This window comes from Capricornis sumatraensis, chromosome 1 (assembly GCF_032405125.1).
Source record: "Capricornis sumatraensis isolate serow.1 chromosome 1, serow.2, whole genome shotgun sequence".
Lineage (NCBI taxonomy): Eukaryota > Metazoa > Chordata > Mammalia > Artiodactyla > Bovidae > Capricornis > Capricornis sumatraensis.
Window position 1 is genome coordinate 173929450 of NC_091069.1, and position 121896 is coordinate 174051345.

The following is a 121896-nucleotide window of genomic DNA, read 5'->3' on the forward strand; positions in this document are numbered from 1 at the left end:
TATTTAACCATCTCATCCTCTGCCACCCTCTTCTCCTTTTGCCTTCAGTCTTTCCCAGCATCAGAGTCTTTTCCAAGAAGTTGGCTCTTTGCATCAGGTGGCCAAAGTATTGGAGCTTCTGCTTCATCATCAGTCCTTCCAACAAATATTCAGAGATGATTTCCTTTAGGATTGACTGCTTTGATCTCCTTGTTATCCGAAGGATTCTCAAGAGTCTACTCTAGCACTACAATTCAAAAGCATCAATTCTTCGGCGCTCAGCCTTCTTTATGGTCCCACTCTTACATCTGTACATGACCACTGGAAAAACCATAGCTTTGACCGTATGGACCTTGGTCGGCAAAGTGAAAATAACAACACTATATTTTTTATTTATTTTTGTTTATGTAGGTGTCTTCTAAAATATCATCTTCCTTGGGGGGGCCCCTCCTTCTCTCACCACCCCATACAAGGAAGGCAGCACCCTTATACTGGTCTCTGTCCCCTCACTCTGCTTTCTTTCCATAGCACCTGTCCCTCAGGATGTCATATCTATTCTTATTTGTCTGCCTGTTGTCTTTTTTCTTTCCTCACTAGAATGTAAGCTCTGTGAAGGTAAAAACATTTTCTGTCCCCTCCTCTATATTGTCCAACAACCAGGACATGCTAAGTACTCAACGAATGTTTGTTGAGGAAATGTAGAAAATTTTCACACAAAATTCAGTATTTTATAAAAATATATATAAAGTATGATCCCACTTTTGTAATAATATGCATAAGAGTAAAGAAATAAATAGATCAAAATGTTAAAAGTGATCATCTCTGAGTGATTTTCATTTTCCTCTTTCTTTTCTGTATATTTCAATTTCTCTTCAGTGCTGTTTTCCATTTTAGATAAATCAGAGGTGAAATGCTTGTAGATGAAATGTGAAGAAAAGCGAGACAGAAAATATAGCTAATAAGATCCTGATTCAACGTTCTTTTTTAAAAACATAGTTTATTTTCGGCTGTGCTGGGTCTTTGCTGCTGCGGGGGCTTGTCATCACATTGCTCAGTCTTCTTATTGCAGCGGCTCCTCTTGCTGCAGAGCACAGGCTCAAGGGCACTGAGCTTCAGTCGCTGCAGCCTGTGGGCTCAACACTTGCGGTTCTCGGGCTCTAGAGCGCAGGCTCAATAGTTGTGACCAACAGGGCTGAGTTGCCCTGCAGCTGTGGGATCTTCCTGGACCAGGGATCAAACTCCTGCATCGGTGGGCGAATTCTTTACTACCGAGCCACCAGTTCAGTTCAGTCGCTCAGTCGTGTCTGAATCTTTGCAACCCCATGGACTGCAGCACACCAGGCTTCCCTGTCCATCACCAACTCCCAGAGCTTGCTCAAATTCATGCCCATTGAGTCGGTGATGCCATCGAACCATCTCATCTTCTGTCGGCCCCTTCTGCTCCTGCTTTCAATCTTTCCCAGCATCAGGGTCTTTTCCAATGAGTCAGTTCTTCGCATCAGGTGGCCAAAGTATTGGAACTTCAGCTTCAGCGTCAGTCCTTCCAATGAATATCCAGGACTGATTAAGGGACTCTCAAGAGTCTTCTCCAACACCACAGTTCAAAAGCATCAATTCTTCGGTGCTCAGCTTTCTTTATGGCCCAGCTCTCACATCCATACATGACTACTAGAAAAAGCCACCAGAGAAGCCTCTAATGTCTTTTTTTTTTTTTTTAAATGAGAAGAAGACAAAGGGAATGTAGTGATGAATTAATAGTAGTTACTTGTTGGGATAACTGGTGGTTTTCGATTCTTCTTACTTTTTGTGTTTTTCCAGTTTCTATCATGGGAGTGAATTATTTTGATAAGCAATGAAAATTAAGATAACAAACATTAATATGAAAAGTAAGATAACTTAGAGATGCAGCTAGACATTTGGTGGTGTTCAGAGAAAGGTCAGGGCAAGATAAAAGGAAGGGCACCCAAAAGGAGGGAATAAGGTAGAAACAGGGATCTGGATGAGATTAAAAGAGTATCAGGGAGAGAAAGAAGAAACCCACCACACTGATGGATGAATATAATATGGAGGAGGAGAAGTGGAACCGATAAATGCCCTCATTTTGATTCCAATAAGTGCCTCTCCTCAGAGTGTCCTAAATTTCTAAAAAATACCCAAAGTTAAGTGGTAAGTGGATAACATTTTGTAAACTTTTGATGGGCTCTTTTAAAAAGCAATGAGGAAAAAAATGTATTCTGAAATTGCCCCAAATGCCTTCTTAACTTCAGTTTTTCAAGATAGACATCTGAATTAGAATATTTATGACTTGACTTAATTGTGCATTAGTTCTGGGTGTGATGATTGACCGTAACTGCAGGTAACTGGACAAATCCTTGTGGTGTCCAAGGACTACCTGTTTAATGGAATAATAATGATAACTAGGATGTGGTGAATCCCCCTTCTCACTAAGAAATAGAATGCCAAATAGAAGTCGTTGGTATTCATTGAAAACAGCATGTGAATAATCAGATGAAAGAAAAGTGCTTAGTGAAGGCACGAAAACACGCAGTGAAAATCCTTTAGCATGTACTTTTGTAGCACAATAAAAATGTGGGCTAGTTTTAAAATTCATAGCTTATCTAAAGGAACTCCTTGAGACTTATTGGCTACATATACGATTACTTTAAAGAGCAAAATAGAGACTGTAGTATAAAATGGAAAGAATTCAAAGCTCCTTCTTACTAGAATACATATTGATATGTAAAAGTTCTTTTCAGTTCAGTTCAATTCTTTTTTTTTTTTTTTAAATTTTAAAATCTTTAATTCTTACATGTGTTCCCAAACATGAAACCCCCTCCCACCTCCCTCCCCATAACATCTCTGTGGGTGATCCCCATGCACCAGCCCCAAGCATGCTGTATCCTGCGTCAGACATAGACTGGCGATTCAATTCTTACATGATAGTATACATGATAGAATGCCATTCTCCCAAATCATCCCGCCCTCTCCCTCTCCCTCTCCCTCTGAGTCCCAAAGTCCGCTATACACATCTGTGTCTTTTTTGCTGTCTTGCATACAGGGTCATCATTGCCATCTTTCTAAATTCCATATATATGTGTTAGTATACTGTATTGGTGTGGAGATTCCTTAAAAAATTGCAAATAGAACTACCTTATGACCCAGCAATCCCACTGCTGGGTATACACACCGAGGAAACCAGAATTGAAAGAGACACATGTACCCCAATGTTCATCGCAGCACTGTTTATAATAGCCAGGACATGGAAACAACCTAGATGTCCATCAGCAGATGAATGGATAAGAAAGCTTTGGTACATGTACACAATGGAGTATTACTCAGCCGTTAAAAGGAATTCATTTGAATCAGTTCTGATGAGATGGATGAAACTGGAGCCGATTATACAGAGTGAAGTAAGCCAGAAAGTTCAGTTCAATTCAGTTCAATCGCTCAGTCATGTCTGACTCTTTGCGACTCCATGAACCACAGCACACCAGGCCTCCCTATCCATCACCAACTCCCGGAGTCCACCCAAACCTATGTCCACTGAGTCAATGATGCCATCCAACCATCTCATCTTCTGTCGTCCCTTTCTCCTCCTGCCCGCAATCTTTCCCAGCATCAGGGTCTTTTCAAATGAGTCAGCTCTTCGCGTGAGGTGGCCAAAGTATTGGAATTTCAGCTTCAACATCAGTCCTTCCAATTGGAAGCATTTCAAAGTGATTCAAACCTCTTGGAAAGTAATCTGGCAATATAATATTAAGAGACACAAAAAATTATAACTTTCAATTTAGCAATTCCAGTTATAGGAATGTATCCTAAGAAAATAATCCCAAGCATGGAAGCAGCTATAAACAAGAAAACATTAATCTAGGCATCACTCATAATAGGGGAAAAAAGGAAGTAGATGTCCCAGAAAAAAATGCTAAATATCTAATAAAATAATAGTTACGTGGATTATATAGTACATTCATTTGATATATTCTGCAGCTGGTAAAAATGACAGTTATGAAAACTAGGGAGAAACATGGAAGAAATCTTATGGTGTGTTAAATTTTAACAGTAGAATGCAAATGTATGTATACTGTATGATTGTAATTCTTCAGAGATATGCTTTTTAAAAAGTGCCGGAATAAATTGCATTAAAATGATAATGATGGGGCTGTTAGGGTGAGAAGGCTATTTTTATTTTCTCTTCTTTCTACATTTTTGTAACATAATTATATTACTTTAAAAATAAATGTTATTAAACTTTTTGTATTAAGAGATTTGACTTGCTAGTTTGAAGTGTTTTTTGCAATATTTTCCAGTGTCTTCTCCAATCCTGTAATATCTCTGAAGGCTTGATAAAACTTAATAGCAAAACCTTAAAGTAAAATTTGGGGGGAAATTTTAGGTGAAAATACACATGAGAAAGTATAATATGAAAAAAAGCTGGACACAAAATGCTTCCTCTAATATGATTCTGGTTTGTTTAAAAATATTTTTATAAAAAATAAGGCAAGAACTTCTTATACATGACATCAAAAGCACAAGAGCACAAGCAACCAAAGAAAAGATAAATTGGACTTCACTGAAATTACAAACTTTTGTTTTTATAAAAATACCACTGAGAAAGTGAAAAAATGAGCATAAAATGAGAGAAAATATTTGCAAATCAGATATGTGATAAAAGAAATGTATCCAGAATATACAATGAACTCATAACTCAACAATAAAAAGAAATACCCAATTTTAAAAACAGACAAAGGATTTAAATAGATTTCTGCAAATAAGACATGAAAGATGCTCAACCTTACTGGTTATTCAGAAATGCAGATCAAGACCACAGTGAGCTACATTGGGTTGGCTATAATCAAAAGACAGGCAACAATTAGCACTGCTGAGAATGTGATGCAATTAGAACTCTTATTCGTTGTGGTGAAAGTGTAAAATGGTACACTCAATTGGAAAGACAGTTTAGAATTTCCTCAAAAATTAAGCATAGAGTTACCTTATAAGCCAGCCTCTTCCCTTGTAGCTCAGTCAGTAAAGAATCTACCTGCAATGCAGGAGACCTGGGTTCGATCCCTGGGTTGGGAAGATCCCCTGGAGGAGGAAATGGCAACCCCCTCCAGTATCCTTGCCTGGAAAATCTCATGGACAGAGGAGCCTGGTGGGCTGCAGTCCATGGGGTCGCAAAGAGTCGGGAACGACTGAGCGACTAACACTTACTTAATTACTTACCTTATAAGCCAAAAATTCCATTTCTGGGAGAAATGAAAATGTGCGTCCACACAGAATACCATATGTGGATGTTCAAAGCAGCATTATATTTAATAGCAAAAAGTACAAACAACCTAAATGTCCACCAATAGATGCCTAGATAACAAAATGCAGTATATGCATATCATGAAATATGACTCAAAGAAATGGGGTTCTGATACATTCTACAGCATGGACGGACTTGGAAACATCATGACAAGTGAAAGAAGCCAGTCACAAAGGACCGTCTATTGTGAGTCTATTTATATGAAATGCCCAGAATAGGAAAATCTGTAGGGACAGAAAGTAGATTAGTGGTTGCCCATAGCCAGGAGGTAGGAGGGTGGGGGAATTGATGTGGAGCATTTTTTTAAGACTGGCTTTGTTTATTTATAATTTATCCTATTATTTTTGGCTGTGCTGGGTCTTTGTTGCTGTGCGTGGACTTTCTGTGGTTGTGGCGTCAGGGCTCAGTTGCAACCCACAGGCTCAGATGCCCTGGTATGTGGAAACTTCCCGGACCAGGGATTGTACCTGTTTCCCCAGCATTGGCAGGTGGATTCTTAACACTGGACTACCAGGGAAGTCCTGTGGAGCATTTTTGGAGAGACAAAAATAGTCTAAAATTAGATAGTAGTAATGATTGTACAACTCTGTGCAGGTACTAAAATCACTGAATCCATAGGCTTTAAAATTGGCGAGTTATGTGGTATGTGAGTTATATTTCAACTAAGCAGTTAAAAAAAAAAGAATGACACCTCTATTTTGACTTAAAAGTGTTTAAAAAAAATGGTTGAAGGAAATATGGCAATAAATCAGTAGCCATTCAGTTCAGTTCAGTTCAGTCGCTCAGTTGTGTCCGACTCTTTGCAGCCCCATGAATGGCAGCACGCCAGGCCTCCCTGTCCATCACCAACTCACACAGTTCACTCAAACTCACGTCCATCGAGTCGGTGATGCCATCCAGCCATCTTATCCTCTGTCGTCCTCTTTTCCTCCTGCCCCCAATCCCTCCCAGCATCAGAGTCTTTTCCAATGAGTCAACTCCTCGCATGAGGTGGCCACAGTACTGGAGTTTCAGCTTCAGCATCATTCCTTCCTAAGAACACCAAGGGCTGATCTCCTTCAGAATGGACTGGTTGGATCTCCTTGCAGTCCAAGGGACTCTCAAGAGTCTTCTCCAACACCACAGTTCAAAAGCATCAATTCTTCGATGCTCAGCTTTCTTCACAGTCCAACTCTCACGTCCATACATGATCACTGGAAAAACCAGAGCCTTGACTAGACGGAACTTTGTTGGCAAAGTAATGTCTCTGCTTTTTAATATGCTATCTAGGTTGGTCATAACTTTTCTTCCAAGGAATAAGCGTCTTTTAATTTCATGGCTGCTGTCACCATCTGCAGTGATCTTGGAGCCCAAAAAAATTAAGTCTGACACTGTTTCCACTGTTTCCCCATCTATTTGCCATGAAGTGATGGGACCAGATGTCATGATCTTCGTTTTCTGAATGTTGAGCTTTAAGCCAACTTTTTCACTCTCCTCTTTCACTTTCATCAAGAGGCTTTTTAGTTCCTCTTCACTTTCTGCCATAAGGGTGATGTCATCTGCATATCTGAGGTTCTGGATATTTCTCCCAGCAATCTTGATTCCAGTTTGTACTTCATCCAGCCCAGCGTCTCTCATGATGTACTCTGCATATAAGTTAAATAAGCAAGGTGACAATACACAGCCTTGACGTATTCCTTTTCCTATTTGGAGCCAGTCTGTTGTTCCATGTCCAGTTCTAACTGTTGCTTCCTGAACTGCATATAAGTTTCTCAAGAGGCAGGTCAGGTGGTCTGGTATGTCCATCTCTTTCAGAATTTTCCACAGTTTATTGTGATCCACACAGTCAAAGGCTTTGACATAGTCAATAAAGCAGAAATAGATGTTTTTCTGGAACTCTCTTGCTTTTTCGATGATCCAGCGAATGTGGGCAATTTGATCTCTGGTTCCTCTGCCCTTTCTAAAACCGGCTTGAACACCTGGAAGTTCATGGTTCACGTATTGCTGAAGCCTGGCTTGGGTAATTTTGAGCATTACTTTACTAGAGTGTGAGATGAGTGCAATTGTGCGGTAGTTTGAGCATTCTTTGGCATTGTCTTTCTTTGAGATTGAAATGAAAACTGACCTTTTCCAGTCTTGTGGCCACTGCTGAGTTTTCCAAATTTGCTGGCATATTGAGTGCAGCACTTTCACAGCATCATCTTTCAGGATTTGAAATAGCTCAACTGGAATTCCATCACCTCCACTAGCTTTGTTCATAGTGATGCATTATTAGATAAATGCAAATCAAAACTACAATGAGATACCACCTCACACCAGTCAGAATGGCCATCATCAAAAAGTCTACACACAATAAATGCTGGATAGGGTGTGGAGAAAACGGAACCCTCTTGCTTTGCTGGTGGGAATGTAAATTGATGCAGCCACTATGGAAGACAGCATGGAGATTCCTTTAAAAGCTAGGAATAGGGGCTTCCCTGGTGGTCTAGTGGTTAAAGAGTCTGCCTTGCAGTTCAGGGGACACTGGTTTGATCCCTGGTCTGGGAAGATTCCACATGCCTTGGAGCACCTAAGCCCCTGAGCCACAGCTGTTGAGCCTGTGCTTTAGCACCCCTGAGCAGCAACTGTTGAACCCCATGCAGCAATTACTGAAGCCCACAGCTAGAGTCCCTGCTCTGAAATAAGAGAAGCCACCACAATGAGAAACCCACATACTACAATGAGGAGTAGCCCCCTTTTGTTGCAACTAGAGAAAGCCACGTGCAGCAATGAAGACTCACTACAGCCAAAAACTAAAAATAAATACATATATCTTAAAAAAAAAAAACTAGGAATAAAACCACCATATGACCCAGCAATCCCACTCCTAGGCATATACTCTGAGGAAACCAAAATTGAAAAAGACACATATACCCCAATGTTCATTGCAACACTATTTACAATAGTTAGAACATGAAAGCAACCTAGATGTCCACCGACAGATGAATGGATAAAGAAGCTGTGGTGCATATACACAATGAAATACTACTCAGCCATAAAAAGGAACACATTTGAGTCAGTTCTAATGAGATAGATGAACCTAGAGCCTATTATACAGAGTGAAATAAGTCAGAAAGAGAAAGATAAATATTGTATATGAAATCTAAAAAGATGGTACTGATGAATTTATTTTCAGGGCAACAATGGAAAAACAGACATAGAGAGTAGACCAAGGGACATGGTGGGAGGGGAGGAGGGAGAGGATGAGATATATGGAGGGAGTAACATGGAAGTTTATGTAAAACAGATAGCCAACTCAGGGAACTCAAACAGGGGCTCTGTGACAATCTAGAAGGGTGGGATGGGGAGGGAGATGGGAGGGAGTTTCAGGAGGGAGGGGACATAGGTGTACCTATGGCTGGTTCTTGCTGATGTATCACAGAAAACCACAAAATTCTGTAGGGCAATTATCCTTCAATTAAAAGAGAAGGACATCATGATATTTCTTCACACTAGGCTGTTTTGAGCATTAACATAGAGAGTTTGTGTAAGTGCAGAGCAGAGTGCACTCAATCAATAAACGCAAGCTGGAAACAGGAGTCATAAGTATAGTGATATTAGTTCCAGCAGCAGTAATGCTAAGGGATCCATGAAGCCAAAATGGTTAAGAAGCACCACCCTCGATGGCAAGGCTCTCTGACTCTAGGTTGGTCAGTTGTTGTAAGTGAGGAGGGCTGTGAGGGCACTTCCCTGACTCATGGGGCTTTTGCAGATAATGTTGAAATGAACGTTCTTTTGGTTTTCTGGCCATTTTAAATTCCTAATATATTGATTATTTTTTTTCTCTGAGGTTTATGGAGGCCAAAGGGAGGCCAGGCAGTAGTATTGTTTTTTTTTTTTTTTCAGTTTTGCTGTTATATAAAATTAATTTGCTCCTTTTCTTTCTTCTTTTTAAAATTCATATCAAAATAAATGGTTGAATTTTGAATTTGTTTCAGCTAAATGAGATTACCTCATTTTGTTTAAAACTACACTTCAAGAGATACAGAGTAATGGACCTTACTGTAATATAAGGTTTATTTACTAATATCAGATCAGGCCCATTAGGAGCACCAATAATTCTACCATTTTCCTGAGTCTCTGCATGACTAGGGGGAAATTAGGCTGGACTTTTGCTCTTTCTATACTGAGACTTGCTGTTGAGATCAACCTGAAAAATCAGGATTAATTGTTTTAATGATTAGCATTGGTGTCTATAAATAAGTGGTCACATATTGGATATGGTCACAAGCATCCGAAGGTGGTGATTTCTGATTTCTTCAATGATTTTCCTGATACCACTTGTCTGGTAGAGGTAGCAAGGGCATTCCTCATTCTGTTTGCTCTTCTTGGATGCTGGGGGAGTGGGGGTGCTGCTTTCCCCAGCCTTCCGTGCAGTTATGCTGTGGGGTCTACGACTGGCTTCTACCCAGTAAAATGCAGGGGGCGCAATGGAAGCCACCTTCATTTTGGGTCCTAAAATGTCCTCCAAAAATCCTCCAGCTCTCTCTTCCCTTGGATATCATGTGTTCTAGATGAAGAAATTAAGATCTCTGGGTCCCTCTTTGGGAAGAAACTGTTAAGGGACAGCCCGAGACCCCGCACCATGTTATAAGTGATGAATAAAACTTCACTGTATTGAGCCTGTTCTGTCTTGTTGAAAACAAACCTACATTTTAACATAGAAATCTCCAAAGTATCCCTTAAGACGGTCAGTGTCATATCACATTAACCAAATGATTTGGTTGAAATACTCTGTTTGGTTAATATAACTAGGATCAGGTGTTCATGCAACCTGTATCCTTACATGTCACGTGTAGCATCACTTGGATATTTACCTTTACATTCTTTTCACACCAAAATGAAAGGAGTTCCTGCTTACTCATGCCAGGGCTGCAACATCCTTCCTCAAATCTCACTCTTCTCCCCATGGCTTCTCTCTAACCTGTGTGCCTTGGTTCTTCACTTGGAGCCAAGTGTGACATTCATTCAAAAGAGATAAATGCATGAAGAATGGTATAAACTATGATATATCTTCCACTGAATGTTTATGATAGTCTTTCCCCCTTTTTGGAAAAAAAAAATGTTTGGTAACCAAATTACTAAATGCATTAGGGTCAACAAATGCATTAAAGAGAGATTGTTGTTGCTGCTCAGTCACTAAGTCACATCTGACTCTTTGCAACCCCATGGACCCCATGGACTGCAGCCCACCAGGCTTCCCTGTTCTTCACTATCTCCCGGAGTTTACTCAAACTCATGTCCATTGAGTCAGTGATGCCATCCAATTATCTCATCCTCTGTTGACCCCTTTTCCTCCTGCCCTCAATCTTTTCCCAGCATCAGGGTCTTTTCCAATGAGTCAGCTCTTTGCTACCTGAGGCCGAAGTATTGAAGCATATAGTAATGAGCAATTACTATTTCTTTGACTAAGAATTCAGAAGTGCTTAGCACCTTACAAGCTATCACATTTATATTATGAAATGTTTTTTTCTCTTATATTTTAAGTAACTTAAGGTCCAGGTCGCTTTGTGTGTGTGTGTGTTTTTTTTTGGTTGTGTTTTTTAGGTTTTTTTTTTTTTTTAGTTATCTCAAGTGCTGAGAGCTGGATCAATTTTACTCCATTCATAGCAAATTATTACCAGTCCACATGAGGCCTCTTTCTAGCTTTATACTTTTTTATTTTTACCTATTCATCTCTATTCACCCCCAGATAATCATCCACAAATGCATCTTATATGTCTTTAAATATGAATGTATCCTTATGAAATATGTGTTGCAGTGTGTGTGTGTGTGTGTGTGTGTGTGTGTAAAATCTTTGTTTCTTCTCCACGAGTATTAAATGACATTGCACAGTCTGATGTAAAAGTCTGAGCTAGTTTCTAGAATGTCAAATAGGCCACTTTCTCCACAGACTCTCAGATAATGTGCTGATAATTAGACTGTACAGCTTTATTACATTTATATGGTTTTCAATGCCCTTTGAAATGTGATTAGTTCTTTTAAGTTTCATGGACCCATATGACACTTAGCTTATAAATAATTAAATCCAATTAATACTCCAGACTGAACCAAACCTAATTTATTTCAAGTTCTGGTTCTTAGCAGAGGAGGCCTTGGTTCACTACGTTTGAAATAATTCCATTTTCCCTTCAATTCATATGAGTAATAAAATACAGATGACATGAAAGGGGAAGTGATGCATATAGAGTATATATTAAAATATGGTATTTTATTAATTTGAAGAAACTCCAAATTCCAGAAAAGTAGAGAGAATAATAAACTATAAACCTTTAAATTTCTTTTTTGAAAAATAATGTATTTCATATATATAAAAAGGCATTAAAAGAATATGAAGAGCCTCACTACACCCATTTCTTGGTTTAATCTTACAAACAGTTGGCACCTTCCTGACCCTATTCCCCTCTGTTTTTCTTCTGCCAAAACACCATCATCCTGAATTTCATGTCTATCATTCTCAGGTAAGTCTTTATGCTTTTACTAGTCATATATACATCCAAAACGGTAGTTTCATTTTGCACATTTTAAACTTTATATAATCAACATCATACTCTAAATAGCCTTTTGTAACTTACTTTTTATTTTAATTTTTTGGAGATTTTTTTTTTCTTGTTAATATGTGCAGCTGTAATTCATTCAAATACCAGTGCCATCTGTTTTTATTACACGACTAAAGTGTATTTTTTCTCTGACAAACAATACTGATGTGAACATTCTTTAACATGTCCTCTTGTGTGTACATAAGAACTTTTCTTGAGAGCTGATGCTTGGGAGTGAAGGGGTTACAGCATCCGGCGCCCCCTCCCTTAGGCCTGCTTGGACTTTTGGCTTACCCTGTTTCTAGTACCGCTCTCTCTTCTGTCTCTTGTAGCCACGTGGACAAGCATCCTGATGAAGGCAGGCATTGTGTTGGTGGCTGAGCATATGGAAGGTGACACTCTCTCTGGTTCCCCTTGGCTGCCACAGTTCCTCTGACTGCCACCTCTGACTCTGGCACCCAGGCTCTTGATGCAGCCTCTGGAAGAACAGTTGACAGCCTTTTTGCAAAAAACCCGTGAATCACAGCCAATCAGCAGCATCTTGGCACTGCACTGACCTCTTTCTACTCATTGTCTCACTCCCTCTGGGTGCACCCTAACTCCACTGGGGCAGCTCTGGCCCTTGAAGCCTTCCTGATGGCTGCAGAATGTGGCATTTACCACTTTGCTCTGGGAAGAAGGAAATCCTGTGATTGCGAGAATGTCTTTCTCCAGAGTCTGCCAGGACCACAATGCCACATCCTGCAGCCATCAAGAAGGCTTCAAGGGCCAGAGCTGCCCCAGCAACAGTGAGTAGTAAGTCACCGGCAATAACACGTATTGATATCACACACCCCTCAGTGTATGGTAGACTGAAAAAGACAGAACATGACTTCTGAGATATTCTTGCCCCAAAAGCATTAGCTCAGTCTGATCAAGAAAACACAAATCAAACTCATTTGAGGGACATATTGCAAAATAGCTTACCAGCACTTTTCAAGAATATCAAAGTCATAAAAATCAAGAAAAGATAGAGAAAATGTCACAAATGGAGGAGACTAAGTAGATATGGTTACTAAATGCAATATATCACAACAAAATGTGGAAAATTCTTAAAGAGATGGGAATACCAGACCACCTGACCTGCCTCTTGAGAAACCTATATGCAGGTCAGGAAGCAACAGTTCGAACTGGGTGACTGCAGCCATGAAATTAAAAGATGCTTACTCCTTGGAAGAAAAGTTATGACCAACCTAGATAGCATATTGAAAAGCAGAGACATTACTTTGCCAACAAAGGTCCGTCTAGTCAAGGCTATGGTTTTTCCAGTGGTCATGTATGGATGTGAGAGTTGGACTGTGAAGAAAGCTGAGCACCGAAGAATTGATGCTTTTGAATTGTGGTGTTGGAGAAGACTCTTGGGAGTCCCTTGGACTGCAAGGAGATGCAACTAGTTCATCCTAAAGGAAATCAATCCTGAATATTCATTGGAAGGACTGATGCTGAAACTGAAACTCCAATACTTTGGCCATCTGATGTGAAGAACTGACTCATTTGAAAAGACCCTGATGCTGGAAAAGACTGAAGGCAGGAGGAGAAAGGGACAACAGAGGATGAGATGGTTGGATGGCATCACCAACTCAATGGTCATGAGTTTGAGTAAACTCTGGGAGTTGGTGATGGACAGGGAGGCCTGGCATGCTGCAGTCCATGGGGTCGCAAAGAGTCGGACATGACTGAGTGACTGAACTGAACTGAACTGAACTGAAATGTGATATGGGCTACTAGACTGAATCCCAAGACAGAAAGATAACTAGTAAAGTTCTCCATAAGTCTATACCTTTTTAGGTATTGCACTAATGTTCAATTCTAGATTTGGATAATTATACTGTAGTGATGTAAATTGTTAGCAGTAGGGGAAGCTGAGTGAAGCTTATGTAGGAACTCTGTCAATTTTTACAACTTTTCTGCAATCCATGATTATTTCAAAGTGAAAGTTAAAAAGAAATCTAGGCCTCATGGCTTTGGAGGGGTCAATTTTTGATCATTGACACAATTTTAAAAATTTATTAGTCTAATTAGGATTTATAATCTTTCCCTAGACATTTTTTTGGGAAAAAATTTCCCTTTCAAGTGTATTTTCAGGATTATTGGCATGATATTCATTCATATTATTTCTCAATGTGTTTTGAAATCTATGTTGGATTTATAGTTAGGTCACTTTCACTTTTCACTCTCATGCATTGGAGAAGGAAATGGCAACCTACTCCAGTATTCTTGCCTGGAGAATCCCACGGACGGGGGAGCCTGGTGGGCTGCCATCTATGGGGTCGCACAGAGTCGGACATGACTGAAGCTACTTAGCAGCAGCAGCAGCAGCAGCACCCTTTTCCAAGTGACTCAGATGGTAAATAGTACACCTGCAATGCAGGAAACCTGGGTTTGATACCTGGGTCGGGAAGATCCCTTGGAAGAGGAAATGGTAACCCACTCCAGTATTCTTGTCTGGAGAATCCCATGGACAGAGAAGCCTGGTGGGCTACAGTCCTTGAGGCCACAAAGCATCAGACACAACTGAGTGACTAAGCACGCATGCACGCATCCTTTTCATTAATTCATTTACGATATAATATTCACTTATTATTTTTCTTGTTCTGTTTACTTCTTTGATTAAGACTGCAAGAGGTTTATCTTTTTATTAGCCTTTCAAAGAATCTCTTTTGGTTTTGTGGTCATTTTATTGTATATTTTCTATTTTTAGTAATTTCTGATTTTGTTTTAATTTTTTTCCTTCCCTTCTTTTTGTGTTCATTCTATTACCCTTTTTCTACCTTCTTAAACACTTTGCTTATTAATTTACCACCTCTCTTTTTTCCCAATGTAAACCACCATATAGTACAGTATTTCTTCTAGTTCTGTTTGACTATATCACTCAAGTTTTTGTAAGGTTGCCTTTTATTTTGAAATATATGAAATTATTATTTTATTATTATTAATACTAATTTTACCTTATTAAAACATGGGCATTCCTGTAGTCTAAATAATATCAGTCAAAAATAATATCACTGTTATGAGAGTCACAATATAATTTTAATAAATATTGTCCATATACTCTTCAGTCTTCCCTCCAAAACAGTTACTGGTTGACTGAAAATAATGTTTCAAAATAGAATATATATAAGATTTCAGATCAGTTCACCCTCCCCATATCTTTCCAACAGTTTTGTATACTTATGAGAGCTGAAGCACAGCTTTAGGTTGATTTGTAATTCAGCTCATCGTCTTCAGACAAATTACGGCCAATAAAAGTTTTCAAATTAGCATCTCCTCTCTGGCACTTGCAAGTATCAGTGACATTTGTGTGTGGATAGAGGTTATGGAGATTTGCGATGGTGTTGAAGAATATAGGTCCAGAATCAGTACTTATTATTGCTGGTGTTAAAGTATGACAAGTAATATCCTGGTGAATTTATATATTCCCACTATTCGAAACACTGAGCTAAGCTGGAATCTGAAGACAAGGTCAGGAAAGTCACTCTTTAACATGGGACCTAATGAGATTTAATATACAAGGGAAGGGAGTGTTTGTAACATATCCTGTTTTGTGGTTTGGAGTGCTCTTTTCTATGAGCCCAAAAATGGTAGAAGAAATGGCCGAACTCATACAGACTAAAAAGTGAATCTAAGCAGTAGTTATTCATCATTGCCATGTTAGTTCAGGTTGTGCAGACACATGTAACCAATAGGAGAGACAGATCGATATCTATGTCTATAGTTTAACTATAGCTATGTATATATAGTTACATCTGCAGGGCGGGCTGCCAAGCTGGAGACCCAGGAAAGAGCCAATGCTGCAGCTCAAGTGTGAAGGTTATCAGAGGGAAGAATTCCTTTTTGGCTCAGAGATCAGTCTTTACTCTATTTAAGCCTTCCACTAACTGGATAAGGCTTACTCACATCATGGAAGGACAACCTGCTTTTCTTAAAGTCCAAAGATTTAAATGTAAATCTCATGCAAAAACTCCATCACAAAATAATGTTTGCTCAACCATCAAACACTGGTCCAGCTAAGCTGACACATAACATTAGCCATCACCCTTCCCGAAGAGTCCAGGGGTGTCACGAGTGGCTTATAGTATTTTGGTCCCTGGGAGATAAGGTGCTCGAAAGAAAAAGTGCCCTGATTTTGATTCCCAGCTGAATTTCTTCTTAGCTTTTTGATCTTTGGCAGTTTAGTTAACCTCCTGGAGCTTCAGATTCTTTCTGTAAGTAAATAATAAGGTTGTGAGAATTAAATGATGTAATGCTATGTAACAACTAACAGTCCCTTTGTAGGTGCTCAAAGATTGTTCATTTCTCTCTGCTTCCTGAGGAAGGAGCATTCTCCATCTGCTTCCTTAGCCTGAGCCAATATGAGATGACCAACACCCTGGGCTCTGATACCCTGATCACAAAGCCACATTCTGATTACTAAGTCCATTTTCCAAATATGTGGACAGAAGAAGTCTTGTTGGAAAGGATTGTTCCGTTGTTCATGAATACAATGGCATTCTTATTCAAAAATCAGTACCTGAGTCAGAAGTTGCTAGTAAGAAAGAAATCTGCTCTAAGAAGCTCATAAAAAGTAGATTTGATATCAAGACTGAGAGGAATGTCATAGAGACTTAACTGCAAGATATAACCTATCCTCACTGGGGATCATAATATGAGTTACCTGCCCCATCTCTCTCTGAGGAGATAGAGCCATGTTCATTTCTTTGGGGCTTCCTTTGCTGTATTCTAGACATGTGCTCTCCTGTAAATTGGGGCCATGTGTGGCACTTATAGACTCTCTGACCCACCCTCTAAATAACCTTTCAGATAGTTGCATGCATGTGGCATCTGGCCAGCCCACTCTTTATGTTTCTTAGGTCAAATTCAGAGAGTCTGATTGATCGTTGGCCAGCTCCTTTTGTCACATGGTCCAACCAGCTGTGGCTGTCTCTAGTACAGTTGCCTGGCTGGTCAGTCAATGCACCTCAAAGAGCTGTGCCTGCCTTTTGCTCCTGCATCCCCAGCTTAGCTTGCCTTTACCTCCCAGCTGTCCTCCAGACTTGCACAGGCTGTTTTCTCCCCAAGTGAGAGATGCCAATGCTCCTATAGGCCTTTCTATCCCAGGCTGCCATCTGTCTGGCTATTGGAAAATCTTATCCACTTCATTATGTGGCTCTCAATAGACTGCTAGAATCCCTGGCATTGACTGGACATCTCTTGTCCTGCTTTTATATCCCTGTCTCCAGTCTCAGTGACTTCCCAGGTCTTTGCCCCATTCAGGGACCTGCAGGTTTTGTCTGTATGCGCATTCCCCTCATGTGATCTTAGATTTCCTCCCTGGGTATGCACAAGGCCCAGCAGTTTACTTCATGCCAGGATGAGCCGACACATACATAGCACTGGCTTTCCGAGCTTGCAGAGTTGAGAGGCATACCCTGACATGGCTGGATCCCTAAGATATGTGGAGTGTCCTAAGATGACAAGCCTAATGCAGTTGGTCTGTCTTCCTGGCTACAGAGCTACCCACTGCAAGTGGCAGCAAGGGATCACAGTGACAAGAGCCAGCGTGGGAATTAGCAAGCTTGGATTTGAATCCTGGCACTTACATCTACTCACTGTGGGACGTTGGCCAAGTTTCTGAGACTTAGTTCTATAAGATAATAATTATTATAATATTTAAGGCGTAGGGTTGCTAGAAAAACTAAATGAGATGGGTGCAAAGTAATTAGCCCAAAATAAAGGAATGGAAATAGTTACTTTTAATCATATTTATCAGTGTTACTAGAATATTTCCTAGTCCCCAGGAAATTGTTAAAGAGGAGGGATTGTTACAGCCCACAGTCAACTCCTCATTCCTGAAATAGGCTTTTCTTTCCACTCCTTCTCTCCTACAAGGTCACTGCCATATGGGGGTGGTGAAGAAATGATGGATGTATTTATAGCAGTTAGGGAAACTGTATTTTGGATTTCAAAAACTTCCTGCACCTAAACCCCTCTCCTGTAACAAAGGTTTAAAGTCCTTTCCTTGCAGCTTACCTTACATTTTTTCTTAAACCTCAGCAGCAATGTCACATTGAGGTCTTTTTTGAACAAGCACCACTGTACTAAACCATATTTCTTACTGAATTTTGGGTGGAGTGAAAATTATTTCTAAGTCATTTATTCCTTGAGCCAAGAAGTATGCAGTAATTAAAGCACTATATATAAATAGGAACAAGAAGTAATTTATAGCTTATGTGTGATTGTTCCATTCTTTCACAAACTTACATATTTATGTATCTGAATAAAACCTATGAATACTAACTGGGTCTTTATTCCAACAAACGAGACTGATGGGGAGTGAATTGAAGAAGGAAAATGTGGAGCACGTAATTAAAGAATAAGATGGAATGACGGACTTGAGATGCACGTCCGAATCATTTTGTAACTCTAAATACAACACTTCATGCTCTGATTCTCCACCTGGAAGATTACGGTAATATAACTATCTGGAAAGTATGGCATAAGAGTTTATTTTTTAAAAAGAGAAAACATCAAAAATATTTTGGGGCTTTTGGATCCAAACAGGCAAACATTCAAAACAAGGGTCTGGGAAATTAGAACCCTTGTTTAGCCTGAAATATTTCATCCTTGGTGAACAAAGTTTGTAAATTTGAAGATGCTGCTTTAAATCTAGGGTATCAACAGAGTAATAGTACTCACACATTGTTTAGCCAAAGAAACAGATGAATGGGCAACTCTCCGAAGACAAAACACATTTGAGCAAGAAACACATAAAACGATTAACATCTTCATTAATAATTGTGTAAGAATTGAAAGCTAAACAATAATGTAACTTTTTTTCACTTTTCAAACTGGAAAAAAGTTAAACACTCTGCCGATACAAGTGCAGCTTTGGGGAGGATTGGGGAAATGCACACAATATTGGCGAGAGTATAAGTGAGTACAGGAATTTTGAGAGCAATCTGATAGTGATTTTCAATCCGTGTGCCCTTTGGCCAGGAAATTCTACTTCAAGGAATCTGTCCTACCTAAATATTCATATATGACAGTCTTTACAACATCAGTGGTTGTAATGGCCTGAAAAGGGAACATAAACATCCATTAGTAGAAAGTGATTCAATCACTTACAGTAATCCATATTACCATACGCCACTGTGAAAAAAAGTGAAGTAAATCCGCAGATACTGACTGGGGTAGGAAGAGGGACTGTATGTGAAATACTGTCATAAAAACAAGTGGTAGAGCACTTGTTTGGTGGCTCAGAGGTAAAGAATCTACCTGCCAATGCAAGAGACACAGGTTTGACCCCTGATCTGGGAAGATCCCACATGCCACAGGGCAGCTCTGCCTGAGCGCCACAACTGCTGAGCCTGTGCTCTAGAGCATAGGAGCCGCAGCTGCTGAGCCCTTATCAGTGAGTGGCAATCCCACTCTCTAGAAATAAATGGTACACACATTTTTTCTGTATTATCTTGCAGTCTTTTAAAAATAAATCCTTAAAAATTAGAATTATAGATGTGTTATCATACACTGATTTCTATTTATGTACTGATTTAAAAAATTGTTTTTAAATTTATTTAAGTGCTCCATGCCTTAGGTGCAGCACACATGATCTTCGATCTTTATTGTAGTATGCGGGATCTAGTTCCTTCACCAAGGGTCCAGCCTGGGCCCCCTGCATTGAGACACGAAGTCTTAGCCACTGGACCACCAAGGAAATCCCTTATGTACTGATTTTTAACTTAATGTTTTATTATGAGCGCTTCTCTAGATTATTTGGCATAACTTTAATAGTTATAGAATACTTTATGGATATACCAATAGTTATTTCATAATGAACATTTGATAGTTTCTATTTTTTGCTATTGTAAAGAATATGTATACATGCATATAAAATATGTTTCGTTATATCTCCTGATTGCTTCTTCAGGATAAAGGAGGAGGAGTGCAATCTTGGATCGACACATATTGCCAAGTTGGTTCCTGAACATACTGAATTCATTTGCACTTTTACCAGAAGGAGATCAAAATAAATGACCTTCCCAGGTAGCTCAGTGGTAAAGAATCTGTCTGCCAATGCAGGAGATGCATGGGACGTGGGTTCGATCCCTCAGTTGGGAAGATCCCCTAGAGGAGGGTGGCAACCCACTCCAGTACTCTTGCTGGGAAAATCCCATGGACAGAGGAGCCTGGCGGCCTACAGTCCATGAGGTCACAAAGAGTCAAACTCGACTGAGCACCTGTGATGAAACTTCAACCATCCCACTGTGGCCAGTAGCTTAAATTCTACTTTAAACAGAAAATTAAAAGAAGCCAAAATAATAAGAAGGAATCTATTTAACAGGCAAAAATTTTTTCCTTTTAAAATTTTGTGTTTACTTGATTGTTATTATAGTTGGAAAAATTAAAATATATTTTTTACTTCAGTTTGTAGTTTAAAAAGAACATTTCCTCCATAAAATTATAATTTTAATATTATATCAATATTTGTTTCACAGTTAAATTGCACCATTTGTCTTAAAAATGTCTTTTCTGGTTTTTTAAAACAAAATCCAATCCAAGACCAGACGTTCAACCTGAATATTATGTTTCTTAAGATTTTTTTAAGCTACAATTCTTTTATTTCTCTTTCTTTTTTCCCTCTTGTTTTCTTCCTTTCTCACTCTCTCTTTTCATGGACTGACTTTTCAAGAGATTTGGTCAGTTGTCTGTAGAATGTTTTATTTTTCCATATTTGTCTTATTTCCCTGCAGTGAAATAGCAACCCACTCCAGTACTCTTGCCTGGAAAATCCCATGGACAGAGGAGCCTGGAAGGCTGCAGTCCATGGGGTAGCTGAGGGTCGGACACGACTGAGTGACTTCACTATCACTTTTCACTTTCACGCTTCACTTTCACGCATTGGAGAAGGAAATGGCAACCCACTCCAGTGTTCTTGCCTAGAGGATCCCAGGGACGGGGGAGCCTGGTGGGCCGCTGTCTATGGGGTCACACAGAGTCGGACACGACTGAAGCGACTTAGCAGCAGCAGTAGCTATTTACTTTGATCCTCTATTCCCTGTATTTTCTGTAAATGAGGAGCTGGATCTAAAGGTATGAGATTTAAGCTAAACATTTTGGGAAAGAATACATCACAAGCGTCGTATATTTCTTATTGCATCATATTAGCAGTCTGACCAATAACATCTTGTGGTCAGTCATTAGGATTGTTAAGACTGACCCCTGATAACAGTAGTAGCAACCTTCTCCTTCCATTTCCCTTTTGCAACTGCACAGTAATCTGTGTGGTGCCCTTGAGCACCAGAGGGGTACTATTCTATTAAATAGAGCTTTCTCTCATCAACTTGTTTATTCTGAAATGCAATGACTAGGAAGTTAAGCTATTTCATTTACCCCTTAAATATTTGTTTGCCACTTACAATAGTTCTTTGGTGAATGATCTTTTTAGGGCCTTGCCTATTTGTGATGAAAATGTTCCTAATTCTCTTGGCATATACTTTCCTCAGTTTATTGTCTGGTTCTTAATTTTACTTGCTTTCAGGTACATATTTTATATTTTTATTTAATTTGATCTCTTAATCTTTTTCTTTCTGGTTTCTTCATTGTTTTCATGCTTAGAAATCCTTTTCTATCCCAAAGCCAGATCCACCTTTATCTTCATATAGCTGCTTTAATAGTTGATTTTTTTAAAGCTATAAAATATACTTACTTTTAAAGCACCATTCAAAAAAATTTAGGATGTATTTATTTTACTATTCCTTTGCTTAAAATCATTCAGTGCCTGCAGGATAAAAGTCAAACCTGGCAAATTGGCATATCAGCTCTTTGGAACCTGGGCTTTCCTTTGGCTTTATTTCCCATCTACATTCTAGCAGCAGAAGGCCACTTGCAGTTCCCTGAATTGTTAATACTGTTCCATGTGTCTATGCCTTTACAAATATGGAGTCCCTTCTCCATGACCCACCACAGCTTGCCTGATTAATTTTTCTTCTTCCTCTTTATCACCTCTTTCTGTAAAAAGTTTTCTGTTTCACTGCAGCTTAGTTAGTCACCCCTTTGTGATCCTCCAAAGCCTCTTGGTCATATTTTTACTGACAATTATCTTATTGAATTATCATTGTCTTTATACATCTTTCTCTCTCCATCCTGACTGTGAGGGCCTTAAAAGGGAGGACTGGGAAGGACTGTATCGTATTTCGGAGAAGGCAATGGCACCCCACTCCAGTACTCTTGCCTGGAAAATCCCATGGACGGAGGAGCTGCAGTCCATGGGGTCACTGACAGTCGGACACGACTGAGCGACTTCACTTTCACTTTTCACTTTCATGCGTTGGAGAAAGAAATGGCAGCCCACTCCAGTGTTCTTGCCTGGAGAATCCCAGGGACGGGGGAGCCTGGTGGGCTGCCGTCTCTGGGGTGCACAGAGTTGGACACGACTGAAGCGACTTAGCAGCAGCAGCAGCAGTATCCTATTTACCATTGTGACTGCCAGCATACAGAGGGCACACAATTTGTTTGAATGTGTGAAAGGTTAATGAAAATACAGTTTTGGACAATAAACCAGATAACAGTTTGCAAAAGTGATGGAAACCACCTTTGCAGAGTGGTGGAAATGTCATTTTAATTTCCAAGAATTTCCAAGCTATAAGATGCTTTCCCCCTCTCCGTTTCTAAGAAATAGGGCTATCAAAGGCTTCGCTAACCTAAAAGAAAAATAACTTGATATAAATATGACACATATGTGTGTTAAGGATGGCTTTTGATGTGCAGTGTTAGTGACAAAGAAATGATGTCATAGCGGCAAAGCTACTGACACAGCTGCAATGCTGGGCAATCCTTGCCGTCTGGCTTCCCTAGCCCTCTGTCTTGCAGCTCTTTTTCTTGGTTCTGCAGTGCTGCCATGCAAGACTCGGACACACTGCCCTCTAATGCAAATCTGCACTTCCTTCCCCACCAGGTCTACCTGGAGCCTCCCTTACATGGCTGGCTGCATAGAGGGTCAGCACTGTTTATCTGTCCCTCATTAACAGTTTAAAAAAAATCCCAGGCCTTTCATAGAACTGGCTCATAAAACAACAGAGCAGTCTCAAACTAGGGCATGTAAGCTGTTTAAAAATATGGGATGATGACAGTACTAGAGATAATCTTGATTTCTATACTATGAAAAAGTAATGGAATCCAACAGTGCTATCCAATAGAAATAGAATGCAAGCCATATAATTTGAAATATTTAGTAGCCATCTTTAAGAAAAAGAAATATAAAATTAACTATGATAACATATTTTAACCCACATATTAGCATACTATGATTTCAATGCATATAAATTTTAAAGTTCTACATTGCTTCAATTTTAAAATAAAAACTTAAATTTAACTAAAGTTAAGTAAAATAAAAATGGTTAAAATTGGTACATTTAGTATTGATACAATGCTATTGATATTGTCTATTTAGTACTGATACAGTACTATTGATACTATCTGACCCATTCTCCATATTCAAATATTATTGGTTGTTCAAATAATGTTCCTCGTGGGTATTTCTTACCACAGTCCAGAATCTAATTTAGAATTATGTATTACATTTAGTTGTCATGTTTCTTTAGTTTCTTTGAAACTGGAAAATAATCTCAGACATTGAGATTTTTGAAGTGCATGGGCCAGTTGCTACAAAGAATGTCCTTTAATTTGGGTTTGATGTTTCCATATGATAATTTTCATGTGTTGCATTTTTGGTAAGCATCCCACAGAAAATCTGTGTGTCTGCTTTAGACACAGGGACTCCCTGCCAGAATCTGCCTCAAGGGAGGACTTGTTGAGTTTTATGGACTTAATGTTTGTCTCCCTTTGTTGAAGACCCACCCCACATGTAATGGTATTAGGAGATGATGTATTTAGGTTTAGTTAAAGTCATGAGCGTGGTGCTCCCATGGTGGGATTATTATCCTTAAAAGAAAAGAAATAGACACCAGAGCTCACTCTCTTACTATACGAGGATATAGTAAGACAAGAGGACTTGTCATGTACCTGCAGGGAGAACGGTCAGAAGATAGGCTCTAGTCAGCAGATGCTCTACCGTCAGCCTCAGTTTCAGAGAGAAATCTTGTGTGATGTCATGTCCATCTCGAGAAGTCCACGTATGGTGACTTGTGAGGCAAGGATATCAAAGCCTGGCCGTCTGATCTGACACAGGACGCTATAATAGGTGGTACTTGTTCCAGAACTCCTGCTAGACTGAGCACTCCTTTGTTAGATCTGCATCACAGTTCAACCTATTCCTCTGCCAATACTGTTTCTTTCTCTTCCCTTTGAAGGAGGAAACAGACAGAACAGGCTCCATCTTGAAAGCAGGACTCCATCTTGGGCTGGACTGTGGACTTTGAGCTCTATGCCCAGTATCCATGGAAATGACATTCCAACTGGAAAACCAGGCACTCCGGATGGAAGAACCCCAGGGCTCATACCTATACTCTCCATTGCCTAACAGCATACCCTAATTATCTGTGTAACCAAATAGAATCATAAATTCTATTTTGCTTATTGGGGTATGACCACAGGCCTATTGATAATTGTCCACTGTTAACTACCTAGGCTTAAGGCATATGAATCACGGGTTAACTTTGATTGTATCTTTCTCTTCCTTTGTTCAGACTAGTTTTAGGGAATTTGGGGAGGTGGGTTTGGGCACGTACACTTAGGGTATATAAGGTTTTCAGAAAAACTGGTTGGGGTCCTTGGCTAAGAGGAGACTCTGCCTTGGGCCCGCCAGTGTAATAAACTGCACTTCACTATCTGCATTGTCCTTCTGAGTGAGTTTGTTTCCCGGAACGCGTGGCTACAACACCTTCACAGGTGTTGGTCCCTAATAAACATTTCATATCCCAAACTCTACTTAGTGCCTGCTTTCAAAGAACCCAACTCATGATGTTAACAGAAATGGGATAATGAAAAAAAAGGCAATAATAAAGAGTATTTGAAATGGAATCATTTACCACCTGGCTGGGGATATTAATAGATGGAAAATTTGACAGTACCACTTGTTAAAGTCTTTAGCAGTGGTAAGTTGAGAGGTATATAGGTGGAAGGGAATATACACGAGCAGGTACAATGTATTCAAGATATATGGAGAAAGAAAATCTATGAGGGTAGTGCATTGGATGGCTCTTGCTGATTGACATTGAGGTTCTACATAGAAATATAATACACAGCTAAAGTTGAATAACAGGCAATTGAAAACCTGGTGTGAAAATTAGAGGACCACTTTGATTACATATATAAAAAGAGACAAATCTCATCTCTAGCAAGACTGCAGAGAAAGCCCAGGAGAAAGCCAAGGGTTTAAGAAGTTAAAAGCCAATAAAGGCAGGACTGCTTTGCCAAGGTCAGATTCCTGGTCAGGAAACACTGATTGGGAAATAGGACACAGGGAAAGGGGTCATATGTGTAGAGGACCCCAAAGTTTTTGCAGCCCTATCCCACTCCTGTCTCTTCTGAACATTCTGAGCCTGCATAAGTGGCTGTGTGACAACCTTCCACATTATGAGTTGGTACCTGACCCTCAAAGGCAATATGTCCTCCTGGGCCTATCCTATCAGTCACCAGGCCTATGATGAGGCTTCAGTGAAGGTATAGCCCAGCTGAGGACATGGTGAGCCTAGGAAGGAAGGAAAGGAGCTATACACCAAGGGAGCTGCAAGATCCAGCCAACAGTTATCAGAAGGAGCAGGGTAGTCCATGTGTGACTGAGGTCTAAGGCTGTTTAATCTAAGGGGTCAGAGTATAAAACTGGATAGAGAAGAGTTAGACTCGGGAGTACCTTCCTGAGATTCAGGATTTAACACACAGCAAGAACCCAGAATGCCAGGAGGTGAGCATTTAGCCCTTGGATGGCATCTTTAAGTGTGATTGACACAGTTCAGTTGAAACACCAGAATGGCAGGGGAGGACTGGATAGAAAGTGGAAGTGAGCACGCTGGAATGGTTACACTATGTGTGACTGCAAGAATTGCCAGATGATATGTTCTTGGAAAGGCCCAGAGGAATGAGCTGTGGGGCACTGTTCAGAGGTTCAGCAGGTCTCTTTCTGTCAGCCAGCAGAAGTCATAGTAGAATTTGGTTCCCTAATATTACCAGACCCTGAGCAAACAGAGGCCAAGTGTTGATGTTTAACAGACAAATGCCAGGGTGAGACCATGATGACTATAATGGTCTGCAAAGTTAGAGTGGCTGCCTGCTGGCCTGACTGCAAAGAATTATAAAAAATGGTCAATAGAATGTGGCCTTCATTGGGACAAAATAGATGGGCAGCTGACTAAATACTACTCAGCTTTCACTAATAGAAAACTGGGAGGCTGAGTGTACTCATCCCACAAAAAACTCATGACTCCTGATCATGACTATCATGATTCCTTGTATCCCTAGTAGGGACAATACACAAGTCTAGGTACCAGGGGATAGAAGCAGACTGGCATCTCTTATTATGACTCTTAATGACTCATCAAGGGACTTCATATTTCTTGTCTCCATAACCCTGGGCTCTGAGAGGTTTGAGTTCTTGGTCTCCACATGTTTGGCAGGTGATACAAGAGTCCTAGGGGATTATGAACTATGACTGCTCCCTGAGCACTTTGAATTCCTGTGGCCAGGGACCAGGCAAGAAGAGAGTCACTGTCTTGTCAGGGATCACAGAGCATCAGGAGGAGGTTGGGCTGCTTTTTACACAACTGAGGCAGGGACGAATGTGTTTGGAATGCAGGCTTCCCACTTGGGAGCCTCAGAGTACTCCATTGCCCAACTGTGACTGTAACACCACAGCTGGAGCAGGGCATGATGACCAGGAATGAAAATCTGGGTCATGCCACTGGTAAGCCACTGAGGCCAGCAGAGTTGGAAATGGAAGATGAGGACAATTAGAATGCAAAGCGGAGGGGGATGATGTGATGTATCAGTTGTAGCTTGTCTCCCTCCCTTCCTTCCTCTAAGTTTGCCCTTTGAAAGAGATCCACCATATTCCTGGAGAAGTGGGTTGGTTGACAACGAGGTGTTGACTGTGATAGACACAGAGCTAAGATTCCTAGACCTCCCTTCTCCCCACCCCACCAATGAAGAAAATGCTGCCCATCTTTAGTGAGTGAAGACCCTTCAGCATCTGCACCAGCTACAAGAGTAGCTGTAGGTGGGGTCACACCCTTCCCAGGGCAGCCTGCCTCTGGTCCCTGATTGAGGTGGGACTATAAAAGTGGTCATTTTGGCCCACACAGGACACTCTGATAAGAAACACTCACTCCAGAGCTACCCATTGGATCGGGAGAGGTTTTCTTAGGTCTGAACTGTAGTGTAAACTCAATCCCATTTCCACTCTGTTTTCCTTCATAGGTGTTAATCGCTAATATACATCTTACACTTCAAACTCCGGCTCCAAAGAACCCACTTTCTGACAGTGTCCTTTTCAGTGCATCAGATTAGGAAGCAAGCATATAAAGCCACTTGGTGATTTGGTGGCATCTGCCAGGTTTCTCCATTATAAAATTCCTGGTTTTCCCTTTGTTTAGTAGGCAATTTGGGGAGATGTTTTAAGATATATAAATATCTTGTTCTTCATTATAATTCTGTCTACTTAGATTGGGATAAGTGAAGTGAAGTCGCTCAGTCATGTCCAACTCTTTGTGACCCCATGGACTGTAGCCTACCAGGCTCCTCCCTCCATGGGATTCTCCAGGCAAGAGTACTGGAGTGGGTTGCCATTTCCTTCTCCAGGGGATCTTCCCAACCCAGGGATCGAACGCTGGTCTCCTGCATTCCAGGCAGACACTTTAACCTCTGAGCCACCAGGGAAGACCCCTAGATTGGGATAGGTATCCATTAATAATTTTCTAAGTCTCTCATTCTTTCTGCATGTTACTTGGCATTCTACTGTAAGAAAAAGCTTTCCCTCCTCATTTATCTATATCTATATCTATGAGTTAAATTTATATCAGTATGGACTCATGGACTTCCCTGGTAGCTCAGCTGGTAAAGAATCCGCCTGCAATGCAGGAGATCCCAGTTTGACTCCTGGGTTGGGAAGATCCCCTGGAGAAGGGATAGGCTACCCACTCCACTATTCTTGAGCTTCCCTGGTGGCTTAGTTGGTAGAGACCTGGGTTCAATCCCTGGGTTGGGAAGATCCCCTGGAGGAGGGCATGGCAACCCACTACAGTATTCTTGCCTGGAGAATCCCCATGGACAGAGGAGCCTGACGGGCTACAGTGCATGGGGTCGCAAAGAGTCAGACATGACTAAGCACATAGACTCACAGATTATTTGCTTCAGTGGTATTTATTCTACTCAATAGGAATTATATAAAAAATGACAGCTATTATTTAGTTTGAGACTATGATATTGTCCCAGATCGGGTCAGAGGAAATCCTTCAAGCTGGCTCCTATGTCTTGGATACATCTCTGTCATTCTTTGACACTTCTTTGTTTTCTGGCACAATATGATCCAGGCACCTATTATTCTTTCTGTGCTGTAGGCCTGCAATCAACCTTTTCCCCAAAGACTTCTGGTCCCTTTTAGTGGAAATGGCATTTTGTTCTCTTATTTAGGTAACTCCATTATTTTAAAATAACATTAGGTAACATTTTTAACTCCCTTTCTTGACTTGAGTAACCTGCCTTCCATCCTTCTCAATGTATTGATTTCTTTGTTTAAGCCTAGAAAAGACAAAAATAATTTCAGATTGCTAGTTAGACTTCAATATTTATATGCCACTTTTTTCTTTTGAGGTAAATTTATATGCAATGAGATGCAAAAATCTTAAGTGTACTATTTAGTGAGTTCTGAATAATTCATACGCCTGTGAAAACCAAATCTCTATCAAGATAACAGAACCTTATCACCACCCTAAAAATGTCCCTCATATCACTTTCTAGTCAACCCAACCACTAGAGGCAAGCATTTTTCTGATTTTCTTTTCACTATATATTATTTTTATGTGTTTGCTGCTGCTGCTGCTGCTAAGTCCCTTCAGTCATGTCCGACCCTGCACGACCCCATAGACAGCAGCCCACCAGGCTCCCCCAGTCCGTGGGATTCTCCAGGCAAGAACACTGGAGTGGGTTGCCATTTCCTTCTTCAATGCATGAAAGTGAAAAGTGAAAGTGAAGTTGCTCAGTCATGTCCGACTCTTAGCGACCCTCATAATTTAAATGGAAAGATACAGAATGTACTTTTTAGTATTTGGTGTCTTTTGTTCCACTAATATTTTAAAATTTATTTTTATGCCCCAGAGTATGGTATAGCTTAGTGAATAGTGCATGTGTACTCAGAAAGAATGTATATCCTATCGTTGTTTGCCATTATTTCACCTTCATACTTTGAAAGAATTTTTGCTGGATATAAAGTTCTAGATGGACAGAGGTTTTTCTTTCAGATTTTATTCCATTAAATTCTGGCTTACACTACAGTCATTAAGACAGTGTTGTAGTGGCACAAAAACAGAAATATAGACCAATGTAACAAGTTAGAAAGACCAGAGATTAAACCCAAGTACCTTACCTTTGATAAAGGAGGCAAGAATATATGAGAAAAAGTAGTCTGTTCAGTAAGTGGTTCTGGGAAAATTGGACAGTTACGTGTAAAAGAATGAAATTAGTACATATCCTAACACCATACACAAATATAAACTCAAAATGGATTAAAGACCTAAATATAAGACCAGAAACTCTAAAACTCTTAAGGGGAAATATAGGCAGAACACTCTTAGACATAAATCACAGCAAAATTCTCTATAACCCACCTCCTGGAATAGTGGAAATAAAAACAAAGGGAATCTAATTAAAGGTTTTTTCACAGCAAAGGAAACCATAAACAAGATGAAAAGACAACCCTGAGAGTGGGAGAAAATAATTGCAAATGAAGCAACTGATAAAGGATTAATCTCCAAAATTTACAAGCAGCTCAGGCAACTCAATATCAGAAAAACAAACCAGTCAATCAAAAAATGGGCAGAAGACCTAAACAGACATTTCTCCAAGAAGACATACAGATGGCTAATAAACATTAAAAAGTGCTCCACATCACTTATTATGAATAGAGAAATGCAACTCAAAACTACAATGAGATACCACCTCACACCAGTCAGTATGTCCATCATCAAAAAATCTACAAACAATAAATTCTGGAGAGGATGTAGAAAAAAGGGAACCCTCTTGCACTGTTGGTAGGAGTGTAAATACAGCCACTATGGAGAACAGTATGGAGATTTCTTTAAAAGCTAAGAATAAAATTACCATATGACCCAGCAATCCTACTATTGGGCATATACCCTGAGAAAACCACAATTCTAAAAGACACATGCACCCTAATGTTCATTGCAGCACTGTTTATGATAGCCAGGACATGGAAGCAACCTGGATGTCCATCAACAGATGAATGGCTAAAGAAGATAGATACACACACACACACACACACATACACACACACACATATATATAATATAAATACAATGGGATATTCAGGTCAGTTCAGTTCAGTCGCTCAGTCGTGTCCGACTCTTTGCGACCCCATGAATCGCAGCACGCCAGGCCTCCCTGTCCATCACCAACTCCCGGAGTTCACTCAGACTCACATCCATCGAGTCAGTGACGCCATCCAGCCATCTCATCCTCTGTCGTCCCCTTATCCTCCTGCCCCCAATCAGAGTCTTTTCCAATGAGTTAACTCTTCGCATGAGGTGGTCAAAGTACTGGAGTTTCAGCTTTAGCATCATTCTTTCCAAAGAAATCCCAGGGCTGATCTCCTTCAGAATGGATTGGTTGGATCTCCTCAATGGGATATTACTCAACCATAAAAAGGAACAAATCTGAGTCAGTTCTAGTGAGGTGGATAAACCTAGAGCCTGTTATACAGAGTGAAGTAAGTCAGAAAGAGAAAAACAAATATTGTATATTAACACATATATATGGAATCTAGAAAAATGGTACCGATGAACCTATTTGCAGGGAAGCAATAGAGATGCAGACGATAGAGGACAGACATGTAGACCCAGTTGAGCAAGGAGAGAATGGGGTGAATTGAGAGTGTAGCCCTGAAACATTTACATCACCATATGTAAAATAGATAGACAGTAGGAATTTGATGTATAACACTGGGAGCTCAACCTGGGGCTCTGTGACAACCTACAGGGGTGGGATGACGGGATAGGTGGGAGGGAGGTTCAAGAAGGAGGGGACATATGTATACCTATGGCTGATCCATGTTGATGTGTGGCAGACACCAACACAACATTGTAAAGCAATTACCCTCCAATTAAAAATAAGTAAATTAAAAAACATTGTAGCTTACAGTCCCTCTGATTCTTAGGAGTAATTCTTATCTTTTTCTCGGTATACAATGTGGCTTTTTCTCTGGTTGTTTCTAATATTTTCTTTTAATTATTTATTTTCAGCAGTTTTGTGTAAGGTGCATTGATGAGGATTCTTTGTGTTTATCCTCTTTAGGATTGGTTTGATTTCTTGATACTGTGGATTTCTACTTTTCCTTAAATTTAGAAAAGTTTTGGCTGTTATTTCTTCAAATATTTTAAAATCACCTCTCCTCTCTTTCTAGGTCTCTGATAATACATGTGCTAGGTAACTTGGTATTGTCCTGTAGGTCACTAAGTCTCTCTTCATTTTCTTTTCAACTTTTATTCTCTTTGTGCTCTGGTATAGATAATTCTTTTTGTACTATTTTCTCATTCACAGATCTTTTTTTCTGTATAACTAAGCTGTTTTTTAAGGCCATCCAGTGAAGTTTTCATTTTGGATACTGTATTTTTCTGCCCTAAAAGTTCTATTTGGTTATTTTTATAGTTTTCATTTATTGTGTTTTCCTTTAAATTCCTGGCTACATTTTTAACAGCTGTTTTAAGTACTCTGATAATTTCATTACTATTGTCCTTTCTGGGTCCATTGACTAATTTTTCTCCGGTTTATGACTCACATTTTCTTGCTTCTTCATATAATTCAGTTCAGTTCAGTCGTGTCCGACTCTTTGCGACCCCATGGACTGCAGCACGTCAGGCTTCCCTATGAATCACCAACTCCTGGAATTTACCCAAACTCATGTCCATTGAGTTGGTAATGCCATCCAACCACCTCATCGTCTGTTGTCCCCTTCTCCTCATGCCTTCAATCTTTCCCAGCATCAGGGTCTTTTCAAATGAGTCAGTTCTTTGCATCAGGTGGCCAAAGTATTGGAGTTTCAGCTTCAACATCAGTCCTTCCAATGAACACTCAGAACTGATCTCCTTTAGGATGGACTGGTTGGATTTCCTTGCAGTCCAAGAGACTCTCAAGAGTCTTCTTCAACACCACAGTTCAAAAGCATCAGTTCTTCGGCGCTCAGCTTGTTTTATAGTTCAGCTCTCACATCCATACATGACTATTGGAAAAACCATAACTTTGACTAGACGGACCTTCCTTGGCAAAGTAATGCCTCTGCTTTTTAATATGCTGTCTAGGTTGGTCACAGCTTTCCTTCCAAGGAGCAAGCATCTTTTAATTTCATGGCTGCAGTCACCATCTGCAGTGATTTGGGAGCCCCAAAAAATAAAGTCTGACACTGTTTCCACTGTTTCCCCATCTATTTGCCATGAAGTGAAGGGACTGGATGCCATGTTCTTCATTTTCTGAATGTTGAGCTTTAAGCCAACTTTTTCACTCTTCTCTTTTACTTTCATCAAGAGGCTCTTTAGTTCTTCTTCACTTTCTGCCATAAGGGTGGTGTCATCTGCATATCTGAGGTTATTGATATTTCTCCCGGCAATCTTAATTCCAGCTTGTGCTTCATTCAGGCTGGCATTTCTCATGATGTACTCTGCATATAAGTTAAATAAGCAGGGTGACAATATACAGCCTTGACGTATTCCTTTCCTTATTTGGAACCAGTCTGTTGTTCCATGTCCAGTTCTAACTGTTGCTTCTTGACCTGCATACAGATTTCTCAAGAAGCAGGTTAGGTGGTCTGGTATTCCCATCTCTTTCAGAATTTTCCAGTTTATTGTGGTCCACACAGTCAAAGGCTTTGGCATAGTCAATAAAGCAGAAATAGATCTTTTTCTGGAACTCTCTTGCTTTTTCAATGATCCAGCAGATGTTGGTGAGTTGATCTCTGGTTCCTCTGCCTTTTCTAAAACCAGCTTGACCATCTGGAAGTTCACAGTTCACGTATTGCTGAAGTCTGGCTTGGAGAATTTTGAGCATTACTTTGCTAGCATGTGAGATGAGTGCAATTGTGCAGTAGTTTGAGCATTCTTTGGCGTTGCCTTTCTTTGGGATTGGAATGAAAACTGACCTTTGGATACTGGACATTATGGGTAATACATTGTTTAGTGCCTGGATTTTGTTGTCCTTAAAGATTATTAAGTTTCATTCAATGAAGCACTTAATTTACTTGCAGGTAAGTTTTCTGTTTTGTTTGAGTGAGTCTAGAGTAGCTTTTACTCTTGGGCTAATTTAGCCTTATCTCTAAACTGTGGCCTTTCTGAGGTTTTTTTTTTTTTTTTTTTACCAAATGCCCTATTTGTTTAATAAGGTTTTTCCATTCCAGTTGGTCAGAACTTCAATGTTTCCAAACCTTATTTAAGATCTAGTAGTTGTTCAGCTTGTAGTTCCCACAGTAGTTGTTATTTAACCAGCCTCCTGGAGTCTCATTCAAGCTATGCCAAAGATTCAAGGAGACTCACACATATTTCTGAAACTCTTAATCTGGTTCTCTGCCCTGCAAATTTCAGTTGCCTCCATCTCTCATAATTCAAATTTCACTCTCCTCAGTTAGAGAGAGTACTGTATTCTGCTTAGCTTTCTTCAATCCTGTGCTTTGGAAAATACTACCAGAAAGAAAATCTGGGGACATCTTTGCTGCTGCTGCTGCTGCTAAGTCGCTTCAGTCGTGTCCGACTCTCTGCCACCCCATAGACTGCAGCCCACCAGGCTCCCCTGTCCCTGGGATTCTCCAGGCAAGAGTACTGGAGTGGGGTGCCATTGCCTTCTCCAGGGACACCTTTGGGCTCATCTTATTTGCTTTCCTTCTTTCTAAGATCACAGTTCTACTGTGCCTACTGTCCAATGTCTGAAGAGATACTTGTCTCATAGATTTGGTTCAGTTTTCTATTGTTTGTGGTAGGAAAGTTAGTTTAGTTTGGTACCAGTCACTTATTTATGGCTGAATCACCATAACACTTTAAAAATATAAAATTCCTATTGAATAATAAGATGCATACTAAAAATTGCATATCTTAAGTGTGCAATTTGATGAATTTTCTTTTCTTTTTTTGCCACTTCCATTTGGCATGCAGGATCTTAGTTCCTTGATCAGGGTTTGAATCTGTGCCCCCTGCAGTAGAAGCAGGGAGAGTTCCCACTGGATTGCCATGGAATTCCCAACCTTATGAGTTTTCATTAATCAAACACACTAGTGTAATTAACATCCAGATCAAACATTACTAGAACCCCAGAAGCCCCCTAGGGGCCCTTTCCAAACCTTAATGCCACCTAAGGGTAACCAACAGTCTAACTTCTATTACCATATATTATTTTTGTCTCTGTTTGAATGTTATATAAGTAGAATCAAGTAGTATACAGTTTGTGTCTGGCTTTTATCAGTCAGTTTTACAGTTGTGGGATTCATCCATGTTTTGTATGTAGTTGTTGATTGTTCATTCTCTTTCCTGTATACTGTTCTACTATGTGAATATTCTAAAGTTTATTTATCCTATGAGAATTCTTATATATGTGGTATATTCTTATGTATGTTTATGGTAAACAAATGAATACATTTCTGTTCCACATATATCTAGGAGTGGAATTGCTTGGTTAACCCACTCCAACAACCAGAAAATTTATATAATTAGTCCAGACATTGCTTCTGGACTTCAGACTTACATCTCCAAATCTGTTTGACATCTCCAAATACAAGCATGCCCAACTTAATATGTCCAAGACCATTTGCTCCTCCTTCTAGGTTCCCTGAGTCAGTAAATGGGTTCTTAATTCATCTAGTAAGTCATGGAGGCATTCTTAATGCTCTGCTTTTCTTTATCATCCTAGGCAAACCAATTCTTTATTACATCTTTTGAATTCCACCTCTAATTTATAAATAAGTATTTCAAAATTACCCAAATCTTTCTGTCTCTAGTGTTATTACCCTAGCTCAAGCCACCGTCATCTCTGGCCTTGACTAATGTCACTGCCTCCAAACAGGACTTCCAATAAGCCCTTCTCTCCTCTTTCAAACTATTCCCCACAAATAGCCTAAGTGAGAGTTTATTAATAAATATGTAAATCTGACCCTACTTAACACTCTATTAGCTGCCCATTGACCTTAAGATACATTCCAAAATACAGTCTAAAATGTATAATGTGGCCAGGAGGAGCCTGCATAGTCTGGCCTCTGATTCATTTCGACTCATTTGCTCCTACACCTCAACCCCACTGACTTCCTTTCAGTGACATGTTCCTAGAACACATCAAATTCTTTCATGCCCCAACAATCTCAAACATAATATTCTCTATGCCGGCAACATTCTTAAAGGCTCTTTCATGTGCCTGGAGCTTCAAAGGCACTTCTTCAAAGAACTCTTTCCCCATAGTCCTTATTAATCTATCGTTGCACTCACTAATTTTTCTTCATAGAATTGATCACAATATATAATTATGTAATGTTTATGCTTTAACATCTCTTGCTCCTATCACACATTAGATCCACCGAAAGTTATATTCACTCCTATAACCCAATGCCTAACACTGGGCTTGGCACATAGTATGCAGTCAGTAAGCACTTGTTTAATAATGCATGACCGATGCAAAAGCTGGGATGGACTGCAGGAACAGCATTTGGCATTTCTTTGTCAAGGTAGGATGCCTTCCCGGGCGTGGTAATAATGAGACAGGTCCTTTTCTTGTTCACTCAGAGTGGGGCTTTCATGCTCCTTCTATAACTGTTTCCTGCAGGGCCGCATAAGAAACAAACTACCTGCAGGTACAGGCGGCAGACGGGAGATCAGCCTTATTTGCGAGGGACAGTATAATCAGTCAATCCAGGACTTGCCACTCTCTTGGCGTAGAAGCGTGAAAAGCTGTCAATCTCCTCCGGAGCGGGCGGGTTAGTGTGTCCTTCCCCCAGAACCTGATTGGCCTGAGCAAGGAACGGGGGCGGGGCTAGATCCCGCTGGGTGCCAGCCACGTTGCACGCGGGGCTGCCCCGCGGAGAGGCCACTCCCCAGCCCCACAGTGCACTGCGAAGCGCGTCACTCGGAGCGGCGGGTCTCGGCTCGACAGGTACGGCCCGGCCCCTCCCAGTCCTTCGTCCCTTCTTGGGGTCGCCCGAACCCTGATCTGCCGCTCGCCTCTCTCTCCCGTTCTCCTGCCACGGTCCTGACTCTCGCCGTTGGAACTACAGACCTACCTACCCCGGGCGGGAACTAAGTTCTTGGCGTGGGAGCGGGAGTCGTCGGAGTCGTGGAGCTTTGAAGGGGTGGGATTGCTGGGACTTCGTTCCCTTCAACTTGAGGGATCACTGGGGCCGCGCGAACGGCGGTTGCCCTTCGACTGACCTGCCGGGATATCGGGCAGCTTGAGCAGGGGGCCGAGGAGGGAGGGACAGTCGCTCTGAGCTGCCAGCGGTTAAGCGGCATTCCCTGGCGCCCAGGTGTCAGAAACACGGTGGCCCTCCTAGGCTGTTTAGGCGGCCCAGAGAGCTTGACGCGGCACTTCCTATTTTCTTTTAGGCAGGGTTACTTAGCTTTTTTGTGAGGTAGTTCAACCTCAATGCTAATTCAAGCATTGAACCCAGAGATTTGCCCGCGTTGGGTCACAGAAACCGAAGGTCCTGTTAATGGCACTTAGGAAACGATGTGGCATAAGGGAGACCTAAGCAATTGGCTCCACAGGTAGCTGAGGGTTCCGGAATAGGAGGCCGAGCCTCAGCTGCCTTTAATCTCTCTGACAGTGAAAACAGCAGCTTTGCCCCGCCCCGTTTAGTTTCCTGGGTCTTCCACCTGGGGCAGTGGGAAAGCTTGAGAATCAGTTCCTTCTATGTTTTGCTTCAGCCAAGGCAAAGCCTAGGGGTAAGGTGTCAGCCACCAGAAGGGAGATGATGGGATCTCAGCTAACAGGTGGAACAGCCACTTCTTAAAAACTTTCTGAGTCCCTTTGCAGGTTACTGGCATTTGTTCAAGTGCTAAGATAATGGTTTCCCTGGTGGCTCAGATGGTAAAGAACCTGCCTGCAATGTGGGAGACCTGGGTTTGATCCCTGGGTCAGGAAGATCCCCTGGAGAAGGGAATGGCAACCCACTCCAGTATTCTTGCCTGGAGAATTTCATAGGCAGAAGAGCCTGGCAGGCTACAGTCCGTGGAGTTGCAAAGAGTCAGACAGGACTGAGGGTTGACCAAGCACACAACACAACCCTAATTTAAGGGGCATCTGGGCATTGCCTATACTGAGAACCATAGTTAGTTTAGTGTTTGTGTGTGTGTGTATGTGTATGTGTATAAAGTGATTATAAAGTGGTAGTCGTGTCTGAGTCTTTGTGATCCCACGGATTGTAGCCCACCAGACTCTTCCGTCCGTAGGATTCTCCAGGCAAGAATACTGGAGTGGGTTGCCATTTCCTCCTTCAGGGGATCTTCCCCACCCAAGGATCAAACTTGGGTCTCCTGCATTGCAGACAGATTATTTACCATCTGAGGCACCAGGAAAGCCCATGTGTACATAATTGATTCTTAAAAATCTTCAGTGTATTTTATACTGGTGTATTAATGGAGCCTGCAGTTCAGTTCAGCCGCTTAGACGTGTCCAACTCTTTGCGACTCCATGGACTGCAGCGCACAGGCTTCCCTGTCCATCACCAACTCCCAGAACTTGCTCAAACTCATGTCCATTGAGTCAGTGATGCCATCCAACCATCTCATCTTCTGTTGTCCCTTTCTCCTGCCGCCTACAATCTTTCCCAGCATCAGGCTCTTTTCTAGTGAGTCTAGGTCTTAACAAACAGGTACTTTCGACCTTCCTGTCCATGTAGTTGAGTTGCTGCTGCTGCTAAGTCGCTTCAGTCGTGTCCAACCCTGTGTGACCCCACAGACGGCAGCTCACCAGGCTCCCCCGTCCTTGGGATTCTCCAGGCAAGAACACTGGAGTGGGTTGTCATTTCCTTCTCCAATGTAGTTGAGTAAGAAGCTTAAATATGTTGATAGGCAACATTTCAGAGTGTGGTTAGAATTATGCTTGAGTTTAATTCTGTCACTTGCTCGTTTCAGGATTGAATAGATTACTTTTCTGGGCTTGAATTTCCTCAGAGATAAAATGGAATGGATAATAACTACCTCACAGGGTATTGGAAGGCTTAAATGAGGTAATGTGTATAAAGTGGTAAATAGAGGACAGTCAATAATAACAAACGCTTAATATTGCACTTTCCGTCTGCAAGGTGGTGTTTCAGGTTCTTTACATGTTCTTATGTGGTAGATACTATTAGTATCTTTAAACAGTCCTATGAGATGGGTGCTATTGGTAGTCAAAATTGACAGATGAGGGTATTGAGCATAAAAAGTTTGCCCAAGTTTACACAATTACTAAATGGTAGAGCCAGTTTTTGAATCCAGGCAATTTGGTTTCATAGTACACCCTGTTAACTATAATACTTACTGTATAGTATATAAGCTGTTTTTAAAAATTGTTATTTCAGAATGAATAGCTAATTCCTGTATCACTGGCTTCTTGCCCCTTGTTGATTATAGGAGGAGCACAGTGATGTAGAGATATACAAGAGACTTAGATTTAAGCACTGCCATATATTAGCAGTGTGACACTGAGGAAAGTTTCCTCATCCGTAAAATGGAGGTTATACCTCCCTCACTCTTCGTTAACTGTGAGGTGTTACGCAAATTACTGATGCAATTGAGTATGTGTTGAAGGCCTTCTTCCTAGATGTGTGAATGATCTACTCTGGAGCCAGAGTTCTTTTGCATACTATGCAGTACAAGTACCTATAATAAAAATACCAAAGGCTGTTGATAAGATGCGGGGCACAGGTAAAGTTGCAAAATAAACTCTGGCTGTTTTTAGTACCCTTTTCACCTCTTTTCAGGCTCTATCTCCCAAGTACCTTCCTGCTAACCTATGGCTGCATGAAATCCTTCTCGTTTCACTCAATCTTCCCCCAGTCCAGTGCATCACAATTAGTATAGCCTTCTCCAAAGCTACACCCCAGTTCCCAGATCTCAGCTAGTACTTTTTAAAAAATTAATTTATTTAATTTAATTGGAAGCTAATTACTTTACAATATTTTAGTGGTTTTTGCCAGACATCAACATGAATCAGCCACGGGCGCACATGTGTTCCCCATCCAGAACCCCCCTCCCACCTCCTTCCCCATCCCATCCCCTAGGGTCATCCCAGTGCACCAGCCCTGAGCACCCTCTCTCATGCATTGAACCTGGACCAGTGATCCGCTTCACATATGATAATATACACATTTCAATGCTACCCTCTCAAATCAACCCACCCTCGCCTTCTCCCACAGAGTCCAAAAGACTGTTCTCTTTTGCTGTGTTCATCTGTGTCTCTTTTGCTGTCTCACATATAGGGTGATCGTTACCATCTTTCTGAATTCCATATATATGCAATAGTATACTATATTGGTGATTTTCTTTCTGACTTACTTCACTCTGTATGATACGCTCCAGTTTCATCCACCTCATTAGAACTGATTCAAATGTATTCTTTTTAATGGCTGAATAATACTCCATTGTGTATATGTACCACAGCTTTCTTATCTATTTGTCTGATGATGGACATCTAGGTTGCTTCCACGTCCTGGCTATTGTAAACAGTGCTGCAATGAACATTGGGGTACACGTGTCTCTTTCAATTCTGGTTTCCTTGGTGTGTATGCCCAGCAGTGGGATTACTGGGTCGTATGGCAGTTCTGTTTCCAGTTTTTTAAGGAATCTCCACATTGTTCTCCATAGTGGCTGTACTAGTTTGCATTCCCACCAACAGTGTAAGAGGGTTCCCTTTTCTTCTTCCCTCTCCAGCATTTGTTGCTTGTAGACTTTTGGATAGCAGCCATTCTGACTGCTGTGAGATGGTACCTCATTGTGGTTTTGATTTGCACTTTTCTGATAATGAGTGATATTGAGCATCTTTTCATGTATTTGTTAGCCATCTGTATGTCTTCTTTGGAGAAATGTCTGTTTAGTTTTTTGGCCCATTTTTTGATTGGGTCATTTATTTTTCTGGAATTGAGCTGCTTGTATATTTTTGAGATTAATTCTTTGTCAGTTGGTTCATCTGCTATTATTTTCTCTCATTCTTAAGGCTGTCTTTTCACCTCGCTTATAGTTTCCTTCTTGTGCAAAAACTTTTGTTTAATTAGGTCACATTTGTTTATTTTTGCTTTTATTTCCATTACTCTGGGAGGTGGGTCATAAAGGATCCTGCTGTGATTTATGTCAGAGAGTGTTTTGCCTATGTTTTCCTCTTCAGTTCAGTTCAGTCACTCAGTCGTGTCTGACTGTTTGCGACCCCATGTACCGCAGCACGCCACGCCTCGCTTTCCATCACCAACTCCTGGAGTCTACCCAAACCCATGTCAATTGAGCCAGTGATGCCATCCAACCATCTCATCCTCTGTCGTCCCCTTCTCCTCCTGTCCTCAATCTTTCCCAGAATCAGGTTCTTTTCAAGTGAGTCAGCTGTTCACATCAGGTGGCCAAAGTATTGGAGTTTCAGCTTCAATATCAGTCCTTCCAGTGAACACCCAGGACTGATCTCCTTTAGGATGGACTGGTTGGATCTCCTTGCAGTCCAAGGGACTCTCAAGAGTCTTCTCCAACACCACAGTTCAAAAGCATCAATTCTTTGGTGCTCAGCTTTCCTGATAGTCCAACTCTCACATCCATACATGACTACTGGAGAAACCATTGCTTTGACTGGATGGACCTTTGTTGACAAAGTAATGTCTCTGTTTTTTAATATTCTGTCTAGGTTGGTCATAACTTTCCTTCCAAGGAGCAAGCATCTTTTAATTTCATGGCTGCAATCACCATCTGCAGTGATTTTGGAGCCCCCCAAAATAAAGTCTGACACTGTTTCCACTATTTCCCGATCTATTTGCCATGAAGTGATGGGACCAGATGCCATGATCTTAGTTTTCTGAATGTTGAGCTTTAAGCCAACTTTTTCACTCTCCTCAAAAGGCTCTTTAGTTCTTCACTTTCTGTCATAAGGGTGGTGTCATCTGCATATCTGAGATTATTGATATTTCTCCCGGCAATCTGGATTCCAGCTTGTGCTCAGCACCACTTGTTAAAGAGATTGTCTTTTCTGCATTGTATATTCTTGAATATTTTCCCCTAGAAGTTTTATAGTTTCTGGTCTTACGTTTAGCTCTTTAATCCATTTTGAGTTTATTTTTGTGTATGGTGTTAGAAAATGTTCTAGTTTCATTCTTTTACAAGTGGTTAACCAGTTTTCCCAGCACCACTTGTTAAAGAGATTGTCTTTTCTCCATTGTATATTCTTGCCTCCTTTGTCAAAGATAAGGTGTCCATAGGTGTGTGGATTTATCTCTGGGCTTTCTATTTTGTTCCATTGATCTATATTTCTGTCTTTGTGCCAGTACCATACTGTCTTGATGACTGTAGTGAAGTCAGGCAGGTTGATTCCTTCAGATCCATTCTTCTTTCTCAAGATTGCTTTGGCTGTTCGAGGTTTTTTGTATTTCCATACAAATTGTAAAATTATTTGTTCTAGTTCTCTGAGAAATACCGTTGGTAGCTTGATAGGTATTGTATTGCATCTATAGATTCCTTTGGATAGTATACTCATTTTCACTATATTGATTCTTCTGACCCATGAACATGGTATATTTCTCCATCTATTTGTGTCACCTTTGATTTCTTTCATCAGTGTTTATAGTTTTCTATATATAGGTCTTTTGTTTCTTTAGGTAGATTTATTCGTAAGTATTTTATTCTTTTCGTTGCAATGGTGAATGGAACTGTTTCCTTAATTCCTCTTTCTGTTTTCTCATTGTTAGTGTATAGGAATGCAAGGGATTTCTATGTGTTAATTTTATATCTTGAAATTTTACTGTAGTCATTGATTAGCTCTAGTAATTTTCTGATGGAGTCTTTAGGGTTTTCTATGTAGAGGATCATGTCATCTGCAAACAGTGAGAGTCTGTCTTCTTCTTTTCCAATCTGGATTCCTTTTATTTCATTTTCTTCTCTGATTGTTGTGGCTAAAACTTCCAAAACTGTGTTGAATAGTAGTGGTGAGAGTGGGCACCCTTGTCTTGTTCCTGACTTTAGGGGAAATGCTTTCAATTTTTCACCATTGACGATAATGTTTGCTGTGGGTTTGTCATATATGGCTTTTATTATATTGAGGTATGTTCCTTCTATTTCTGCTTTCTGGAGGGTTTTTATCATAAATGTAGGTTGAATTTTGGCAAAGGCTTTCTCTGCATCTATTGAGATATTCATATGGTTTTTATCTTTCAATTTGTTAATGTGGTTATCATATTGATTGATTTGTGGATATTAAAGAATCCTTGCATCCCTGGGATAAAGCCTACTTGGTCATGATGTATGATCTTTTTAATATGTTGTTAGATTCTGATAGAATTTTGTTAAGGATTTTTGCGTCTATGTTCATTAGTGATATTGGCCTGTAGTTTTCTTTTTTTGTGGCATTCTTTGTCTGGTTTTGGTATTAGGGTAATGGTGGCCTCATAGAATGAGTTTGGAAGTTTACCTTCCTCTGCAGTTTTCTGGAAGAGTTTGAGTAGGATATATGTTAGCTCTTCTTTAAATTTTTGTTAGAATTCAGCTGTGAAGCTGTCTGGTCCTGGGCTTTTGTTTGCTGGAAGATTTCTGATTATGCTTTTGATTTCCATGCTTGTGATGGGCCTGTTTAAAATTTTCTATTTCTTCTGGGTTCAGTTTGGAAAGTTGTACTTTTCTAAGAATTTGTCCATTTCTTCCAAGTTGTCCATTTTATTGGTATATAGTTGCTGATAGCAGTCTCTTATGATCCTTTGTATTTCTGTGTTATCTGTTGTGATTTCTCTATTTTCATTTCTAATTTTGTTGATTTGATTCTTCTCCCTTTTTTTTTTTTAATGAATCTGGCTAATGGTTTGTCTATTTTATTTATCCTCTCAAATAACTAGCTTTTAGCTTTGTTGATTTTTGCTATGGTCTCCTTTGTTTCTTTTTCATTTATTTCTGCCCTAATTGTTATGGCTTCTTTCCTTTTACTAACTCAGGGGTTCTTCATTTCTTCCTTTTCTAGTTGCTTTAGATGTTCAGCTCAGCTCAGTCATGTCCTACTCTTTGCGACCCCATGAATTGCAGCACACCAGGCCTCCCTGTCCGTCACCAGCTCCTGGAGTTTACTCAGACTCATGTCCATTGAGCCAGTGAAGCCATCCACCATCTCATCCTCTGTTGTCCCCTTCTCCTCCCACCTTCAATCTTTCCCAGCATCAGAGCCTTTTCAGATGAGTCAGCTGTTCACATCAGATGGCCAAAGTATTGGAGTTTCAGCTTGAACATCAGTCCTTCCAATGAACACCCAAGACTGATCTCTTTTAGGATGGACTGGTTGGATCTCCTTGTAGTCCAAGGGACTCTCAAGAGTCTTCTCTAACACCACAGTTCAAAAACATAAGTTCTTTGGTGCTCAGCTTTCTTTATAGTCCAACTCTCACATCCATGTATGACTACCGGATAGAGTTAGGTTATTTATTTGACTTTTCTCTTGTTTCTTGAGGCAAGCTTGTATTGCTATGAATCTTCCCCTTAGCACTGCTTTTACTGAGTTCCATAGGTTTTGGGTTGTTGTGTTTTCATTTTCATTTGTTTCTATGCATATTTTCATTTCTTCTGTGATTTGTTGGTTTTTCAGAAGCATGCTGTTTAGCCTCCATTTTGTATTTTTAATAGTTTTTTTTCCTGTAGTTGACATCTAATCTTCTTGTATTGTGATCAGAAAAGATGCCTGGAATCATTTCAATTTTTTTGAATTTACCGAGGCTAGATTTATGGCCCAGGATGTGATCTGTCCTGGAGAAGGTTTCATGTGCACTTGAGAAAAAGGTGAAATTCATTGATTTGGGGTGAAGTGTCCTATAAATATCAATTAGGTCTAACTGGTTCATTGTATCATTTAAAGTTTGTGTTTCCTTGCTAATTTTCTGTTTAGTTGATCTGTCCATAGGTGTGAGTGGGGTATTAAAGTCTCCTACTATTATTGTGTTACTGTTAATTTCCCCTTTCATACTTGTTAGCATTTTCCTTACATACTGCGGTGCTCCTATGTTGGGTGCATATATATTTATACTTGTTATATCTTCTTCTTGGATTGACCCTTTGAGCATTATGTAATGTCCTTTGTCTCTTTTCACGGCCTTCATTTCAAAGTCTATTTTATCTGATATGAGTATTGCTACTCCTACTTTGTTTTGGTCTCCATTTGTGTGAAATATCTTTTTCCAGCCCTTCACTTTCAGTCTGTATGTGTCCCTTGTTTTGAGGTGGGTCTCTTGTAGACAGCATATATAGGGGTCTTGTTTTTATATCCATTTAGCCAGTCTTTGTCTTTTGGTTGGGGCATTCAACCCATTTAGATTTAAGGTAATTATTGATAAGTATGATCCTGTTGTCATTTACTTTGTTGCTTTGGGTTTGAGTTTATAAACTTTTTCTGTGTTTCCTGTCTAGAGAAGATCCTTTAGCATTTGTTGAAGAGCTTGTTTGGCAGTGCTGAATCCTCTCAGCTTTTGGTTGTCTGTAAAACTTTTGATTTTTCCTTCATATTTGAATGAGATCCTTGCTGGGTACAGTAATCTGGGCTGTAGGTTATTTTCTTTCATCACTTTAAGTATGTTCTGCCATTCCCTTCTGGCCTGAAGAGTTTCTATTGAAAGATCAGCTGTTATCCTTATGGGAATCCCCTTGTGTGTTATTTGTTGTTTTTCCCTTGCTGCTTTTAATATTTGTTCTTTGTGTTTAATCTTTGTTAATTTGATTAATATGTGTCTTAGGGTGTTTCGCCTTGGGTTTATCCTGTTTGGGACTCTCTGGGTTTCTTGGACTTGGGTGGCTATTTCCTTCCCCATTTTAGGGAAGTTTTCAACTATTATCTCCTCAACTATTTTCTCATGGCCTTTCTTTTTGTCTTCTTCTTCTGGGACGCCTATAGTTCAAATGTTAGGGCATTTGATGTTGTCCCAGAGGTCTCTGAGGTTGTCCTCATTTTTAAAAATTCTTTTTTCCTCTCTGCTTCATTTATTTCTACCATTCTATCTTCCACCTCACTTATCCTATCTTCTGCCTCAGTTATTCTACTGTTGTTTCCCTCCAGAGTGTTTTTGATCTCAGTTATTGCATTATGCATTATTGATTGATCCTTTTTTATTTCTTCTAGGTCCATGTTAAACATTTCTTGCATCATCTGAATCCTTGTCTCCAGGCTATTTGTCTGTAACTCCATTTTGTTTTCACGATTTTGGATCATTTTTACTATCATTATTCTGAATTCTTTTTCAGGTAGACTCCCTATCTCCTCCTCTTTTGTTTGGTTTGGTGGGCATATATCATGTTCCTTTACCTGCTGCATATTTCTCTGCCTTTTCATCTTGTTTAGATTGCTGTGTTTGGGGTGGCCTTTCTGTATGCTGGAAGTTTATGGTTCCTCCCTGTGGGTGGGGTTGGATGAGTGGCTTGTCAAAGTTTCCTGATTAAGGAAGCTTGGGTCAGTGTTCTGGTGAGTGGAGCTGGATTTCTTCTCTCTGGAGTGCAATGAAGTGTCCAGTAGTGAGTTTTGAGGTGTGTATGGGTTTGGTGTGACTTGGGCAGCCTGTATATTAATGCTCAGGGCTATGTTCCTGTGTTGCTGGAGAATTTGCATGGTATGTCTTGCTCTGAAACTTGTTGGCTCTTGGGTGGAGCTTGGTTTCAGTGTAGGTATGGAGGCTTTTGGATGAGCTCTTGTTGATTAATATTCCCTGGAGTCAGGAGTTTTCTGGTGCTTTCAAGTTTTGGATTTAAGCCTTCAGCCTCTGGTTTTTCAGTCTTATTCTTACAGTAGCCTCAAGACTTCTCCATCCATGTCGCACTGATGGTAAAACATCTAGGTTAATGGAGAAAAGATTCTCCACAGTGAGGGACACCCAGAGAGGTTTGCAGAATTACATGGAGAAGAGAAGAGGGAGGAGGGAGATACAGGTGACCAGGAGGAGAAGAGGGGGAATCAAAAGGGAAAGAGCAGTCTAGCCAGTAATCAGTTCCCTATGTGCTCTCCACAGCCTGGAACACCCAGAGAGGTTCACAGAGTTACACAGAGAAGAGAAGAGGGAGGAAGGAGAAGTGGGGGAGTCAAAAGGAGAGAGACAGATCTTTAGCTAGTACTTTTAATAAAACAGTATGTACCAAAGTAGTGTTTCCCAAACTTTGGTAACTTAAGATAGGCAAGATAAATGATAAGCAGATAAACATAAAAGAAATTCTGCAAAAATTTTCCCACACATGTTTGATAAGACAAAAGTTCTTTATATATTTTAATTTAAATTAGAAGGAAAACCTAACACCTCAAAACTGATTTCATAGATGCTATTGCTAAGCATAGGGCAAAAAGTAAATCAATTGAAAGACCTGTATTAGGTAAAAAATAGTACAGGTGGGATGCAGATACGGTAATATGACTTCTGAAAATGGTACTTGGATGACGGAAGTTTGGGAAATAACAGACTAAAAGTAAGAGTGATTAACCTGTTATGAAATTATTTTTTTTCCCCTTAAAAGTGGCATTTTGAAAGCATCTTGCTGTAAAGTAGATATAAAATGTACTTACGTGCTGGGTTTTGTTTACTGCTTTTGAGAGATTGCCTTCCTGGAACCTTGGAACCACAGTCATTACCCTACAACATTCTGAAGAAGAAAGGCAAGCATCTTGTTGTCTTGGATCTAAAAGACTGCTTGCTAACCACTGCTATAGGAGTTTGGTATTGTGGAAATTTTTACTCTAGCAGTTGCTATTGGGCAAAGAATATATAAGCCAGCACTCAGATTTCCTGTGAGTTTCCTGATGCTGTGTAAAGGCATATGCTACTTTTTTTTTTTTTTTCTGTTAAAGGTGAGGGAGAATGGACCAGTGTACTAAAAATGTATATATAACCCCAATAAAACTACTGCTGTTAAATCTTTCCATGCAAGTGTCTTAACCTCTCCCTTTTCTCAGTTCCCACTAGCTTTTCCATGTTTTCTCCAGCCACTACCCTGCCTAGACTTTATGGGTATCCTAACCTGAACTTCTGTTAGGTCCATACCATTTCTGTCCTTTATCGAGCCCATCTTTGCATGAAATGTTCCCTTGGTATCTCTAATTTTCTTGAAGAGATCTCTAGTCTTTCCCATTCTGTTCTTTTCCTCTATTTCTTTGCACTGATCGCTGAGGAAGCCTTTATCTCTTCTTGCTATTCTTTGGAACTCTGCATTCAGATGCTTATATCTTTCCTTTTCTCCTTTGCTTTTCACTTCTCTTCTTTTCACAGCTATTTGTAAGGCCTCCTCAGACAGTCATTTTGCTTTTTTGCATTTCTTTTCCATAGGGATGGTCTTGACCCCTGTCTCCTGTACAATGTCACGAACCTCCATCCATAGTTCATCAGGCACTCTATCTATTTCTCACTTCCACTGTATAATCATAAGGGATTTGATTTAGGTCATACCTGAATGGTCTAGTGGTTTTCCCTACTTCAATTTAAGTCTGAACTTAGCAATAAGGAGTTCATGATCTAAGCCATAGTCAGCTCCTGGTCTTGTTTTTGTTGACTGTATAGAGCTTCTCCATCTTTGGCTGCAAAGAATATAATCAGTCTGATTTCGGTGTTGACCATCTGGTGATGTCCATGTGTAGAGTCTTCTCTTGTGTTTTTGGAAGAGGGTATTTGCTATGACCAGTGCATTTTCTTGGCAAAACTCTATTAGCCTTTGCCCTGCTTCATTCCGTATTCCAAGGCCAAATTTGTCTGTTACTCCAGGTGTTTCTTGACTTCCTACTTTTGCATTCCAGTCCCCTATAATGAAAAGGACATCTTTTTTGGGTGTTAGTTCTAGAAGGTCTTGTAGGTCTTCATAGAACCATTCAATTTCAACTTCTTCAGTGTTACTGGTTGGGGCATAGACTTGGATTACTGTGATATTGAATGGTTTGCCTTGGAAATGAACAAAGATCATTCTGTCGTTTTTGAGACTGCATCCAAATACTGCATTTCGGACTCTTTCGTTGACCATGATGGCTACTCCATTTCTTCTAAGGGATTCTTGCCCGTAGTAGTAGATATAATGTTCATCTGAGTTAAATTCACCCATTCCAGCAATTCATGAAAACATGGGCTTGATAAAGGACAAAAATGGTATGGACCTAACAGAAGCAGAAGATATTAAGAAGAGGTGGCAGAATATATAGAAGAACTGTACAAAAAAGATCTTCACAACCCAGATAATCACGATGGTGTGATCACTCACCTAGAGCCAGACATCCTGGAATGTGAAGTCAAGTGGGCCTTAGAAAGCATCACTATGAACAAAGCTAGTGGAGATGATGGCATTCCAGTTGAGCTATTTCAAATCCTGAAAGATGATGCTGTGAAAGTGCTGCACTCAATATGCCAGCAAATTTGGAAAACTCAGCAGTGGCCACAGGACTGGAAAAGGTCAGTTTTCATTCTAATCCCAAAGAAAGGCCATACCAAAGAATGCTCAAACTACCGTACAATTGCACTCATCTCACACACTAGTAAAGTAATGCTCAAAATTCTCCAAGCCAGACTTCAGCAATACGTGAACCATGAACTTCCAGATGTTCAAGCTGGTTTTAGAAAAGGCAGAGGAACCAGAGATCAAATTGCCAACAACCGCTGGATCATTGAAAAAGCAAGGGAGTTCCAGAAAAACATCTATTTCTGTTTTATTGACTACGCCAAAGCCTATGACTGTGTGGATCACAATAAACTGTGGAAAATTCTGAAAGAGATGGGATTATCAGACCACCTGACCTGCCTCTTGAGAAACCTATATGCAGGTCAGGAAGCAACAGTTAAAATTGGACATGGAACAACAGACTGGTTCCAAATAGGAAAAGGAGTACATCAAGGCTGTATATTGTCACCCTGCTTATTTAACTTCTATGCAGAGTACCTCATGAGAAACGCTGGGCTGGAAGAAGCACAATCTGGAATCAAGATTGCTGGGAGAAATATCAATAAGCTCAGATATGCAGATGACATCACCCTTATGGCAGAAAGTGAAGAAGAACTAAAAAGCCTCTTGATGAAAGTGAAAGAGGAGAGTGAAAAAGTTGGCTTAAAGCTCAACATTCAGAAAACTAAGATCATGGCCTCTGGTCCCATCACTTCATGGCAAATAGATGGGGAAACAGTGGAAACAGTGTCAGACTTTATGTTTGGGGACTCCCAAATCACTGCAGATGGTGACTGCAGCCATGAAATTAAAAGACTCTTACTCCTTGGAAGGAAAGTTATGACCAACCTAGATAACGTATGAAAAGCAGAGGCATTACTTTGCCAACAAAGGTTGTCTAGTCAAGGCTCTGGTTTTTCCAGTGGTCATGTATGGATGTGAGAGTTGCACTGTCAAGAAAGCTGAGCGCCGAAGAATTGATGCTTTTGAACTGTGGTGTTGGAGAAGACTCTTGAGAGTCCCTTGGACTGCAAGGATATCCAACCAGTCCAATTTGAAGGAGATCAACCCTGGGATTTCTTTGGAAGGACTGATGCTAAAGCTGAAACTCCAATACTTTGGCCACCTCATGCAAAGAGTTGACTCATTGGAAAGGACTCTGATGCTGGGAGGGATTGGGGGCAGGAGGAGAAGGGGATGACAGAGGATGAGATGGCTGGATGGCATCACTGACTTGGTGGACATGAGTCAGTGAACTCCAGGAGTTGGTGATGGACAGGGAGGCCTGGTGTGCTGCAATTCATGGGGTTTCAAAAAGTCAGACACGACTGAGCGACTAAACTGACTGAACTGAACCCGAGCTTGGCCTTAATGTCAACAGATTCCTTTTTCTACTGCCACAGTCCAGATTAAGATTGGAGTGTGTGTATGTTTAAGGAACTGTATTAAGAATTCAAGGTAAAAATAAAAAAGGTGGGGTGTATGTATTGAGTAAATAACGGAAAGATTGCTAATCCAAAGAGTTGGACATGACTGAACTGAACTGAAGGTGACTAAAGTCTCTACAAATTAGTCAAGCCTTGTATTGTTCACTAACTGTCATCCCAATTTCTTTTGTTAGTTCGCTGGTTTGAATGCTAGGTTAAATGACTCTGAAAGGAGGAGGTTTAATTTTTTCTCCTCAGAGAAATCTTATCAGTGGGTCTATTGAAGCTTCTCTGAAAGCCTTTCAAGAAGTTAGAAAGGGAATGTCACTGCTGTTGTGCTTTTGCTTACAAGCCTAAAACTGTATATTAGGAATATCTGAAAGGCAAGTTTGTGTGACTGTAGTTTTCCAGTTAGTAAAGCAGTTGGCAATATAGCTTTTGTTATGTTTGCTCTTTCCATCTGAATTTAATTCTGGATTGATGCTTCTCCATGGTAGGAACTATCTATTCCTAATGTCTAACATAGCCCCTGGCATAAATAATAAATGTTCGTTAAATGAATGGAACTTAACTAGGTTGGTATTCTTTTAGGAAGTGTGAATCATACATTTCTGTCTTAAGTCATATAAAGAGAAAAGAGTAGCTTTGAAGGTTATGTGAAAGTTGGCATTGTATAGTAAAGCTTATTCCTAATATTTCTGTTGAGATCCTAGAAAGATGAAACATAAAGAATGCAGTTTCTTTTAAACAGTACTAAGAATATGGATGTTTGGAAACTGTAAGTCACAATCTTGCCCTCATGTTAAGTCCTAGAGTGGTCATTGTGTTTCAGTATACTTCTGGAAAGATGAAATTTTCTGTTTAAATCATAAATTATAAGGGTATAAAGTAAGCCATTTTCCTAATTTCTTACACTTAGGCTAAATGTTACAATTGTGGTTTAATAAATGTAACAACTTAAAAAAGAGATTTGTAGTATAGACATTATCCCTTGATCCCAGCTTTCTTTTGCTACTGCCTTCAGAAGGAAAAAGGAGCTGGTTCAATAGGAAGAAAAAAAATGATTTGGATATGTCACGTTGGAACTTTTGTTTGAAGATTCCATTATGGTAAAGACTAATTTAATTCCTGCTGTTTTTTTTTTCCTTTCAAATAAATGGAGAAGAAAAATATTAAAGGATAATGACATATTAATACCTAGCTTTTCCTCTCATTCCCTCATGAATAGAGGTAAAGGGGGAAGTAAATTTAATGCATTAGCTTTATTATTTAGGTTAAGTTTTGTTATCAGTTATCATCATGATTGGGCACTCAGATTTCGACTTGACACAGTGACAAAAATTAGGGGCCCCTGGTTTCCAAACTTGGTACCAACTGATTTTCTTTGTCATTGTTTGATATATTACTAAGTCAGTTTTTCATTTTTGGAGTGAGATAATATTGAACTAACTAAGCTGATTAGGTAAGGATTAATTTAGTCTCTGAGTATTATCTTGAAAAAAGCCTATGACATTGTTACCAAATTTTTCAATTTTACTGCTGCTAGTGAAGGAGACGTATTTAGTGGCATTATGCTCTATGGCCTGGCAGGAAAGAGTTATCACTTAGATATAGACTGCTAACAGACTGGTTCCAAATAGGAAAAGGAGTACGTCAAGGCTGTATATTGTCACCCTGCTTATTTAACTTATGTGCAGAGTACATCATGAGAAACACTGGGCTGGAAGAAGCACAAGCTGGAATCAAGATTGCCAGGAGAAATATCAATAACCTCAGATATGCAGATGACACCACCCTTATGGCAGAAAGTGAAGAGGAACTAAAAAGCCTCTTGATGAAAGTGAAAGAGGAGAGTGAAGAAGTTGGCTTAAAACTCAACATTCAGAAAACGAAGATCATGGCCTCTGGTCCCATCACTTCATGGCAAATAGATGGGGAAACAGTGGAAACAGTGTCAGACTTTATGTTTGGGGACTCCCAAATCACTGCAGATGGTGACTGCAGCCATGAAATTAAAAGACGCTTACTCCTTGGAAAGAAAGTGATGACCAACCTAGATAGCATATTCAAAAGCAGTGACATTACTTTGCCAGCAAAGGTCCGTCTAGTCTAAGGCTATGGTTTTTCCAGTGGTCATGTATGGATGTGAGAGTTGGACTGTGAAGAAGGCTGAGCACCGAAGAATTGATGCTTTTGAACTGTGGTGTTGGAGAAGACTCTTGAGAGTCCCTTGGACCGCAAGGAGATCCAACCAGGCCGTTCTGAAGGAGATCAACCCTGGGATTTCTTTGGAAGGAATGATACTAAAGCTGAAACTCCAGTACTTTGACCACCTCATGCGAAAAGTTGACTCATTGGAAAAGACTCTGCTGCTGGGAAGGATTGGGGGCAGGAGGAGAAGGGGATGACAGAGGATAAGATGGCTGGATGGCATCACTGACTCGATGGATGTGAGTCTGAGTGAACTCAGGGAGTTGGTGATGGACAGGGAGGCCTGGTGTGCTGTGATTCATGGGGTCGCAAAGAGTCGGACATGACTGAGTGACTGAACTGAACTGAACATGTTGTAATTCAGTTTCTTTCAAAGTATGGTCCTTAGATAAGTATAGTAATTACTTGGGGAATTTGCTTAAAATGGAAAATGCTCAAGCTCCACCCCATAGTCGATGGATCAGAATTTTTTGAGGGATGGACCCAGAAATCTGCATTTCTAATAAAAATTCCAGTGGTTTTGATACAGGCTGAAATTTGAGAACCACTGTATATGTGTGTATTTTATCAAAATTTGACTGTTTACCTGATTTCTTTCAGACCTGCAAAAACCTATGGTCTTTTATTTATTTTTGTAAAGCATGATTAGAATATAATAAAACAGGTCATTATGATTTAGTCAGTTCAGTTGCTCAGTCGTGTCCGACTCTTTTCGACCCCATGGACTGCAGCACACCAGGCCTCCCTGTCCATCACCAACTCCCAGAGTTTACTCAGACTCATGTCCATTGAGTTGATGATGCCATCCATCCATCTCATCCTCTGTCGTCCCCTTCTCCTCCCACCTTCAGTCTTTCCCAGCATCAGGGTTTTTTCCAGTGAGTCAGTTCTTCGCATCAGCTGGTGAAAGTATTGGAGTTTCAGCTTCGGCATCAATCCTTCCAATAGACTATTCAGGACTGATTACCTTTAGGAGGGACTGGTTGGCTCTCGTTGCAGTCCAAGGGACTCTCAAGAGTCTTCTCCAATACCACAGTTCAAAAGCATCAATTCTTTAGTGCACAGCTTTCTTTATAGTCCATTCTCACATCCATACATTACTCTCACATCCATACATTATGATTTGCTTTCTGGCAAAAAGATTGAGAACAGTATTGATTAGTATTCCTTTAGCTTTAAGACTTATTTTAAATAAGACATTTATCTGATTATAAAAATAATATGTTCCCATTGTGGAATATTGCGGAGACTTAGGAAATTGTAAAATAACTGTCATCCATAATACTGTTTCTTGGAAATGAGCATTCTGATTTTGTCATGTTTCCTTCCAGTATCTGTTTTGCCATTTATCCCTCCCTTCTTCCTTCTCTGTGTCTTTATGGAAAACAACATATACAGTTTTGATCCTGCTTTTCAAATACCTGACATATAAACATTTTACCATATCATTAAACTGTTCTTAACAAACATAACTTTTAGTTGCATTATATTCCATCATGGGGTATACCAGTAATTTGTTTAACCATCCCCCTGTTGTTGAATGTTTAGGTTTTCAGCTCTTTCTATGAGAAAAATGTCTTTCTGTTTAAAATTTTTTTTCTAAACCTGATTATCTTCTTTAGGATAAGGAGATATATATATATATATATATATAGTGGTCAAAGGGCATATTTTTTTTAAACTCTTGTTGAACATCACCAAATTGTTTTTACATGCTGTTTATTCCAATATTTATTTCCATGTATACTTATAGAAATGCCAGAAGGAAGCAAGTGGTTTTTTTTAACAGCTAATTTGTGAGGGAAAATATAATATGTCATTGCTTTAATTAGTAAGTCTTTGATTATTAGTGAGTTGCACATTTTTGCACTGTTTATCAGCCTTGGATTTAATTTCTTACCTAACTCAAATTGTTAATTTTGTTTCAGGTCTTCTCTGCTGGTGGAAATGTCTATGATTTTATCTGCCTCAGTCATTCGTGTCAGAGATGGACTGCCACTTTCTGCTTCTACTGACTATGAACAAGGCACAGGCATGCAGGAGTGCAGAAAGTATTTTAAAATGCTCTCAAGAAAACTGGCTCAGCTTCCTGATAGATGTACACTGAAAACTGGACGTTATAATATTAAGTAAGACTTCAGCTTGCTCCCTTAGAATCATTTGCTTAGTGGTTGTCATTTTAATGAAATTTTAGTTGTTGAAATAGAAATTAGTGTTGATTAGCTTAGGAAAATTTTCAAGTCAAAAATTATGTGATTCTGAACTTATACTAAATAATATTTATTATGTCATTACCCTTTTTGTAGTTTCTATGTGTTTATGTCTGGCTTTAGAAAATTTTATATTTTTACAGATTGCAGATATTCTGTCTTGTAAACTGATCATTAGGTATTTATTGGTGTTCTTACATGTCCAGGAAAACTTTCATGGGAAATATAAAAAATCATACCTGATAGCTGCCCTCAAAGAACTTACAAGATTTATATCCTAGTGAGAGGAGATAGTGCTCATCATTATTATTTATTGACACAGTGCCCAATAAATAATGAGCAGTGGGATAGTGACTTTTGGTGGTCAGGGGCCTCTCTGAGAGGGTGACATTTGAACAGAGATCTAGAAGACATGAAAGACAGCAGGCTTATGAATGCTGTGGCTGAAGATCAAAGTGTGGTAGGTGCATTAACCTGGCCTGAAGTAGTGAATGGTGATGTAGGGATAGTTATGGGAAATGTGAGATAATTAGTGTGGGGCCATATCCTACATCTCCCTGAAAGTTCAGGTCGAGGGATGTCCCTTTGATGATGTAATAAGTTTAGGAAACTGTTATTGCAGGTTTGAGGAAAATAGCTTTATAAAAAACAATGCTGAGACAGTAAAATATAGGGTGAAATGGAAAGTCTGAGTAGAGGAGAGAAGTCAACTTGTAATTAGGGCCTGAACTCGTAACATAAAAGTGCAAATGATAAACAAAATGCCAACAAGAAAGATACTTCAGAAGAAGAAATGGTTAAGCCTGATAAGATAGAATATCAGAGATGAAGAGAAGAAAGGGACGAAGTGGACTTGGAATTGGAATAGGACAGAATGAGATCTTTGAAAAGGGTTGCTTATGTGGTGAGGAAGAAGAGGGAGACAGTGAAGCTCCATTTTCATCATTTTACTTGAGGTTATAACAAGGCGTTCAGTTGAAGTGGTAGAGAGATTTTTGAGTTATTTACATAGACACTGAAACTGTGAGGGTAGACATGCCCAATGAGTTTCAGAGAAGCCCAGAAGAGAACCTTAAAGAAGGTCTATATTTATTTGGATTACCTGGGATAATGAGCATTGTCTTTACTTGGTCTTTCTGAGTTTTAGCTAGAAAATGTGATGGTGGTCATGGTGGTTAAAATATATCTAAAATGATATCTTAGTCTAATTCTGTATTTTGAAGAAAAAGCCTGAAACCTTAAAATATTTCATAGGTTCTTTTAGTGCCCTGGGTTTATCATCCCGAGTTCCAGTTGTTGTGTAGTGCCAAGACAGATTGGTTTGAATATGTATTAATTCTGGCAGATATCCTGGACTCTAAAAAACCAAACGCTTGTTTGCAAATGTTTTTTGTTCCTCTACCTTATTGGCTTAAAAGGAGAGTAGAATGTGGTGAAATTTTAGCATTCTTCCAGTGCTCAATGCTGTTTAATTGTTGTGAATTCTAGATTTTGTATTATTTATTTGTACCCATGTTATTCCACAAAGGATGTGAGGCAATTAAAAAAATTCAAGAGTACAGGTAAGAGAATCATATGACAGAAAAAATAAAGATAGAGTAATAAACTGAAGTAATGTATCCTTCTAGAGATGCAAACTGCATAGTCCATTAATTTTTTTAGAAAAAGGCTACAAACATTGTTCTGAACTTCCTTGGGGCCAAAACAAAGGGGGATAATGGGTCATTTATGGGATTCACAGGTTCCATTGGATAAAAACATTGCTCCTCATGTTACTGAAACCTGATGTACATAAAGAGAGACAGAATTTGGATAGTATTCTTCCAGCAGCCATACCATGAGCTTTTTATGATTTTTCTTATAATATTCCTTAGTATAAGCAAATAGCTTGATGCAAAAAGCAATTTATTAGTGAGTTTAGGAGTCAAGTGAATCAGCAGAGGTCTAATCAGCCTGATCTAAGAATATAATTTAGAAATGTCTAAAAGAATAAATAGATTACATGACCCCCAGAACCACATATAGAAAAACCTCTTTGTGTATTTTTATAGCCAAGTTTTAAGAAAGGTTTGAATAACAGAGAATTTTTAGTTCTAGTTCCTAACAACCTGGATTTCATATATTTTCTTTCACTGATTAGAAGTCTTGTTAGTTGGTTTCTAGTTCATTGAGGTTTTTATGCAGTATGATAAATTTAGCCTGAAATACATAAAATTGGAAATTGATGTGTTACTTGACATATTAAAATTCTCACATGACACCTCTTTTTCTAACCACCATGAGTTTGCCAGATAAAACCCAAAGATCTATAGTAGTGGTTGCAGCACAGCATGAAACTGGCAACACTCTGTACTTTCTTAGCCATATTTCTAAGTACTTCTCTTTCTTTCAAAGCTCCGCCTATAGCCTGTGTCTTTTGAGTCACCTGCCTCATTACTACTGTTTGATTTCTATAGTAACCTCACTCCCTTCACAGATTGCCTGTAAAACTTGTTGACTGCCCTTTTCACCATTTTGTTTTCTTATTAATATTTTTTAGAATTTCTATATCCACTCTCTAAAATTAGGTTGTAACTCATTGAGATAATTGACCTGCCCTGGCTTGTATTATTTTCGATTCCTCACCTCTAAGCATTGTGGTTTTTAGATTTGTAAAGAAATTGAAGTGCTCTTTTCAGAATACCCCTGAGAAGCCAAACTAAGTGTCAAATTATGTGCTAAATCAGATGGTACCTCACCTTAGATTCTAGTTGAATAGGTAGAGGAAGTTCAAAGTTTTAAGAAAAAAATAGGTGAGTAACGTTTAAAATTGAGAAAATTCTTTTAATTTTTTCCCCCTATGTATTGGATAAAAGATAAATTTCAACAGATTGTAGTATCTGAGTAATGCAGTTCAGCTAATGGTGCACATTCTGTGGAGTCTGGCTTGTGGTGGCACTGTGCCATGCACATATCATGGTAGCTGCTACATGAGGGGTGGTTGTGCGGTGTGGTAGCAGAGTGCAATGGAGTTAAGTCTTCATTTTCTTTTAATTCTTCAACTTGACTAATTGATTGGGGTGGGGGTGGGTGAGGGGGATGTATAATCCAGTTTTGTGATTTCTTTTCATATGTGATAGTATAATTCTCTGTATAAAATTTTAAGGAATTCATCTGTTTTATTAATTGAAGGATACCTTCCTTAAATTATAGTGTTTAATAGATAAACTTATATTACTACTTAGGGAACAGTGACTCACACAATAATTATTAACCATATGGAAATTAAGTTGTATTTTATGAAATCTTGAAACTTTGAAATTGGTTTTAGGTGTATAAAAAGGATAGTTGTACATTTTGAAATCTCTTTAAACATTGAGACACTGATCTCATGAAAAGACAAACCCTTTGGAAGGTCAGTCATACTCTGAGGTGAGTTTAGTGCAAGAAGTAAAAAGAGGGAGTTACCTCCCTTTACCCTCAACCTCTTTTCTGATAAAGTGCCTTCCTAATTCTTTTCATTTTATGAAATTAACTAGGGAAGAGTATTAAGTGAAACTATCCCCCCTCCCTTTTTTGGTTGAAAAACAATGAGGAATAGAGTATATATGAAGTCTAAAATTGATGAGAAAACATTGGAGACGAGGTGTTTGGTTGGTGCGGGGGATGCAGCAGGGGAATGCAACTCACCAGTAGTTACCAGGCCACTTGGGGGAAGAAGATAACCTGTGTTTTGTCTCATTACTAGCATCGTATTACTTTTCTACTGTTTATTATGGTAAGAGCCACAGCTTTTCAGCTCCAGTTATGTTAAATAGGCTCTTATGAACTGATCTAGAAATCTAGTTGCTCTTACAACGCAGTTTCTGTAGGTGTAGTAAACCTCTGAAATACAGCTAACAGGCAAATAAGAGGCTGTCAATGGTCGGTTATCTAAAAGAAGTTAGGATCTTTATTCAGGAATGTGAAGGTGTAAAGGAATTAGGGTTAAAATCAGGAGATAGATTAACTCTGCAGAAGAAGAAAATGAAGGCTGTCAAAGGCAAAGTTTGTATCCAAGGTTCTGATGGTGTAATCATCTTCAGTCACTTAAAATCATCTGATTCTCCGTTTGTTTTTGTTTAGTTGCTAAGTTGTGTCCAACTCTTCTGTGACCCCATAGACTTACAAGATGACCCCCTGGGTCAGCAAGATCCAAGAAGGGAATGGCAACCCACTCCAGTGAGAATTCCATGGATAGAGGAGCTTAGCAATTTACAGTCCATAGGATCGCAAAGAGTCAGACATGACTGAGTGTCTAATGCTTTCACTTACTTTCTCCAGGGGATCTTCCTGACCCACAGATTGAACTATATCTCCTGCATTGTCAGGTGGATTCTTTACCACTGAGCCACCAGGAAAGCCCAATTCTTCTTTAGCTTACTGTTATAAGTTACTATCACCAGACATATTACATATTAATACATATTTTCTTATATAATGAGGTTTAAGTTAGTAATGAAAATGGGTCTTTTATTTATGCGATAATGTATTTATGATTTAGCTCTTCACCATTGGAGGGTAATTAAAGGTTGGCTATGTAAGAGAGGAATAAGTGAGAAAATATGAAATTCCTGATGGAATGTGGAGCATGGCAGATGCTCATTGTTACTTAGTTCTCTTTCTGGTTCTTGTCATCATACTGTCACTGTACTGTCCCTCTGGTGGTAAAGTCTTGTTTTCACTTTGTTTCTTATCATATATATTTGGTGATAACAAATTCATAAGGTATACTCAATTTCACAACATCAAGCCGTTTTTTATGATTAAAACTTTAAAATCATCATTTTAGGAAATGGAATGCAGTATGGAAGGTTTTTTTTCTTAGGAGTTTTTTAAATGTGGATTAGAGATTTCATGTCCAACTGGAGAACTTTTCTTCACCCAGGAAAGCTGTTTACTTGGTAAACATGGCTACAAAGGATGAGCAGATTTTCTATGTGCAATGGTACAATTGCAGAATGAAAACTATCAGTTCAGTTCAGTTCGGTTGCTCAGTCCTATATGACGCTTTGCGACTCAATGGACCGTAGCACGCCAGGCTTCCCTGTCCATCACCAGCTCCTGGACCTTGCTCAAACTCACATCCATCAAGTTGGTGATGCCATCCAACCATCTCATCCTCTGTCTTCCCCTTCTCCTCCTACCTTCAATCTTTCCCAGTGTCAGGGTCTTCTCCAATGAGTCAGTTCTTTGTATCAGATAGCCAAATTATTGGAGTTTCAGCCTCAGCATCAGTCCTTCCAATGAATATTCAGGACTGATTTCCTTTAGGATAGACTGGTTGGATCTCCTTGAAGTCCAAGGGACTCTTGAGAGTCTTCTTCAACACCATAGTTTAAAAGCGTCAATTCTTTGGCACTCAGCTTTCTTTATGGTCCAACTCTCACATCCATACGTGACTACTCAAAAAGCCATAGCTTTGACTAGATAAACCTTTGTTGGCAAAGTAATGTCTCTGCTTTTTAATATGCTGTCTAGGTTGGTCATAGCTTTTCTTCCAAGGAGCAAATGTCTTAATTTCATGGCTGCAGTCACCATCTGCAGTGATTTTGGAACCCAAGAAAATAAAGTCTGTCACTGTTTTCACTGTTTCCCCATCTATTGACCATGAAGTAATTGGACCAGATGCCATGATCTTAGTTTTTTAAATGTTGAGTTTTAAGCCAACTTTTTCACTCTTCTCTTTCACTTTCATCAAGAGACTCTTTAATTCTTCTTTGGTTTCTGCCATTAGGGTCCTGTCATCTGCGTATTGAGGTTATTGATATTTCTCTCGACAATCTTGATTCCAGCTTGTGCTTCATCCAGCCAGGTATTTCGCATGATGTACTCTGCATGTAAGTTAAATAAGCAGGGTGACAGTATACAGCCTTGATGTACTCCTTTCCCGATTTGGAACCAGTCTGTTATTCCATGTCCAGTTCTAACTGTTGCTTCCTGATCTGCATACAGATTTCTCAAGAGACAGGTCAGATGGTCTGGTATTTCCATCTATTTAAGAATTTTCCACAGTTTGTTGTGATCCACACAGTCAAAGGCTTTAAGCAGAAGTAGATGTTTTTCTGGAATTCTGTTGCTTTTTCTATGATCCAACAGATGTTGGCAATTTGATCTCTGGTTCCTTTGCCTTTTCTAAATCCATGTTGAACATCTGGAAGTTCATGGTTCACGTACTGTTGAAGCCTGGCTTGGAGAATTTTGACCATTACTTTGCTACCATGTGAGATGAGTGCAATTGTGCAGTAGTTTGAACATTCTTTGGCATTGCCTTTCTTTAGGGTTGGAATGAAAACTGACCTTCTCCAGTCCTGTGGCTGAAAACTATATGTAATACAAATATTATTACTGTTTCAGTTTATAACTATTTTTATACTTTTTCATTTAGCATGCTAAAAAGTTCAGTTTTGTTTCTTTAATCTTGTTTTGCATATCATTTTAAGTACATTCCCAGTACCTAACTACAGGTTCCTATTGGGCAGGCATTTGGTCTTTGATATTAAAGCCTGTAGAGTAGAATGCTGGATATGCACTGGGTGCTTTATTATTTGCTGTGAGAAAGATCATAGTCTTCACTTATCATTTTAGTTTGGTGCAACAAGCCAACAAGTCCTAATAATGTTGATGTTTAATTGGTGATGTCTAAAAAAATTTTTTTGGCATTTCGTAAATAAAATTAGGTACTAGGAAAAGTTTTAATGTCTAAAACCACTTATTCATTTTGTTGGACTTCAGGTATCACTTGAGGTGCGGCCTGCTTGGATACGTGTTAAAATTAGCTTTTAAACAAAGTGAGTGAAAGTGGTAAAGCCTCCTTATCTGTAGTTTGAACTTCAGCCAGCGTTACCTGTCCCAGACACTCTTGACCTTGGAATTCCTTAAAGAATTTTCTAGTATATGTGCCATGGAGAGGAACCAAAGATGTAATGAGGTTAGATAAATTCCTGGGTCAGAAGAAAAGGCAGTAGCTATAGAGATCAAATCCCATGGATCCCAAAGTCCAAAAGTGGAAGGAAATAAAAAAGAAAAAGGAAATTAGAGTGAAGTAGGAAGAAAACAGTGACAATTTAAGAATTGTGCTCAAGGTGGAGAAAAGAGGACTTTTTGTTGATGTGAGGATTACTCATGACTGTGATAAGAGGAAAGCCGACAGACTTGTTAGATCTTTATAACCATCTGGAGGTACTCAGTGCACAGGTGAGTAGTTCTACATGATCTCTGAGAACAGCTCTGTCTTTTAAATAGGGGGATGTTGAAGACTTAGTGACTTGAACTCAAACCTTCTGGGAACAATGACCTGGAAGAGTATGTGAAGTTCTACTCCCTTCTGTCATTAGTCAGGTGTTTATTGAGCTTCTTGGTGTAGATGCCACTGAGCTGTGCAATTATCTGTGCATAGTATCTAAATCAATTAGGTATAGATGAATAAATGAATGATGCCATCTATGCACTTATTTATTTACAAATTTATTGAGCACTTATTGTGTACGGGACATAATATTCTAGATATTAAGAATACAGTGGTGAACTGTAAAGAATCGTCTCTGCTCTCATGGAGCATAAATATTAGTGAGAGAGACATAACAACAAACATACAAATATGTAAGTATAAACTGGGTTAATTACGTGAAGACAGATAGCATGTACTTTATTTACGTAAAGTAAGAATGAAATTAGATAAAATATGTAAAATACTTAGCAAAGGGCCTGGTTCATACCAAGTGATCAGTAAACGGTACCTGCTATTACTGTTACTATTATTAAATCGTGCCATTACTGTTACTACTGCTTCTCTTCTTCCTCCTCATCAAGGCAGAAGAACAACAGCCAGATTGTCTGTAACAAGTGAGCCAAATGAACTTGATGGACAGGCTAAAGCCTGCACAAACTTGCTTGCCTCTAGTGACTTTAGACTATTTCATTGCAAGTTGTCTTCAGCGCGATGGTAGGAGTCTTTCAGTTTGTCCCAGTGATATGAAAAAGTAGAACCTTTGATAACAGAGTAGAACCTTTGATAACAGAGTTGTATGTAATTTTGGAAAACCAGCTTTGCATTTCAAAAAAAGACAGCATTGTAAGGGTAAATTCACTATGAAAAGTCATCATACTATAGAATATAGCATTTTTGGAGAATATCGAGCATTTATAATAAAATAAAGACTTTATAATAAATTGAGTGCAAGCAAGAGAAACCATTTGGGATAAACACATGTAGGTGTCTATGGTTCACTGTTATTAACATGGAAGTACAGTAAAACCCTGTTATAGCACAAAAACTGGAGTGTAAAAGCTTCCATCATATTATTGAAGGATAGTGAAATAATGCCTTGTAGCTACTTGAAAGTTCCAAGTGTTTAGAAGCCAATCACCAATTTTGTTCTATCACAGTTCAAGTTATTGTGAGATATATTTGAATGCTAATGACATGTTGAAGAATTTTGATAGTGACAGTGAAGATTTTTTTGGACAGGGAAAAGTATTTGGGAAAATCATACTTTGATTTTTCAATTTAGTTGACAATTTTGTAGAAAAGTACAGTACATTATGGCTAAACTTTTTTGACTGTGACCCACAAGAAGAGATACATTTTACTTTGTGACCGTTACTTAGCATACAAATAGAATAAACCAAAGTTTTATGAAACAATTTGCATTCTGGCATTTTCTGTAATATTCTATTTCAGTTTTTAAGAAAATGCTGTGTGTAATTCATTAATTTTATGATCTACTGGGGAGGGGTCACAACTTTCAGCTTGAAAAACATTGCATCAAATGACTGTATGTTAAGTGGAACTTCAGAAAGGAATTTCAGGTTATTCCAGAAGAACAAGATCAACACAGTTTTTCTAGTAGTGTATCCTGCACTGTTAATAATAGATGATGAATAGGTACCAACCCCACATCATTTGGCTGCCTTGGGTGGTGTTTTAAAAAAGACAGATGTATATTTGTTTTCATATGCATAACTCTGACTGGAAGGATGCATATGAAATTAATAGTAACATGAGTTGCTTGAGGGACAGAGAATTGAGTATCTGAGAGCAGCGGTGGGGATAAGATACTTCAAGTATATATTTCCTTTCATTTTTCATTCTTTTAAAATTTGAGTCATGTGACTATTTTAAAAGTTAAATTTAAAATGATATTAATAAATTCTGCTTCTATAATAGTAGAGAAAAAGGGAGAGAGAGAGACTCTGATGTAGATCAGGGTTCGGTAGTAAAAACTGCTGTGACAGATTAGCAGTGTCTGGCATGGGAGTGGCAAGGTTATAGCCTGTACGCTCTGTTTGCTTCCCTTGAGCTAGACCAGAACGGTGTTGACAGTACTATGCAAGAACATTTAATGACTCATTGAAAACTATCAATTTCTGTCCCATCCTATGCATGTTATAGGGCAATGTATACTTTGTTTTAGAAATTTTTTTTCCAATAGAAGATGGTTAAACATTTTTGTTTTTAAATTTTAACTTATTTAGAAATGATTTCAAACTTTCAGAAAAGTTGTACAAGTATGAAAATTACAAATATTACTTGAACCCAGAGTCACATTTTGTTAACATTTTACCCCATTTACTTTATTGTTTTATCTATCTGATTTATTTTTGTCCAAACCATTTGAGAGAAACAAAAATACCATACCCTTTTATTCCTAACTACTTCAGAGTGTATTTTCTAAGGTTAGAGATATTCCTATACTCAATTATAGTATGGTTATCAGATCTAGTATATTTAATATTGATAGTATACTTTTACCTAAACTACCGTGCCGCCTGTTTTCTGTTTTTGTCAGTTGACCAAGGAATGTCCTCTATAGAATTTTCCCCCTTCTGTAACACAGGATCCAGACTAGGGTTAGGTATTGCATTTAGTTGTGTCTCTGTAACCTCCTGTGATCAGAAATGTTTCCAAAGCCTTTCTTTCTTTCTTTTTCTTTTTTTTTTTTTTCAACTTTGAGATTTCTGAAGAATACAGCTCCCCACCCCACACCCTTTTAAAGAAAATAGAACGTTGATTATTCTGGTGTTCCTTCATGATTAGATTCAGATTATGCATTCTCAGCCAGAACTGATAGGTCTTACCGAGGATCACATCTGGAGGCATGGGAAGGCCATCTGTCCCTCTTTAGTGATATTAGAGTACCTGGTTAAGGTGTTGTCTAGTTTCTACTGTTTTATAAATACAGTAGAATTCCCCTGCAGCCAATAAGCAATCCATGAGAAGACATTTTAAAGCCATGCACGATTTCCTGCTCCTTACCAAAGTACCTACCTAGATTTAGCACGCACTGTTTATAAATGGATTCATTCTTTACTGTGTAGGCTGCAAAGTGCTAAGTTTCCCAGTTCTACCACTGTCTCCACATTTACCAGGTGGTATTCAGCATTCTGCTATGAATGAGTCTTCCTTTCTTCCCTTTTATTTGTTGTTATGAACTCCTAAATTCTCTTTTTCCCCCAATGATACATAATTCATTTTGTGAAGTAGAGGATTTGATTTTGGAGTCAGTGGATAACTTTAGGAGGTCAGTAATCACCTTGAGACTGTTAGCCAAATTCTGTGTTGTTTCTGCAAGGAGTGTCCATAACTTTCATCAGAACCTCAGTGTTAAATTTCTCTAGGTTGAAGGATTGAAATGTTAAGCTATCTGTGACTCTTATCTATTTGCATAGTCTTTCCTGCTTTCTACCCCAAATGATAAATAACTGAAACGTTCGAATCACAGTATATGTCCCTCTCCACTGTTTAAAAATGAATCTTAGTTTGAATATAGTTGATTTACAGTGTTGTGTTAGTTTCTGCTATACAGCAAAGTGGATACATTCACTTTTTTGTCTATTGTTTTTAAACTGCAACTGATTTCAATTCCTTTAATTTTTTGCCAAAATATTTAATAAGTGTTAATATCATCAATGCCTCTGTAGCAGCAGTGTATGGTGTATAGAGCCAGTCTTGTGAAGTAATGAATTACCTTGATTTAATTTGAAATTTTAAATCTGATGTTTTTTTACACTGTAGTTTTATTAGCTCTATGGGAGTGAGCTACATGATGTTGTGCACTGAAAATTACCCAAATGTTCTGGCCTTCTCTTTCCTGGATGAGCTTCAGAAGGAGTTCATTACTACTTATAACATGATGAAGACAAATACTGCTGTCAGACCGTACTGTTTCATTGAATTTGGTAAGGGCCTGATTTTTTTTTTCTCCCTTTTCATTATCCTGTCTCTATTCAGTCATAAATGACTTTTCATCTAATACTAAGGGACAGAGAGAAAACTCAAAAAATTCTACTAACTTGCTTTTGACAGAATAGTTCAACAGTCTATAAATTATGGCAACTTCACTTGGATGCCTATTAGAAAAGGTTCTGTTTGAACTCTCTAGAGGATCGTGATTATTGGCTCAAAGAATTAATCCCAGAGGATAATTTCTCAGTGAGAAATTTATAAGCTAGAGATTCAGAGCTTTGTGTTTATGTGATAGTATTTTTAGGCTGCTTAATATAGAACAGAAGTTGACAAACGTTTATTGGAAAGGACCAGATAGTACAATTTTAGGCTTTAAGGATTATTTTCTCAGTCTCAGTCCTTGCTATTATGGCTTGAAAACAGCCATAGGCAATGCATAAATGAATGAGTATAGTTATGTTCCAATAACATTTTGTTGACAAATAGAATCAACAGGCTAGATTTGGCCTGTGGATATTAGTTTGCTTGACTCCTGATGCAGAAGGGGGACAAAGGGTAAATTCAAGGTGCAAATAGTGGAAATAAAATTGGGAGAAATTTAGGAAATGTCTTTTATTGATTTCATTAAATTTGTTCTTTAAAGCATATGTTCTAATGGTATAAGCAATAAATAAGAAAACAGATTTATATGAACATGCAATTTACAGTCTATGTTTTAATGTAATTACAACTGGTAATACTTACAGATAATATTTTATGAGATCTGAATCCCTGTACAAATTAAAGCTTTGGTTTAAAATTAAAGGGAGCTATTTTCATTTTTTTTAAGAGGTTCAGAGTAATTCCTTGAAGTGGATATAATTGTAGAAGTATTCTCACAACCATGTGATATTAAATCCTTAGTTTAGTTATAATTATTAGTTTCTAGAGTATAATTTCTAGTGAGAAAAACTGATGATGCCATGATATATTAAACACAAATAATATTAGGGCATTCCATGACAGGTTGAACATTTAGGATAACAAACTGTTTATCACCAAATTTACTGTCTGTAAACATCACACTTTCAAATGATTTAATTAACAAATGACTGCAAGGAAATTTATTTTTTATTTTACATAGATAACTTCATTCAGAGGACCAAGCAGCGATATAATAATCCCAGGTCTCTTTCAACAAAGATAAATCTGTCTGACATGCAGATGGAAATCAAGCTGAGGCCCCCTTATCAAATTTCCATGGGTGAGCTGGGGTCAGCCAATGGAGTCACATCTGCATTTTCTGTTGACTATAAAGGTGCTGGTAAGATTTCTTCTGGTGAGTTCTGGATCTCAATTACTTCATTAAAAAAGTATTTTCTAAGAACTGAGGGGCTCTTAAAAAATGAATTAATTTATTCTAAAATTTTAAAGCAAGTACATGAATGTAGAAGCTCAAAGTAATTAATCATTTCTCCCAGTGATTTATATAGTTATCTCTCAGATATGTGACTGATCAGAAAAATACTTTTAAACAGCAATCTCAAAGGAACTCTTTGCTAGAGAAACATTTAAGGTTTCTTTGTACACATTTTTCTTGAAAAGAATAATAGTTTATTTGCAATGTATACCTATAGGCATGTAAAGTGCTTTGCATTCTGTAAAAATGACTACATTTGAGGTTAAGGTTTTTGACTGTCATGGAAAATATGATCATCTGCTCAGATGTCCCTCTCAAACAAGGAGTGTCATTCTCAACAGTTGTGACATGTTGAAAATTTCTGCTTAAAAGTAAAACCCTTATTCTTTTATAAGGTAGTATATGCCACTGTTGAATTGCTTATTTTAAAAATTCTTTCTTGTATTTTTGAGCTAAAATCTGTTCCCTATAATGCCTACATTTGTCTAAGTTCTGTGACCTCTCCCTCCCTGGCTTCAGCTGTACCACAACTTTGAAATCAGCAGCTTTGTGTCCTTTTTATCCTATTAATCTTATTGACTTCATGTAAAATATCCCCAATTTCCTTACCCTTTTTGTCTATTGTATTTTGAAACCCTCCTCATCCTGGAAGCTTCCTCTTTCTATGCTTATGTTTGTTAGTATTCTTCAGATGTGACACAAGGTTGAACACGACCTTTCATGTTTGGTTTGATTAATATAAATTATGGGAGACAGAGGAAGCAGATTTCACTAAAATAATCCAGCTAGTCAGAAAACAAGTAAACAAACAAATAATAGTAACAAACCTTGGGGGAGAGGAGGTGGATCAGTACCCAGAGTTGTTAAAATATAGTTTCTAAAATGCCTAGTTTCCAATAAAAACAATTACAAGACATTCAAAAGAAAAGGAAATTATAATTCATACACTGGGGATGGGGTATGGTAGGGAAGGCAGGCAATAGAAACTGCCTATGAGAATGATCTGATGTCAGATTTGACAGACAAATACTTCAAAGTAGCCATTATAATTTTCTTCAAAGAACTAAAGGAAGCCATGATTAAAGAATATGATGGTGATGTCACATCAAATAGACAGTATTAATAAAAGAAAGAAAATTTAAAGGAACCAAATGGAAATTCTGGAATTGACAAATACAGCTGAAACTTAAAAACTTGCCAGTTGGGCTCAACAGTAGATTTGAACAGGCAGAAAAAAGATCAATAGAGATTATGTAGTCCAAAGAACAGAGAGAAAAATGAAGAAAAATGAATAGAACTTCAGAAAAATATGGGGCCCTATTAAGCACACTAACATATGCATGATGGGAGAGCCAGAAGGAAAGGAGAGAGGGGAGCAGAAGAAGCATTGAAGAAATAAAAGCTAAAAAGTTTCCACTTATTCAGATATGTTAATCTGCTCCTCCAGGAAGCTCAAGGGATTCCAAATAGGATACATGCAAGAGATTCACAAATAGATGAATCATTAAAAATGCTGAAAGACAAGGAAAAATCTTTAAAACAGAAAGAGAAAAACAACTTGTCATTTGCAAGGTTAACCACAACAAAATTAACAACTGCCTTCTCAACAGAAACAGTGGGGACAAGAAGGTGATAGGATAATATGCTCAAAAAACTCAAAGGGAAACAAAAACTCAACCAAGAATCCTATATATAGTAAGCCTGTCTTTCAAAAATGAAGGTGAAATAAAGATATTTGCAAATAAGCAGAAAATGAGAGAATTTGTTTCTAGTGGATTCACCATAAAGAAATACTGATGCAGGTTCTTCATATTTGAAAGCAAGACCCAGACAATAGTTTGAATCCATACTGAAAGAGAAAAAAGCAAACAGCAATCATAAAGGTAGTTAGACATTAAATGTATTTTTTTCTTTTCTAAGTCAGTTAAAAGCAATGTTATAAAGCTATATATATATAATCTCAATAGATGCAGAAAAAGCTTTTGACAAAGTTCAACAAACATTTGTGATGAAAGCTCTCCAGAAAGTAGGCTTAGAGGGAACCTGTCTCAACATAATAAAGCCATATATGACAAACCTCTTCTGTTGTTGGAAGAGGTTGTTTGCTATGACCAGTGCGTTCTCTTGGCAAAACTCTATTAGCTTTTGCCCTGCTTCATTCTGTACTCCAAGGACAAATTTGCCTGTTACTCCAGGTGTTTCTTGACTTCCTACTTTTGCATTCCAGTCCCCTATAATGAAAAGGACATCTTTTTTGGGTGTTAATTCTAGAAGGTCTTGTAGGTCTTCATAGAACCATTCAACTTCAGCTTCTTCAGCATTACTGGTTGGGGCATAGACTTGGGTTACCATGATATTGAATGGTTTGCCTTGGAAACGAACAGAGATCATTCTGTCATTTTTGAGATTGCATCCAAGTACTGCATTTCTGACTCTTTTGTTGACTATGATGGCTACTCCATTTCTTCTAAGGGATTCTTGCCCACAGTAATAGATAAAATGTTTATCTGAGTTAAATTCACCCATTCCAGTCCATTTTAGTTCACTGATTCCTAAAATGTCGACATTTACTCTTGCCATCTCCTGTTTGACCACTTCCAATTTGCCTTGGTTCATGGAACTAACATTCCAGGATCCTATGCAATATTGCTCCTTACAGCATCAGTCTTTGCTTCTATCACCAGTCACATCCACAACTGGGTGTTGTTTTAGCTTTGGCTCCATCTCTTCATTCATTCATGCAAAGATGGGCACAATAAAGGACAGATGGTATGGACCTAACAGAAGCAGAAGATATTAAGAAGACATGGCAAGAATACACAGAAGAACTGCACAAAAAAGATCTTCACGACCCAGATAATCATGGTGGTTTGATCACTCACCTAGAGCCAGGCATCCTGGAATGCAAAGTCAAGTGGGCCTTAGGAAGCATCACTACGAACAAAGCTAGTGGAGGTGATGGAACTCCAGTTGAACTATTTCAAATCCTAAAAGGTGATGCTGTGAAAGTGCTGCACTCAATATGTCAGTAAATTTGGAAAACTCAGCAGTGGCCACAGGACTGGAAAAGGTCAGTTTTCATTCCAATCCCAAAGAAAGGCAATGCCAAAGAATGCTCAAACTACTGCACAGTTGCACTCATCTCACACGCTAGTAAAGTAATGCTCAAAATTCTCCAAGCCAGGCTTCAGCAATACGTGAACCATGAACTTCCAGATGTTCAAGCTGGTTTTAGAAAAGGTAGAGATCAAATTGCCCACATTCTCTGGATCATTGAAAAAGCAAGAGAGTTCCAGAAAAACATCTATTTCTGCTTTATTGACTATGCCAAAGCCTTTGACTGTGTGGATCACAACAAACTATGGACAATTCTCAAAGAGATGGGAGTACCAGACCACTTGACCTGCCTCCTGAGAAATCTGTATGCAGGTCAAGAAGCAACAGTTAGAACTGGACATGGAACAATAGACTGGTTTCAAATAGGGAAAGGAATCTGTCAAGTCACCCTGCTTATTTAACTTATATACAGAGTACATCATGAGAAATGCTGGGCTAGAGGCAGCACAAGCTGGAATCAAGATTGCCAGGAGAAATATCGATAACCTCAAATATGAAGATGACATCACCCTTATGGCAGAAAGCAAAGAGGAACTAAAAAGCCTCTTGATGAAAGTGAAAGAGGAGAGTGAAAATGCTGGCTTAAAACTCAGCATTCAGAAAACTAAGATCATGGCATCTGGTCCCATCACTTCATGGCAAATAGATGGGGAAATAGTGGAAACAGTGACAGACTATTTTTTTCGGCTCCAAAATCATTGCAGATTGTGATTGCAGCTATGAAATTAAAAGATACTTACTCCTTGGGAGAAAAGTTATGAGCAACCTAGACAGCATATTGAAAAGCAGAGACATTACTTTATCAACAAAGGTCCGTCTAGTCAAGGCTATGGTTTTTCCAGTAGTCATGTATGGATGTGAGAGTTGGACTATAAAGAAAGCTGAGCACCAAAGAGTTGATGCTTTTGAACTGTGGTGTTAGAGAAGACTCCTAAGAGTCCCTTGGACTGCAAGGAGATCCAACCAGTCCATCCTAAAGGAAATCAGTCCTGAATAATCATTGGAAGGACTGGAGCTGAAGCTGAAACTCCAGTACTTTGGCCACCTGATGCAAAGAACTGACTCATTTGAAAAGACCCTAACACTGGGAAAGATATGAAGGTGGGAGGAGAAGGGGACGACAGAGGATGAGATGGTTGGATGGCATCACCGACTTAATGGACATGAGTTTGAGTAAACTTCTGGAGTTATTGATGGACAGGGAGCCCTGGAGTGCTGTGGTCCATAGAGTCACAAAGAGTCAGACCCAAGTGAGCAACTGAACTGATGACAAAAGTACAGCTAGCATCATACTCAATAGTGAAAGGCTGAAAGCATTTCCTCTCAGATCAAGAAGAAGACAGCAAGCGTCTTTTAAAATTTTGGCTGTAGTCACCATCTGCATTGATTTTGGAGCCCAAGAAAATGAAAAATGACACTGTTTCCACATTTTCCCCATCTATTTGCCATGAAGTGATAGGATTGGATGACATGATCTTAGTTTTTTAAATGTTGAGTTTTAAGCCAGCTTTTTCACTCTCCTCTTTCACTTTCATCAAGAGGCTCTTTAGTTCCTCTTTGCTTTCTGCCATTAAAGTGATATCATCTGCATATCTGAGGTTATTGATATTTCTCCCAGGAATTTTGATTCCAGCTTGTGATTCGTCCAGCCCGGCATTTTGCGTGATGTACTCTGCATATAAGTTAAATAAGCAGGGTGACAATATACAGCCTTGACGTACTCCTTTCCCAATTTGCAAACAGTCTGTTGTCCTATATTCATTTCTAAATGTTGCTCTTGTCCTGCATACAGCTTTCTCAGGAGGCAGGTAATGGGGTCTTGTATTCCCATTCTCATTAAGAATATTCCACAGTTTATTGTGATCCTTGCAGTCAAAGCCTTTAGCATAGTCAATGAGGTAGATGTTTTTTGGAATTCCCTTACTTTTTCTATGATCTAGTGGATATTGGCAGTTTGATTTCTAGTTCCTCTGTCTTTTCTAAATCCAGTTGGTACATCTGGAAGTTCTCCATTCATGTACTGCTGGTGCCTAGCTTGAAGGATTTTGAGCATAATCTTGCTGGCCTGTGAAAGAAGTGCAATTGTATGGTAATTTGAACATCTTTGGCATTGCCTTTCTTTGGGATTGGAATGAAAACTGACCTTTTCCAGTCCTGTGGCCACTGCTGAGTTTTCCAAATGTGGAAAATCCTGAAAATGCTACCAGAAAACTATTAGAGCTCATCAATGCATTTGGTAAAGTTGCAGGATACAAAATTAATAAACAGAAATATCTTGCTTTCCTGTACACTAACAACGGAGAAGGCAATGGCACCCCACTCCAGTACTCTTGCCTGGAGAATCTCATGGGCGGAGGAGCCTGGTGGGCTGCAGTCCATGGGGTCACTGAGAGTTGAACACGACTGAGTGACTTCACTTTCACTTTTCACTTTCATGCATTGGAGAAGGAAGTGGCAACCCACTCCAGTGTCCTTGCCTGGAGAATCCCAGGGACGGGGGAGCCTGGTGGGCCGCTGTCTGTGGGGTCGCACAGAGTCGGACACGACTGAAGCGACTTAGTAGTAGTAGTAGTAGTAGTAGTATACACTAACAATAAAAGATCAGAAAAAGAGATTAAGGAAATAATCCTATTTACCATTGCATCAAAAAGAATAAAATACCTAGGAATAAACTGATCTAAGAAAGTAAAAGACCTGTACTCAGAAAACTGTAAGACATTGATGAAAGAAATCCAAGATAACAAAAATAGATGGGAAGATATACTGTGTTCTTGGATTGGAAGAATCACTATTGTCAAAATGACTATACTACCCAAAAGCAATCTATAGATTTAATGCAATCCCTATTCAAGGGCACTTTTCAAAGAATTAAAAAAATTTACAATTTGTATGGAAACAAAAAAGACTCTGAATAGCAAAAGCAATCTTGAGAAAGAAGAATGGAGCTGGAGGAGTCAGGCTCCCTGGCTTCCGACTATACTACAAATTTGCAGTAATCAAAACAATATGGTACTGGCACAAAAACAGAAATATAGATCAGTGTAACAGGATAGAAAGGCCAGAGGTAAATCCATGCACCTGTGGCCACCTGTGGCCCATCCAAGAACACAGTATATCTTTCCACTTATTTTTGTTATCTTGGATCTCTTTCATCAGTATCTTACAGTTTTCCTAGTACAGGTCTTTTACTTTCTTAGATCAATTTATTCCTAGGTATTTTATTCTTTTTGATGTAATGGTAAATGGGATTATTTCCTTAATCTCTCTTTCTGATCTTTCATTGTTAGTGTATAGGAAAGCAAAATATTTCTGTTTATGAAAAAGGAGGCAAGAATATACAATGGAAAAAAGACAGTCTCTTCAATAAACGGTGCTGGTAAAACTGAACAAGTGCATGTAAAAGAATGAAATTAGAACATTCCCTAACACCGCACACACACACACACACACACACATACATGCACACCCCTCAAAATGGATTAAAGACCTAAATGCTAGATACCATAAAACTCTTGGAGGAAAATGTAGACAGAACATTCTGTGACATAAATCACAGCAAGACATTTTTTGATCTACTGCCTAGAGTGGTGGAAAAAAAGACAAAAATAAACAAATGGGACCTAATTAAATTTAAAAGCTTTACACAGCAAAGGAAACCATAAAACAAAAAGACAACCATTACATGGGAGAAAATATTTGCCAACGAAGCAACAGCAGGGATTAATCTCCAAAATATACAAACACCTCATGCAGATCAATATAGAAAGAAAATGAACAACCCAATCAAAAACAGTGTGGAAGACCTAAATAGAGATTTCTTCAAAGAAGACATATAGATGGCCAACAGACACATAAAAAGATGCTCAACATTATTACTAGAGAAATGCAAATCAAAACTACAATGAGGTATCACCTCACACCAGCATGGCCATCATCAAAAATTCTACAAACAATAAATCCTGAGAAGGGAACCTTCCTACACTGTTGATGGGAGTGTAAATTGGTACAGCCACTATGGAGAATAGTATGGAGGTTTCTTAAAAGACTAAAAATAGCTATCATATGACCCAGCAATCCCATTCCTGGGCATATATCTGGAGAAAACCATATTTCTAAAGGATGTATGTACTCCAGTGTTCATTGCAGCACATCGGGCAATGCAAATGTCCATTCACAAAGGAATGGATAAAGAATAGCTTCTTTATTCTTGCTACTGTACATATACACAGTAGAATATTACTTGGTCATAAAAAGGAATGAAATAATGTTGTTTGCAGAAATGTGGATGGACCTAGAGATTATCATAGCAGGTGAAGTATGTCAGAAAAAGATATTGTATAATATCATGGCTTTCCTGGTGGTTCAGATGGTAAAGAATCTGCCTGCAATGCAGGAGACCTGGGTTTGATCCCTAGGTCAGGAATATCTCCTGGAGAAGGAAATGGCAACCCACTCCAGTATTCTTGTCTGGAGAATTCCATGGACGGAGGAGCAGTAACTAACACTTTATATGTGGATTTAGAAAAATGGTAGAGATGAACCTATTTGCAAAACAGAAATAAAGACACTGACATAGAGAACAAATGTATGGCCACCAAAGGATGGGAGAGAGAGAGAGTGGGAAGAATTGGGTGATTGGGACTGACATATGTACACTACTATGTATAAAATCTGGAGTAGGAAATGGCAACCCACTCTAGTATTCTTGCTGGGATAATCCCGTGGACAGAAGAGCCTGGCAGGCTACATACAGTCCATGGGATTGCAAGGATTGGACATGACTTAGCCACTAAACCACCACTATCTATAAAATAGTTAATGAGCACAAGGAATTCTCCTCAGTGCTCGGTGGTGACTTAAATGGGAAGGAAATCTATAACAGAGTGGATATATGTAGATATATGGCTGATTAACTTTGCTGTACAATGAGAAACTAACACAACATTGTAAAGCAGCTATTTGTTGTTGTTGTTCAGTCACTAAGCTGGGTCAAACTCTTTGTGACCCCATGGACTTGCATCACCCCAGGCCTCCCTGTCCCTCACTATCTCCTAGAGTTTGCCCAGGTTCATATCCTTCAAATCGGTGATGTTGCCCAATCATCTTATTGTCTGCCACCCTGTTCTCCTTTTGCCTTCAATCTTTCCCAGCATCAGGGTCTTTTCGAATGAGTTGGCTGTTCGCATCCCATGGCCAAAGTATTGGAGCTTCAGCTTCAGTGTCAGTCTTTCCAATGATTCAGTTCAGTCACTCAGTCGTGTCCAACTCCTTGCGACCCCATGAATCGCAGCACACCAGGCCACCCTGTCTATCACCAACTCCCGGAGTTCACTCAGACTCATGTCCATCGAGTCAGTGATGCCATCCAGCCATCTCATCCTCTGTCATCCCCTTCTCCTCCTGCCCCCAATCCCTCCCAGCATCAGAGTCTTTTCCAATGAGTCAACTCTTCACATGAGGTGGCCAAAGTATTGGAGTTTCAGCTTTAGTATCCTTCCAAAGAAATCCCAGGGCTGATCTCCTTCAGAATGGATTGGTTAGATCTCCTTGCAGTCCAAGGGACTCTCAAGAGTCTTCTCCAACACCACAGTTCAGAAGCATCAATTCTTCGGCGCTCAGCCTTCTTCACAGTCCAACTCTCACATCCATACATGCTGCTGCTAAGTCACTTCAGTCGTGTCCGACTCTGTGCGACCCCCTAGATGGCAGCCCACCAGGCTCCCTCATCCCTGGGATTCTCCAGGCAAGAGTACTGGAGTGGGTTGCCACTTCCTTCTCCAGTGCACGAAAGTGAAAAGTGAAAGTGAAGTCGCTCAGTCGTGTCAGACTCTGAGCGACCCCACGGACTGCAGCCCACCAGGCTCCTCTGTCAATGGGGTTTTCCAGACAAGAGCACTGGAGTGGGGTGCCATTACCTTCATCCATACATGACCACAGGAAAAACCATAGCCTTGACTAGACAGACCTTAGTCGGCAAAGTAATATCTCTGCTTTTGAATATGCTATCTAGGTTGGTCATAACTTTTCTTCTAAGGAGTAAGCGTCTTTTAATTTCATGGCTGCAGTCACCATCTGCAGTGATTTTGGAGCCCAAAAAAATAGTCTGACACTGTTTCCACTGTTTCCCCATCTATTTCCCATGAAGTGATGGGACCGGATGCCATGATCTTCATTTTCTGAATGTTGAGTTTTAAGCCAACTTTTTCACTCTCCTCTTTCACTTTCATCAAGAGGCTTTTTAGTTCTTCTTCACTTTCTGCCATAAAGGTGGTGTCATCTGCATATCTGAGCTTATTGATATTTCTCCCAGCAATCTTGATTCCAGCTTGTGTTTCTTCCAGTCCAGTGTTTCTCATGATGTATTCTGCATATAAGTTAAATAAGCAGGGTGACAATATACAGCCTTGACGTACTCCTTTTCCTATTTGGAACCAGTCTGTTGTCCATGTCCAGTTCTAACTGTTGCTTCCTGACCTGCATATAGGTTTCTCAAGAGGCAGGTCAGGTGGTCTGGTATTCCCTTCTCTTGAAGAATTTTCCACAGTTTATTGTGATCCACACAGTCAAAGGCTTTGGCATAGTCAATAAAGCAGAAATAGATGTTTTTCTGGAACTCTCTTGCTTTTTTGATGATCCAGCAGATGTTGGCAATTTGATCTGTGGTTCCTCTGCCTTTTCTAAAACCAACTTGAACATCAGGAAGTTCACGGTTCATGTATTGCTGAAGCCTGGCTTGGAGAATTTTGAGCATTACTTTACTAGCATGTGAGATGAGTGCAATTGTGTGGTAGTTTGAACATTCTTTGGTATTGCCTTTCTTTGGGATTAGAATGAAAACTGACCTTTTCCAGTCCTGTGGCCACTGCTGAGTTTTCCAAATTTGCTGGCATATTGAGTGCAGCACTTTCACAACATCATCTTTTAGGATTTGAAATAGCTCAACTGGAATGCCATCATCTCCACTAGCTTTGTTCATAGTGATGCTTTCTAAGGCCCACTTGACTTCACATTCCAGGATGTCTGGCTCTAGATGAATGATCACACCATTGTGATTATCTTGGTTGTGAAGATCTTTTTTGTACAGTTCTTCTGTGTATTCTTGCCACCTCTTCTTAATATCTTCTGCTTCTGTTAAGTCCATACAATTTCTGTCCTTTATCGAGCCCATATTTGCATGAAATGTTCCCTTGGTATCTCTTAATTTTCTTGAAGAGATCTCTAGTCTTTCCTATTCTGTTCTTTTCCTCTATTTCTTTGCATTGATTGCTGAAGAAGGCTTTCTTATCTCTTCTTGCTATTCTTTGGAACTCTGCATTCAGATGCTTATATCTTTCCTATTCTCCTTTGCTTTTCACTTCTCTTCTTTTCACAGCCATTTGTAAGGCCTCCCCAGACAGCCATTTTGCTTTTTTGCATTTCTTTTCCATGGGGATGGTCTTGATCCCTGCCTCCTGTACAGTGTCACGAACCTCCATCCATAGTTCATCAGGCACTCTATCTATCAGATCTAGTCCCTTAAATCTATTTCTCACTTCCAATGTATAATCATAAGGGATTTGATTTAGGTCATACCTGAATAGTCTAGTGGTTTTCCATAGTTTCTTCAATTTGAGTCTGAATTTGGTCATAAGGAGTTCATGATCTGAGCCACAGTCAGCTCCTGGTCTTGTTTTTGTTGACTGTATAGTGCTTCTCCATCTTTGGCTGCAGAGAATATAACCAATCTGATTTCGGTGTTGACCATCTGGTGATGTCAATGTGTAGTGTCTTCTCTTGTATTGTTGGAAGAGGGTGTTTGCTATGACCAGTGCATTTTCTTGGCAAAACTCTATTAGTCTTTGCCCTGCTTCATTCCTCATTCCAAGGCCAAATTTGTCTGTTACTCCAGGTGTTTCTTGACTTCCTACCTTTGCATTCCAGTCCCCTATAATGAAAAGGACATCTTTTTTGGGTGTTAGTTCTAAAAGGTCTTGTAGGTCTTCATAGAACCATTCAACGTCAATTATTCAGGGTTAATTTCCTTTAGGATTGATTGGTTTGATCTCCTTGTTGTCCAAGGGGCTCTCAAGAGTCTTTTCCAGCACCTCAATTTGAAAATCAACTGTACTCCAATAAAAATTAATGAAAAATAAAACAATGTATATATTTTGCTACCAATGACATATAGAAATGTAGTATATTTTCTGTTTCTATAGTACAAAGGAGGTAGATGGTAGCAAAGCTCCACTGGGTTAAAGAAATGACCCCAGATGGTAATTTGATACCCCAGGTAGTAATTTGATTCTACAGGAGTAAATGAAAAAAGCCAGAAATGATAAGAATTCATATTAACAAAAACCTGCAAAAATATAATTGCAGTGTTTTTTCCTCTTAATTTCTTTAAAAGACATACACATAGAGCAATGCCACAGAAGAAAGGGAATAAAGCCATATAAGAGTAATGTTTTATGTAGCTCATTTGAATTAGGTTAGTATAAATCTGAAGCTGTTTCTGATAAATTAAGATGTATATGGTAAATTCTAGAGCAGACACTAAGCAAATAACTCAAATAGTGAGAAATCACTGAAGAAAAACACTGCAGTATTCACTTATCGTAAATATAGCAGTGAATAAGGAAGAGAGCAAAAAGCATGAGGGATATCAAGTAAGTAGGAATGGCAAGTGTAAGTCTTCTGTCTCAGTAATCACATCGTATGCGAATGGGCTTTCTTTAATGTGAATGGATGAGACATTCTAGTCAAAAGTTAGAGATTTTAAACTGGATTTAAAAAACCAAAATTCAAAGATACAGATAGATTGAAAGTAAAAGGAAGAAAAAAGGATAGATATTGCAGCCAAGAACCAAAAGAGAGCTGGAATAGCTATTTTGATATCAGACAAATGGAATTTAAACAGAAACCACTACTAGAAACAAAGGACATTATATAATGATAAAAGAATCAATATACTAAGGTATAACAGTTATAAATACACTATGCATTTCTCAACAGAGAAAATCCTAAAGAATTCACCAAAAAACTGTTAAACTAATGTATCAAGCAAGGTTGTAGGGTACAAGACCAAAATAGAAAAGTCATTTGTGTTCTAAATAATACCAATGGACAATCTGAAATGGAAATTAAGAAGATCCTAGCAACTATTGGCCAAAACAAGACACGTACGTATTCTACTGTTTGCAATTAGAAAGAAAATCCCATATGCTGAAAAGTACCAAACATAGGAAAAAATTAAAGAAGACCTAAATTAGTGGAACGTAAAGTAGTCCTTTGTTCATGGATTCGAAGACAGTATTGCTTTCTTTTCATACTCCTAAATTGATACACAGCTTCAGTGAAGTCTCTATGAAAATTCCAGCTTTTGTGTGTGTGTGCAGAAATTGACAAACTGATCCTAAAATTCATATGGAAATGCAAGGAACTAAGAATAGTCAAAATAATCTTGAAAAAGAATAAAGTTGGGGGACTCGCACTTACCAGCTTACTACCAGGCTAGATAGTCAGGACTGTAGTTCTGGTGTAAAGATAGATGTACAGATCAACAGACTAGAACTGAGAGTACAGAAAGAAATCCTTATAGTCAATTTATTTTTAAGAAAAATGCCAAGACAATGGTGAAAGAATAGTCTTTTCAACAAATAATTCTGGGACAAGTGGATACCAACTTGCGAAAGAATGAAGTTAGACTTCTACCTTACAAAATGTGTTGAAACTGACTCATAATGAATCAGAGATCTAAATTTAACAGCTAAAACTGTGAGATTCCTAGGAGAAAACTTATGGTTCTACAAAGAAAATGTGTAGCTGGCTAATTGGCACATGAAAAAATGCTGAACATCATTCAGTTGCTCAGTCATGTCTAAGTCTTTGCGACCCCATGGACTGCAGCACTCCAGGTTTCTCTGTCCATCACCAGTTTCCAGAGCTTGCTCAAACTCATGTCTGTTGAGTCGGTGATGCCATCCAACCATCTCTTCTATTGTCCCCTTCTCCTCTGCTTTCAATCTTTCCAAGCATCAGGATCATTCCCAGTGAGTCAGTTCTTTGTATCAGGTGGCCAAAGTATTGGAACTTCAGCATCAGTACTCCAGTGAGTATTTAGCACTGATTTCCTTTAAGATTGACTGGCTTGATCTTGCAGTCTAAGGGGCTCTCAAGAGTCTTCTTCAACACCACAGTTCAGAAGCATCAATTCTTCAGTGCTCAGCTTCCTTTATGGTCCGACTCTGACATCCATACATGACTACTGGAAGAACCATAGCTTTGACTAGATGAACCTTTGTCAACAAAGTAATGTCTCTGCTTTTTAATATGCTGTCTAGATTGGAGAAGGAAATGGCAACCCACTCCAGTATTCTTGCCTGGAGAATCCCAAGGACAGGGGATTCTGGTGGGCTGCCATCTATGGGGTTGCACAGAGTCGGACATAACTGAAGCGACTTAGCAGCAGCAGCAGATTGGTCATAGCTTTTCTTCCAAGGAGCAAGCATCTTTTGATTTCATGGCTGCAGTCACCATCTGCAGTGATTTTGGAGCCCAAGAAAATAAATTGTTTGTTAAAGAAAATTCCATTGTTTCCTCATCTCTTTGCCATGAATTGATGGGGACAGAGGCCGTGATCTTAGTTTTTTGAATGTTGAGTTTCAAGCCAGCTTTTTCACTATCCTCTTTCACTGTTACATTGTCAGTCATTAGTAAAAAGCAAAGCAAGGTGTTAAGATACCACGTCATACCCACTAGGATGACTGTAACAAGACAGACAATAACAAGTGTTGGCAAGGAAGTGGAGAATTTGGAACGTTCTTATGTTGTTAATAGGATTGTAAAATGGTACAGCTGCTTTGGAAAATAGTTTGAAAGTTCTTAGAAGAGTAAAAAAAGTTATCATATGACTCAGCAATTCTAGTTCTTGGTACATATCCCAGAAATTGAAAGTGTATGTCTAAGCAAAAATGTGTACATGAATATGCATACCAGTTAAAAAGTAGAAATAACCCAAATGTCCATCAATTGATGAATAAATAAAGATGGCATAATCACGTAATAGAATATTCAGTTCAGTTCAGTCGCTCAGTCATGTCCGACTCTTTGCAACCCCATGAACCACAGCACACCAGGCCTCCATGTCTATCACTAACTCCCTGAGTTTACCCAAACTCATGTCCATTGAGTTGGTGATGCCATCTAACCATCTTATCCTCTGTCGTCCCCTTCTCCTCCTGCCTTCAATCTTTCCCAACATCAGGGTCTTTTCGTATGACTCAGCTCTTCACATCAGGTGGCCAAAGTATTGGAGTTTCAGCCTCAACATCAGTCCTTCCAGTGAACACCCAGGACTGATTTCCTTTAGGACTGACTGGTTGGAACTCCTTGCAGTCCAAGGTACTCTCAAGAGTCTTCTCCAACACCACAGTTCAAAAGCATCAATTCTTTGGTGCTCAGCTTTCTTTATAGTCCAACTCTCACATCCATACATGACTACTGGAAAAACCATAACTTTGACAAGACGGACCTTTGTTGGCAAAGTAATGTCTCTGCTTTTTAATATGCTGTCTAGGTTGCTCATAATTTTCCTTCCAAGGAGTAAGCGTCTTTTAATTTCATGGCTGCAGTCACCATCTGCAGTGATTTTGGAGCCCAAAAAAATAAAGTCTGATGCTGTTTCCACTGTTTCCCCACCTATTTCCCATGAAGTGATGGGACCAGATGCCATGATCTTCGTTTTCTTAATGTTGAGCTTTAAGCCAACTTTTTCACTCTCTGTTGAAGCTGAAACTCCAATACTTTGGCCACCTCATGTGAAGAGTTGACTCATTGGAAAAGACTCTGATGATGGGAGGAATTGGGGGCAGGAGGAGAAGGGGACGACAGAGGATGAGATAGCTGGATGGCATCACCAACTCAATGGACATGAGTTTGAGTGAACTCCAGGAGTTGGTGATGGACAGGGAGGCCTGGCATGCTGTGACTCATGGGGTCGCAAAGAGTCGGACATGACTGAGTGACTGAACTGAACTGAACTGAACTGAAGGTAGAAGTTGAGATAGTTTACTTCAGAAGTTTCTTTTTTAATACAGACATTTAGTACTGTGTTTTTCCCGCTAAATATTGCTTTAGCTGCATTTCATGAATTTAAATTATAATCTATTGCATTTTTGCTTTCAGTCTGTTCAGAATGGTTTTTACATTTCCCTTTTGATTTCTTTCATGATCCATGGATTTGTTAGAAATATGTTACATGTTTCAAATATATAGAGATTTTTCAGATGCCTGTTATTGATTTCAAATTTAATTTCACTATAGCCAGGTAGCAAATTTTGTATAATTTTAATCCTTTTACATTTATTGAGTTTGTTTTGTTTTCTCTGAGTATAGTATATCTTAGTAATTTTTCTCTGTTCATTTGAAAAGAATATGTATTCTACTGCTACTGGCTAGATGATCATATATCATTATCGGTGATCAATATCATTTAGATCAAGCTAGTTGATGGTGTTCAAGTCTTTTATACCTTTCTGATTTTCTATTTCTGTTAATTATTGAGAAAGGGGTGTTGAAATCTCTCACTCTATTTGCAAACTTATGTTTTGTTCCTTATTGTTTATATTTTGTGTATTTTAAATCTTGTTAAATATTTAGGATTGTTCCCTTGGTGTTATGTACTCCTTTGTCCTTTGAAATTACTTTCTTTATATCCAGTAATATTCTTAGCTCTGCAGTCTATTTTATTAATAGAGCAATAATAATCTTTTTTTAAATTAGGATATATTTTACCATCTTTTGTCTTTTAACATTTGTTTTTAACATATTTTTAAATAGGTAAATGTATTTTAAAAAATACTTATTTAATATTTAAATAAATTAGTTAATTTAAATAACTACATTTATATATTTTAAAATATATACATTTACTTATATATTTTTTAATGAAATATAGTTGATTTGCAATGTTGTGTTAATTTCTATTTTATAGCAAAGTGATTGAGTTATACATATCTATCTATATTATACATTCTCTTTCATGTTCTTTTCCTTTATGGTTTATCACAGGATGTTGACTGTAGTTCCATGTGCTATACAGTAGGATCTTGTTTTCCATTTTATATACAGTAGTTTGCATCTGCTAATCCCAAACTCCCAGTCCATCCCTACCCTCCCTCCTTGCACCTTGGCCACTACAAGTCTGTTCTCTGTGTCTGTGGGTTTGTTTCTGTTTTATAGACATGTTTATGTCATCTTTTAGACTCCACATATCAATGATATCACATGGTATTTGTCTTCTCTTTCTGACTGACTTAGTATGATAATCTCAAAGTCCATGCTGCTGTATGCTGTTGTGTATATGTACCACATCTTTATCCATTCATCGGTCAGTGGACATTTATGTTGCTTCCATGTCTAGTGAATAGTGCTGCAGTGAACATTTTTGAATTATAGTTTTGTCCGGATATATGCCCCAAAGTGGGATTGCTGGATCCTATGCCAACTCTATTTTTAGTTTTCTGATGAACTTCTATACTGTTCTCTGTAGTGACTGTACCAACTTACATTCCCACCAAGATGTAGAAGGGTCCCCTTTTCTTCATACCCTTTGCAGCATTTGATATTTATAGACTTTTTAATGATGGCTGTTCTGACCAGTGTGAGGTGGTACCTCATGATAGTTTTAACTTGCTTTTCTCTAATAATTAGTGATGTTGACCATTTTTCACATGCCTGTTGACCATCTGTATGTCTTCTTTGGAGAAAGTCTTCTCATTTTTTGATTGGGTTTTTTCCTTGTTCTTGTTATTAAGTTGTGTGAACTATTTGTGTATTTTGGAGTTTAAGCTTTTGTTGGTTAAAACATTTCCAGATATTTTCTCCCTCTGTAGGCTGTCTGTTTTGTTTATTGTTTCCTTTGCTGTACAAAAGCTTGTAAGTTTGATTAGGTTCCATTTGTTTATTTTTGCTTTTATTTATATTGCCTTGGGAGACTATTGTATTTTTATATTTAAAGAGTATTTTTCTTTTTTTTAGGTATCATGTAGTTAAGCCTTTTGGGGAAAAAATCCAATTTGACTGCTGTTTACCTATGTATTCAGATCATTGATGTTTAGTGTGCTTATTGGTATGTTTGGGTTTAAACCTATCATCTTGGCTATTTGTTTTTGTTCTTTCGGGTTTTGATCACATGTCTCTTTTTCTGCCTCTTTTTGTATTGATTACTTTTGATCTATTTTCCATTCTTTGTTGCCTTATTATACCTCCTTGTTTCATTTGTCAGTTTTTGTGGTTCTTTTGGGTTTTATAGTCTTTCTTTCCAATGGATAAGCTGACAAGGTAACTTCTGATTGAGAAAAGATGGTAATTGAAAATACAATTTCTCATGCCTTAACTGCCCTATTTGACAAAACAAAAAAAGAGGAGAGAGATTATTAATATATATCTGATATTTTGTGGTATGGACTTCTGTGGTGGCTAATAAGCCTAAAACTAGTTCTGAAAATGAAAACATTTTTTGCCTAAGGGCTGTGTCATTGCTTCAGAATACCTGGAGCCTCTTTTATGATTTTTCTTCCCAGGTTTACTACAGGCTCAAAACATCATCCCTCTTACCCACAGATTTTAATAATTAATTAGTGGATTTTTGGCTGCACTGGGTCTTCACTGCTGCACACGAGCTTTCTCTAGTTGTGGAGAGTGGGGGCTACTCTCTAGTTGTGGTGCATGGGCTTCTCACTGCTGTGGCTTCTTGAAATTGTTGCAGAGCACAGGCTCTAGGCATACACACTTCAGTAGCTGCAGCCCATGGGCTCAGCACTTATGGCGTGAGGGCTCTAGGGCATGTGGACCTCAGTAGTTGTGACACAGGGGCTCTTGTTAGTTGTGGCTCAAGAGCCCAAGAGCATGTAGGCTTCCATAGTTGTGGCACGTGGACTTAGTTACTCCACAGCATGTGGAATCGTCCTGGACCAGAGATCGAACCCGTGTCCCCTGTATTGGCAGGAGGATTCATATCCTCTGTGCCACCAGGGAAGTCCCACAGATATTTTTAGCAACATTGGATCCCTGGGTCATAAGTGCTGAGTAGAAAAATGTCCTGTATTGAAGTCTGGATCCTTCTGTTGCTTTAGGCCCTCCTTAACCATCGTCATTTAGTAAACATGTTGAAGCATCATATACAAATCTACAAAGGCATATTAAGCAATATATGTTTTCTTAGTGGTATGGGTGGAAAGGTGCAACTTGATCTTTACTTTCAATGTTCTCTAGACCTTTAACCACCAGAAATTTGACGGAGGTGGTAGACTTTTATAATCTTGTGGTTATTTTTTACCCTCTGGCATATATGTCATCTCAAGATATCTAACACAAAGCATATACTGTCTGTTCTTCAGGTCCTGTCAGCGTGAGGTCCTCAATGAAGTAGATTAATACAATATTCTATGAGGTGTTAAGATGTTAAGTGCTTGTAAGCCAAGATTTAGCAAACTTTTTCTGTAAAAGGCCAGGAAGTAAATATTTTATATTTTACAGGCCATGTGGTCTCTCTTATTACTACTCAACTCTGCTGGTATAGTATGAAAACAGCCATATGCAGTATGTAAAAGAATAGCTGAAACTGTCTTTCAGTAAAACTTTATTTATAAAAATAGGTGCTAGGCTGGATTTGGTCTGTGGGTCATGGTTTGCTAACCCATGCTCTAGACAAATCAGTGGCACACAGCTGATAAAACCTAGTCAGACATGACTGAAGCAACTTAGCAGCAGCAGCAGCAGCAGCAGTGGCAATATGATAAATTTACTGATATCTGTATTAAGTAAAAGCAAAATGCTTCTGATCTTCTGTTTTAGGATAGGTAAAAAAAGTGTACAAAAGTTAGTACCTGTGTGCCAGGGAGTTAATTGGTTTGTTCCACCTGGAGACTGCATCTGGAAAAGCATGTGTGGTTGAAACCTACAGTAATCTGTTGTCATCCTCTATGATGCACCTATTTTGGAGACAAACTAGAAAGTTAAAAAGGAGGATGATAAGATGATAGTGATGATCACCTATGCATCTTTTTAAGCAAGCCTCGGGTGGTCACACCAATCTCTGCAGTTAGCCTAAGGATTCATTTTTTGATGATATTTGGATTGAGGGAGCTCCAAGACTTCCATTGGTCTTTCCTTCTCCAGTAGTTTTAATTCCATAGGTCTAGCACTTGCTAAGAATATATGTTCATTAAAATATATACTCAGGATCCAGGAGAATTACCTTAATTTGGGGTAGGGGTTCAACTTGACCTACTAGGAGGAAGATTTTATTAGAAACTCCTTGTATTACTTAACTTCCATAAGTCTCTACTCTGATGTGTAGATTGCAATGGTATCTTGGATCACCAAATAGGAGATACTTCAAAAATGGGGAGAAACCTGGAATTTGTTATTGTTTTAAGAAAGGAGAGAAAAATCATAAGAAAGAGAAAACTTTAAAGTAATTGGCATTTGGAGATTATCATAATATTAACTTTAAATTTGTTTTTAATTCAGATCAGGCCTGCATAATATTTTCTGTATAGTCTCCCAGTTTAAATATACTTTCTTGTTTTGCAGCTGTCTTTCCTAAATGAATTTATTTTAGAATCTAATTAATAGTTATTTGATAAACATTATTTTCCAGGCCTTTTTCTCTCTTACTTTTGATATCTTTTTTCTACAGATGTTCTGCTGGGGTCAATATGTTAAATACTATGTCTTAATTTTACTTGTTTTCTTTTTTAAACATTTTATTATAGAAAAATTTAAACATATATCAAGTAAATAGAATATTATAATTAACACTTTTGTATCCATCATCCAACTGTTATAATTATATCAATATTTTGACATTCTTGTTTCATCTATACCTCCCCTCACTACCCACTTATCCACTTGATAATTTATACAGTTCTTTCTCTTTTTCTTTTTAAATTAAGTTTTTATACAATTTATAAAGGTTATTTTCCATTTACAGTTACTATAAAATATTGGCTATACTCCCCATGTTGTATAACACATTGTTGAGCCTATCTTATACCCAATAGTTTGCCACAGTTTTCTTTTTTAAGGGAAATTTGCACATACTGAAATGCACAGATATTTGCTGTATGGTTCAACAAATGGATATAACAGTTAGTATATAAACCACACTCTGTTTCAAAATATAGATTTTACTCTTATTTACATATGGCACGGCATGGCCAACAGATTAGGAGGTAAGAGGCTTTGCTGTGACTTCCCCAGGAAGGAACGGGAGAGGCAGAGAAAGTACATTTAAGATTGGCTAGTTTGAATACTTGTAGTGATACCTGCCCCTGGGGTACTTCATGCAGGGGAATAGTGCCCTTTGGTATGAGAACCTTGTAGTTAGGAGTGTGGGCTCCAGATGTGGGGTTTGCTTATGAAAGCCATGCTTGTAGGTGAGTTTTTTGCCATCTCTAGTAATTAAATAGTCCTGGGAGAGGCAGTCCTTCGATGTCTGCAAGGGCCCAAGATGTCAAAGCATCAAAAATACAGAGTAAAAAACCATGATAGTACATACACCTATCACAGTGTGGACCATTTCCATCTCCCTAGAAAGTTTCTTTGTGACCTTTCTCAGTCAATCTCTATCCTACTCCAGACAACCACTATTGAGATTTTTTTCACTTTAAATTAGTTTTATTTGTTCTAGAGCTTTATGTAAACAAGACTATGTAGTGTAATTCTTGTGTTCAGCCTCTTTTGCTTAATAAAATGTCATATGTGTATGTTGCATCTCTGTAGTTTGTTCCCATCACTGAGTAGTAGTCATTGTGTGGGCATACCACAATTTGTTTATCCAGAGTGGGTAAACACTGGACATTAGCTTGTTTCCAGTTTTTGCTTATTGTAGATAAACCTGTTATAAACATTCATCTTTTGTTGCTGTGTGTTTTCATTTCTCTCAAGTAAGTATTAGGAGTCAAGTTGATAGGTCATGGGTTAGGTGGATGTTTAACTCTCCATGAAACTGCCAGTTTTTTGAAGTAGTTGTGCCATTTTACATTCCCACAAGCAGTGTATGAGAGTTTTGATTGCCCTCTATCCTCACCAACATTTAATGTTGTTATTCTTTTAAATTTTATACCCTTCAAAACAAATTTATGAAACCCTAAATTTAATACACGTTTCTTAGTTTCTTTAATACCTCTGTTTTTAGCATAAGTACTTGGTGGTTAATCAGCGTTTTGTTAATCTATATAATTTTCTAGACAGTTTATTAGTTGCCTAAAAATGTGGCTGTATTTGGCTGTTGTCCCACAATGCAAGTAGATTTCCCAATCTCTTTCTCATACACACACACACACACACACACCCACACCCACACACACACACACACATACCCTCATAATCTAACAAATATTTATTGCTTTTTTCCCTCCAAAGTATTATGCTTAAATATTGTAGGGCATTTTATAAAGACAGTAAGCACATGTCTGGTTTCAAGATGGGAAAAGCAAGTAAAAGTCAGTAAATAAAATACAAGGTAGAATGTGATACATGCTCTAAGATAAAAAGGAAGTAACACTTTTAGACCTTGGAAACTTGAAGGACATGCACATTTTTGACAAGTGGTAATGATAAGAAAGGGTCTTATAGTGAAAAAAAATAGTGTGCTTTTATACCTTTCAATTAGTCTCAGTCATAATTTAGTAATAAGTTATGCTCATTTAGATAGAACTGACTTGAAATTTCTCTGCGTTTTAAAACCTGTGTCTCCAGGTGTTTTGGACATCATTGAATGACTGCAACTTCTGAACTTTGTCTTTGACTCAGCATAGACACTAATGAGGTTTGAGGTTAGAATGGGACCATCTTTTTGAATACTCACTATGACTGTTCTGGTACTCTGTTTCACCAATTATTTTTCCTTTCTCTTGATTCTTCTATTTCTTCTTCTCTGAATTTGTTGTTCCACCTATAAATTTATTAAAGTCTCCTTCCTCCACCCCATTACTGGGGAAAAATAATTATTTTCCAATCCTGTTTTATCTGTCAAGCTGTCGTCCTGTTTTCCTCTCCTGTAACTGCAGAAGTGTTCACTTACTGCTGCTGTCTCAGCTTTACTAGTTATTTAACTCCTTGCAGTCTGAATTTCGCCTTCAGCCACTCTTCTGAAACCATTGAATACTTTCTGAAGAGTCAGAACCATCTTTGTCAGTAAATCGAATCTTTTTTCTTTTTCAGTTCAGGTTGTCTTTGGCCTGTTTACAGGCATTGTAATCCACATCTTCTTGATGGCCTCCCCTTCCTGAGCTTCTGTTGCTCCCTCCTCTTCTGTTTGTTCTACATCTGTCTTCCCTGCCTCTTCTTCCTTTCTGTGAAGGTAGTGTTTACCAAGGATTTGCTGTTGGCTCACTTCCTTCAGTGTAATCTCATCCACACCCTTCCCATCAGATGCAGACCTCATCTGTTTTTCCAACTCACCTTTCTTGCATTCTTCAGTTGCTTATTAAACATATCTCATATCTCACCATCACTTCAAGTTTGATATGTTTAAAATGTCTCCATTCTCAATCAAACCTGGGTTTCTTCCACTCGGTCTGCTAATAGTACCCTTATCTTTCTAATACCTGCACTCCAAACCTTGGCATTTTCCTTGATTTTTTCTTTTCTGTTTTGTTTCCCACATCTAGTTAGTTGCCAAGTCTAATAATTTTAGACTCTCTAATCTCTCTCACCTCTTTCTTCTTTTCCATTTCTACTTCACTATTCTAATTCAGGTCCTCAATTCAGTCAATATCTTACAATGACTCACTCATGAATTTCTTAACGCAGAATTGTAGAAAAGCATGGGCTTTTCAGACCCAACTGCTGATTGTGAAGATGGCACTTACTAGCCATCTTAGAGCAAATTATTTAACCTTAATTTGTAGGTGAGAAAATTCAAACACAAAGAATTTAGTCATTCCTACCTTACGAAGTACACTGTTTTGAAGGATAAATGGGACTGTGTATCCCTAGTGAGAAGGCACTAAGAAAATATTATGTATCTCTCTATACCTTTAATTTCTTTACAACCCATTTACAGGTTAATATTATTTAAGAACAGCTTTTATCATAAATCTTGCTCTTCCATGTTTCCCTGTTGTTGAGTTTGTTCATAATTTTTAGCCTCATATTTCAGACTGTTAATTTGCTTTAGCCTCCCTTTCTGATCTAATTTCTTCCTACTTTTATAAACATCTTTTTGAGCAAAACAAAACCAGTAGCAATGCCCAATAGCAAAGTGGTTAAGAGCATGAGTTCTAGAGTCAGGCTGTGTGTGTGCCCAGTCACTCAGTCATGTCTCTTTGCAATCCCATGGACTGTAGCCTGCCAGGCTTCTCTTTCCATGGAATTTTCCAGGCAAGAATATTAGAGTGGGTTGCCATTTCCTACTCCGGGGAATCTTCCCAACTCAAGAGTCAAACCCAGGTCTCTTGCATCTCCTGCATTGGCAGGCTGATTCTTTACCACTGTGCCACCTGGGAAGACCCACCTAAATTTAAATGTCAGTTCCTTTACTCAGTTTGGGCAAATTACTCAATCTCCCTAAACCATAGTTTCCTGTTAGAAAAAACTTCGACAACTGTAGTGTGTACTGCACTGAATTCTTGGAAGGATAGAATGAGATTGTATATATGAAGCACTTGGTGCCTGGTACATTGAGAGCAGCCACTATTAGAAGGATTAGAAGTAGTGGCAGTGGTTTTTGTTGATGCTGTTATTTGCTTCTCCCATTTTCATCTCCAGGCTCCTCATGTTCTTTTCTGTGTGTGGAGTACAGTTCTTCCCATTTGTACGTGTCTAAGTTTTAACCATCTTTAAAGACCTACCTTGGTTTTCTTACCACTCCCGTGTCACCTTTCTTCTTCAAAATTCCCTAACTCTTAATTTAGAATGCTTATTACTTCCATGAGCTTATCTGTCCATTTTGCTGTAAAAGACTAGAAGTGCCTTGTGGGCAGATTGGGTAATTCATTTTTTTTAATCCTGTAAAGCACAGCATCTTACACAGAATCATGCCCAAAAATGTATGCTGAATAAATATATTAGTTCACTATAACCAATAGCCCTTTCGTTCCAAGGGATTTGCTCTTATTTCTTTAGGAATTTTTTTAAACTTTCCATTAATCATTGGCACATTAAAATTTTAATTTTGATGTGAAAATGCAGTTATTGGGCTCAAGGAGACTAATTTTAAAAAAAGCATCATAGCAGAAGACAATAATAGCTAAACAAATAAAAAGTGACCCAATAGTGTTATTTTGAATTAAACAAAACTATTATTTTCTATATTACCTCTCATTTCTTCATTTCTTACTGTTCTAAACCTGCTTTATACCTAATAGTACCAATCATGGTGCCAAATTAAAATGTGAAGTAAGCATTTGTGGATAATAATTCATCTAAAATCTGTTTTATAAAATAAAAAATATTGTATATAATTCATTGAAATGTGATTAAATATCTCGTTCAATTCATTAAAATGAGAAAGTGTCCTTACAAAGTGTCAGCCTCACATTCTGTGCAGGTGGAGTTTTTCTTAGTAAGCGTTCCCACAGGTCTTAGGAAGGGGTTGGGGTGGGAGTGGGGGAATCTCCACTTGAGAATTTTCTTTCTTGTGGTGATTTGGCACCTTTCCAGCCTGTCCTTCAACATAATCTGTGCCTTGTCCTTGTTAAAGGAGGCTTGTCATTTGCTTTAATGCCTTTAAAAATGTTTCTAGTTATTTGAAATAATTTTTAAGTCATATACTATCATTATAAAGACAGTGCTCCAAGGGCCTAAGAGGCAAGTGTTAGAAACTTGGTAAATATTATTTATTTCTTAAATAGGTATTGATCAACACATTAAAATGGTAATATTTTTTCATTAAAGAATGGCCATTCCTTACTTGACCACAAAAGGCTATGGTTCTTAATTACAGTATAGATTACTATTTGATTTTTTTGTAAGATAAACTTGTATACTTGCAGAGAAGTCACTCCAATACTCTTGCCTGGAAAATCCCATGGGCATTAGAAGTATTATTTCTGTAATCTGTTTAGTTATCAGGTAGCTTTGTAGCTTTGTGAGGTCCTTGCTAAGGATTTCTTTTTCACTTGGAGTTCAGTTCCCCCTTACTACCCAGAGGGAGTGGAGAAGGATGGAGGGAGGGATGCAGAATAGGACTAATTGTTAGACCACTGGATAGATTCTTAAGTTGTGCCATTTTTTCCCTAGTGATAGAAAATCTGGTACCAATACTTTACAAAGAAATTTAATTTTTGCTTTCATATTAATCTCAAGCCTTCCCTGGTGGCTCAGAGGATAAAGCATCTGCCTGCAATGCAGGAGAGAGACCCGGGTTCGATCTCTGGGTTGGGAAGATCCCCTGGAGAAGGAAATGGCAACCCACTCCTATTCTTGCCTGGAGAATCCCATGGACAGAGGAGCCTGGCGGGCTACAGTCCACGGGGTCTCAAAGAGTCGGACACGACTGAGCGACTTCAAAGAAATTAACTGGGAGAACAAGCAATTAGCTTTGGCACAGAAGAAATTTAAGAAAATATATCCTATATTTGGATTCCTACTGAATTTGAGGAATAACTTTTTTCGTGACATGTGGGTTTTTGTGTTTTTATGAATTATTTAGGGATGCTTTTCTGCTGTAATTGTTGAATATAAGTTGCAAAGATTTAAGCCTTTATATTAATGTTCTACCTCATTAGCTTCATTGTTAGGGCTTTTACACTTCAGTGATTTAAAATAAAATGATCTAAATATAGTTCTGTTGTCCTTTTTTTCCTCTCTCTCCCTTTTGAGGTCTAGATGATTATGTATTTAATTTTGTGTTTTCATTTAGACTCTATAGTTAATTTTGTTAACTGCAGAATGATGAAGGGAAGCTCTTGTATATCTAAATGTGTTAGACTGTAAAGCCCCGATGGATAAGGCATGTGTTTATAAAATAAACTGGTCACTTCATCAACTGTTGTTTTATCTTCAAGTGGTCTTCAGAGACCAGGAGCCTCATAACTGTAAGAGTCCATTCTATTATAGAGTTCAGATCAGTGGTTATAGATGAGCTTTCACATATATTCTGTGGTATTTATAGCCCTGGGACCCAAATAAGGAAGAGCTTTTCTTAAAAGCAAGCTATGTTTATCCTTTAAAATGTCTCCTAAGCATTTGCAGAAAAAATAGGAATTATGCAGTGAATTTCTGAGCAAAGTCACCTTCGCAAATATTTGCAGCTAAAAAAATATACATATTTGCAGCTACTTGTAAATGGTAGACATATTTAGGCAATAAGATTTTTTTTCCTATATGGTTTACTGGCAAATGTGAGAACTCCTTAGCACTATGTACCCCAAATGCAAATTAGGTGTCTTTGTTGAAAATGTAGAAAAAAAAAAGTTGACTTGAGTTCAAGGGAATGAAGCTGTCATGTCAGACATTTTGCATTTAAAAAAGTATTTAATTTGTAAGGTATATTATTAAATAATTTTATGAAGATTCACCAATATTTGATCCATATAAATTGGGCAGTGAATTTCATTTTATATAAGTATAGGTATTGATGTGAGATATTGATGTTCATTTCTGACCATTTCTTTTATTTTTCAGCTCACCAGAGACTGGAACCAGCAACTCTTTCAGGGATTGTGGCATTTATCCTTAGTCTTTTATGTGCTGCTCTGAATTTAATTCGAGGCTTTCATGCCATAGAAAGTCTCCTGCAGGTACTGTGCTATTTCTGCAATTTCAGGTGACTGTGCTTTTTGATTCCACTTGTTACACAATTGATTTAGATTGATTTGGTCATTAGTACAACTTACTGTGCTCAGATTTTGTATCCTTTATACTACTCTAGTTTCCTCTCCTCTTAAAAACACTACTTTCTAGTTGGCTTCTTTGACTTAACTAACACATATTTATTTATTATCTGCTCTGCAGGAGGCACTGTTTAGAGGTGTCCTGGGGAAACCAAGATATGTGTGACAAGGGCCTTGCAGTCTCAGGCCCTGGAATTGAATTGGGAGGCAGAGAAGTCCACAAATAAATGACAAGTACAGAGAGTTTGAAAGAGGAGTCAGGGTACGAGAAGGAAGCTCTGAGGGGGCAGTGAGCAGGACCTGGAAGGACCTGAGTGAACAGAGATAAGTGGAAGAAAGAGGAGAGCACTCATAGGCAGGCTTTCGTCCTGCTTTGGGGTTTCCTCCCTAGTTATCTGCTCTTTTTTTCTTTTTTATTGATGGCTACCTCTGAAATCGCTAATTTTTTCAGATATTGCCAACTATTTTGTTTTCCAGAGGAGTTTCTTCCAGAGACTATAGCTATTAGAACATGCTTTTTCTCTTACTCTTTTTGTAAACTTTTGAAACTTCCTTTCTTGAAGTTACGCACATCTCCCCTTTTCCTTTCCTGTTTTTACTCACATTCTCTGAAGTTTTTGACACTTACACATTGTAAATTAGTTCTCTCTCTCTCTTTTTTTTTTTTTTTTTTTGGCCAGTATTATGCTAAAAATATCATTTGTAAGAACCCAGTCCAGGGACTTTATATTGTTTTAAAGTTGCTGTTAGTTTGGGGAATACGCAAGAGAGTGGCATCTTGAGTACCCTCTGAAAGTCCTCAGCCATGTGAAGCCAAGAGCAGAGGACATCACAGCTTTCAGGCAGCCGAGCTGTCCCTCCAGTGGGATTGGGGGTCTTCTTATGACTTCCTGGTTCCTCTCCTGAACATCCTGGGCCTGCAGGTAAAGCCCCTGTTTCCTTTCAGGCGCAGGGCAGCTGGCTGCTGTCTCTTGGCATTCCTGCCCTGGTTGCTTAGCTGTTTAGCTTTATTTTAGTAGGGCATCAATTTCAAGCCACTTAAACAACCTGCCAAAAAAGAAACAAAGGCAATTTGGAGGCTGCTGACTGGAAAAAGCTAATAAATAAGATCTTCTCTTGCCTTAAAAAAAAAAAAAAAACTTGATATAGTGGAAAGAACAGTTGTATAGAAGTGTGAGAGCTGATTTTTGTTCGTGGATGAGCGAGAGAGAGGGTTGACTCCAGCTGAGCTACTGATTAGCTCTGTGACCTTGAATTGCTCACCTTACTTTCTGGTTCCTCAGTTTCATTTCTTATAAAATGAAGGAGACTGGAGACTTCCCTGGTAGTCCAGTGGTTAAGACTCCATGCTTCCAATGCAGGGGACATGGGTTCAATCCCCAGTAGGGGAATTAAGGTTTCCACATGCAACACAACCAAAAAAAAAAAAAAAAAGGCAAAATACATCCAAATAAATCTATCATGTTAAAAAAAAGTGAATGGTGAATGGATAAACAGATTTCAGCAAACTATACAATGGAATATTATTCAGTAATAAAAAGAAGTGAGTTATCAAGCTATAAAAACACATGGCTAATCCTTAAGTTCATATTGCTTAATGAAAGAAGCCAGTTTGAAAAAAAAACTATATACTAAGTGATTTCAACTATATGACATTTTGAAAAGGCAAAACTATAAAGAGAATAAGTGAAAAGATTTGGAGGCATGGAGGAAGGGAGCATGAGGCTTTTAGGGCAGTGAAAAAATTCTTACTATAATAGTGGTTATGTCATTATAGTACACATATAGTGTTAGTTGCTCAGTCGTGTCTGACTCATTTGCGACTCCAAGGACTGTAGCCCACCAGGCTGCTCTGTCCATGGAATTCTCCAGGCAAGAATACTCTAGTGGGTAGCCATTCTCTTCTCCAGGGAATCTTCCCAACCCCGGGATCGAACCTGGGTCTCCTGCATTGCAAGCAGATTCTTTACTGTCTGAGCTGCCAGGGAAGCCCTATGTCATTATACATTTGTCAAAACCAGTAGAATGTACAACACAAAGAGTGGGCCCTGATGTAAACCATGGACTTCAGTTAGTAATAGTATGTCACTGTTGGTTCATCAGTTGCAGTGTTAGTGCATGATGCTAATGATAGAGGAAACTGAGTAGGGGAAAGGGTGGATACATGGGAACTCGCTGTACCGTCTGCTTAAATTTTCTGTAAACCTGAAGCTGCTCTAAAGATAGCAGTCTGTTCATATGTACACACACCTCCCCACCACCACCAGATTCTAGCAAAGAATGGAGGCACATTCTCCGGACTTTGATATTTCTTTAGGTGTGGCTCTACACACTTGGCCAGCTCTTAAGAAATGGTGGATGGGGCTTTCTTTTCTAACAGTGGCAGAGTGTTCCCCTTCACATGGGCCAGGTAGGGACACCAGAGCCCTAGCCAGAATGGAGCCTGGGTTCAGGAGTCTGATTTGTATTTCATAGTCGGATGTACAATTTTTGCTGTCTGAGAACTATGGCCATTTTGAGAAAGCCACTGAGAGACAGAACAGGTTCTCTGACATTGTACCCACCAGTCTCTCTCAGCTTGGCCCCCAGCTTCCCTCATCAAGATGTCCTGGGAAATAACTGTAATTTGCATTAATTTGCACAAGAAAAGTCTGGAAAGATAAGAAACTAATAAATATAGTGGGAACTGGATAGATAGGAAGCAGAGTAGGATTGGGAATCTTCATAATATATATCTGAATTTTTACTTTTTGAACCATATAAATATATGACATTCAGATTTTAAATGCTAAAAATTAATATTTATTAGCACTTATTATGTAATCTGGAAAACACTTGTCTTAATCCAAATTAATAGGTAGATTTTCAAGAAACAAAAATTTCAGGCAGAGTAAAGGTATATCTTTTCATAGAGAGTAAGAGGAAGCTGAGCATTTTCCCTACATTTTTTGAAGCTGCTTCTTGTCTCTTAGAGTCTACAGTTTCCCTAGGAGCCTCAGGGTTTTTTTGTTTTAAACAGTTCCTTAAAACTGTGGTGGTGGGGTATGAAAGCAGCATGGGGTGAATTATGAATGGGGAAAAAGTTATAGTGGTCTTTTATAGTTTGGGATGTTTATATCTTTGAAGATGTGTCTTTCTGATGGTTGATATGGAATTCTTTTTCACTGTCGTCCTAGACTAAATTCACCCCAATAACATTGCTTTCTCACTTGACCCAGGGAACTGTAAATTGTTCCGTGTGGGGATATTAGCTATCTGGAGGCTAGGGACACCTGGTTATGTTACTCTGTTAGCATTGTTTTAAGTCTTTGTTCTGCCATAACCCAAATACACTCATCAACAGTTGAGGTTCCTAAAACAGTGATGCTTTAAGAGAGGAGTGAGGAAACAAAAGAGTACAAAGTTGGGGGAATGTAATCTACAGGTACTTTGTCACTCATTGGTAATTTTAAGGCATTTTCCAGCAAATTTCGATCCTCTCACCTAAATGAGAATTACTGCTTTTGGAAATTCACTGTACCAAAAGTAGAGATTCCCATTGTTCCAGATATTGGGGGTTTTACATCTGTATAGAGAGAATGTTCTGGTAAGTGACTAGAGCTTGGAGATATGTTTCCTTGTCTTGTTATGAAACTAATGAAGGAGTGCTGTGTAGTGTTGGATTCCATGTAGTGTTGGATTCCGCGTAGTGTTGGATTCCTGAAAGATGGAATGGATAATAGGCGAACAAATGGAGAAAAATGTGATTGCAGAGAGCACTGTGATAAACTTAGAGCTCTTAGCAGGTTGAGTTTAGGCATGCAAACTAGATTAATTTCAACAGTACATCCTTTATAGCTTGAATTAACCTGAAAGAAAATATATACAAAATTAAGGACCTGAATTTTCTCTCTTTTACTCTTCCCTCAGCATCTCTTTTATCATTGTTTGTGACTTGTGTTGGTTAAAATGTTCTTTTCATTCTCATTAAAGCCACTGAATTTAAGACATACTTCTTAGCCTTTTCTCTGTTCATCACTGTGCTTTGTGTTTGGAATAATCTCTACAGTTGCTGTAGATAATTTTTGATCAGTAAAGTAGATCTTTTTGAGGTGGTCCACTGTGTAGACTTGAGTGCAAAATCTCGAACATGGGTCTTAAACTTTTATCTGTTCTGAACTTACCTGTATCTATTCACACCCCACTGATATAGACTTAGTCATATGGCCACACCTATCTGCAAGAGGAGCTGGACATGAAGCTCAGCAGCAATGCCCCCAGTTCAAATGCAAGGATGCTAAAGAAAAAAAATATATATATAGTTATCACAGGACTGGAAATAGTCAGTTTTCATTCCAATCCCTAAGAAAGGCAATGCCAAAGAATGCTCAGACTATAGCACAATTGCACTCATCTCACACGCTAGTTGGAGAAGGAAATGGCACCCCACTCCAGTACTCTTGCCTGGGAAATCCCATGGACGAAGGAGCCTGGTAGGCTGCAGTCCATGGGGTCGCTAGGAGTCGGACACGACTGAGTGACTTCACTTTCACTTTTCACTTTCATGCATTGAAGAAAGAAATGGCAACCCACTCCAGTGTTCTTGCCTGGAGAATCCCAGGGACGGGGGAGCCTGGTGGGCTGCCGTCTATGGGGTCGCACAAAGTCGGACACGACTGAAGCGACTTAGCAGCAGCAGATCATGGTAGTAACAGAGGAAGTGGAAAAACAGTACCTAGATTAAGTGGCCTCAGCATTTCTTTAATACTTGATTTAAGAGCAAAGGGTTTATTTGGGGGCCATATTTTTAGATCTAGCTGAAAATGTATAGTATGTGTCCTGAATGTGAGCAATATATTGATATTAATTTCAAATTTGATTTTTTAAGGCTGTGAATTCTAAATACTGTCCTTAAGTATTAAAACTGATTGCCACATTTATCTTCTAGTATGTAACTTGGTGCCTGAGGCAATTTAAATTTGAGAACCCACAGAAATTAACATTCCTATGTAGTTAATGTCGTTTGAAGGTTCAGCACGAGTTTGTTTCTTCTGGATTAATAACTGATTCTTAGGGTGATAACAAGTGATTTATTACAGTGCCCAGTAGTGAAGTTTTTCTTTGGTATCTAAGTTCAGACTGGGGAGGTTTAGGATGAGTACAGCTTTTTTTCAAGTTGGTAAATGTGATTTGGTATTCACAGTAATGTGTAAATTAGATTATTTTCACTTATTTCCATACTTTGTTCTGAGTTTAGAGATGTTATTGTGAATTGACACCTCACAAATGCATAAGCTTTTATCACATTGGGCTTATTTTTCCTGTGTTCTTTTAAGGATCAGCCTTGGAACGATGATCTTAATTAGACTGATGCCAACCAGAAGTAATTCACATGTGGTGCACTAGGAAAAAAGACGAGTATTCTGATACAGAAGTAGAAATGCTGACCCGGAAGTCAGAATACCTGGGTCACATTTGCTAATAGCAAACTTTGTGACCTTGAATGGGTTATTTTACCTTCTTGGATATCATTTTTCTATTTTGCAAGAGGAAAGTTTTAGACTACAGAGGCTCAAGGATCACTGCATTACTACGGCTCTGATTCTAGAATTGTTTGTTCAGTTCAGTTCAGTTGCTCAGTCATGTCTGACGTTTGTAATGGATACTATAACTAAAAGTCAGCTTGCTTTTATTCCTGGAGTTCTTTATTTCCCATAGATTTGTTACTACCTTTTAAAAAAATTATGCACCTATTAAAGCTCAATGGAAGTTTTTATTTCTTTAGTAGCATTATATCTTGGAGAAGGCAATGGCACCCCACTCCAGTACTCTTGCCTGGAAAATCCCATGGATGGAGGAGCCTGATGGGCTGCTGTCTATGGGGTCGCACAGAGTTGGACACAACTGAAGCAACTTGGCAGCAGCAGCAGCAGCAGCAGCATTATATCTATGTTAAGATGCAATGATTGCTTTCTTCAAAAAAAAAATGCATTTTTCATGTGTTCTGTGCATAAAGAGTTGGAAGGAAAAATATAAAGAAAAAAAGAAAAATCCCCCAATTTTCTCTTGTTTTATTAATATCTACCATATATATACACACACATATCATACCATTATGTAACTTTGTGTCCTTTTTTTCACTGAAGTTTAAAAAGTGAATGTTTCTCAATTATTACAGACATTTAAATAGTATCATTCTAATACATTTTGTGGCTATCATAGCAAGCTTCTGCTTACCTTGACATCCTTATTTAAAAAAATTCTTTCCCTTTATTAATTATTTTTCAAGCAGTATATTGGTACCCTAGCAGCCTCTGAAGGTGAATGTGATTTTTAAAATTTTGAACTCTTTACTTCAGCCCTTTCTTCCCCACCTCACCCTTAATCGCATCTACTGTCCACCCTGCCCCCACTGACTCCCACTTTCGTCCCTCTCTAAACCTCTGCCCCATGTTTCCCCATCCTGTAGCTATCCATCTGTTTTTCATATGCTTCCTCTCTACTGGCTCTGTTCTGTCAGCTCATAAGTATGCTATATCCTGCTGATCTTTAAAACAAACACCCCTAAAAAACTTCTTGATGTATGTTCCCTTCTAATATTTTGAAAGCATAGACTACGCTTGTGCCCCTATTCCCTTACCTCTATTCTCTTGGTTTACCATGATCCCTTTCTGCCCTTATAATTCTTTCAGTGACCATTAAGTTCACCAGTGTCCTTTGGGTCACCAGATATTGCAGCCACTCTAGAGGCCTTGTTTTATGTGTCCTCTCTGTCTCATCACACATGTTGTTCAGTGCTTGCTTTTGAAAATAATTCATTGTTTGAATTAAAAAATAGTGTTTATTTTAGAAAACTTAGAACCATATAAAATAAATTACTGTTAATAGTTTGATGTTTTACTTTATTCTTGACTTAATCTCATCCCTTCATTGCCATGAAACAATTTTTCCTATTGTATTTTTTTTCCTTTCTCTTCTTGTTGTTCAGTTTATCTGGTAAATTTCGTCCACCTGTCCTTTAAATTGTAGGGTTTGTGTCATGTGCTTGGCTTTATAGTCTTTAAAGTCTACATCTTCTTGGATATTTTCATAATGACTTTTTAAAGTTAATGCATGTATCCTACAGATATCAACAGTCATGCATACACAAGTAAAACATGTACATAGCAAATTTCAGAGCCTGTAATTTTCATAATAGGCAATTCTCTTCCTATTTCTCCTCCCCAGAGTCAACCACCGGTATATCCTTCTAGAAAGACTCTGTGCATATGTTAGTGAAATGAAGTGAAAGTCGCCCAGTCATGTCCGACCCTTTGTGACCCCATGGACTATACAGTCCATGGAATTCTCTAGACCAGAGTACTGGAGTGGGTAGCTGTTCCCTTCTCCAGGGGATCTTCCCAACCCAGGAACTGAACCCAGGTCTCCTGCATTGCCGGTGGTTTCTTTACCAGTGAGCCACCAGGGGAGCCCACATATGTTAATAAATATGTATTTATATATTTACTTATATATTCTTTTAAAATTATTCCTTTGTAAATGGAAGTATATTATTCATATTGATTTGAATCTTTTTCCATCTAACTATGTAAATCATTTCATAGCAGTATATAGAGATTCTTGTTAGTGACCGAAAAGCATTTTTTTTTCATTTGTATCCCTGTTTCCCTCACCACACAGCATTTTATTTTGACAGAATTCAAACTTACAGAAAGGTTTTAAAAAGCAATACAATTAACAGCTACTAAACCATTCAATGTCACAGTAATCCAAGTCTATGCCCAACCAGTAATGCTGAAGAAGCTGAAGTTGAACGGTTCTATGAAGACCTTCTGGAACTAACACCCAGAAAAGATGTCCTTTTCATTATAGGGGACTAGAACGCAAAAGTAGGAAGTCAAGAAACACCTGGAGTAACAGGCAAATTTGGCCTTGGAATACAGAATGAAGCAGGGCAAAGGCTAACAGAGTTTTGACAAGAGAACACACTTGTCATAGCAAACACCCTCTTCCAACAACACAAGAAAAGACTACCATGGACATCAGCAGATAGTCAATATAGAAATCATCTTGATTATATTCTTTGCAGCCAAAGATGTAGAAGCTCTATACAGTCAACAAAAACAAGACCGGGAGCTGACTGTGGCTCAGATCATGAACTCCTTATTGCCAAATTCAGACTTAAATTGAAGAAAGTAGGGAAAACCACTAGGCCATTCAGGTATGACATAAATCAAATGCGTTACGATTATACAGTGGAAGTGACAAATAGATTCAAGGGTTTAGATCTGATAGACAGTGCCTGAAGAACTCTGGACAGAGGTTCATGACATTGTACAGGAGGCAGTGATCAAGACCATCTCCAAGAGAAAGAAATGCAAAAAGGCAAAATGGTTGCCTGAGAAAACCTTACACACAGGTGAGAAAAGAAGAGAAGCTAAAGGCAAAGGAGAAAAGGAAAGATATACCCGTTCGAATGCAGACTTCCAACAAATAGCAAGGAGAGATAAGTGATCAATGCAAAGAAATAGAGGAAAACAATAGAATGGGAAAGACGAGATCTCTTCAAGAAAATTAGAGATACCAGAGCACAATAAAGGAAAGAAATGTTACGGACCTAACACAGGCAGAAGATATTAAGAAGAGGTGGCAAGAATACACAGAATTATACGAAAAAGATCTTCATGACCCAGATAACCACGATGGTGTGATGACTCACCTATAGCCAGACTTCCTGGAATGCCAAGTCAAGTGGGCCTTAGGAAGCATCACTACGAATAAAGCTAGTGGAGGTGATGGAATTCCAGCTGAGCTATTTCAAATCCTAAAAGAAGATGCTGTGAAAGTGCTACACTCAATATGCCAGCAAATTTGGAAAACTCAGCAGTGGCCACAGGACTGGAAAAGGTCAGTTTTCATTCCAATCCCAAAGAAAGGCAATGCCAAAGAATGTTCAAGCTACCACACAATTGCACTCATCTCTCATGCTAGCCAAGTAATGCTCAAAATCTTCCAAGCCAGGCTCCAGTAGTACTTGAACCGTGAACTTCCAGATGTTCAAGCTGGATTTAGAAAAGGCAGAGGAACCAGAGATCAATTTGCCAACATCCACTGGATCATGGAAAAAGCAAGAGAGTTCCAGAAAAACATCTACCTCTGCTTTATTGACTACTCCAAAGCCTTTGACTGTGTGGATGACAACAAACTGGAAAATTCTGAAAGAGATGGGAATACCAGACCACCTGACCTGCCTCCTGAAAAATCTGTATGCAGGTCAAGAAGCAACAGTTAGAACTGGCCATGGAACAACAGACTGGTTCCAAATCAGGAAAGGATTATGTCAAGGCTGCATATTGTCACCCTGCTTATTTAACTTATATGTAGAGGACATCATGAGAAATGCCGGGCTGGATGAAGCATAAGCTGGAATCAAGATTGCCGTGAAAAATATCAATAACCTCAGATATGCAGATGACACCACCTTTATGGCAGAAAGCAAAGAAGAACTAAAGAGCCTCTTGATGAAAGTGAAAGAGGAGAGTGAAAAAGTTGGCTTAAAGCTCAACATTCAGAAAACTAAGATCATGGCATCTGGTCCCATCACTTCATGGCAAATAGGTGGGAAAACAATGGAAACAATGAGAGACTTTATTTTTGGGGGTTCCAAAAAATTTTGGGGGGCTCACTGCAGATGGTGACTGCAGTCATGAAATTAAAAGACACTTGCTCCTTGAAAGTAAAGCTATGAAATTAAAAGACGCTTACTCCTTGGAAGAAAAGCTATGACCAACCTAGACAGCATATTAAAAAGCAGAGACATTACTTTGCCAGCTAAGATCTGTCTAGTCAAAGCTATGGTTTTTCCAGTAGTCATGTATGGATGTGAGAGTTGGACTATATAGAAAGCTGAGCGCTGAAGAATTGATGCTTTTAAACTGTGGTGTTGAAGACTCTTGGGACTCCCTTGGACAGCAAGGAGATCCAACCAGTCCATCATAAAGGAAATCAGTCCTGAATATTCATCGAAAGGACCGATGCTAAAGCTGAAGCTCCAGTACTTTGGCCATGTGATGTGAAGTACTGACTCATTGGAAGAGTCCTTGATGCTGGGAAAGATTGAAAGTGGGAGGAGAAGGGGACAACAGAGGATGAGATGGTTGGATGGCATCACCGACTTGATGGACATGAGTTTGAGTAAGCTCCGGAAGTTGTTGATGGACAGGGAAGACTGGCATGCTGCAGTCCATGGGGTTACAAAGATTCGGACACAACTGAGTGACTGAACTGAACTGTTACATACCTGCCATTCTTTCTTCCATTCTCTCTTTATTTACTTTTTTTTCTGAATCATTGGAAAGTAAAATTTTCAGAATTATGACAGATTTATTCCAAAATTATTCAATATGTCTGTCTTTAGGACTAGAACATTCTCCTGCATAATCACAATACCTTTATTAAACCAAAGAAACTGAAGACCAATGTAGTATTAGCTAATTATAAAATGTTTTCAGATTTCACAATTCATATTTGATCCCAATATCCTTTATATTTATATTTTTTCCTCTCTCTAGTCTATCAGCCAGTCAAGAAATATATTTTGCATTTCGTTGTCATACTCCTTTATTTCATTTAACTACTATTTAAATATTTGACTACTAAACTAGATCTCTAGGTTAAACTCTTCCCTGAAGCTGACTTAAATGGCTACTGAACTTATTTTTTGGATATCTCATGAGCAACTCCAAAATACCTGAGTCCAGAATGAACTCATTTTTTCTTCTCTCAAGCCCATTTTTCCTCCTATATTTCCGGCTTAGTGTTTGTGTATGCTTAGTCTCTCAGTCGTGTCCGACTCTTTGTAACCCATGGACTGACTGTAGCCTGCCAGGCTCCTCTGTCTATGGGGATTCTCTAGGCAAGCATACTGAAGTGGGTTGCTATACCCTCCTCCAGGGGATCTTCCCAACCCAGGAATCGAACCCAGGTCTCCCACATTGCAGCATCTGAACAACCAGGAAAGGCCAACTTAGTGTGTGTATCATTCAAATGTTGCCTAAATAGGAGACCTTGGAGTCATCGTATCCTCTTAAAACTGTACAAGCTACTCCGTTTGCCTGGAATTCTTGTCCTACCTTGTCTACTGGTTTATCTTTCAAGATGCAAATTAAGCTGTACTTTCTGTGACAAACCTTCCCGGATCCTGTTTTTCTCCAGAATTAAATGTGTCTCCAGTATGCTCCCTTAGAACCCTATACATACACCTATCCCATCAGTTACCACTTCGGATGTAAATTGTTACTTTCTATATCTGCCTTCCTGATTAGAGTTGAGCTTCCTCATTTTGTGTTGACTTGTTTTCTGTCCTTGGTTGCATAACACAGTACTTGGGCCATCAGTGTTTAATGAATGACTATTTCTTGAATGGAAGAATATGTTTATAAATATTCTCTTTACTAAGTGGAAATAAAGATTTTCCAAAGCACAACTCAATTTGGCATTCATTTGTTGAATACCCACTTTGTACACAGTTTCTTGCAAGTAATAACATTTATTTTCTTCCTTGAAGGAAGGTTAGGATCTCACTGAGAAGACAAGGCTAGTAAATTAGAGATTTAAACAATATTGAAAGGTAATCCTAATTATCTGATAAATGATGCACATAGTAACCTCTGGGAAGGAAAAATTAGTGAATGTTTTTGAATACTTACTGTGTCAGTTACTGTTCTTTGTGTTTCCCAATATTATTGATATTTCACTGACTCTCTACAACTTTTATTTTCAAAAAAGGGAATTGGAGTTAAATATTAATAATAGTATCCATGGTCACACAGCTGGCCAATAAGTAAAGATTTGAACCCAGTTCTGATCTACTCCAGAAACATGCTGTTAAGTGTTCCAAAGGCAATTAGGAGAGTTATAAAGTGATACTGTAGATTTAGGGAAAATATAATATTTGATTTTAAGACAATAATGAAATTATTATATAGCCCCACAGTTAAAGGTTATGTAATGATTACAAATTAAGTGGTTGAGAAATATTTAGTATCTTGAGAACATGTTTTATGATATAGTGTGAAGTACTAAAAAGTACATAAAAGTATGATTCCATTTTTTCAATGTACATATACTTTTGTACAGAAAGGATTAGAAGGAAGTACATAAATGGTTAGCAGTAATTCTCCTAAAATTGTGATAGTATGTACTATGTGAGTTTCTTCTTTGTAACATTTTGTATCAGATTCTGTACAATGAATATGAACTTTTATAATCAAAAAAGATCACTGAAAGGAAGAAGAAAAAACAATCAAGCAGAACTTATTTAAAAGTCTTAGAATTATTAAAATAGAAGGGCTTTTTCTTGACCTTCCTTGTCTCTGGTATAGAACTGGTCTAACCATCCCAGACAGATTAATGGTTTCTATTTTAAGATCCTCTCACTAGGGTAAGCCATTTTCTTTCTGCCTTACAGGCACTTCTGTTGTCCAATAGCAAATGGAAAAGGAATGTCCGCTTTATGTTATTTCAAGAACTCCTGGTCATGAGAGACACTCCCATGTCTTCTGAAAATTTTTATTGTATATAGAGATTTTGTTTTCTAAAATAAAGGCCAAATTTAATGTTTCTACCTAGAAGAAAAGAAATGTGATGCTGCTGCTTGGGCTTTATGTTCTACTCCATCAAAAGACTTGAGAAATACAGATATTTAAAAGGAGCCAAAAAGGAGTAGAAAAAAATGGGGTTTTACATGTCTCCATCAGTTTTCTTTTAAAAGAAATACTCTTATGCATAATCTATCTCTGTTTTTCCTCTGAGTGGTTTTAGCATAATACATGTGACTGAATTTCCTCATTGGGATTTAGCACACTCTAGTGGACAGTAGCTTTTCAATTTTAGTTGTCTTTTTAAAAAAATGTTAATCATGTCAAATGACTTCATTGAACAGTTCCGTGATCTGCTAGTTCTAGATGTAAACTATCAGTATTTATTTGAGTCAAATAGTAATCCCAATAAGCAGGCCTAGCTTAATAGGCTGCTGGGGTATTGTATATTTTCATATGGTTTCTTTAGTGGAAAGTAGACACGTGAGGCACATTTAACGTTACACGGAAACTTGTTTCCATTGGCTTTCATCTTCTCTTGGGTAAGATATAATTGATGGGGGAGCCCAGACCTAGAGGAACACTGGTAGTCTTCCCCTACCTCACACTCCCAGGTTTTATGTTTCTCTTTTAGGACTCTTTTTTTTATATGCCACTTTTGAAAATTTTGACCATTTGTGCATAAAGGTCGTATCCTATCCCAATGGATTGTTTTTGGAAATGGGCTTCCACAGAAAGAGTAACTTTTTATTTTATTTTTGCAGAGTGATGGTGAGGACTTTAATTACATTGTTGCATTTTTTCTTGGAACAGCAGCCTGCCTTTACCAGGTAGGTTCTCTCTCATTTTTAAGAAATACCTTCCTGTCATTGCTCATTTCAGGTGTCATTTCTAATTAACTTCTTGGGCACTTAAAATAATGTCTGAGTTCTTTGCCTCGTTTTTCAGTTTGAGCCTCTGTAAGCTTTTGTGACCCTTTTGAATGAACATAGATCCCAGTGAATTCGGTGTTAGCCCTCTTCCTGTGCTGGGGCGTCATTGGCAGCAGGTGATCAGCCTGTGGCAGTAAAGGCTACTTCTAGATATTCTGGTGACTTATTATTCTACTTGCAGGCTCTGCTTTTACTCCAGGTTGAGAATTTTGTATTTTTGAGACGGTCTGTGAAGAGGGAACAGCAAAAGCAGGATTTTAGGATATTTAATTTAGCAGTGATGAGTAGAGTAAATTGTCAGAGCAGACAGACTACAAGTAAGGCTATTAAGTTTTGAGGCAGAAGGTAATGAAAGCCTAAGTTATGGTAATGGCAGTGAAAAGTGAAAGTGAAAGTCGCTCACTTGTTTCCGTCTCTTTGCGACCACATGGACTGCATAGTCCATGGAATTCTCCTGGCCAGAATACTGGGGTAGGCAGCCTACCCCTTCTCCAGGGAATGGCAGTAGGGATAGGAAAAGAAAGGACGCTGAGAAGGAAGACTCGCTGAGATTCGAAGGCCAAGTAGATCTGAGATTTCAGGAGAGAGGAGGTTTTGTACCTGAATGATAGGGAGATACATACTCTCATTTCCAAGACCAGAAGAGGCACAGATGAGTTAGAGAAGGGAGATTTAACCATGCTGATTACCCAGATTCAAGTCTTTTTGCTGAAACATGTTAGAGCAAGCAAGGCCTTTTGACTTAACACTTACAGGTGTCACATTTCTCTGTCTTGCATAGAAAAATGTTAGATTCAGTACTGCAAATAAAAGGGTACCTAAAACTCAGAAGAAATCTTTAGGGAAATATATTAAATATATGCATTTGACTTTTATGTAAAGACATTAGAAATTTTAGTTTCAGTGGCCCCATTTTTTTAAATTCCCCTAATTTTTCTTAATCATTTATATTAGCTTTAGAAATTGTTTCTCTGTCAAATTTGACAGATTGAGTTATAATGAATGACATTTCATACAGGAGATACGAAAGCTTGTCCTCATTGATGTCACAAGTATTTTAATTTTATGGAATATTCTTGTGCAGATTTTGTCCTTTAATCTCTACAGTCTATCACAGAGGGTATATTATCCTCACTTTTTTGAAAAAGAGAAATCTGAAGCAGTTTCAATACTATCCTGAGATCACATAGCCAGCAAGTGGTAGAGTCAGAACTGAACTGGGTCTTCAGATTTCAAATGTCATAATCATTACACTATATCATGCTACCTCTAAGCAAAATTCCTATATTTGCATGACTTTTATAATGCTGTAAGTGTATAACTTAATAACTTATATGCACTGTTTCATATTCTAAAACAATGTGAGGTAAATATTGACTTTAAAATAGTCTCATGAATGATTATCCTTATAAAATATACTTTTAGCTGTTTTACCTTAATGAAATAATTTTAAATGCTAATAATAATGCAAAAATGTGTTGAGCTCTTCCTTTGTGGTAACCCCTTCACATTCCTTATGCCATTTGATCCTCAAAGAAAGCCCCACACTAATCCTATCATTATCACCATTTTTCACTGCAGCCTAGACAGTTCTTACAGTCAGTCAGTGACTTGAATCTAGGTGATCTTAGAACCAGTGCTCTTGCCAAGGATAGGCATACCTCTGTTAACTTTCTCAGAACAGATGAAAGTATTGATAGTTTTAAGAGTAGCCTCATGGTGGAGCAATGTCACCCAGGTCTTTTTTTCACTTGAGAAGTAAACAGATAAATACTTTAAAAAAGAAAAATTAAAAAAACAATGTCCTTCATATTGACAGGCTTGAAACTGAATGCTTTCCAAATATGATTAGCATATTCCTATGATTTCCCCATAGGAAAAATTAAGTGATTAGCTTTTACCATGTGATGTGCTGTATCTCCAATTTCAGGGTATTTTTTAATCTCCTTTAGATCAGACCTCAAAGGCCACTACTAAATGGTTTGGTGCCTTTTCCTCCAGTCTCTGGATACTTACAGAATCACAGGGTTCAGTCAGATAGAGAGCATCTTGATATGGAGCATTTACAATAGGAAATCTGGGAATTCCCTGGCAGTTCAGTGGTTAGAACTCCATGCTTCCACAGCAGGGGGCATGGACTCAATTCCTAATCTGGGCACTAGCGTCCTGCAAGCTGCACTGCAGGACCAAAAACATAAAATAGGAAATCAGAAGGAACTAGAGATTGCACTTTTGCTTCTGTGTTTTATTTTGGAAACCTTTAGACTTCTAGAAAAGTTGAGAAACTTCTGCACCTAGAATCACCAGTTGTCAACATTTCACAACATCTGCTTTGTCTTATTCTTTTTTTGTTTGTGTATGTATATGGGGTATATACTCATTGTTTACAATGTAAGTTGCAGGTAAAATGAATATGTGAAGTTGTTTTTCTTATTAGACTTTTTATTTTGAGACAATTAGACTCACCTGGAGTCATAAAGCATGCTTATATAACATTTATCTGTTTCCCCCCAATGTAACCACCTTGGAAAGCTATAATGCAACATCACAATGCATAGTGATGCTGTCAAGTATATAACAGTCCTTACCATAAAGACTGCTCATGTTGCCTTTTATAGTTCCCTCCTGCCCCAACTCCAACCTCTCTTTAATCTCTGGCAACCACTACTGTGTTCTCCATTAATATAATTTTCTCATTTTGAATGTGTTATATGAATGGAACCATATAGTATATATAACCTTTTGTGGTTGGCATTTTTTATTCAGCGAAATTCTCTGAAGGTTTATCCATGCACGTATCAATGGTTTGTTCCTTTTTATTGCTGAATTGTATTCCATGGTATGGCTGTACCACAGTTTGTTTGATCTTTCACTCATTTAAAGGACATCTGAATTGTTTCTAGTTTTTGGCTGTTATAAATAAAGTTACTATAGACTTTCATGGTTGGGATTTTGTGTGAAAAACTTCTTCGTTCCTCTGAGCTCAGTGCCCAGGAGTGCAATTACTGGGTCATGGCAGTTGCATGCTTATTAAGAGACAAGCTGTTTTCCAGAGTGGTGTACCATTTTACATTCAGCATTGTGTGGATGCTCTAGTTTCTCTGCATCCTTGTCAGCATTCGGTGGTGTCTGTATTTTGTTTTTTAGCCATTCTGATAGATGTGTAGTGATAATCTCACTGTGGTTTTAATTTTCATTTTCCTGGGGGCTACTGATATTGAAAATCGTTTCATGTTTGTCACCTGTGTATCATCTTGGGTGAAATGTCTGTTCATGTCTTTTGCCTATTTTCTAATGGGATTGTTTGTCTTTTACTGTTGAGTTTGAGAGTTCTTTATATATTCCAGATATTAGTCCTTTGTCAAATATGTAGCAAATATCTTCTCCCAGTCTTAGCTTTTCATCCTCTTAAGAGTCTTTCGTAGTCCAAGTATTTTAAATTTTTATGAAGTTTAATTTATCAGTTTTTCCTTTTTTTCCCCGCTACTGAATTGCTTTTGCACTGAAAAAATCTGTTGGGCATGTTTGTGTGGATCTGTTTCTGGATCCCCTGTTCCGTTCTGTTGATCTGTGTGTCTGTTCCTCTGCCAGTACCATACAGTTTTGATTACCTCCACTATTAGTAAGTCTTTAAAAGAAAAAGATTATTTTTATTTTTGGCCATGGTAGGTCTTTGCTGCTGCACATGGGCTTTCTCTAGTTCCGAGGGGCAGGGGCTGCTCTTCACTGTGATGTGTGGGCTTCTTATTTTGATGGCTCCTGTTGTTGCAGAGCGCAGGCTCTAGATGTACAGACTGCAGTAGCTGTAGCACGTGGGCCCGGTAGTCGTGGCACACAGGCTTAGTTGCTCTACAGCACGTGGGATCTTCCTGGACCAGGGATTGAACCAGTGTCCCCTGCATTGCAAAGTGGATTCTTAACCACTGGACCACCAGGAAAACCCTAATAAGTCTTACAATTTTCTTAATAGTTATAGAGCTGTTCACATAATTGTTTACAATGGATGGTTTGCATTTTATGAGGAAATTGTCCATTTCACTTAAGTTATCAAATTTGTGTGTTGGATGGCTGTGGTATTCCCTTACTATCCTTTTGATGTCTATAGCATATGTAGTGATATTTCTTATTTTAGTTCTCATATTGATCATTTGTATCTTCTCTTTTCTTGAGCAGTCTTATTAGTTTCATTGATCTTCTCACAGAGCCTGTTCCTTGTTTTATTGTTTCTTTCCTGTTTTCTATTTTATTGATTTCTGCACTACCTCCATTGTTTCTTTCCTCATGTTTCCTCTGGGTTTATTTGACTCTTCTTTTCCTGGGTTCTTGAGGTGACAACTTAGATTATTTGATTTGAGAATTTTCTGTTTTGTAATGTGTACATTTAATAATACAGATTTCTCTCTTAGCACTTCTAGAGTTCCATTCCATACTTTGAGATGTTGTATTTTCGTTTAATTCAGTGTATTAAAAATTTTTTTCCTTGCAGTTTGCTCTTTGGCCTATGGATTATTTAGAATTGTGTTGCTTAGTTTCCAAGTGTTTGGATATTTTCATTTTCTTTCCATTATTCTAGTTTGATCCCATTGTAGTTTGATAACAGATTATGTGTGATTTCAGTTATTTTACATTTGTTGAGGTTTGTTCTGTGGCCCAGAATATGTGTTGTCTTGGTATATATTTCACGGGCACTTGAATAGCCTGTGTATTCTGTTGTGTTAAGTGAGCGTTCTGTAAGTGTTGATTAGAGTCTGTTGGTTGGTAGTGTTGCTCAGTTTCTATATGTCTTGGCTGATTTTCCTGGCTAGTTCTATCAATTGTTGGGCTTCCCAGGTGGCACCAGTGGTAAAGAACCCGCCTGCCAATGCAAGAGACTTAAGAGATGCGGATTTGGTCCCTGGGTCAAGAAGATCCCTGGAGGAGGAAATGGCAGCCCATTCCAGTATCTTTGCCTAGAGAATCCCGTGGACAGAGGAACCTAGTGGGCTATATGGGATCCATGGGGTCACAAAGAGCTGGACATGACTGAAGCGACTCAGCATGCATGCACACTCAGAGGAGTGTTGAAATTTTCAACTATATTCATGTATTTGTGAATTTCTTATTTGAGTTCTATCAGTTTTTGCATCTCTGTTGTTTGCTTCATACACATTTAGGATTACTGGATCTTTTTAATTGATTGATCCGTTTATCATTATATCCCTCTCTGTCCTTGGTTATTTTTATTTTCTTTGAAATATTTTTACTTATTTATTTTTGTTTTTTTGGCTGCACTTTCTGTTTCTTAGTTTCTCAACCAGGGATGGAACTTGTGCACCCTGCAGTAGAAACATGGAGTCTGGACCACCCGGAAAGTCCCAAAATATTTTTATGTTTATCTAATAGTAGGATAGCCACTCATGCTTGCCTTTTGTTAGTGTTTGCATGCTACACCTTTTTCCATCCTTTTACTTTAAACTTGCCTGTATCATTTGAAGTGAGTTTCTGGTAGATAACATAGAGTTTGTTATGCTTTTTAATACATCCTGTCAATCTCTATCTTTTAATTGCTATGTTTAAGCCAATTATATCCAGTGTAGCTATTGACATGTTAAGGCTTTTGTCTGCCATCTTATTTTTTGTTTTCAGCTTTTTCATTTTTCTGTTTTATTGTTTGTTTCTTCCTGTGGATTACTTGAACACTTTTTTTAGAACTCCATTTTGTTTTATCTGTGATGGTTTTGAATGTATTTATTTGGATGACTTTTTAAATATTGCTCTAGGTATTACATTTTACTTACTCAGTTTACTGATGTCATTATTTTACTAGTTCAGGTGAAGCATAGAAATTGTAACTCTTTATATCTCTTTGTCCTTCTCTATTTATAATTGTCTTAAATATTTCCTCTACATATATTTAGAAACATATCAGACCTTGTTACAATTTTTACTTCAATCATCAAACATAATTTAGAAAATTCTTAAAAAGGCAAAGCTAGTCATTAACATGTATTTTTGAGGTAGTTCTTTTCTATCCAGTGTTGCAAGGTTCCTTTGTTTTTTTGGTTTCCTTTCTGTCTAGAGAACTTCCTTTAGCCATTCCTTTAGAGTATATTTGCAGGTGATGAATTCTCTTCATCTTCTGTCATCTGCTGCTGCTGCTAAGTCGCTTCAGTCGTGCCCGACTCTGTGCGACCCCATAGATGGCAGCCCACTAGGCTCCCCCGTCCGTGGGATTCTCCAGGCAAGAACACTGGAGTGGGTTCTGTCATCTGAGACTGTCTTTATTTTTCCTTCATTCCTAAGGGATATTTTTGTTGGATATAGGATTCTGGATTGAGAGCTAATTTTCTTTCAACACTTGAAAAATGTTGTTCCACTCTTATCTGAACTTCATAGCTTCTAATGAGAAATCCATTGCCCTTTTAATGCCGAGTGGAGGTGAATTCCTGCAATCCTTCTTAGTCTCCAGTGATACCATGGGGTGGGGTTGAGAGACTCCTACCATCCAGTGGAAATCAAAGTTCTGGCTTCCCACTTGCCTTCTCTGAAGCCCTGGAGAATGAGAACATCTCCTTAGAGCATTATAGGCTGCCCACATAGGCTTTGATGGGGTGAATGTGGGTGGTCACAGTTTGTGTGTGTGTGTGTGTGTGTGTGTGTGTGTTTTGGCTTTTTTGGTTTATTTTGGTTTGGTTTGGGTGGTGTTTGGCTGTAGTAGAATAGTTGTTATGTACAAGTTTCTATTGTGGAAAATCGCGTCACTCTTGGCCTTTTGGCTAGAGAAAGCAAAATTTTATTGAGTTTTGTTTGTTTTGTTGGTGTACATCCAATGGTTTTCTAGTTGTCAACTTCTTCAGCTCCAAGTGTGGGGTATATGAGGCAAAACAAACAAACTTAGGTAATTTACCAGTCAGTGTGTCATTCCTTGAGACTTAAGGTCCTTAGCCTGTGTGCCTTCTTCTCTTTATCATCCAGAGTCATCTGATACTTGTTTGATATATAATGTCCAGGATTTTTAGTTGTATACAGTGGTAAGAATAGAGGAAAGTACATCAACTCCATCTTCCCAGAAGCAGAGGTTCCTGCAGGGTTTTTTGTTTTTTTTTTTTTACATAAACTTCACTTTATTTAAAACATATGAAAGAGGGAATTTCAAATCACATTAAACATAATAAATATAGAACTTGCTTTGTTAAAAATCTACAGTATACATTCAAGGAAAGGCTAAACTTCCAGTGCCAACTATGTATGAGACAAAATTAAACATTTACAATAATCAGTTTCCTAAAAGTGCTATTTTTAAGATCTATAATAGGAAACTCATTCTAGTGCTTTGTTTTCATCCAAACATGTATACATTCCTTTATTCACAGAACCAGATGCTTCTGTTACTAAAAATACATATCCAAAGTTTTTATATCCTTTTAAATAGATTTAACATTTTAGCTCTTTGGGGAGGAACAGGGAAGTCCAAACAAACAACACAGACCACCTTAAATTATTAAGAGATCACTGACTTTATAACATGCCCTGTTTCAACTCAGATGTGAAATCTGATGACCATGTTAATGAAAAAAAACTCCCTGTTCATATATCTAAGGTAAGTCATCCTTCTCTACATGAGAATTTGTGTAGGCCAAGGAGCATCCACTATAGCAACCTTCCTGTGACCCAGGCCTTGACGACATGCTCCACTTCTGATTTGTACATTCTCTTCCAACCTGATTTGGCTTAGTTTCTTCAGGGGTGATATTCAGTACATTGATTGAACTATGTTCAGATGCACAGGAGCGTGTCTGGCAAAAGTCTGAAGTAGAAGGAGAAGCAGGAAGAGACTTAGTCAGTTTAGACGTGCAAACTGGAGACCCGCTAGGCACACCGTGAGGCTTCTTTTGCCATGACCTCGAGTGTAATGTAGGGGTGTCCCGATCAGAACTTCCTGAGAAGGCACTGAAAAGTTTCACATTTTCTGAGTTCTGGTGGTCAAAGGTAGTCATATTTAAAAACTGTTGCTTTAACCAACTGGTTCTTTCTTCTTCAAATGCCTTTCTCTCCAATCCTAGGCGAATAGCTGCTTCTGTAAAGCTTCATCTTTCCTTCTCGAAATTCTTTTTCTGCTCTTTAAATAGGGACCACTCTTCTTTGAGGCGTTCCTTTTCTTCCAACAAGTAACAGTCTCGTAGCAGTGAAGTGGTGTCATCATCACATACAGTAGCGAGCTGCTGCTGTAAAAGTTGCTGCTGAGTTTTAATCATCTCTTTACACTGCTGAATTTCCAACTCGAGTTTTTCAGTTTCTTGTTCATGGTCTTGTCGTGAGATTACATCTTCGTCATTAAAACCTTCTAAGTGTACCTTTGAAACTTGGTTATCAAGTTTTTCTACGTGACTTTTCAAAATTCTCCACTGTTTTCTGATGCTGTTGGTAAGCTGCTCTCTCACAGTCTCACAGGAAAGGTCCCATATACTCTCTCTACTCAGCTCCCCAGCATCCTCTTCAACATCAGAGATAACAGTTCCTGTACTATCATCTGCTCTTTCTCTAGGTTTCTGCTTTTGGGGAGAAAGAAGAGAAATCATTTCCTTTTTCATTTGCTGAAGAACCTTCTTAAGTTCAGCATTTTCCATTAGAATTTGTTTCTGACGATATTCATAATCATTCAAGAGAATTTTATACATTTCATCTTCATTCCTGGCTTCGGTTTTACCTGTCCTCCAGGAGCCTCTTTTCCCATCAGCTCTCCCCACATAATTTAAAACTTCCATAGCAATTTTTTTATCCTTCTTGTTCATAACAAGTTGATGTAAACGTTCCTTTAGTTTATTATATTCACGCTCTTTTCTCTTCATATCATGATTATACTGAGTAGCTCGACTTGCAATGATATTTTGTAATTTCTGCACCTCATCTTTCTCACTTTTCAGTAGCTGATGCAAATTCCTATTCTTGCGCTGTAACTGTCTGTCTCTTTGCTGAAGACCAATCATTTCTCTCCTGGAGGTTTCCAGTTGTTCCTTAAGTTTTGCATAGCAGTTCTGTAGATGGTCCATATCGCTTCCCAGTTTCAAATTCTGTGTTTCCACATTTTCCTGAGCTAGAAGGTTCTTCCGCTGAAGTACAAGTAGCTCATTCATGCAATTTAAAACAGCAACTATATTTAATTCTCTCTTTGTCTCTTTACCTTTGGATTCTTCATATAATGAAGGAAAACCGAAAGTAGTCAATTCCTGATCAAGATATGAGATACTTTGCTCAATATTCTCTTCTGTGCAGAAGGCACTAAAATAACTGTGCACATTTTTTGATAAAGGTATTGAAGAACATAGCACTTGCTGTGAGTATAAACTTGATGGAGACATCTTTGTTTCTGAGGTATATTGAGAGATAGTTTTGCTTTCTGGATCTGTAACAGTCATCCAATCTCCCATAGCAATCACCAGAGCCAGGATACCTGAGGAACCAATTCAGCAGTGACACATTCAGCCCAGCTGCTGTCAGGCTTCTATGTAGGCATTTCCTCACGGCCCCCGGCTGTGGCGGGGAAGCACCGCTCGGAGTCCTAGACCTGCTCGCGCAGCCCGGAGGGCCCGCACCTGTTTTTTTTTTAAAGTAAGTTACAAACATCAAGATATTTCACCTCTGGAAACTTCAGCGTGTGTCTTTTGAGAACAGAGACATCGTTCTGTTGTACATAGCTGTGATACCTTTATCACACCCAAGAAATTTAACGTTGATACAGTATTACCTAACATAGGATTCATATTCAGATTATGTTGTCTCCGAAATGATCTCTATAGCTCTTTTCCTCTGATTTCAAATTGTGCGTTATGTTTGGTTGTTGTGTATCTTTTAACCTACAATGCCATCTCCTGGCCTTTTTGTTGTTCTGTTTTGTTTTGGTCTTTCATAGCCCTGACATTTTTTAACAGTCCCAGCAAATACTTTATAGAATGCCCCATAATCTAGATGTGTCTCTTATGATTAGATTCAGGTTAATTATTTTGGTGACCATACTATGTAGTATAGTATAATGTATACCTCTAATTACAGAAGTCAAGAGGCATGTAATAAATTTGACCATTTGATTAAGTGATTGCCTATCAGATATCTCCATTGCAAAAGTATCTTTTTCCTCTTTGTAATTAGTAAGTAATCTGTGGGGTACAGACCATTATCTTTAAAGCCTTTGAAAACCACAAATTAAATATTTATTTAAAAAAAATACCAGGTAATCTAGCTCTTCTTCATAGTAGAATTTTCCAGTTAATAAAGGTAGAGAATGATGGAAATTGAAAGTGACCATTTGGCAAACACTTGTGGCAGGCAGGAATCATCAATAGATGCTAAAACCAGTGGGCAAAAGTATGATGGGATAGAAATCTACATTATCTCAAAGTATCCTCCCACAGGATACTGATTACAAAGGGAAAAACAGTAACTAGCGGAGAAACCTGTTGGATACCACCTTACCAAAAGATCACAGTTAATAAGTAATTTGACACATCACATATTACCTCTTTGGTATTCTTCTTTCCAAAATTGGATATCCTGTATTCAATTTTGAGACAATATCAGCCGAACCAAAATTAAGGACGATTTTACAAAATAACTGATCAGTACTCTTTAAACTGTTAAGGTCACAGAAAACAAAGAAAGGCTTGAGCTGTTAAAGATTCAAGGAGACCTGACAATTAAATATGGAGTCCTGGATTGGATTCTGGACCAGGAAAAGGGTCTTATGGGATAGCTGGCAAAACTCAAGTGAAGTCTTTAGGTTACTTAATAGTATTAAAATCAATGTTAATTTCCTGTTTTGATGATTATACTGTGGTTATATGAGGATAACATTTGGTTGGGGTGAAAAGCTTTTGTAACTTTTCTTACATTTAAAATTATTTCAAAAGAAAATTTCTATTTTTTTCAACTTGTTAAATTCAAAACACTCTAATAAAATAAAATTTTCCAGTTAAATTTTGCTTGGATAGCAAACACAGGCCTGATTTGTATAAGAACTAAGCACATTAAGCAGAACATCACATTCTTTCTGTATTGTCACAAACACTCTAATGTTCTTCCTGTTCTGAAGTCTGGATATAAATCTCACACAGAGTCCTGCACCTCTTTCCTAAGACTTTGTGATCATATGTAACTCCTATATATCCCAGACTTGGAATTTTAGATATCTTCTAGAAAATAGTTCATTGATTCAACAGATTTTTATTGTGCACTTATTATATACATACCAGGCATTGTTTGGGCTTCCCTGGTGGCTCAGAGGTTAAAGCGTCTGCCTGCAATGTGGGAGACCTGGGTTCGATCCCTGGGTCAGGAAGATCCCCTGGAGAAGGAAATGGCAACACACTCCAGTATTCTTGCCTGGAGAATCCCATGGATGGAGGAGCCTGGTGGGCTACAGTCCACTGGGTTGCAAAGAGTCGGACATGACTGAGCGACTTAACTTTCAGGCATTGTTTGGGGCAATGGAGAAAAGTGAGTGAACAAGGCAGTTAAAAACCTCTCCCTTCATGAAGCTTGGATTTCATTGGAAGACTATAGATAACAAAAAAAATAAGCATATTTTTGAAGTATGTTAATAAATGTAATATAGAGAAAAATAAAGGAGGAAAGGTGAATGCCAGGGTTTGCGTGCAGAAGAGTATTTTATCTTCTAAATCAGCACTCACTGAGTTCTGTGTCCCATTTTTAAAAATCTTTTGTAGAACATAACTGCTTGATTTTATATATATAAATACATATATATATTTATATATAAACTTTATAATCTGTCTTCTCCCAGTAGAATGTAAGCTCCATCTGAGTGAGGTCTTTGTTTACTTAAAACCAAAGAACAACACCAAACAGATAAATAAATTTCCATTGAATAAATTCTCCCTCAAGTGTTCTCTCAGGTCCTAGTTTAGCTCCTTAGACTCAAGTAAATATTTGTTGATTTCATTAATATACAGATTCAGGTTATATGAGCCCATTTTGCTGAATAACTTGTATGAGTTTTTTTTAACTTTTCTGGGATAAGAACCCTTAAGATCCTAAGACTGCTTCTTAGTTGCCTGTCATCTTGAGGAATTTGTTTAGCTTGTTTGCATGGAAGTTTATCTATTTTAAATATGATACAAAACGCTTTTCCTTTTGAAAAATGAAAAACATAAAAGGAAACCTATTTCCCTCTTAAGCTGTGGAGCTTTCATAGCTGAATGTCTTAAAGATATTACATTGTCTTATCTAGTTGAAAAATCCCCTTACTCCACTCTCATATTTCACCCTGTGGCCTGTTAAAGTTTTATAGTTGCAGCATCCATTTCTTCTTCCTATAACCCTAATCATCATTTATTTTTATATTTTCAACAGTGTTATTTACTCGTCTACTATACCAGCTGGCGGAATGTCAAATCTTTTTTGACTTTCGGTTTAATCTGTCTATGCAACATGTATCTCTATGAACTGCGCAATCTCTGGCAGCTTTTTTTTCACGTGACTGTGGGAGCATTTGTTACACTACAGATCTGGCTAAGGCAAGCCCAGGGCAAAGCTCCTGATTATGATGTCTGACACCATCCTTCAGACATATTGCCTTGCCTTAAAGAGGAAAAGGAAGGACACTACCACTGTGATGAAGAAACTGTTCACCACAAATGAGAAGCTCTGCTTTCTTTCTCTCTCTCCAGCTGTCCTTTTTAAGTCAGCATGGCATGCCTGTGAGCATGCAATACCTGGTAGGCAAATTCCTCTCAGCAGAATGTTGGCCATGATTATCATTCAGAAGAAGATGAAGAGCCCTCTCTACAGGGCAATGGCATTGGAAGAACAGTCAGATGCCATTGGAAGACTTTGCCAACAGCTCTGAATCATGGCTGGAGAATTCAGTCAAGAAGTGTGTGTGGTACTTGCTCTGAGAACCAAGCAGGAACTCTACAACCCCAGTTTGCCTTTGTGAGGCATTAGTACAGACCAAATAAAAGATGCTGCAGTGAATTGGAAAGTTTATGTGTCAAACAAATGACTCACTAAATATTAGATCATTTGCACATTTATTGTACCATGAGTCTATGAAGTCCAGATTGGTATGGAATGGTTTCTTTTTCCTTTTATATTTTTGCTTGAATCTTAACTCTGGAAATCACCTGATGTAGGAGAAGGCTGTGGTGAGCTCATCCCTAGAGCATCATAAGTATTGAAAACACAGTGACACATGTTTCTTTCCTAGACCACATTTACACCTTCTTTTGAAATCACTTTTTAAAAATATGTCATTAGGCTATAGCCATTATTTGCCAAACTTCAATCACTTGAGTATTACCATTACATATGCTATTATTTACTTAATATTTATCTTTTAAATTTTAAAACATTTTAAAAAGAAACTAACCTCTACTCCAAGTGAAAAACCAGCATCAGTTTGCCATTAAAAAAGAGAACTACAAAATAAATTAAAAATAAAACAGGATGTTGTGAGATTCTAACTGGATGCTAATGACTGCCAAGGCTCTGAATCCAAGAAGCCTACTCTTTCTTTATTGCAGTGAGAGATGTTAGCTAGCCCCAAAATGGGCTCTCTCTGTGGAATTATCAGAAGTTTAAAAGAAAATTATAAAGGGAATGACATTCACACTGTGACTCAACATTATTTAACTCTGTGTTGTGTATCACCTGAAGTCATCTCACAAGCCACCAAGTGATATGGGTCCTGCCCTGTGGAAACACTGAGTTGTTCTAAGAGTCAGAAGGTAACTCCTCTCCCAGCACTTATTATCCCTCATATTATTTCATGACTTCGAGGAGTTAAGCACCTACTATCTAAGTGGTGCTTTTTGATAACTTTGTAAAGATTGTTTAAGCAGTTGTGAGTTATTAGAGGAAGCAAATTTTGGTTCTTTTAGCAAAATCTACAACTCTTCTGGTTTTGAGGGCTTCCCGGTGGCTCAGATGATAAAGAATCTGCCTGCAGTGTAGGAGACCTGGTTTGATCGCTGGGTCTGGAAGATCCCCTGGAGAAGGGAATGGCTACCCACTCCAGTATTTCTTGCCTGGAGAATTCCATGGACAGAGGAGCCTGGTGGGTTATAGTCCATGGGGTTGCAAAGAGTCAGACAAGGACTGAGAGACTAACACTTTCTGGTTTTGAAATCATCTTCATGAGTGATTTTCTTGAAGAAAGATTCTAATTAAGGAATTCATAAGGTTTGAAATTTAATATCCAGAAAAACAGAGGACTCATTACATATAATTCATGTTACTGGGTATATTAATTAAACAGAAAAAATTGTCCAGAGGGGTAAAGTCACCAAACTGCATTGTTTCCAGAACCAGTATATATAGGTATGCTTACAATGAGAAATCCTGCTTAACTACAACCTTTTTGCCACACTCTCCTTTTTAGGAGAATGAGGCAAAAGAAGACAGT

At 38.5% G+C, this 121896-nt stretch overlaps 1 protein-coding gene and 1 pseudogene across 2 annotated transcripts; one reads left to right on the top strand and one right to left on the bottom strand.

Annotated features, from left to right (window-relative positions):
• The first annotated feature begins 36140 nt into the window (after positions 1-36140).
• On the top strand, positions 36141-120583 carry SEC22A (SEC22 homolog A, vesicle trafficking protein). Of its 2 annotated transcripts, XM_068979137.1 has the most exons (7): positions 36141-36159; positions 54160-54360; positions 65477-65640; positions 66771-66965; positions 93780-93895; positions 107331-107396; positions 119844-120583. In XM_068979137.1, exons 2-7 carry the CDS (start codon positions 54179-54181, stop codon positions 120042-120044), a joined length of 924 nt encoding a protein of 307 aa, XP_068835238.1. In that variant the 5' UTR covers positions 36141-36159; positions 54160-54178; the 3' UTR covers positions 120045-120583. The 2 variants fall into 2 exon arrangements, with proteins under 2 accessions (XP_068835238.1, XP_068835248.1); XM_068979147.1 differs by lacking the exon at positions 107331-107396.
• Positions 115073-116905, bottom strand: LOC138090109 (afadin- and alpha-actinin-binding protein pseudogene; annotated as a pseudogene).
• Positions 120584-121896: the final 1313 nt, after the last annotated feature.

Excerpts from the sequence above, each read along its gene's own strand:
- SEC22A (XM_068979137.1), top strand. The coding sequence starts at position 54,179 with ATGTCTATGATTTTATCTGCCTCAGTCATTCGTGTCAGAGATGGACTG. Across the intron at positions 66,966-93,779 it reads TGCTGGTAAGATTTCTTCTG|CTCACCAGAGACTGGAACCA; the intron begins GTGAGTTCTGGA and ends TTTATTTTTCAG. Across the intron at positions 93,896-107,330 it reads CCATAGAAAGTCTCCTGCAG|AGTGATGGTGAGGACTTTAA; the intron begins GTACTGTGCTAT and ends TTATTTTTGCAG.